Here is a 144,179-nt window from a genome sequence, read left to right as displayed (position 1 = left end):
CCTCTTTAGGAATATTTTTTTTTCCTTCACCAATTTTTACCCTGCACCGGGAAAAGTCCCTGGATATTTAACAAATGAAAGAAAGGGAGGAAGGGAGTAAGAGAGGAAGGAAGGGAGGGAGGAAAGGAGGAAGGAAGGAAGGGAGGGAGGAAAGGAGGAAGGAAGGAAGGAAGGAAGGAAGGAAGGAAGGAAGGAAGGAAAGGAAGGAAAGGAGGAAGGAAGGAAGGGAGGGAGGAAAGGAGGAAGGCTGTAAGGAAGGAAGGAAGGAAGGAAGGAAGGAAGGAGAGAGAAAGGAAGGAAGGAGGGAGGGAGGGAGAGAGGGAAAGGGGAAGGGAGGAAGATAAAGAATCAATTCTACATTAATGAGATTTACAAGACTAGGAATGATCCCATGTATAAAAATTAATTCTTCAAGGGCAGAATAAGTGATTCTTCCCTTTCATTTACCCCTCTGCCAGAAATAAATTGACAAGCAGCTGATTTATTCAGGAAATGGAACCTAAAAGATGCTGATAATTTTGCATTGTATCTCCAGGAAAATTAAGAAACTATTCCTTTCTTGAAAAGATTTGGCAAAGTGCATCGCAGAGCTGGATTGTGAAAATCTGCCAAAGGTTTTTGTCAATGTGGGCAGAAGCCTCCCTCCCATGCAGCTGGGTCTCTATTTGAAGATGGCACACCGCTCCTGGAGTGCCAGGGTCCACGCCTCAGCCCGTGGGAGCCAGACGCCAATGGGTTTCTTAAATGCCAGAGGTGACTTTCCTCCCATTGTTCCACCTCTCCTGAGTTATTTTTAAAGAATAATGAACTGAGATGACTCACCCACAGCCTTGCTGGAGAGGAACGAACTGAAGTGGCATTAATGTCTGGTTTGCGGAATCAACTTTCGAGAAGAAGCAGCCCTCCTTGTTTCTCTGCCCCTTTAGCAGACTTTCCTTCCACCTCTGTCTTCAACTCTAGTGAAGGACTCAGCCATCAGCAGGGAGAGTCAAGATGAAGGAGACACACAGGCTTTCTCTCCTGCTTCTCTTTGGGTTTGAGAAAATCCTAGTGACCGTTTCCCATTCCTGTTTCTCTATCCCTTACCTGGCAGATACTTCAATGTGTTCACGAAACCACTTTCCTTCGGCTGAGCACACAACTGGCCGGCATGCCCCTGTCTGTCTTACAGACAGGAATAGTCATGTGATAGCTCTGGGCAGAGAATGTGGGCAGAAGTGATGGTTCCTCCTTTGAAGATTGACCCATGAGGCCCTCCCACAACGATCCCGCACTCTCCCTCTTTTTCTCACCTGCCAGCCAATGCAGAGATTCAGGGCACTGGGGCTCCTGAAGCCACAAAGCAGAAGTGACCGGGTCCCTGATATACTACATGGAAGACTGCTTGTTGAATGTCCACATTGTCCTGTTACACGAGCAAGAAATAAACTACTACTACTGAGATTTGGAGATAGTTTATTATGACACTAAGCCTACCCTATAAAAACCTCTTTACCAAATTTAACAGAGGTAGTGGGAAGCAGTATTAGGTCACTGGATCCTACCATAAAATTCTGATAATTACGTGACAGCTAGGTGTTTTCGGGAATCTGGAAACCCAAAAGAAGTATAATTTGGTCCCCTGGAAATTTTCTAAAAAAAAAGGATCATAATTTGTGAAAGATTGACCAAGCCCCGGTTCCATAAAAGAAGTCTTCTAATGGCCACAAGATATAACAGCAAGAGATGTTCCCTGGCCCCAAGGTGCTGATAACCTAGTAGGAGCCATCTTATAGCCATTTATACAAGTACATTTATTACCTAGGTGTTTTCACTTCCAAAGTCCCTATCATATGACAAGTAAGAACAAAATTATAAGCAAAGTGCTTTCCAAAAACATGAGCAGGTTGCAAACTGAATTCACTTACATTTCAAGCCTGCTGCTACCCTCTCCACGCCATCTTGCAAGTGGAGAATAAATGCCAAAGAATCGACACCAGGAAGAAGAGAGGGAGACTCAACAGGAGAAAATCCTCAGTTCAGTAACTGGCTTTGATTCCTCGGCCAGCTAACCCTTCCCAGAACGTTAGTAATTGTATACTTCTGTGCTTCCCTAACTTGAGAACTCCAATGGGTTTTTAAGAATGCTACAAAAGGGGTTAAATGGCTAGATCATGTATGCCCAGCCCAAAATAACAGAGTTTAAAATCCAGGCTAACTCCAAAGTTTGCATTTCCATTCCAGGGGGGTAGTGATGCCTCTTTACTCTCAACTATTAGCAATTTCTGTACATTTTCGGCCATTATCCTCAAGGAAACCTACTGTTACTTGGCATTCTTCTTTAAGGAAAGTGTGGGTCCAGCACCCCCTCGTGCATTCAGGGCAGCCCAATCTTTTCATTACTGTTCCTCACACTAGAGTAAGTAATTTTAAGTGATGCTGCCCAAGGCTACATTTTAGTCAACTTAAAGGGTTCCCCACTCGCTGATTACAAATACTGAACTTGAGCTCACTACACAGTTGAACTTTCTATTGCGTCTTATCTTCTAGTGTAGGCTCTGTTTCATGATTTTAAAATCTTTTCCCCAGTATCTTCAAATAGCAAATAGCAAAGAAATGTTTCAGGCAGCAGGAATAAATTCGTGACCACTAACAACTGCTAGCAAAATTGCTGAAGGCAGAGGGAATGTGGGGATATTATTGAACTCTCATTGAGGAATATAACCAAAGGCAGAGGGGGAGAAAGCCAAGCAAGAATCAGAGAGAAGTTGTTTACATGTCGGTTTTTCACTCGAAGGTGAAATGCTTTACCTTGTTATTCATCAAAGGAACACAGAATTACTTTACACTGGGAAGTAAAGGTAGAACAAAGGCAGAGGTTGCTGTGGATCTAAAGCCACATTAAGCATGGCTCTCTGAATTTGTAGGGCATAAATGCACAGAGAAATAACGTTGAGTTGTTAGTGCCTTTGATTAACCTGAAAAGTTATTATTATAAATGAGTAAGACAAGACCAGCCCACAGTCTGTTTCACCCTTTCGTGCACCGAGCCCCGGGAAGTGCCTGGGCAGGGCCCAGAGCCTGTAGGACGCTGGCTGAGTGTGTTGTCCAGGCAAACACAGAACTAAGGGAGTTAAGCTTGCATCCAACCCTGGGTCTTGGCTTCATTATAACACGAGAGACCTGGAATTGATGTTTGTTGTTAGGGTTCACTTCAGTGTTAACATCCCATGACTCACTATCAATTCATTTGTTTCCAAATCCAGGAAGACTCTTTTTTTTTTTTTTAATATATGAAATTTATTGTCAAATTGGTTTCCATACAACACCCAGTGCTCATCCCAAAAGATGCCCTCTTCAATACCCATCACCCACCCTCCCCTCCCTCCCACTCCCCATCAACCCTCAGTTTGTTCTCAGTTTTTAAGAGTCTCTTATGCTTTGGCTCTCTCCCAATCTAACCTCTTTTTTTTTTCCTTCCCCTCCCCCATGGGTTTCTGTTAGGTTTCTCAGGATCCACATAAGAGTGAAACCATATGGTATCTGTCTTTCTCTGTATGGCTTATTTCACTTAGCATCACACTCTCCAGTTCCATCCACGGTGCTACAAAAGGCCATATTTGATTCTTTCTCATTGCCACGTAGTACTCCATTGTGTATATAAACCACAATTTCTTTATCCATTCATCAGTTGATGGACATTTAGGCTCTTTCCATAATTTGGCTATTGTTGAGAGTGCTGCTATAAACATTGGGGTACAAGTGCCCCTATGCATCAGCACTCCTGTATCAGGAAGACTCTTGCTAATGCTCATGAATTACATGTTTTCATTCACCTCTCATGGATTTTCTGGAACACACCTTCAATGGCTATGCTAAACTGCTTTGCTTTCCCTTGTTTTAACCACACACTTCTTTGCCCTAGGATCTAACCCTGTGTTGCTTGCTAATTCATTGGGCTTTTCGTTAATTATAGATGAGAAAGCTGCTTTGGTTGAGACCTTGGAATTTGGGGTCTAGTTGGGTCTGCAGAGTCAGCAGACATCTCACGTCCAACATCTTTCCCATGCGGCCACCCCTCACTCATATCTCTTTCCAATACAAGTTCTCTCCAAGCTCCCAAATTCATCACCTAAGAAAAGGACCCAAAGGATTCCTTACTTTTCATGACGGTTCTACCACTGTCACTCTAAAGACCACTCTATTGGAAGTCAACACCACCTGCTTCAACAACCCCGTGTGCACCCCCACTCCATCAACCTCCCATCTCTCAGAACCCTCTGCGGCCGACGTCTCTACTTACTTACTAGAGACCCACAAGGGGCATTTGGAAAAAGTACTAAACAGGGCTGTCCGGTGAAATGTCCTGATCATTCAGTATTTTTAAGAAGTACTGATACAATTCTTATGACCAGGTAGGAAATGCTGTTGCTGTTGCTGTTGCCTTAATAGTCTTAAGGACATGTGGGTTAGCTTGCTCCATACCAGCTGGTCAACTGGTATGCTGCGAGTTCTGTAACAAGCCTAACGCATACATATTCAAAATGAGGATAATAGCAGCTTCTTTCTCATCACTCTCCTGTGAGAACTAATGATAGAAATTGCTGACCACAGCATCTCATGTCTAATCACACACACCCACCCTCCACTCCCACCTGCTTAGGAAGTTCCAACAAGGACCTCAGGCCCCAGTCATGTGCCTCCCACATCCCAGGCTGGTAGTCTCTGTGACTCTGAAGAGCTCCAGTCTCTCTCAGGTTCTGTAGGTAAGTCTACACCTCAGTCTTTGAAAAGCAGGCACCAAAGGCTCAAGAAAGAGAACTGCAGAAATAGAATGTAGTGCTGAAAAGCACAAGTTTGTGGTCAGCAGGGATTTCAAACTGTGGTTTTGCCAGTTAAAGCTAACGGGCTTTAGACAAACTACTTAATGTATTTTTTTTAATGTCCCAGTTTCTTCAACTGTAAAGTGGTGGTTTATGAAAACCTGCTTCAATAAATTGTAAAAATTAAGTCAGGCATTAATATAAGTAGCATTTATCGGGCATAAAGCAGATGACTGCTAGGAGGTTGCTGATAGGCTCAATGGCATACATGTCGGGGAAATATAATTAAGAATAAAACCTTTCAACAAGCTCGGAACCTCTCCACAAAGGAAGAAGAGAAAGAAAACAATTTTATTATTGAGTGAGTATTAAGGCAGAACATTATATGCATCACAGACAATCTCCCTGGAAATTGCAAAGACAAAAGAAATCCCACCTTTGTATATCCAAGCAGATACAGCCCATTGCATATATGTTCTCAAGAGAAACACTGACTAGTCCTCCAGGAAGAGGATGCGACACACCGTGGTCACAAACAGCTCATCCTAGATTCACCTGGTAATGGGGGTGACTGTCCGCGTTGGCTAACTGGCTTTGTGCAGAGGAAAAATAAACTTCTCCTGTCTTCCTATCTTCATAACAGGAGGTCGGTTGGCAACTTGGAGCAAGAAGCCCACCAAAGTTAGGCTCCTACCCTCCCACAGACACCGGGAGATGGCTGCATTTCAGAAGGGTGATTTCCAGGTCTTTGAGAAAGACAGTCCTGGGTCGTGAAGCTGGCTGGAGTCTTACTTAGTTGTTTGTTGTTTGTTTGTTTGTTTGTTTGTTTGTTTCCATAATACCATTTATCTCCTATGGTTGGGGTTTTTTTTTTTTTAAGTGTATTTATTTATTTTGAAAGAGAGAGAGAGCAGGGGAGGGGCAGAGAGAATCCTAAGCAGGTTCCACACCAGCAGCACAGAGCCGGATGCAGGGCTCAAACTCACAAACCATGAGATCATGTCTTGAGCTGAAACCAAGAGTCAGACACTTAACTGACTAAACCACCCATTTTTTAACATTTTTATTTATTTTTGGGACAGAGAGAGACAGAGCATGAATGGGGGAGGGGCAGAGAGAGAGGGAGACACAGAACCAGAAACAGGCTCCAGGCTCCGAGCCATCAGCCCAGAGCCCAACGCGGGGCTCGAACTCACGGACCGCGAGATCGTGACCTGGCTGATGTCGGACGCTTAACCGACTGCGCCACCCAGGCGCCCCTAAACCACCCATTTTTTAAAAAGATCTCCATACATTGTAAAGAGACAGGAAAACTGCTTACGAGTTTTCTACGGTAAAAGCTCTAAAAATGGGAAGCAGTAAATCTCTCCTCATATTTTCAGCAGAGTATTAGCCTCTTAGTTAAAAGTCTGCATTTGCTCCGACAACGGGTTAGCTCTAAAGAGGAGGGGAGGCCTCTAAGAGGAAGGAAGGGAAAGAAACTGAGGTCACAAGCGGCGAACGGATGTATCACCAGTGTGATGGTCTGACCCGGACGGTGTAACAGATGCTAAGAGTTGTCTGCCGGAAATTAAGAAAAAGAGAATTCATGCAAACCAGCATTGTTGGGAATAAAGACAATAGGGAAAGTGGCATGGATAATGTTCAGTAACAGTTATAACTGCTTCCTGTGCCAAGCATTAGATTCCGTGCTGCTGAAACCATGGTGCACAAGGTCAGCATGGCCGCCTCCTCGTGCTGAGTGGAAAGACACCACAAATGCAACAATGACAATGGATTTATTCGCTGCAGGACCATTTTGCCGAGTTATCTCGGCTGCTTGAAAGCAGGGTGAAGACCTTAGTGGTCGGTGTATGGAAGACTGAGGTTGGATCAGACCTTGAAAATCTCCAGGACCAAGAAGCAACCAAGATTCTTGTATTTTCAGAGATTTCCTTTTTCCTCTAGCAGATCTGACGTCAACAAAAAGCCACTCTGACTGCGGACTGAGCTCGATGTACTTTTCTGTTACCAGGTGAAACTCAGTTTTTGGTCTGCCTTTGAATGATTTAGTAACATGCTGCTTAAGTAGCACAAATTAGAATTTAGCATGGATGTTTCTTTTTTTTTAACATTTATTTATTACTGAGAAACAGAAAGACACAGAGCATGAGCATAGAAGGAGCAGAGAGAAGGGGAGACCCAGACTCCCAAGCAGGCTCCAGGCCCTGAGCTGTCAGCACAGAACCCAACGCAGGGCTCGAACCCACAAACTGTGAGATCGTGACCTGAGCCAAAGTCAGACGCTTAACCGACTGAGCCACCCAGGTGCCCCTAGCATGGATATTTCTAATAAAAATTTTTAAGCTTGGAATTGTAACTCTTAGACATGTTTGGCTATATACCCGGTCTATATTTTTTTGTTTTTGTTTTTTTAATTAATGTCAATATATTAAGCTAGCGTCACTATTCAAGGCAATCAAAATGAATTGCAGTATCATAGGCCCACGGGCACCTGTATCCTTGGATAACTGGGTATTTGATGTTGTTGCCCTAATCAGTTGTTCTTATAAGAGTTTCCAAAATGCCGCCAAGTTGTGCTACTTTCTAGATGCCTTATTATTATACCCTCAATCATGGCAACATTGAATCACTGACTTGGTTTACTTTCTGTTCCTACTGGGATCTGGCACAACATCAAAGGGCAATCAATAAAACAAGCTTATGACGCTTAAGACACTTTCCTAAGATCCCAGACTCTAAGAGCTGACCCCAGCTTTCAAGTCCAGAATGTGAGTTCTAACTATCACATGAAGGGCAAGACACACAGAGGGGTCACTGTGGTCCCAAACTGCACACTAGCCCCCTGGTTAATGCTGCAGTCATGTTGTTCCCCATTAAAGGTCTCTGGTCAGTACTCAGTCTCCTTCTTTCTGACCAGAGGCAAAGACAGCTTTTCACTGTTACATCTTTGTTTTTGCCTTGGCTCATGAAGGTTCATTGACAAAAGGGTTTTGTTTTTGTTTTTGTTTTTTACTTCCCCCCCTAAAATAACTAAGTGGCATTGAAAACATATTTAGTCTTTGTCAAAAGTATATTCTTCAAAACATACATTTTATATTTTTAAAAAACATGGTATTAACACTAGGCTATCTTAGTGAGAGTACTCAATCAAGAGTCAATGTTTTAACCTAAGTTACGATATTCACTGCCTGCTTAAGTCTGCAAGATTTTATTTAGTGTCTCTGTTAAACGTTTTTGATTTCTAAGATTTGTGTCTGTCGTATACTAGTGTTGTGAATTTTGACCATGAAGCTGAACATTTGGTAGAGGCTGAGACTATGTCTCTTTTTATATTTATGTCATTTATCCCATCAAGTAACTCACCTGCCGCATGACAAACGCACAGCCTATGTTTGCTGAATGAATGTTAAAATAAGGCATGCTAGCCGCAAAGACCAAAGGAGTGAATGGATTTGAGTACACCCTGACTATCACAAACTGACACGTACCTGCCAGGTATTATTTTGGAAAGCATTATTGTAACCTGTCAGGAGAGGACATGCCAGTGGACCAGAACACCAAAATGTCTCAAACATACGCCGCTACACAAGGGGGTCCATTTCTTCGCGGTGATTTGATTTACATATGAGTTTACAAAGACAGTTGGAACGAAAGACGTGTAAAATGGCTTTCCGTGCTTCAAGTTCTCCCAACTCTCCGTTCTCAGAGATGAACTGAATCAGGATGCTGTCGCACCAGCGCTTTCTCACTGGCCTGCGCTCGAGCCTCAGAACTATCAGTGGCACCCGGGCCCAGAATGCTCACTGATTCCTCTCTCCACAAGCCACCTGCTAGGAGCGCGGTTCTCTGCTTCGGTATATTGCCTCTTACCTGCGTGGGAGCTGCACTTCACCCAGCGTCTTATGAATGATTCTTTTACGTGCTTGCTTCCCAAATTAGATCCCAATAATCCTACTTCTCTTTCCATACTGTGTTGGTGTTTATTCGTCTAGGTTTAAAAATTCACCTAAGTAAAAGAAAAAAGAAAAAAAGGAAAAAAAAGAAATCACATACATAAGATAATTGCCAAAAGAACCCAAATTCTTGATATTATAAACCTGAGACAGGGGCGCCTGGGTGGCTCCGTCGGGTGAGCATCTGACTTCGGCTCAGGTCATGATCTCACAGTCCATGAGTTCGGGCCCCACATAGGGCTCGATGTGGACAGCTCAGAGCCTGGAGCCTGTTTCGAATTCTCCCTCTCTCTCTCTCTCTCTCTCTCTCTCTCTGTTCCTCCCCTGCTCATGTTCTGTCTCTTCCTCCAAAAATAATAAATGGTATTAAAAATTTTTAAAGCATAAAATAAAACTGAAACAGAATCATTAGTTAGTACCAGAGCGAGAAATGTAACCTGATTTCACGTTGGAGGTGTTCGTCCTTTGCATTTAAAAGGGATCTCACAATTGGGCCTCAGTTCTGTAGACTAACTCATAATTATGCCAAACCTTTCATCAGCGCATCCATCACAGAAGGTGAGAAAGCATCCCTTTCACTTGGTTTACCAGCATTCAAGTACTCCGGTATAATTCCACGGGCAGAGTGGGTACTCAAGAAGCATATGGATGGTTGAGGATGCTTACTGCCTCTGCCGTAGGCGCATCGCAGGACCTGCCACAAAATTGTCACATGACTTCTCGAAAGCTATAGCCAGCCTTGTCTTCGGACACATTCTTACAGAGTATGAAATGTGCCATGATCTCTACACAGAAAGAGAAATGGGAATGTGATATATAAGGAGGAAAACTGCTTTCTTTTTTAATTACCTCCCATCTCTAGTGAGGAGGAAAAGGAAATGAAGGGTAACACCTCTTTTTTTTCTTATTTTTTTTTAACGCTTTTATTTATTTTTGAGACAGGGAGAGACAGAGCATGAACAGGGGAGGGTCAGAGAGAGAGGGAGACACAGAATCTGAGACAGGCTCCAGGCTCTGAGCCATTAGCCCAGAGCCCGACGCGGGGCTCGAACTCACGGACCGCGAGATCATGACTGAGCCGAAGTCAGCCGCTTAACCGACTGAGCCACCCAGGCGCCCCAGGGTAACACCTCTTAATACGTCTCTTGGTATCATCCTTGCTCTTAAATGGGACAGACAGAATGTTCTACTCATGCTGTAACAAATTTAAAGGTAATATAATTCCATAGTCAACAAGTGCATAGCAAATCATACTACAACTGTACTGAATTTTTTATGTAAGATAAGAAGAAATATATATGAAAACAGAAAACAAAGTACAAATACACCAGCCCACACAGAGCTGACATGTTATAGGAATAAAAATCTGATCTTTTGACTTTTAAGGACCAAGACTTTTAAAATGATGCTATGTTTTGATAACCATATGACAAGGTATGGAAATCAATCTCATATTTCAGGAATAGACATTTTAATATCCAAATCATTCTACAGTATCCCAAGTGAGTGCGTTGATAAAGGTGTTGTGCTTCCAGCCCCAGGAACTTCTGGTTTCACAAACTTGCAACTTTTTATAAATATTTGCCCGGATCCAATGGAAATGGCTACTTTAAAATGAGCTTATTAAAGTCTTTATGCCAGCAGACCCATGGATTTGCTCCCACTGGGGGATGACTAGAATTGTAATAAGTTAAATTTCAGGGGTTCATGGTTTGTAATCTTTTCCTTATGCTTCTCTATCCTAAAAGCATTTCTTTCCATGTGACAACATAAAAGATACGTTAGGTGTATTAGCCAGCTTTTGATGCAATAACAAATATCTCCCAAATCTCCGTGGTTTACAACAATAAACATTTATTTCTCACTTGTGGCTTTGTGGTTCGACTGGAGGCCACGCTCCAGGGTACGAGCAGAGTTCAGGCCTGTTTTCTGTCTGCCCCATTCCACAATCCAGGGTGAGGGAGAGGAAGATACCTAGGACATGATCTTTGCATGCAGAAAACAGGAGGAAAAAAACAACAAACCAAACCACACAAGTACATTTAAAGCCTCTGCTCCATCCATCATTTTTCAGTCATGCACGTTCCAGAACAAGTTCCATGACCAGGCCAACATGCCTGTGGCAGAGAAGCATCGTCCTCCCCCTTGAGGGAAGAGAACTGAGCATCTTCAGAAAATAATATAATCAAGCACAATTTGATCCTAAAGGGTTTATTTAATTATTCATTATTTTAAAAAAATTTTAATGTTTATTATTTATTTTTGAGAGAGAGAGAGACAGAGCGTGAGCAGGGGAGGGGCAGAGAGAGAGAGGGAGACACAGAATCCAAAGCAGGCTCCAGGCTCTGAGCTGTCAGCACAGAGCTTGATGTGGGGCCCGAACCCACAAACTGTGAGATCATGACCTGAGCCGAAGTCGGACGCCCAACCAACTGAGCCACCCAGGTGCCCCTATTTAATTATTCTTTATATCTTCTTGTTTGCTAATCAACCAGAAATATGTTATACACTTCATTTCAGACTGCTTCCCACCAAGGCAAAGAGACAAACTCATTTCTCCTACAATCTCACTTAATGCTTACGGCATCTTAACAAGGCATCCACTTACAAGGTGATCTCTGAGTCGTGCTCGCTGGTTAGATGTGTTTTTGGTAAGTGGCTGGGTCAGAAGCCCCAACCAGGGCTGTCTGACTCTGGCTCCTGTGCTGTGTCTCTCCCCTGTATTGTGTCACACTCTCACCGTATCACACCGTCCTCGCAATTTACCCCAAGCCAGAGCCGACGTACCTGGACCATCACCCCTTGGATTTGTTACAATGCAATAAAAGACATTCTCTTGTACTCAGCACAGATTTGTCACATCTGCTCAGAGACATACAACATTGATTTAAATATTTAGTGATAAACAGAGCAGTTAAACCCAACACTACTTGCCAGAAAACTAAATATGCCTCTACGTAAATTCCAAAATACGTTTTTACTACTTCTGTCTTTATCTGCACCGCATTTTTTCTGCCTGAAATATAAGACTAGCAGAGAGTCTCAAGACCAAATTTAGCTTGATTGCACTTTCTGAGATTGTGACAGTTGCAGAGAATTCAAACTGCTGCTCTAAACCCTGAGTTATAGAATTCTTAGTCCATGTGTCAGGACAGATTCTTATTTAGTCTTTCCCTCTCTCTTCAATATTGGAAGAAATGATAACCAGATCATAGAGAAAGTCCTTTTTATTCACTCCATCCAAGTCTGGAAAGTACCGAGTTCCCCTAAATCAGTGGTTTTATTAGCAGTGGAATCCTTTCTTCAAATGATATGTTACAGTGTGAGACATTTTCCGAATCTTTTTATGTGGACCAGAAAACTCAGGCTGCTGTTTCCTTTGCCTGCCATGACTCTTATGTCCTGGCTCCCTCTATACAAACTTAGAAGCTCAAGTCAGATGTTTTGGCCCCAGAAGAAGAAAATAGCCCCTTCTTCATATTTGCTTATATTCAGCAAGTTTGGGACATTTCACAATATGCTACGCCCAATTCTATCTTGCTCATTTCCAGTAGCAAACACTCTCTTCTTCAAGGTAAGAATAGTTTCCCATTCACCAACATAAACTCAACAATCCCCATAGTATCTAGTGTGGAGTAGGCTAGATGTCATCAAAGTCATTTGAATGGAGTATTCCCATATATGCTGAAATGTGGCTGACATTCTGGGCTGGCCCATGTCACCTTCGGTGGATTACTGGAAGTACAACCTGTGACCCCATTTTTCCACCAGGGAAACACTGATCGGTGCCCTGTTGCCCTTTAATTTGCAGTAAAAATTGATAGAATCCTCCTAACATTAAGGATTACAGAAACACTAGGAAAATGTCGTCAGCACTTGGAGCATTTGGTATCAGAATACGTCTCTGCCTACTTGGCATCTAATTTGTCATTCTGTCTGTCTCCATGTTAAAGTGGAGCAGGCATTCGCTAAACTCATACAGGATTTACGAGGACTTTTGTTCAATGTGTTCCTTTGCCATTCAGTGGTTTAGCGTCTTATTTTAGGAACAAGCTCCTTGTAATCAACAGACTGTGCAAAGCATCAGCAGGAAAACAGAAAGGATCATGAGGAGAAAGCAGCTATTTAAATTTCCTGCTATAGGAGTCATGTAAAACTGAATTTATGGTGATAAGTGCACTTTCTCCAGAAAACGCCTTCACAAACAGCACATCGCTTCCCGAGGTGACCAAGGGTCCAGAGGAACCTGGTAGCAGACCCGCCAGACTTCAGGGGCAAAGCACGGAAAGACCGCCCCCGCTCATTTTAGGGGCGTACCCATGCGTTGGGAATGAATGAACCGCAGAAGAAAATTCTGGAAACTTCCAAGCTACATTTAGTGCCATACATTTTGGAAACGATAGAAACAATGTCTGCCGTTTCCAGAGTTAGCGATCCACATTGGTGCAGATGTTGGAACACTGTTAGTCAAAGGAGAAGATAATCTCATCTAATACAATGTAATTAATCGAATTAAAACCGTGTTTTACGTTTCCAAATAGATTTTCCTCTAAGGTGTGTCAGATCTAACTCAGCAGAAGATTGGCTCTGGCACCTACGTTTGTTACAACCAAAAATGACCTAAGCGCTTCTATCTGCTTCAAGCCCGCCATAGTGGTAACAGGTGAGGACTGAGCAGCTTGGGGCCAGGTGAAGGACCGTGTCTGCAAGGAAAACCTAAAATTAATCTCTCTGCCGTACGAATTAACCTGGTAATCTGGTGGGTTCAAGTGGGGGATAGTGGATAAAATCTCCACTCTCATATGCTTTATATGTCATGCCACTCCTTGCCTTATTTTTTTAAAAAAAAATTTAATGTTTATTTTTGAGAGGGAGAAAGAGAGAGAAAGAGACAGCGTGAGCAAGGGAGGGGCAGAGAGAGAAGGAGACACAGAATCCGAAGCAGGGTCCAGGCTCCGAGCTGTCAGCACAGAGCCCGACACGGGGCTCGAACCCACGAACCCTGAAATCATGACCTGAGCTGAAGTCAGACACTCGCTCAACCCAACTGAACCACCCAGGCTCTCTGCCACTCCCTGCTTTAAACCCTCCATACATGCCTACTAATTTCCCATAGGATGAAACAGAAAATCAAACTATAATCCCTAGGGAGCCAAAATATGAATACCAGGTTTTAGTTTTTCCAAGACATTTTAATAACAAGTATTAGGGAAGGTCCTGATCGTAGAATAAAGCACATTCTTTTAAATTAGCTTTATTAAATGTTAATAAGTTATGTTCATGTTTCTTATTTTTCAGTTGACCAGTGAATGAAACCTTTGACATAGAACCAGAACTCCCTCATCAAGGGCTCTTTGCATATAGATGCTGGTGACTCACACACACATCTGTCGTCAGCCAGGCTTTGTCCTGAAGCTTCCAGACACCCACCCAAGAAGAGAAGTACTTTTCCACCGGGATGTCTCACGGTATCTTTAAATCAAGAGTCAAAAACTCAAATATTTCCCCCCCCCAAGTTTTCTCCTCCCACGTTTCGTGGCTTAGCAGGTGGTCCCGCCATCAACCCGGGTTGCAGAAGCACTTGTGGTAGGAGGGAGAACTCACTTCCTCTCCTCCAGGAACAAACCGAGCTGGTTGCTGCCTAACAACCTCTCCTCCCGGCTGCTACCACCCAGGTTCAGGCCACCAACATCTGTGACCTGGATCACAGCAGCCCCCTCTCCACCAGCATCACCGTCCACAGAGCCGCTCCCCTAAAATCGACTTTTGACAACACCCTTGTATCTTTTCAATATTAACTCTTACGATAGGTTTGTAGGTCATGTTGGGAATTAATATTCTTGCTAAAGTAAACAAGAAGAATCCCTCCGGGGTCTTACCTACTCCTGCGCACAAGCTTCACCAGCAACACCCTGGAGCAATGGCCTAGGAGGAAGTGTTACTCTCGGAAGAAGGTTCCACAAGGAATGTAGCTAGCGTGATTTTTCGCTTCAGAGCCAGGAAGACTGTAAACTCCGTTGAACAATAATTCAATGCTTGCTTATTAAACATTCACTATGTTAAAGCATATGAAGAAAATTAAGACACAGTCGCCAACTTCTGTGGGTTCAGGATTTAGAGGCACACACACACCCCTAAGAGAAGACACGTGGTTAGTGCCAACATATAAATGAAAGCCTCCCGGGGGATCTAGATCTGACGGGTGGGACCACGGCGATACCATCTCCATCAGGAGGTAAGATTCCAGCTGGCTTTAGAAGAGCCACAGAAATCACCATCTTGCACAAGACATCAGAAAACTTTTCTTTCTTGAAGCACCAGCAAGGACCCCCTTCTTGGGCTCTAAAGGTGACTCTTCAGGTAGTGATACAGGGGCATCTGGGGTTCTCAATACCACAAGAAAGGGGTGCACCCAGGACATCTACTTGTAATACACGGGGGACAACAGAAGTGAGCAGGGAGCCCTGGGAAACCACAATTGTCCCATGTGGAAGGAGAGTCCCACACCCAGGCTTCCAGGCTGCAGGAAGTGGGGGGGGGGAACTCTGCTGTAAGGAGGAGAGGGGTCCAGGGCCACCCCGGGGTGGGGTGTGATTCGCATACAGACCAGGGCTGTGCTCCCACCAACCGGGCCTCCGGCCCAAGGAAATCCCGACAGACATTGGAGCCTCTTCTCGGTCTTCGGGAACCTGCCTTCCTCGGAACAGGAACAGGCTCCGTGCAATCGGGGGGTTCCCTCATGGCCGCCCAGGTCCCCTGTCTCCAGGCCACCACACCAGCCTAACTGCACAGACCCTCCAGATGAGGGCACAGCAGAGCTGGCTCACTTCCCCTTAAGGAGCGGCTGCCTTTGTGTGACTGGAGGGATCCTGGGCCGCATAACAGACAGTGGCTTTGGGAAAAAAGAGACTCGTCAACTGCAAACCTCATTCCCGACTGATATCACATCACACTCTCTGTGTATTAACAACCTGTCAGATTGTATTACAGATAAGGTCTGTTTATTCTCAGGAAGATGTTTGAGATGGTCTGGAAAAAACAGATAAGGGGGAAGCTCCTTCTTAATTACAACTGACCTACTAAGCTCCATGGATTTCCTGTCACCTCCCTTCCAGGTTGCCTTTCTTCTAACAGCCCGGGCACCACGGTCCCCCCCCACACCTGCAGAAGCTACCCGGGGAAATCCGCGTGCCCCAGCTCGCCCGATGCGCATCTGGGAGGAGACCCAGAGGTCAGGGCTTCTGGAAGAGCTGTGGAGCTGGAGCTCTGAGCAGGTGACATGCACAGCACAGAAGGCACAGCACAGGGCGAGCTGGCAACGCCTTCCCCATGAGGCCGCTCACCCCTCAGTGGCCCCAGGAATAGCCCTGACGGACAGCCACTGAGCCAACACTGGGTTTGGGCTCTGAAGCGTCTCCTCGTGTCCCAGCTCTCCTGTCTTCAGCCCAAAGGGCCACCCGAGGCTTTGTTACCTGACACCTGGAGCACAAAATGCCCAGGGGCAGTGCCACAGAGAGAAGCGTCCCACAGATCTACAAGCCAGGTGGCTGTTGTGGCTCACGGGGAAAACACACATACACTCGCGCACATGCACACACATACCCCAAAGTGGGGAATTCGCCATCATCTCTCAGCCCTTTCATTTGTTGATTCCCTGTTGACCAAGGTGGCCTTGCTGTTCCCCTCAGCTTGACCAGCCTTCACACAGGCTCCTTCCAAGCTCTAGGCCCTGCCCTGCCCTGCCCTCCTCTTCCCTCTTGAGTATTATCTTTACTTATTTATTTTTTAGAGAGAGGGAGAGAACACAAGCAGGGGAGAAGGGTAGAGGGAAGAGAGATAGAATCTTTTTTTTTAAGTTTATTTATATTTATTTTGAGAGACAGAGAGAGAACTGTGCGAATGGAGGAAGGCAGAGGGAGAGAGGGAAAGAGACAATCCCAAGCAGGCTCCTCACTGTCAATGCAGAGTCCAACCTGGGGCTCAATATCATGACGGTGAGGTCATGACCTGAGCCAATATCAAGACTTGGACGCTCGGGTGCCTGGGTGGCTCAATCGGTTAAGCGGGGGACCTCGGCTCAGGTCATGATCTTGTGGTTCATGAGTTCAAGCCCCATGTTGGGCTCTGTGCTGACAGCTCAGAGCCTGGGACCTGCTTCAGATTCTGTGTCTCCCTCTCTCTCTGACCCTCCCCCCACCTCTCTCTCTCTCTCTTTCAAAAATAAACATTAAAAAGAATTTTTAAAAAATAATCATGTTCTACATCAAGTAATAACTACTTTAATCATTATATTATATGCCCTGTTAAAGGCAAAATAAAAATAAGGTTTTTAGGGGTGCCTGGGTGGCTCAGTCGGTTAAGCACCTGACTTTGCCTCAGGTCATGATCTTAATGGTTCCTGAGTCCGAGCCCCGTGTCGGGCTCTGTGCTGACAGCTCAGAGCCTGGAGCCTGCTTCAGATTCTGTGTCTCCCTCTCTCTCTGTTCCTCCCCTGCTCATGCTCTCTGTCTCTCAAAAATAAATAAATGTAAAAAAAGGAAAAGAGTCGGATGCTTAACCAACTGAGCCACCCGGGCACCCTGAAAGAGAGAGAATCCCAAGCAGGCTCCACGCTCAGGACTTGAGCCAAAATCAAGAGTCAGAAGCTCAACTGACTGAGCCACCCAGGTGCCCGTTCAGTATTCATGTTTAAAAAAAACCTTAGAATTGCAAATGCCCCTTTGAGACATAAATCTTTTTAAAAGCCTTGTGTCTGTTTTACAACCTAGGGCTGCCTTTCTCAGGGACTTGGGTCCCTTTGAAATGTCATCATCAAGGAACATAGCTCCCCCATCCCCCAGGCTCTGTGGGAAGACAAGAGCCAAAGTCAGAGGCACCTGACTGAGCTGTAAAACTACCTCCTGATTTGAGCACGTTCATTTTTCCTTGGGGAAAGCCCAGCTGACGAACACGTGTGGCCAAGGAACCCCCACCCTAGCTCTTAAATCTGTCCAGCCTTTATTTCAGGGGAGTTCAACTCAGACCGAGTCCTGGCCCCCCTTTCTGTTGCAGGAGCCTTGAGCGACGTCTTCCTTCCATGTCGAACTGTGTCCAGTGCAATTTTTGCATTGATGCTATGCAAGATTTTAGAAGTTGAGATATCGTATCCTCTACAATTTCTTGGAAGAACAAAGAAACATTTGCATTACAAAGCCAATTGTGTTGGTTTATATGAAACAAGAAGAAAAGGGAGACTCTTCAAATGAAAGCAGACTTTTTTTTTCTAAATAAGAGAGAACTATTTTAAAATGTCTACATACTTTCAGGATGGCTCCCAGCTTGTGAAATGAATACACAGGATTGTGAGCAGGTTCCTTGGCTAAACTTGGATTCCGAAGGGCATAGATCTGCCAGGTTCTGCGAGGAATCAGGTGCACTTTGGACAGTCTGGGGCCTGGGGCTTAACTGATAGCCCCGCGGCAGCCCCGGACACAGCTCTTGCAGTCACCGCCAAAGTACCCGTGAAAATGCGTAGAAGGATGAAAACTAAAAGAACATTCGCCAAACAACCAACAGGACCAGCAGTTAACCTGAGTGAATCTGTTCTCAGTATCGGAGGAATGGCCACTAACTCCAAAGGGAATCAACATAGATGAAGCAAAGAATCAAGTCAGTGGAAAACACTGGCTTTTTGGCTGCCAATGCTGGCTTTGCCTGCCGAGGACAGAGGAAGACGGTGTCCGCCCTTGGCGTCGGCCTCCAGCTCCGAAGCAGAGTCCACAGCATCCCGAGGCCAGGAAGGCCTTGGTTCCGGAGGTCCTGCTGCTAAATCCTCTCCAGCATCGTGCTCATGGCCATCACTGCCTTTTGACTCCAACTCAGATCGGAGGCCACGCTTCTTCCTGGAAAAGGCTGGGACAAGACGGGACACAGGGGCCCTGCATTCTGGTAGTGTGGTCTCTCACAAAGACACAGGAGGGCAGGGGCAGGAGTAGGAGCGGCGGTGTGGCCATCACTCGAAAGTGATAGTTGTGAAGAAGAGAGTTAGGAGGGGCAGGATGATTTCGTCTCCTGAGCTGGTTTTCACAGGACCTAGCAGGGTTCCTAGCTGAGGACTATCAAACAGGCTAGAGAGAGCATGACCCAACCACATGCATGCTGGGTACGTACGGGCCCTGAGAAACCCCTCTGGCCAAGCTCCTAAAGAATGTATTGCAGGATATTTGAAAATCAAACGTGTGAAGTTCAGGAGACAGACAAGAGGAGACTATGCGGGCGGACAGGTGCCTGGACACACGTACGTGCATATACGATGTGTATCCGGGGTAGAACTCAAACAAGTTGCTGTTTGTGATGAAAAAGAGAGTTAAAGTCCAGGATGCAGCGGTGCCTCTGGGTTTCTTGGCCTCCGTCCCGCCCCGCGTCCTTTTCAAAGACACGTGCTGTCAACCTGCTCCTCCGGCTGGTCTGCTTCTCTCTCCCACCCCTCCTCTGGCTTCCACCACCTGTTGGTGCTTTCTTGCCTGGTGCTAACTCCATGTGGCTTTGCAGATCAAACCTCAACCACAGAATAACCATCTTCTCTACATCTCTTACTTCAAGTTACTCAGAAAGACGGCTTAATCAGTCACTGACCAGCCGGTGGACTGGACTGTGTGTTTCACAGCTTGGCAGCTCCAGACCACAGGGTTGGGATTACACTTCCCTTGTCAAGCTGAGCCATGCCACGTAGATGATGAGGTTGGAGAGAAACTCTGGCCCATGCCATGCCCTCTGCCTCGCTGTCATTCATGACAGGAGACGATCAAAAGACATTTTCAAGGACGCACACGTTGAGAAAATACTACCCACAAACTATTCCTGAGATGCTTTGGGGAATAGACCCTATCAAAAGCAAGTGCACAAAAGATCAGTAGGCGCATCAGGAAGACGTCTCTGGAGAAACGACATTCAGGCTGACACCCAGGGAACGGGAGGAATGTGAGGGAAAGCATTTCAGGCTGAGAAAAAGTCATATGTGAAAGTTGGATGAAGGTTGGCATATCTGAGAAACTAAAATATGGCATTTATGAAGGGACCAGACATGGAGTGGCCCAAGGCCCATGGGAAGGAGTTTAAGGAAATTTGTGGTGCCCTGTGAAGATGAGACTTTAGGGTTGGGGGGGGGGCGGCGGGGACAGGGAGCCACTTAGAGGGTTGGCATCACCCAGATGACATTCACGGTCAACCACACCAAGGGTGCGACAGTGGGGATGGACAGAAATAAGCAGATACGAGAACTACACACTATAAATTACTTGAGATAGAATTGAAAGCACTTGCTCACTAACAGTTTGGATGTGGAGGGTGAGGAAGAGAGAAATCAGACAGCGTGGTTCGTTCATACTAAGACATGATCTTTCTCCAATTCTACCACCTCTGGAGTCACCATGCATCTGAAATGACTGTGTCTGGCACAGGCACAGAGCGGCTGCTGTTGCCGGGGCTGCACAGCCTACTCGCAGAAGGCCTCCAGGAGCTGGGGAAACGCCCAGAGACAACGGTGGGCTATGACTCACCTGCGCACCGTTGATTGGATGATGGTGTTGTGTGGACCACAACCACATGGGGTCTGGAGACCCAGGAGACTGTGGCTCCAGGATGTGAAAGAAATGAGGAAATCCTTACATTTATTTCACATACATTCTTATTTGTTACATACACTAACATCGGATTCTTTCAACCTGTGTTTCTAAAAGATCTAAACAAGTTTTTAATCACTATGCAAGAAAAATGCTAAGTGACAAGATGCCTTTGGGTCACAGTTTGACAGGCTTCATTTTCCTCCTTTCTGACTGGCACACAGACTAATGATCTAGTTTAAGAGTCATGGTATTTTATATTTGATGGACCAAGGTAACTCCTAAGTTGCTTGAATAACTGGGTATATGATCGTGTCATTGACTGAAGTGCAGGAGACAGAAAGACCTCAGGACACCAGAGGCAGTCACAAAGTCTCTCCGTTCACCTTTTGAAGTTAACGTCACTCTAACATGAAAACCTAAAACAGATAGAAAGACCTAGGCCCTTTTACTTATATGAGAGAGGCCAACACTCTAAACAAAACACTTACAAACCCAAATCAACATAACATTAAAAATACATTACCCTGTGACCAAGTAGAAATTTAAGGACAACAGATTATTCCAAAATACATACATATAATGAATCGTATCAAAAGATCCAGAAAGACACTTAGAAAAAAATATGATAAAATTAAAAATATACTCCTGGAAAAAATTCTTTTGGGAAACCAGGAATTGTAAGATGCTTCTTTAAACTGACTATTATTAATAGCCCCTGCTATTTAAAACTCTTTTTGAAGTTCTAGCAAATTAGCAACATGTGAAACAAAATAAGAGCCATAACTACCAAAAGCAGGGGGAAAAAATGCCTGCACACCATTTCAAACAGATTCGTGTCATGACAAGGACGAAGAGAGGGAGGACAGGGAGAGGAAGAAAAATAAATGCTTACTGAAGACTTATTATTCATAAAACAATATGGTAACCATTTCATATATACCAGTGTTCTTCAACCTTCCCCAAATCCTACAGACTATACTAAAAATAATCTCTTCGAATTGATAAACATGTTCAGCTATGCAACTGAACCCAAGGAGAAAGACCAAAATCTCTTCCTATATATTGGCAATCAACTAGTAGAAAACATAATAGCAGGGCACCTGGGTGGCTCAGTTAGTTAAGCGTCCTACTCTTGATTTCTGCTTAGGTCACGATCTCGTGGTCGTGAGACAGAGCCCTGTGTGGGGCTGAAGCTCAGCGTGCAGCCTGCTTGAGATTCTCTCTCTCCCTGCCCCTCCCCCACTTGTTCTCTTTCTCTCTCTCTCTCTCTCAAAACAAATAAAGCAACGTAAAAGAAAAAGAAAATGTAATAACAACAACAACAAAATCAGTTTACAGCAGAAACATTTAAAAGAAAATACCACTGAGTAAGCCTAGTAAAAAAATTAGGATTCAAAACCTTTATTTAAAAATACTTGAATAAAAAGAGAAGCATACTGTGACTTGTAATGAGAAGGCAGCACCGTGGAAGAATAAGGATTCCTCCCCAAATTAATTCACATATTGACTTTACTACCAATCAAAATCTCAATATGATTTTTAGAGAACATAATAGAATGATTATCAAGCTGATAAGAAAAAAGCCTGCACGTTAAGAATAGCAAGGCAAATTTTAGAAATTAGATGAGGGGGTAGTTTCCTACCTTATATTAAATATTTTTAACATTACAAGAGTTATGCCCAGAGTCACAGATAGGTAAATATCATAAAATCAGTAGCTCAGAAAGAAAATTACTGTGAAGTTAATTTAAATTACTTTTGTTTCTTTTGAAACCGTCAAATACTTGTGCGCACCTACGGAGCAGGTGCCGTGTCAGCTCTGGGTACACATCAGAAAACAAGAGATGCGGTTCCCAACTTCGTGAGTCTCTCTGTCTACTGGCAAAGATAGATAGATAGCAAACAAGGGAATAATAATATATAACTTAGAATTTGTAATGCATGCTGTGAAGGAAAGAACAGGATAGAGGAGACCAAAGTAATGGGCGGGAGAAAGAACATGTTGTACGTCAGGTGGTTGGAGGCTGCTGGTGCTGGTGACCTTGAGGCAGAGCCATGAAGGACAAGGAAGGGGCTGAGATGGGTGGAGGGGGGGAAGAGCTTTCCAGGCAGAGGAGCCAGAGCAGGCCAGCACTTTGGGATGGAGCCAGCGTGGTGCACTTGAGGAGGGAAAGAAGCCATGTGTGGAATACACTGAATGTGTCAGGGGACAGCTCCATAAAAGCTACCACTGAGCGGTGTGAATCAACACACACTTATCACTCTCAGTTCGGTTAAAACTGCTCTCATTCAGGTCTTCCCGGGCTAAAACCAAGGCATCAGCAGGGCTGTTCTCCTTTCTGGGGCAAAGGGAAAGCACTGGTTTCCCTGCCTTTCCCAGCTTCTGGGGGTCACCTGCACCCCTTGGCTTGTGGCCCCTTCTTCCATATTGACAACCAGCAAATGGGGTTGTCTTTCTCGTGTCCTGTCGCTCACTCTTTGCCTCTCTTCCACTTAGAAGAGCACCGTGGTCACATGACCCTGGGAATCCGGGAGAACTTCCCTCGCTTTAGGTCAGCTGATGAGCACCTCTCATTCCCCTTTCCACGTCAACTAATGCAGTCATGGGTCGCAAGGATTAGGACGTGGGCATCTGTTGGTGGCATTATTTTGCCAATGACAGCATTCAACGCCCTCATACCAACTCAAGGAGAATTTCTCTCTGTCTCTCTCTCTGTTTTTCTCCTTCATCCAGAGGATAAAGGTATTATTTTCTTTCCTTTTTCCTTTTAAATATTAAACATTACACATGTCTTACATTGTAGAGGAAGGTGAGTTACCAGACGCCGGTAATTCTGTTTGCAAGGAAGGAAGGGGAATGAATTTTGGATGTACAAACAGAGGTAAGCTGCATGCTGTGCTTACAGAGTCGGTAAGAATACTCTCTCCTGGTTATCAGCAGCTTTCTTTTCAGAGACTTGATGCTTGGCTTCACTACACCAGGAATTCTTCTTGATGCTAAAGGAAAGTTTGAGGGCTGATTTGTCTTTTTTTGTTTGTTCTTTTTTTTCTAAACAGGACAAGGCATATACACACAAACACTTGTTTCTTCCCAACCTAATTCCTCTTTCTGAAGTGGCTTCAATCCCAGATTGTTGACTTCTAAACAAAAACTAATCAGTCTCTGGCAGGAAGAATTCTGCATCCCATCAGGGTGTGACAACACTCCCGGGCAACAGTGGGGAGCTGGAAAACAGTCAAGAAACAAGAGGTAAATGGGAAAGCTACCTGAATGCTACCAACAGACCCCTCCAGACACCTGCACAGACAGCTTTAGGGTCACCTCAAGACCACTTCGCTTGTCCCAGCCCGGATAAAGCATGGCAGGCAAGGAAGCCCAGACTGGGATGGCATTGGCTCCACATGCTGGGAATTGGCCTGCTCTGCGGAACCACGATAGAAGCCAAGAAAGCTCACTCAGGAAAAGTCAGCATTTAGCAGTAGTCGCCCACAGACAACACCTGGACAGGATACCCAGGCAGAAACAATAGCAACGCTAACTTCATTTTCCTCAAATTTCTGTAAAGGCTCTCTCTGATTTGTCCATTCCCACACTTAGACTCAACTCCTAGACAGAAGAGGCAGGAATGAATATGGGCTCTTTCCAGTTTTCTAATCTCTTATTATAACCACCTAGCACCTGACCTGTTGGTGTCTGCTTTCTCTCTTTTGTGCTTTTTGGTTTAGTATGTTTAGCTCTTTCTCTCTGGCTGTACTATTCAGAGAGAGGACTTAGCAGCAGTAAGCCATAATAGCTACCAGATATTAGCTACGACTATGGGCCTGCCTTTTATACACAACATATTTAATTCTTCCCAATAATCCCTAAAATTAAGTTAAGTCAGAACCAGAACAACGGTGTTGGAGATGGGGGAAATGAAGCATTCTTAGAATGGTTTAGACTTTGTCCCCACCGCAACGTGATGCACCTGTATCTATTACGGCATGAATGGCCAAAGTTCCTTGCTGATTAAAACAGACTTACTCTGGAACCAAACTTCGTACCCACCCTTTTGTGCCTTCTGATCATGTCTTTTGTATGGGGGTATCCTTTCTGTTGGAACAGAAGGCAAAGAATTATTACGTGGAACAACTCTGGCAGAAACTACAAAAGGGAAAATGTGACAATATAATTTTGGCTTAATAAAATTTATTTTAAGAAGGCATATTTATTATGTATTTTATATATGGTTTAACATAAAACTTCTATCTATTAAGTGGATATATTTTCTGAAAGTTTAACAACCAGGCAATTCAACGGTAATAAATGAATTAAAATGGAAAATAGATTCTGACCATGGTCATTCCAAGCAAAATATATGTTTTCCATCTCATAACTAACTTGAAACTGACAAACCAGTAGGATGTCTGACTTGGTTGGTGAGTTACCAGGATTGACTTTACCAAAAAAGGAAGTTTTTAGTTTGTGGTATTTTAGTATTTAGTTTGTGGTATTTTCTGTGGATGGAAGTGATGCCTATCCGAATATGTCCCTTGAAGCTACGCTGTGCATAAATATGGATAGGTTCATGAGCTTAAGGTCAGTCACAGGAGAGGGTGGGTGTGAAGAGAAGTTAGCTATCCATTACAATCCAGTGTGAGAAGTGCCATCAGGGGACCACACCACTTGTAATTCTCAAGAAATCACAGAGGACAAAAGAAATCATAGAGAAAATCATGGAGATGACAGATGGGTCATTCCAGATAGGAAGAAATAATCCAACCCCAAAACTAAGTAAAGGGAGATTGATGCAGATACCTGGCAAAGTTTCAGGAGTACTTTTAGCAGATGGTTATAAAGGTAAAAAGATGCTTACTAGGAACCAGAATGGGTTCTTCAGTAAAACCATTTTCAAATGGCTTACTCTGCTACAAGATGCAGAGAATATAAAAGAAATCGTGTGAATTGATTTCACCAAGACATTTGGCCAAGTTCTTTATAATATTTTAGAATCTTATAAGGAGATGTGGTTTGAAAATACTTGAGTGGATTTATATCTGGCTGAATAAGTTGAGGTAGAAAATACGATTCTTATCAACCAGAAGAGGAAGCTCCAGAGAGCAGCTGTTAGTTGGATAAAGATGTAGGAATCATCTTTATTAAATTTGCAGCTGACACAGGCTAAGACGGATGGCCAATGCCTCAAACGACACAGCCAAGATTCAAAACAATCCTGATAGACATGAATGATGGACTGACACCATTAGCATGACATTTAACAGGGGTATGTGAAATCATAGACAAGACAGGAGAGACAACTAAACATCAGTGTCACTTAGGAAAAGGTGTCGATTTTGTTTTAGTTTACTATATGCTCAAAACGGATAAACAATATGCCATAAAAATTTTACTCTTCTCTAATAAAAGAATAATATCCAAGCAAAAGATGTAACAAAATCCTACTATGCTATATACAGGTTTTTTTCTGCTTGGGATTCCCTCTTGTAAGAGGAACATAGAGAAATTTGCTCAGAAGAAGGTGATCATGAAGAGATCATGAAGGGATCATGACCATCCCACATGAAGAATGAAAGAAACAGGGATGGAGCAGGTCTCCAAATATTAGAAGGATTGCAGAGAGAGGGTAAAAGAATGAGCTGTTGAAATTCAGTTCTAATTGTGTTACTCTCCTTCAAATCCCTCAAGAGTTACCGACTTTCATTCAGTGTACGTTTCTTTCTTCATCCTATAAAAGCCCTTCATTGGCCTCCACATTCTGTCTTCTTCCTGCTTTCCATCCCTCTGCCATGGCCCCCCACGCTGCCATATTCCAGGCTCCAGCAATTCTGAAATTCACTCAGTTCCTCAAAAACGTACTCTGCCCTGTCTTCAGGTTTCTAGGCTTGCTGTTCCTTCTGTTTCGGATTCTCTTCCTCAGTGGCTCTGCTGCACCAGAGTGCGCCTCCAAGGTCTCAGTTTGATACCTTCCTCCAAGAAGCTGAAATTGGCCTGTGGTCTCCTACATAAACATAGGCTTGGTGGGGATCTGTGCTCTCAGAACTAGGCCCCCAATCTTTGAACTAGACTCCCCACCCCCAGGGGGACTGTTTACACTGCACCCTATCGTCTAAAACATCCCCCCATACATGCACATGGGGCCCTGTAAGGTCGTGAAAACAGAGGCCCAAATCTCTTGCACCACTGTATCCCCATTACCCAGGGCAGCAAAAGAACTAAACAGATAGACATTCGCTTTTCAAGAGAGGGCAAATTAAGAACCCTGTGGGAAAGCCTTGGGAAAGAAAATCTTTGCTCAAATCTGGAACACACTTCCTTTCCTCTCTGCCCTGATTTCCAGGATTGAGGCAACTGCTTCCCCCCAGACCTTCCAGCTCAGTTAGTTTGTTGTCTTGTACCGACTCACCCTAGGAAGGAAACTTTGCTTGACTCTCTAGGCCCAGCACCAGACAGGCTTCTGTTCTCCTATTACTCTCTGCACTGTGGAAAACTTATAAATTAATGAAATAATTTTTATTTGATTCTTGAGGCAATTCCTTAAAAAAATATGTGTTCTTTCTGAACAATTGACAGCCCACATTCTGAATCTAAATTCCTCTCCAGGTATTGAAGTTTAGAAGGAGTAGCAAACCCATTTACAATATGCTATATTTAGCATGGCAAAAAATAAAAGACTTATTTGTTGAGAACTAATAGCTTCTCGAAAAATATACACTTCTACTTTGTAAAAACCTTGAGGGTTCACAAAGTATACTAATTAAGTGTGTGGGTCTGAAAACCTTTTATTCAGATCCTTATTTTTCCCTGTAAAGTAAGAAACCAACAGAAATAATTTACATGAATCAATAGCTTACTAGTAATCTCTAAGTCTATACTAACATAATGACGAGCATGAGTTCTATTCATAGTTTATGTCCCTAAGCATATGTGATGTAGGACACGACAAAAGTCCCTCATGTGATGTGAGTGTTTTTCTTCCATAACTAACCTGTAGGGAAATGTCTGTTCATTTCATGCACACTTTATTTATATCAGTATCCATTACAAATCTCACATTTCAAAAACACATCTGGAAAGTAGTAGAAATACTCTTTGTCTTTTTGTCTTTCCATCTGCTTAAAGCACAGAGTATTAATTTGGAATTGGGCCCCAAAAGCAACTGAGGGAAACACATCGAAGAGATTCTGTTTTGGGTGAGCCTGTAGGACACACACTCCTCCCAGTTCTATTCCTCTATGTTCCGACTCTAATGCCCACTCGGTGGCACCAAGCCAAATTCCCTGCAAAGGTCACTCTGGGGTAGGGATTGGGAAGCAGGAAAGAGCTTAAAAGGAGGAGAATATAATTACCAAATATCCAGTCCATTTTATAAAAGCCTTCTAAAGCCTAATAATAAAATGTCCAGATTATAAATTGTGGGATTATCTTTTACGGCAAACTGTATTCCAAACAACACTGGGAAAATGAATTGCTTTATCTGCATTTAATCACTACACGGTATAAACTTTTCAATTCTCCTGAAAGTGTACAGGACTGAGGTTTTTAGTTTTTTGTGTTTTTTTTTTCTGAAAAGAGCATTTTCACAATGGAGTCTGTTCATAAATTTCTGTGCTATGTTTAGTCGAAAAAAATTGCGACAAAATTTGCTGAGTCTTCACCTACTAATGCCAGAGACCCTGCAGTACCCCTATCCCCTGACACTATAACATAGAAACTGTGACATTTTAATGAGCTGTAGTGTCCTCAGAGCCACAGCTCACTTGATAATGACCTGCATTTGATTTGAGCTCAAATTGTGTGGGCATCCCTGCCGTGCCCCCACTTATTTTATTAAAGACAATCACATTTCTAAAGGAGTTTTGGAAGTTATTTTTAATGTTTCTTCTCACCCTGAGAGCTTTTATTTCTTGCACATCCAAAAGGCACTCAAAAGGTTAGAAAAGACAGTCCAAGGTGCTTGCAAAGGGACTCGGCAGAGTTCAGTGAAAACTGCAACCAACATGAAAATAACCAAAGGCAGAAGGGCTTTCAAGTGAATCACATACAGCCTTTCTCAATTCTGCCAGTCTTGTTTCACTCTCCCAGCACATAGTATGATACCACGTGAAATATTTTTTCTAAGTGAAGTATGTGTCTGGAAAGGTATTATCTTTTAGAATGCTCATGTGAAGGCTAAACAGTTTTTCAAATGAGGCCGCTAGTGTCCCAAATAGATGTAAAAATTCACTTAGAAGAATTGATTTGTGGCACAATGCACAAACAACATAATGAAAACATGAATTTATTATTTTTACTTGCCCAGTTTTACTAATCAGAAAGTATGCTCTTTGGCTTAATCAGTACAGTTGGTTTTATTGGTATATTGGCTTTATTTTATGGAATCTGGCCAGATCTGAAATTCACCCTCTGATGGTAACTCTTACTGTCTCTATGAATACTGGAAGGAATGTGCTAATCCTTCTGAGGATCATCCCAGAAGATCTACATGTCACATTCTGAACTCAAACATCTCCAGAGGAAAGTGTAGGCTCCTGGATTGCTGTTGAAGGGGCATTGCTTAATTTGAGATGCAATTGTGGGAGATACAGAATTCATTTTCCTAAATATATAAAGGTAAATAAGTTGAAATACCGAGTGACATTGGGTGGAATTTCTGGAATTGTTTTTAAGTTAGTCAACATAGCTTATACTATATCCCTTAATGGGTTTATCTCACAATACCATGGAGAGTAGATTCCCAATCACATGGTAATACTTAATTCTTTTGGAGACCAATGTCTAAGATACAGTAGTAGGCAGAAAATTATAGTTTAAAATTTTTATCTAACATAATGTTACATTGTTGTACTTCAAACAAGAGTTGTGAGTAAAAGCAAGCCAACAAAGAATACATTCCAAAGGAAAGAATAGAGCCTCATCAAAGCTTTCTTTTTTCACAGACTAATCAGTCAGACAGTACAGAGTTGTGAAATCCCTTTTTCACTTTCTTGAGCCACCTTATCTAGGAAATTTTTCATTGCTCTTAAATTACCAATACTTTTCTTCTGATTTGAAGTAAAGAAAAACTAGATTTATGGTTAAAGAGGAACTTAAAAAAGATGTCGGAAGAACCAAGTAGGGAGAAACGTTGTTTTCCCATATTGGAAAGAGGAAAGAAACAACTTCTATAATTGACATGATTGAGAGGTATACGGGCGGTGAGGGTGATAATGCACATCTCACCTCTCGGCTCCTTGCTGTCTGGCTTCACATCCTGTGCCATTTGATTCAGAGCCTTCGGGTTGCTCTGCTTGCTCCTGGCAACCAAGCCAATCCTGCAGTGCTAAGTTAGGAAATGTTCCTACACAGCAATTCATTCCGCTTCCGGTCCCAGCTGCTGCTGTGTTGCTGGGTTGGCTCCTATTACTAGCTTTGGCAGTCATATCCCAAAACTATTTTTATATACCATACCATTTTTTGTGAACTTGTTTTTGAGGAAAACTGCATACCTAGTGCTGAAGTTTGATCTGGCCAATAAATCATTCCAAATATATATGGGAACTGGCTGATGGGCCCTTGGAAGGGTACTAACAATATGAAAAACTAACTAAAGAAGTGTTTAGTTACAATCCAAGGAAGTCTCCAGGCACAAAATCAATCTTCTCATAATCTGGAGAAAAATGAGCTGAGAATGACCACAAAAAGAAAAGGAGATGAGGAAGAACAGAAGGAGGAAGAGAGTGAGAATTTTATGGAGGAAGAGTAAAAGCAAATGTAATTCTTCTTCAAAGTTCTCAACAGGCTTATCTGCTGTGTAAAGGTGCTGGGTATAAAAATCATCTGCCCATGGTGGTGAGGTCAAGGTCACAGTCCAAGTTTCATTTGAGAAACTCAGTTTTTTGCACAAATCCTTTCCAAAAAACTTGAGACCACACTTCAGTAAGTCACTACTAATATATACATGTGTGCATGTGTGTGTGTGCATGAGCATGTGACATTAGGAAATATGTCATCTACTGTTCTATAGCTAATGAGACTATAAGGAAGAATGAAGGAAAAGTAAACCTATATTCATGTATATAAAAACAGAAACTTCAGCCCAGCAGGCCAGGGTAGACAAGATGAAAATCAATGAGCTAATGAGAAGGCATGCAAGGAAGTCACATAAAGGACGGAAAAGTACATTCAAAGAAAGTAGAAGAAAGAAAATAATAGAAGAAGAAAAAATATATAAATTATAAACGAATATACAAGACAAAGGAACAACACAATCAAACTTGGCCTCCTTGAAAAAAACTAATAAAACTAATGGACTGTTGAGGCACCTGGGTGGCTCAGTCAGTTAAGTGTCTGCCTTTGGCTCAGGTCACGATCTTGCGGTTCATGAGTTGGAGCCCCACATCAGGTTCTGTGCCGACAGCTCAAAGTTCGAAGCCTGCTTTGGATTCTGTGTCTCCCTCTCTCTCTGCCCCTCCCCCACTCACACTCTGTCTCCCTCTCTTTCTCAAAAATAAATGAACATTTAAAAAAACTTATGAACTTCTCATGGTAATGATCAAGAGGTAAAACAACAGAAGGTCCAAATGATCAGTATTGTAAATGAAAAGAGGAACATCCTAATAGAAACTGAACATATTGAAAATATTTTAAAAGGATATTTTGAGCACATTTATGCCGATGAATATTTAAATGTAGGTGAAATTGGCCAACTTCTAGTAAAATACAATTTATGAAAGCCAATTAGAAAGACAAAATCGGGTGGGAGGGAGGGGAGGGTGGGTGATGGGCATCGAGGAGGGCACCTGTTGGGAGCAGCACTGGGTGTTGTATGGAAACCAATTTGACAATAAATTTCATATTAAAAAAACATAAAGCCAAAATAGTTGTAAAATGTGCAACATCTCTACAAAGAAAAGTGTAAGACATGATGGAAAGAAATTAATGAAGACGTAAATAAATTAATGACAAAATTAAAGACTCAATATTCTATTTTTTTTTTTAGAAGGTATTTTTTTTTTCAACGTTTATTTATTTTTGCGACAGAGAGAGACAGAGCATGAACGGGGGAGGGCCAGAGAGAGAGGGAGACACAGAATCGGAAACAGGCTCCAGGCTCTGAGCCATCAGCCCAGAGCCCGACGCGGGGCTCGAACTCACAGACCGCGAGATCGTGACCTGGCTGAAGTCGGACGCTTAACCGACTGCGCCACCCAGGCGCCCCAAAGACTCAATATTCTAAATCTAACATAACAATTTTCCCCAAATTGATCTATACGTTTAATACTATCCCCATAAAAATTCCAATGGGTATTTGTGCATGCATGTGTGCCTGTGTGTGTGCATGTGTGTGTGTGTGTGTGTGTGTGTGTGTGTGTATAAACTGATAAACTAGTTCTGAAATTTATCTGGAAATACAGTGTCATAATACCCAAAACAATATTTAAAAAGAGGTACAAACCTAAAATGCATATTTCTAAGTGAATGTAGCCTATCTGAAAAGGCTACATGCTCTCTGATTCCAACTCTGTGACATCCTGGAAAAGTCAAAAGGTTAGAGACAGTACAAAGATCAGGAGTCACCTGGAGGTGGGGATGGGGTGCGCTGAACAGGCAAAGCACAGAGCAGTGAAAATACTCTGTATGATAACATAATGATAGATATATGACATCTATTTGTCCAAACCCATAGAATGTGCAATAGAAAGAGTGAACCTTGAGGTAAACTTTGGACATTGAGTGATTATAATGCATGAATACAGGTTGATCAACTGTATCAAATTGCTAATCTGGTGAGTGAAGCTGATAATGGGAGAGGTTATGCATGCTGGGACAGAGTATATACCGGGAATCCCTGTACCTTGTACTCATTTTTGCTATGAATCTAAAACTGCTCTAAAAAATAAAGCCTATTAAAAAAAAGTACAAAGTTAGAAAGTTTACCTTACTGGCTACCCAATGATTATAATGAAATAGTAACTAAGACAGTGTACTATTAATGCAAGAGTAGAACTAAAGGCCAGTGGAATGTAACAGAGTTTTTAAAAACCATCAGGGAAAGCTAGTACATGGAATTAGGATAGAGTTTGCCTATAGGAGGAGAAATGGGTAGTGGTCAGAAGGCAAATCTTACAATTTGCCCAGAAATTAACTCCAGACTGAGCGTAGATCTTATACGAAAAGCAAAACATTGAACTTTTAGAAGATAATACATGCAGATCTTGTCATGACCTCTACCTTGGGAAAGATTTCTTAGACACTACCTAAAACAACACTGAGTGTAAAGGAGAAACGTGACCCACTTTGCCACATAAAAATTAAGAACTTCTGTCTCTCGAAAAAAATCACAAATAGGCAAAAGGTGAACTGTTCACAGATGGTGAAATTGAATTCCAATAAGTTAAACGACTTCCCTAAGATCACACAACTAGTGAAAGCTGAGACGCAGACACAAAATGGGCCCTCAGGCCCCGTGCTCTCTCCCTGGACATCCGCCCCGGGACGGAACTCCCTTTGGACCAAGGGTTGTAACACAAGGTTCGTTATATTTTACCGTGTTTCTTCGGCAACTGCTACACGCCCGGAGCATCATTTTCAGACATCTGTTTCCCCAGTTCCCCAGGAACTGGCCCGACACAATGTCCTTAAAATCCCAGGATAGGCTTGAGCCACGGGTTCACAATGACAAACATAACATGTTTCTAAACTCTCCTGGAAACAATTTTCTTCCTTTTCAGTCAGGAAGCACAAAGATTGAAATTCATTTAAATTCTATAAAGCAAAGCAATTTTTTTTCACCCTAGACTGTATCTTACAACATCCACTATATGGAACACTATCTCCTGTGTTAACCTTCAGTAAATGCTGCCCTCAGATCCTGGGGAAGTTAACGTCCAGTGCAAGAAATTATATTCATTACAAATGCATTTACATGCTAAAGTTGATCTTTAAAAGCCAGTAATTCTACATACATATTTAAATGGGAGAGGGGAAAAATTGAAGCTATGAGTTACATTTTAATGGAGTAGGGCTTTTATTCCTTGTGCATATTTTTAAATCATATAGCAATACCAAACATGTTAAAATAGAGATAATCAGTTTTACTCACAGAAATAACCCATTAATCTGTTACAATATTTTTGGAGGACCCAGTGAGAGAATGCCTTGGGCATCAATGCCTGACTACCTGAATTTAGCAATAATATTGGAAGACTCTTTGTGCATATGCAGGAAATGAGTATCTTGATTATTAATCAGTGCATGCCCTACCCTGAGAATGTTCCACATTAGACTTAACAAAACAGTAATACCAAAATAAGATGTAATTCATGTTGAAGAGCAGAGAAGTAGTTAAGTTAAAGGGTCTTTTTGTAAAGCAGCAGAAACAACCCATTAGACTTTTAGAGAAATTTTTAAAGTCCGAATTTAGGAAGAAACGGCTACTTTCTCCACAGCTTTGTAAACTATCTACTGTTATATACATGTTGACGTTTCAAGGTGATAATTTTACTCTGTTAAGAGTTGGCACCAGAATTACTTTTGGAACTCCTGCTTCCTGACAAGATGGAACCAGAATTACCCTCCTCCTTTTCCTTGAAAGGGGTTAAACACCATACCTTTCTCTGCAAACCGTCTGCTGCGGGATCCAGATGTTTCCAGCAGTGGAGTTGAGTCGTGACCCTTAGCATATAGGTCTCTGTGATTTTGAGCTGAACACTCAGGTTGTGGGAGCCTGTCTATCACTGGGTCTTGGGGTTAGAGGCGTGACTGTCAGACATCAGAACATGGAAATCAGAGAAGCCGGATTGTGGAGGCATATTTGGGCCCCTCGACACAGGATTTACTGCGTGCTGAAAGGACTCAAGCACATAGAGTAAGAGTTCATCCTGGGCACAGTGAGACCAAACTTGCCCAAGGCCATTCATTCCAGCAAGCATTTCTAGGCTCGCAGGAGGAAAGTGACTGCATGGACCTAAGAGATGTCGCTATGGGACATGCCTTGCTTAAGTGTGATACAGAAAGAAGAACTCTTCTCCCATCAGGGAAGTATCACAGCTTGGGAGGATCAGTGGAGAGGCTACATCAAGGCAGGCACAGCTGAGGTGGCAGCAGGGGCAGGGAGGGCAGCTGAAATGCTTGGTTAAACCAAAGCAGCAGCATGCACTTGACCCATTGGGTAGCCTGGACCCCAAGCGCCCTGTGTTCCTGCGAAGCCATAGGCTCCCATGGCATCACGGATATCAGAACCACCTGCAACAACCCAAACCATCAATATGGGTAGCTTGACCAAAATAGGACGGTGGGATGTTACACACTTGAACTTGGCTAGCCACCAACAGAACAATGTGAGAGAGCTACATCATGAATGCTCAATACCTGGGGCTCAAGCCAAACCCCCCTCTACCCACTCAGATGATCATAATGCAAACAGAAATCTTCTGCTTCGCAAGAACAATGAACCCGCAGGTGACAAGGGGTGACAGGGGGGATGGCGTCTAGAGCTGAGGATGGGTTTCTTTTAGACACAAATAAGCACCTGTGGGGATGCTCATACCAAGACAGGACTTCTCACCTTCAGGCTGAGGACGGGTTGGGTCTCAGGACATCAACTTTTGAATCCTGGTGTTCCCAGCTGGTGAACTGAGAACTTCAGGCTAAACAGAACAGGGAAAGGGTACCATTTAAATTTGGTCTTTCATAGGACTGCCAATAGTCTCCTAGAGCTCAACAAAGACAGCAGGGCGGCTTGAACTTTTGTCACAGAAATCCAAATGTGTGTGTCCCAGCGGCTGCCCTGACCCCGAGCTTTCTGTCTGTGACCTTCCACAGACATCTACAATCACTGGCATATAACCCGCTCCTTCCCTGCAAACCTAGACCCCTGGACAAACACTTAACAGCCCTCACATAGCAGCAGGATGGGCCGCAGAAGACTTTTTATTTCAATTATAAAAGAAGTGGGTTTTTATTTTAGAACTTTGACACTCTCCGAAAATGAAGACTGCTTTTCCAGTATTAGAGACAGAGATAGAGACAGAGACAGAATGAACTCCCCTGTTCTCAGTAAATCTCGAAATAGAACAACCACCTTGCCCAAGTGTACCATCTGCTGGCTGGTGACCTGTGCATGAACAGATGGCATGATTGTTCTTGTGTCTGGTATCCAGTAGATATTCGCATGACAAGACTGCCAGGTAGAGGGGATAAATATAGGCTGTCTGTCGGTCCCCTCCTGTTTAGAGCTATCGCCTTCCAGTGATCACTTGATGGGGAAGAGAAAAAATACTTAGCCATGTATGTTCTGCACATGTTTTATAGGGGAAATTAAAGATTCTAATTTGAAGTGGTAAAGATCCAACCCTTTCTGAAAGGCCTAAATTCAACAAGGGATAAAAGAGAAGTGTATTCTTGCTTTAAAAAAATTAGTTTAATGAGCAGTAACAGCTGTGCCACAGAAATAGGTATACAGATTGTACTTAGATTATTCTTTAATTAAAAAGTATAGGGGCAGCTGGGTGGCTCAGTCAGTTGAGCGTCCGACTTAGACTCAGGTCACGATCTCACTGTTTTGAGTTCGAGCCCCACGTCGGGCTCTGTGCTGACAGCTCGGAGCCTGGAGCCTGCTTCGGATTCTGTGTCTCCCTCTCTCTCTGCCCCTCCCCTGCTCGCACTCTGTCTCTCTGTCTCTTTCTCTTTCTCTGTCTCTCTCTCTCTCTCTCAAAAATAAATAAACATTAAAAAATGTTGAGGATAATTTGTAAACTATGGATTCTTTCATATAATTCAGCAGTCATTTGAAATCTGAATCCAGGAGCCTTTCCATTATTTACACCTGCCATTTTCCCTAATCTCTGCATTTCACTGAAGCCCGAAGCACAGTGCTCATGCCGGGCCCTGGGTGACAGGTTGAGGGGCTGATAATCCTCGTGAACATTTCCTCAGGCCGCACACTCACCTTGTGCCTCACAACAAAAGTGATTTCCCCTTCAGGCCCACCCAGTGGCTGAAACCCAACCGATAAGCGAGTCACAATAAAGTATTCCTGATGTGTAGCAGTGACAGGAGATAATCTTTCAGGATTTGTTTGTTTGCATTTTTATTGAACATTTTGCTGTTCAATAGGGTCCAGTGCAAGCAGATCTCTCCGACTGATTTCAGATTCCACAGCGGGATGTGACTTCCAGGTTCTGACCAAGTAATTGCTCATGAGGCTGGTTCTGTTATGTCTTGAGGTCTTAGAAATGCTGGGCTGTATTTTTTTTAACTTTATTTTTTTATTAATGTTTGTTTTATTTCAAGTTGAGTTAAAGTAACTTTATTTGCAAATAGTGTTGAACATTAAGGAGTTCCAAGAAGTGTTATCACAAAACCAAAACTACATTCTTTGTCTCCTCATCTTCTACCTCATTCTTCTCCCCAGAGGAAAGCACGTTCAACTTTGCAGCTATCTCCCCCCTCCCTGATATTTCCAAAAGATATATATAGCAATGCAAAAATGCTTTTCCGATGACTCAGTGTTACGCAATAGCAATCCAAAATTCTCAGAACTGAGAATTTTAGCACACTGGTATGCTCTTTTTCCGTCTTCAACCTTTCAATATAATTTTATTTTTAATTAACCCCAAAGGAGTATCTATATAGCTGTACACACATAGCCGTTTATTTCTAATCAATATATATGTTGTGATTCTGTTTTCATTTTTATGCCACCTTGGATTTAAACTACAGTCGCTATGTGTGTCCTTTCATCATTTTCGCTCATTTTCTGGGAATGTTTACTCAGTCTTTTTACACCCTTTGACAGTTGTGCAAAACCCACTCAACATTATTTTCCCAAACATGCAGACACATCAGGAAATACATCAGTTCCATCTACTTCTCCCCCCATCTCTATTTGCAACTCTCTGGACTGGTCACCTCTCGGCTTGCTGACCGGCTACTGGCCTGAACCGGGCTCTGCTGTCACTGCTGAACTTACCCCCCTATCCTGTGTTATAGTTTCTGTCCCCCCACCAGTCCGTCTTTCTCTTTCTCATCCCCCAATCCCTTTCATTTTGTGGAAATAACGTCTCTCCTGAGAAAACATGCAGAAGTTAATCCCTAACACTTTTCACATAGCCACATTTTTGTATTCTGCCCTCAACTCTGGAAAGGCAATCTGTTTAAATATAGAAGTTGAGTGGCACCTGGGTGGCTCAGTTAAGCGTCCGACTTGATTTCAGCTCAGGTCATGAGCTCACGGTTGTGGGTTGGAGCCCCGCATTGGGCTCTACGCTGACAGCGTGGAGCCTACTTGGGATTCTCTCTCTCCCTCCCCCTCTCCCTGCCCCTCCCCTGCACAGGCTCATGTGCACACACTCTCTGTCTCTCTCAAAATAAATACATAAATATAGAAGTTTAGGTTGAAAATACGAATTTCAGAAGAGCTTTTCCTTCATCTTCCAGATTCCAGTGTCATCACCGAGAAGCCTGATGTCTTGCATGTTTTCCAGATTCTTTGATCGTCCTCCTCTGGGGTTTTCTCAGAATTTTTCCTTATTATTGTTCTGAAATTTATGAGATGTAACCTGGGACAGGTCTTTTATTTTATTCATTGTGCTGGGCATTCAGTGGACTATCTCCCTCTGGAACAGGTCTTCCTCGGCTCTAGGAATGCCCCCTGTGCTGCTCTGTGGCTTATCCATACAGTTTCCTGCTTACTCTTTTGGGGTTCCTCCGGTCAGATGCCAGACCACCTACATCAGTCTTCCGATTCTCCTTCCTTCCTCCCCAGTGTTCATTTCCATGTCTTTTTGTACCCAAACCTTAAGGCTTTCTTAAATATCATATTTAGGCTTTTATATATTTTGTATTTAGAAGAGCTCTTCTTTGCTATTTGATTATTTAAAGAACATCCACTTCTCTATTCATGAAGAGATTATCTTTCAACTTCTTGAGAATTTAACTATGGCCTCTCTGAAATAGTTCCCCGCTCCCTGTTTCCTTTGCAACCCCTTTTCTACTTATTTGTTCTTTCTTTTTTTTTTTTAAAGAGAGAGGATGAGAGAGAGTGTGAGCGGGGTAAGGGGAGGGGGCAGAGAGGGAGAGAGAGAGAATCTCAAGCAGGATCCACACTCAGCACAGAGCCTGAAGCAGGGCTCAATCCCACAACCCAGACACCATGACCCGAGCTGAAATCAAGAGTCTACGCTTAGCCAGGTACCCCTTATTTGCTATTTGCTCTTGATTTAGCCTTTTCCTTCTAGCACTCCTTACCTTCTGATGATCCTTGCGTGTCTCTCTCTATTGGAGGGTGAAGCACCCAAATGCTGATTGGAAGTTCTCAGGGCAGGCAGAGCTGTAGACTGATGGAAGGACAATGGACAAGTTGGACCAATTTTTGTTGGGGATCCCCAGTTGTCAGTATCTGTAGGTCTTTTCTTTGGGGTGTTTCAGTTTCTCCAGAGAAAGATCTTCCTGTCCCTTATCTGGAGAGGCATCATCCTGGCTATAATCTGACACTGAGGGAGAGAGGAAGTGGAAGGGCTTTCATCCAAACTGCAGACCATACTTAACAACCTCGTGCCATTCAGCTCCTGTCACCTGCCCTTCTCTGTGCCTGACACCTGTGTCTGAAACTCTGCCCCCCCTACAATCCCGATGCCATCATGTCCAACACTTGCCATTTTTGTCTTTCCAAAGTTGTGTGGCAAACCAGCTTTGTCTTACTCTTGCTTTTCATATCACCCCTCCACCTGCTCAATTCCTTTTCATTTTCACTGATGGTGGACTTTGTGTTTTCTGGGGTTCTTTTCTTCTTGTATTTTGGGATGATTGTTAAGAAAGAAAGAGGAGAGAGATATCTCTACTGTCCCATATTGAAAACTAAGGCAATGGAATTTTTATTTAGTTTTGCCTTTTTAAGCCAGCATAAAACTCATTGTTAATCATATTCTACTATTTCTTTCTTCTCCTAAAGCAGCAAATACGTGGCATTCTTGATGTAAATATTGATTACATCAAAGCAGGTCCAGCATTGGACTATGAATCACTTTGCTAATTGGAGCTACAGGAAAAATTCTTGACACTTGGTCTCTTAGGGAAGCTTGTTACCGTCAGAATAAAAAAGAGAATATGATATTTTTCTAGTGGATTTTTCCATAATGAGCATCCAGGAAATATCATTTCCTACTGACCACTAAACCTGTGTGAATAATTTGGGACCTGAATTTACTAGAATGTCAATTTAAAATAACCCATTTCATTCTGGGAAGATGGCGGCGTAGGAGGACGCTGGGCTCACCGCGCGTCCTGCTGATCACTTAGATTCCACCTACACCTGCCTAAATAACCCAGAAAACCGCCAGAGGATTAGCAGAACGGAGTCACCAGACCCAAGTGCAGACGAGAGGCCCACGGAAGAGGGTAGGAAGGGCGGCGAGGCGGTGCGCGCTCCACGGACTGGCGGGAGGGAGCCGGGGCGGAGGGGCGGCTCGCCGGCCAAGCAGAGCCCCCGAGTCCGGCTTGCAAAAGCGGAGGGGCCTGACGGACTGTGTTCCGACAGCAAGCGCGACTTAGCGTCTGGGAGGTCATAAGTTAACAGCTCTGCTCGGAAAGCGGGAAGGCCTGAGGACAAAGGGAGGGTGAGCTGCGGAGCCCCCGGACGACAGAGCTCAGTTTGGCGGGGAACAAAGGCTCTCGCCAGCGTCATCTCCCCCGCCCATCCCCCAGCCAAAATCCCAAAGGGAACCGGTTCCGGCCAGGGAAATTGCTCGCTCCGCGCGAACACCCAACTCTGTGCTTCTGCGGAGCCAAACCTCCGGCAGCGGATCTGACTCCCTCTGGCTGCCACAGGGCCCCTCCTGAAGGGGATCACCTAAGGAGAAGCGAGCTAAGCCTGCCCCCCCTGCCGCCGTGCACCTTGCCTTCCCACCCCAGCTAATACGCCAGATCCCCAGCATCACAAGCCTGGCAGTGTGCAAGTAGCCCAGATGGGCCACGCCACCCCACAGTGAATCCCGCCCCTAGGAGAGGGGAAGAGAAGGCACACACCAGTCTGACTGTGGCCCCAGCGGTGGGCTGGGGGCAGACATCAGGTCGGACTGCGGCCCCGCCCACCAACTCCAGTTATACACCACAGCACAGGGGAAGTGCCCTGCAGGCCCTCACCACACCAGGGACTATCCAAAATGACCAAGCGGAAGAATTCCCCTCAGAAGAATCTCCAGGAAATAACAACAGCTAATGAGCTGATCAAAAAGGATTTAAATAATATAACAGAAAGTGAATTTAGAATAATAGTCATAAAATTAATCGCTGGGCTGGAAAACAGCATACAGGACAGCAGAGAATCTCTTGCTACAGAGATCAAGGGACTAAGGAACAGTCACGAGGAGCTGAAAAACGCTTTAAAGGAAATGCAAAACAAAATGCAAACCACCACGGCTCGGATGGAAGAGGTAGAGGAGAGAATAGGTGAACTAGAAGATAAAGTAATGGAAAAAGAGGAAGCTGAGAAAAAGAGAGATAAAAAAATCCAGGAGTATGAGGGGAAAATTAGAGAACTAAGTGATACACTAAAAAGAAATAATATACGCATAATTGGTATCCCAGAGGAGGAAGCGAGAGGGAAAGGTGCTGAAGGGGTACTTGAAGAAATAATAGCTGAGAACTTCCCTGAACTGGGGAAGGAAAAAGGCATTGAAATCCAAGAGGCACAGAGAACTCCCTTCAGACGTAACTTGAATCGATCTTCTGCACGACATATCATAGTGAAACTGGCAAAATACAAGGATAAAGAGAAAATTCTGAAAGCAGCAAGGGGTAAACGTGCCCTCACATATAAAGGGAGACCTATAAGACCCGTGACGGATCTCTCTTTTGAAACTTGGCAGGCCAGAAAGAATTGGCACGAGATTTTCAGTGTGGTAGACAGAAAAAATATGCAGCCGAGAATCCTTTATCCAGCAAGTCTGTCATTTAGAATAGAAGGAGAGATAAAGGTCTTCCCAAACAAACAAAAACTGAAGGAATTTGTCACCACTAAACCAGCCCTACAAGAGATCCTAAGGGGGACCCTGTGAGACAAAGTACCAGAGACATCACTACAAGCATAAAACATACAGACATCACAATGACTCTAAACCCGTATCTTTCTATAATAACACTGAATGTAAATGGATTAAATGCGCCAACCAAAAGACATAGGGTATCAGAATGGATAAAAAAACAAGGCCCATCTATTTGCTGTCTACAAGAGACTCATTTTAGACCTGAGGACACCTTTAGATTCAGAGTGAGGGGATGGAGAACTATTTATCATGCTACTGGAAGCCAGAAGAAAGCTGGAGTAGCCATACTTATATCAGACAAACTAGACTTTAAATTAAAGGCTGTAACAAGAGATGAAGAAGGACATTATATAATAGTTACAGGGTCTATCCATCAGGAAGAGCTAACAATTATAAATGTCTATGCGCCGAATACCGGAGCCCCCAAATATATAAAACAATTACTCATAAACAGAAGCAACCTTATTGATAAGAATGTGATAATTGCTGGGGACTTTAACACCCCACTTACAGAAATGGATAGATCATCTAGACACACGGTCAATAAAGAAACAAGGGCCCTGAATGAGACATTGGATCAGATGGACTTGACAGATATATTTAGAACCCTGCATCCCAAAGCAACAGAATATACTTTCTTCTCGAGTGCACATGGAACATTCTCCAGGATAGATCATATACTGGGTCACAAAACAGCCCTTCATAAGTTTACAAGAATTGAAATTATACCATGCATACTTTCAGACCACAATGCTATGAAGCTTGAAATCAACCACAGGAAAAAGTCTGGAAAACCTCCAAAAGCATGGAGGTTAAAGAACACCCTACTAACGAATGAGTGGGTCAACCAGGCAATTAGAGAAGAAATCAAAAAATATATGGAAACAAACGAAAATGAAAATACAACAATCCAAACGCTTTGGGACGCAGCGAAGGCAGTCCTGAGAGGAAAATATATTGCAATCCAGGCCTATCTCAAGAAACAAGAAAAATCCCAAATACAAAATCTAACAGCACACCTAAAGGAAATAGAAGCAGAACAGCAAAGGCAGCCTAAACCCAGCAGAAGAAGAGAAATAATAAAGATCAGAGCAGAAATAAACAATATAGAATCTAAAAAAACTGTAGAGCAGATCAACGAAACCAAGAGTTGGTTTTTTGAAAAAATAAACAAAATTGACAAACCTCTAGCCAGGCTTCTCAAAAAGAAAAGGGAGATGACCCAAATAGATAAAATCATGAATGAAAATGGAATTATTACAACCAATCCCTCAGAGATACAAACAATTATCAGGGAATACTATGAAAAATTATATGCAAACAAATTGGACAACCTGGAAGAAATGGACAAATTCCTGAACACCCACACTCTTCCAAAACTCAATCAGGAGGAAATAGAAAGCTTGAACAGACCCATCACCAGCGAAGAAATTGAATCGGTTATCAAAAATCTCCCAACAAATAAGAGTCCAGGACCAGATGGCTTCCCAGGGGAGTTCTACCAGACGTTTAAAGCAGAGATAATACCTATCCTTCTCAAGCTATTCCAAGAAATAGAAAGGGAAGGAAAACTTCCAGACTCATTCTATGAAGCCAGTATTACTTTGATTCCTAAACCAGACAGAGACCCAGTAAAAAAAGAGAACTACAGGCCAATATCCCTGATGAATATGGATGCCAAAATTCTCAATAAGATACTAGCAAATCGAATTCAACAGCATATAAAAAGAATTATTCACCATGATCAAGTGGGATTCATTCCTGGGATGCAGGGCTGGTTCAACATTCGCAAATCAATCAACGTGATACATCACATTAACAAAAAAAAAGAGAAGAACCATATGATCCTGTCAATCGATGCAGAAAAGGCCTTTGATAAAATCCAGCACCCTTTCTTAATAAAAACCCTTGAGAAAGTCGGGATAGAAGGAACATACTTAAAGATCATAAAAGCCATTTATGAAAAGCCCACAGCTAACATCATCCTCAACGGGGAAAAACTGAGAGCTTTTTCCCTGAGATCAGGAACACGACAGGGATGCCCACTCTCACCGTTGTTGTTTAACATAGTGCTGGAAGTTCTAGCATCAGCAATCAGACAACAAAAGGAAATCAAAGGCATCAAAATTGGCAAAGATGAAGTCAAGCTTTCGCTTTTTGCAGATGACATGATATTATACATGGAAAATCCGATAGACTCCACCAAAAGTCTGCTAGAACTGATACATAAATTCAGCAAAGTTGCAGGATACAAAATCAATGTACAGAAATCAGTTGCATTCTTATACACTAACAATGAAGCAACAGAAAGACAAATAAAGAAACTGATCCCATTCACAATTGCACCAAGAAGCATAAAATACCTAGGAATAAATCTAACCAAAGATGTAAAGGATCTGTATGCTGAAAACTATAGAAAGCTTATGAAGGTAATTGAAGAAGATTTAAAGAAATGGAAAGACATTCCCTGCTCATGGATTGGAAAAATAAATATTGTCAAAATGTCAATACTACCCAAAGCTATCTACACATTCAATGCAATCCCAATCAAAATTGCACCAGCATTCTTCTCAAAACTAGAACAAGCAATCCTAAAATTCATATGGAACCACAAAAGGCCCCGAATAGCCAAAGGAATTTTGAAGAAGAAGACCAAAGCAGGAGGCATCACAATCCCAGACTTTAGCCTCTACTACAAAGCTGTCATCATCAAGACAGCATGGTATTGGCACAAAAACAGACACACAGACCAATGGAATAGAATAGAAACCCCAGAACTAGACCCACAAACGTATGGCCAACTCATCTTTGACAAAGCAGGAAAGAACATCCAATGGAAAAAAGACAGCCTCTTTAACAAATGGTGCTGGGAGAACTGGACAGCAACATGCAGAAGGTTGAAACTAGACCACTTTCCCACACCATTTACAAAAATAAACTCAAAATGGATAAAGGACCTAAATGTGAGACAGGAAACCATCAGAACCTTAGAGGAGAAAGCAGGAAAAGACCTCTCTGACCTCAGCCGTAGCAATCTCTTACTCGACACATCCCCAAAGGCAAGGGAATTAAAAGCAAAAGTGAATTACTGGGACCTTATGAAGATAAAAAGCTTCTGCACAGCAAAGGAAACAACCAACAAAACTAAAAGGCAACCAACGGAATGGGAAAAGATATTTGCAAATGACATATCGGACAAAGGGCTAGTATCTAAAATCTATAAAGAGCTCACCAAACTCCACACCCGAAAAACAAATAACCCAGTGAAGAAATGGGCAGAAAACATGAATAGACACTTCTCTAAAGAAGACATCCAGATGGCCAACAGGCACATGAAAAGATGTTCAGCGTCGCTCCTCATCAGGGAAATACAAATCAAAACCACACTCAGGTATCACCTCACGCCAGTCAGAGTGGCCAAAATGAACAAATCAGGAGACTATAGATGCTGGAGAGGATGTGGAGAAACGGGAACCCTCTTGCACTGTTGGTGGGAATGCAAATTGGTGCAGCCGCTCTGGAAAGCAGTGTGGAGGTTCCTCAGAAAATTAAAAATAGACCTACCCTATGACCCAGCAATAGCACTGCTGGGAATTTACCCAAGGGATACAGGAGTGCTGATGCATAGGGGCACTTGTACCCCAATGTTTATAGCAGCACTCTCAACAATAGCCAAATTATGGAAAGAGCCTAAATGTCCATCAACTGATGAATGGATAAAGAAATTGTGGTTTATATACACAATGGAATACTACGTGGCAATGAGAAAAAATGAAATATGGCCTTTTGTAGCAACGTGGATGGAACTGGAGAGTGTGATGCTAAGTGAAATAAGCCATACAGAGAAAGACAGATACTATATGGTTTCATTCTTATGTGGATCCTGAGAAACTTAACAGGAACCCATGGGGGAGGGGAAGGAAAAAAAAAAAAGAGGTTAGAGTGGGAGAGAGCCAAAGCATAAGAGACTGTTAAAAACTGAGAACAAACTGAGGGTTGATGGGGGGTGGGAGGGAGGGGAGGGTGTGTGATGGGTATTGAGGAGGGCACCTTTTGGGATGAGCACTGGGTGTTGTATGGAAACCAATTTGTCAATAAATTTCATATATAAAAAAATAAAAAAAATAAAAAAATAAAATAAAATAAAATAACCCATTTCTGTAACAATATTTTCATACTTCTACTGGTGTCACATCAGATATACTGCTCTTTATATCTTATGATGTCTGAGAATCATGATTTCTGCTGAATCCAGGCAAACGCTCCCATAACATGGCATGGGGTAGCATGGAACCAAGTGGATGATAATGTCCAAAGTTGACAGGCGCCTGTTGAGATTTTTAGATTAACAACAAATAGTTTTTAATCATGTGTTTAATTTGAAAATCTGAGACGTAATCAGAGATTTATATTTCCGATTATAATGCACATTTCTTAGGGGAGACATATTTTTTAAATCTTGAATGGCCCATGTACCTCTAAGTCCTGTAACAGCAATGCTGTGCTATCTGGTCAGGAAAAAAATCAAACATAATTTATGTTGAGAGAGAAAGAAAAGGAGAGAGAGGAAAATTCATTGCAGCAAGTGAAATGGAGCTTTTTAAGCTTTGCTGCAAGAATCTTGACAACATAATTCATATTTTAGCATTTCATAGGAAACATAAAGTTTTCTAACTTTTCTCCTTTCAGCCAGAAACCTGTGCAACTCCAAACAGAGGAAAGATTTTAACTGAGAAGCATTTGCTACTTTTTACTTGTTTTCATACAAATTAAAATACTGTGATCACTGCAATTATTCTTGAGGTTTTCCTTTGTTATTAGGGAAAACAGGCTTTAATTGGAATGATGTAAAGATAATAAACAGTATATCGTGGGTATGGTTTCATTAGTATTGTTACCTTTCCAATGTGCCCACCAACTTACTAAGATGTGAAAAGCTACGTCATGAGATAAAGGAATAACAGTTATGTCAAGGAGGCATAAAATAGCCAATTATATTTCAAAATGATAATTTCAATGTGTATTTTGACCTATATCCTAAAAGTTTCTACCAAGCTTATCCCTTCAATATATACGGTTGATCCTTGAACAACATGGGGGTTGTGACGCCAACTTCCCCAAGCCGTTGAAAATCCATGTATAATTTTTTTTTTATTTTTTTAAAATTTTTTTTTTCAACGTTTATTTATTTTTGGGACAGAGAGAGACAGAGCATGAACGGGGGAGGGGCAGAGAGAGAGGGAGACACAGAATCGGAAACAGGCTCCAGGCTCTGAGCCATCAGCCCAGAGCCCGACGCGGGGCTCGAACTCACAGACCGCGAGATCGTGACCTGGCTGAAGTCGGACGCTTAACCGACTGCGCCACCCAGGCGCCCCTTTTTTTTTTTTTTTAAATTTTTTTTTTTTCAACGTTTATTTATTTTTGGGACAGAGAGAGACAGAGCATGAACGGGGGAGGGGCAGAGAGAGAGGGAGACACAGAATCGGAAACAGAAAAATCCATGTATAATTTTTTTACTTCCCAAAACTTCACTAATAGCCTACTGCTGACCAGAAGCCTTACCAATAAATAGTCAGTTAACATCGATTTTGTATGTTATGCGTATTATATACTATATTCTTACAATAAAGTAAGCCAGAGAAAAAATATTTCATTAAGAAAATTGTAAGGAAGAGGGAATACATTTACAGTGCTGTACTTTATTTACTGAAAAACATCCACATATAAGTGGGCCCGTGCAGTTCAACCCATGCAGTTTGAGGGTCAACTGTAGCTTTTATTTTCTTTCCCTTCTACCTGCAACTACCACTGGAGAACTTGAACAAGAAATCAGGAAAACTGCAGTTCTCTAGATGGGGACATGTTGACTTGATCCCACACACGGGCAGGATCAGCTTCCCCTCCAGGTGGCATAAGAGGCCCCTCATGCTCCCCAACACCCACCTCCCAAAACTTGACACCATAGCTACCCCCTGGGTTACCAACCTGCAGAAACAATGCGGTGAGCTACTGTCACCTGCAAACAAAATATTTCCATGAATAAATGGTACACAGGTGGGTAAATGTGAGCTGGCGACACCAAGATGTTCAAAGATAGATATCTGCATTTTTAACAAGCTCCCAAAAGGATTTTAGTGTGGATGGTCTGGAGAGCACTTCTGAGAAGCACTGGTCAGAGCACAGGAAATGGGGATGTGAGAAAGGGGCGAGAAGAGTCAAAAGATGGGTGAGATGGCCAGGCACACGCGGAAAGAGGAGGAAAGCGATGGAGGAAGAGGGAAGGGTGGAAGTTTGACACAGGAGCAAAATACAATAGATGGGAATGGAGATGTCATAATAAAAATAAACAAAGTTAAATAATCCACAATATTTTCTGGCTCAGCCTATCTGCAGTTGTTCCTATAATATGCAATATTTTGACCTTAGAATTACATTACTGACCTCAAAGATATTAAACTGTATCTACTAACTAATCATACCAATGTGTGACCCATAAACCAGTGTTGAGCCAGTTTTCTCTTGTGTAATAATCTTCTCTCCTGAAGATACTTTTTTTAATCTTGTAGAATTAATGGCAAGTGGATGAAGCGAGTATCAAATTAAACAAAATTTCTAATGCGTCTTAATGCATAAGTCAAAAAGAACTCAAACTTGGTCTTGATAGTTGCTCTTTTTTAAAAGTTTTTTTTTTGTTTATTTGTTTTTGAGAGAGAGAGAGAGAGAGAGACAGAGAGAAAGCACGAGTTTGGGAGGGGGAGAGAGAGAGAGAGAGGAGACACAGAATCGTAAGCAGGCTCCAGGCTCTGAGCTGTCAGCACAGAGCCCAACGTGGGGCTCGAACTCACAGACCACAGGATCCTGACCTGAGCCAAAGTCGGGCGCTTAATGGACTGAGCCACCCAGGCGCCCCTTGATAGTTGCTGTTTTTAAATCAGTCTTAATGCACAAACTTCTACCTATTCCTAGGCTCATGGGATGTCAGTGTTGAAGATGAACCTGGGCCAGCTGCCATGGCAGCAGCACTGCTGAGAGGAGGCTGAGGTGAGTGTTCCACATCCACACATCCTGTAGGTCCCCTGGGCCCCCTGAGCACTCATCCAGACCTGGCTAACTGGCCCGGATACTGCCTGCCAATCACACAAAGATTCTGATTTCCCAGTAAGGAGCGGTGTGATAGTCAATGGTAGGTGTCACCTCGGCTAAGTCACGGCACCAGATATGTGGTCAAATACCAGTCCAGATGCTGCTGCTGTGAAACTGTTTCTCAGAAGAGATCAACATTTAATTCAGTGGATTTTGAATGCAACAAATCTTTCTCCATAATGTGGGTGGGCCTCATCCCATCAGTGGAAGACCTTAAACGGAAAGGAATGATCTCCCCCAAGGAAGATGGAATTCTGCCAGCAAATGGCTTTCAGACTGAAGTTGTGCCATCAAATCTTCCCTGGGTCCCCAGACCGCCTGCCATCCTGCAGATCTTGAGTTCTATACATGTGGCAGTCCTCCTTCAAAGAGACACAAGTGATATCTGTTAGCAGCTCAAGTATGGCAGAAGCTGATGTTCACCAAGGTGCAAAAGACATCTGGTGCCAGGGTGTAAATGGGAGCCCTTGCCGAGTTGGCTGCCCCTTGACAAGTGGGTCAGAGCAGATTTACACGGTGTCTGGAAAAAGACAGCGAGCCTCCTCCCCAAGCCCTGACTGGCCTAGTGGGAGGTACTGACACCTACACCAAGGATGTGTCCATCAGAGAGAATTATCGCTATGAAGTAATGGAAACAGAAGAGTCAGAAAGATGGACCTCGGGGCGCCCCCTGACTCATTGAAAAGTTCCTGAGCATCACTTGATGACTGGCGCCAATGGGATCTGCAGACTCTCCCTCTGTCCTCACCAGGAAGCCTGTGGATTCTAACGTGGCCTCTGATAGAGGTCTGTCCAAGGAGAGAAGATGCATAAGTCCACCCAAAAGACTGCCAGTTGTCTCTATGGGAATATTTATCATCAAGAATAAGTAAACTGGCATCTCCCATTTTAGCCATTATTCTGTGTATGTGTTATCATTATGAGTCAGCCCCTGAGAAATGGCCATCCCCTTTGCCTGGTGACACTGAGCTCAGCACCCGGGTTTCCTTGAATCTGCACTGGCAACGTAACACTGGGCTGTGCACCAATCTCTCTCTTTCCACAGAGACTAGTCAGATCATTCCAAAGTTTTTCTTGGGATTTGGACTGTTATAACCTTTTCTGAAGTTCAGGAACAATTAGACGGGTACAAGAGTTGGGGAACAAAATGGCAGCCTTATTTGTGGCATTGATGGATTGGAGGATGAAGCTCTAAGACCAAAACAGCTATGGGTATGGCCCTGGAGGGAAGCTCCCCATCTGAGGCACAGGAGGTGTCTCTGTGTTGCGTGGTGGGTCCTCCCTGCAAGAGGCCACTGGAAGACAGGACAACACCTGCCGTGGGTGGGTGAGCTGCCATAGTGAACCAGGTCAAGCAGTTAAGTCAGTCCTGGTCCCATGGGGAAAAGACAGGGATGGGATGAAGACATGAAACACTGAAGATTTCTCCTCAGTGCTTCCCAAAGAAGCATAAAAAGCTCCTTTTTATGGTTCAAGGTAAAATAGGGGAGAAAGAAAAAGAAATTGTCCCCAGTACATGATAATTATCATTCTAGCCAATTTCCCATACATGTCAATTTCCAAAAAAAAAAAAAAAAATCCACAATATTATTTTTAGATTAGTGAGTTACTTTTCTTTGAATGATTCAGAAGGTAGTTTGTATCTGTGATATCTCTTACAGGCTTCATAATCATCCATAGCCATGTCTAAGTTCTATATTTCTATACCTTTATCTCACTTTTATAGCTTTTAAAGATTTTAGAAGCTTATAGTTCCAAATCTTTATCTAAATCCTTGTAAGTGCTATAAATTTTAAATATTTATCACTAACAGGCAATCCTCTGGATATAACTTAAGGGAGGGGGAAAAAGCTCTAACTATCAAAAGACAAAGAAAAAGTTAACTGAAAAATCCTAATAGGGCATGCTTTTGGTTCTTTATAATTACATATATAGACGTTGAAAGCCCTACCTCTATATTCCAATTGAGGAAAATTGGGCCTCCATTTAGTTCCAGTTACAAGCGATAGTCCAGAAATAAAGCTAGATGCTCTGCTGTATGTATAGCACTTTTGCCTTGCGTGGCTCATACACCCAGTATTGTAAAAAAGGAAATTAAGACGTCTATAAGAGCCACAAGTAAGCAAAAGAAGCCAAAAATACAGCTTCAGTAAGAAGAAGAGTCTGGATGGAACCGGAGGGTATTATGCTAAGTCATATAAGTCAGTCAAAGAATGACAGACATTGTATGTTTTACTCATATGTGGATCCTGAGAAATTTAACAGAAGATCATGGGGGAGGGGAAGGGGAAAAAAAAGTTACAGAGAGGGAGGGAGGCAAACCATAAGAGACTCTTAAGTACTGAGAACAAACTGAGGGTTGATGAGGGGTGGGGGAGAGGAGAAAGTGAGTGATGGGCATTGAGGAGGGCACTTGTTGGGATGGGCACTGGGTGTTGTATGGAAACCGATTTGACAATAAGTTATATTTTCTAAAAAAAGAGAGAGAATAGCAAGCACCAATAAATAAATAAACAAAGTAAAATAAATGTTACATACCTTCATTGTAATATTCACAGTCAAGTGCTAAAAAATAAAAGAATAAATATTAAACTAACAAAAATAAAAACCTAACAAAAAAAGAAGAGTCTGCTATTTATAATAGGTTACTGCCATAGGTACTGCCATCAGTGAGAATAAAACCAGACTATAAAAAATAGAGGGAGAGAAAAGAAGGTTCAGCCCAAACTTGAGTTTTGGGAACGTTTCCCATAACATCCCATCTCTGTCTTTCTTGACTTGTTATGACTGGTTGAGGGAGGGGTTCACTGTAAGAAAAGCTTTCTTTCATGCCAAGAAAAAAAAAAGAAGAAATGTTCTCAGGGTCATCTTTAGCTTCACTAATTGGTATCTGTGAAGACGTTTTATTCATTCATTCATAACATTCCATACATTTAGTTTTAAAATAAAGGGCAAATTACAGAGGAAAGCAAAACATTTATTTTCAAAGCAAGACGAATCTCGAGAAAAATAATCAAATACATGAGGTTTGTCTTCAGCCCTACCTCCCCTGTTTAGTCTTTCAAGAGAGAGAAGCTCCCTGACCCACTGGTCAATGCCCTGTGCTTTTCTGCCTCGCCCCTATACAAAGTGCTTTAAGAGATGATATGACGAATTCGGTCACCTCAACCCATGCGCAGTAAGACTAGGTGGCAGTAGAGTTACGTGCATTAACATAGTTGCGAGTGTTCACATCCAACCGGGGAAAAAACCTCAATCAAAGAAGGAGGTGATGGCGGCACTTCCAGAAGCCAGTAGAGTGAGAACGATTTTGCAAGACAGACTCTCAGAAAACCTCAAAACACGGTGTATAGACACATGCTCCGTCTTGAGGATATAGGTAATATTTATTAATGAAGCCATTGTTTATTTCAACTGTAGAGCATAATACAGTTTCCTCTAATTATAGGCTAAAAGCCAACAAATAACTCGGGCCCATAAGGGTCTGCTATTCCCAATGAAGAACCTTTCGTCTGAAAAAAGCACAGAAAACAGAAAACAATTTTTCCCCTAGTAGCCATTGTAATTGATTCCTGGCATGAGAACATCTGCTATAGATTATGTGCAGACATTTTTGTGATGTTAATGTGGTCAGAAATAACCAAAAGGCATTTAAGCAGATGAAGACATGTTATTTCCATTTCAAATAGGGATTTAATTCTAGGCGAACCACTGAACAACAACAACAACAACAAAGGCTTATATTTATGTTGACCAATTATAGATTCATTTGTAGAAACTGGGAAATGAAAAAGAGGAGCCAGCAGATGAATTAGCTGCCGTAATTATAATGCCTTGTGGGGAGACTGAGGAGAGAAGGTTAAATGGCATTGGTTTCAACCTTAAAATAACTATAACCTTTCCCTTTAAAAAGCCTTAAACTCAATGACATAACAGCCTATTGAAATTCCACCTCTCCAGGCCAGGTTTTGAGTGCTGTCCCTTTTAACCTTCGTGAGACTGATAGATCAACGCAATGATCTATGGGGAGAAACGTTGGGAAGTGGTGAGAAATCACTTCGCCTTGCATACAGTGGCAATCCCGAGAGACCCACCTGGGTGCTGTGCAGTTAATCACAGCGCCCCACCCCAGCTGGCTGGATTTATAATGGCAGTTCTCATCCCCTAGTTGAGCCCCCCCATCTCTCACCTTTTTTATTACTTGGGAGAATTGTATCAGAAGGAAGTCAAGATTCACATTTTCATTTGATTTAAGAGTATGTGGAATAAGTCACTAGAAAGAAAAAGATGATTGAAGATTGATGCAATATTTTTGATAAGTTGCTGCTGTAAAACGTCACTCTGACCCAAACAACACTAGGGGAACAGGGAAATGTGAAGGATTGAAATTCCAATCCATGTCAGAATTTTTGAGACATCAGTTTTCCCATACTCTATTCCCATCCTTTAATAACAAGAATTAATGAATGCAAAAATTGCCCTATTACTAGAGAATGTTTAACCCAGCCCATACGCTATTTGTATTTTCTATTTGAATTATTACACTATTCAGGATTGGATGAGAAAAATCCTATCTCTGTTGATATGCTGATCCCCTCTCCTTTCCAATTCAATAAATAGGATCTCAGTGTCTTAAACAAACGTATAAACCTCATGTTTAAAAGGGGTAAAGTCCATTCATTAATAAAGGACATTCTAAGATTCTTCCCCTCTGAGCAAAAGGCACAGGCACCCATGCGTAACATTCTACACATAATATTTCACTTTCAACAATTTTTAACATCAACGCTGATCAGCAAATTCTCTTCTCCATATTGCCTACCTTTAGTTCTACATATGTGACCCATCTTTCCCTAAATGGCTCCTGTTTCTCTTTGTGGAGTCCACCCCAAACATCCATCCTTGACTGGCTTTAAGTCTCTTCTAATGCACTTAAGCCACCTGACATAACAACAAACACCTCATTATATGCATATTGGCTTCTAATGCAGCTGTAACAAATTAGCACACAACCTAAAACAATGTGAATTTATTATCTTGCAACTTCTGTAGGTCAGAAGTTTGCATAGACTTGGCTGGGTCCTGTGCCCAAAGGTCTCACAAGGCTGAGACCTTCTACAAACAGCATACAGTTGGATCTTGTTTTGTTTTATTTACCCAGTGTGATCGGACTGTTTAGTTCATTCATATTTAATGTTATTATTAATATAGTTGGGTTTATGGGGGCACCTGGGTGGCTCAGTTGGTTAGGCAACTGACTTCAGCTCAGGTCATGATCTCATTATTTGTGGGTTCGAGCCCCGCGTCGGGCTCTGTGCTGACAGCTCGGAGCCTGGAGCCTGCTTCAGATTCTGTGTCTCCCCTTCTCTCTACCCCTCCTCTGCTCACGCTGTGTCTCTCTGTCTCTCAATAATAAATAAACATTAAAACAATTTTTTAAAAAATATATAGTTGGGTTTATGTATGCCATTTTACTTTTTGTTTTCTACATGTCTCATGAAATGAGTCTTTGTGTTCCAGATGGCGGATTATTGTAGCCAGAGTGACCCTCCAAAAATGTCCAGATTCTAATTCTAGAGACCTGTGAGTACATTTTGCCCCATGGCAAAAGGGACTTTGCAGATGTAATTACAGTCATGAAAATAAGAAGATTATCCTGGATTATCCAGGTGGACCTACTCTAATCACACAGGCCCTGGAGTCAGAGGTATACTGTAGAAGGGGAAGTCAGAGAGACTTGAAGTGTGAAGGACTGAGCCCACCTTTGCTGGAGGGGCTATATGGAAAGCATGAGTAGGAATGTGGGTAGCACCTAGAAGCAAACACCAGCCCCTGGATGACAGTCAATTGAGGAATTGGGACCCCAGTCCTACATATGCAAGAAACTGAATTTAACCAACAACATGAATGAACTCTGATTCTTTTCCAGAGCCTCAACAGAAGCTGTAAGATAATAAATTCACAGAAGACACACAGTAGATTCAAAGATACAAATACGCTGAAAGTAAAAGGATGGAAAAGAGATATACCATGTAAACAGCAGCTTTAAGTAATCTGGAACGGCTATACTAATATCAAACAAAATAGACTTTAAATAAAAATGTTACTAGAGATAAAGAGATAAATTATATAATGATAGGGGGGCAATCCATCAAAAGTTATAAGAATATAAACATAAGTGCATCTAATAATAGTGTCCCAAAATTCATGAAACAAAAGCTAATAGAATTGAAGGTAGCAAAAAACAATTTTACAATAATAGTTGGGGACTTCAATACTCTATTTTCAATAATGTATAGAATGAGCCAGGAGGTAATCAGCAAGGACACAAAAGACTTAAACAACACTATGTACAAACTGGACCCAACAGACATCTGTTAACATTCCAACTTACAAGAGAAGAACACACATTCTTTTAAAGAGTGCATGGAATGTTCTCCAGGGTAAATTGTAATTTAGGCCATAAACTAAGCCTCAATAAATTTAAAAGAATTGAAATCGGACAAAGTATATTCTCTGATTACACTTGTGTAAAATTAGGAATTAACAACAGAAAAAATAGAAAATTTATAAATATGTGGAAATTAAGCAACATATCACTGAGTAACCAATGGATCAAGAAGAAATCATATGGGAAATTTAAAAAATACTTTGAGGAGTGCCTGGGTGGTTCAGTCAGTTAAGCATCCGACTTTGGCTCAGGTCACAATCTCATGGTTTGTGGATTTGAGCCCTGCATCAGGCTCTGTGCTGACAGCTTGAAGCCTGGAGCCTGCTTTGGATTCTGTCTCTCTCTCTCTCTCTCTCTCTCTCTCTCTCTCTCAAGAATAAATAAACATTAAAAATTTTTTAAATACTTTGAAATGAATTAAAATTAAGACACAGCATGCTAAAATGTAGAGGATGTAGCTAAAGCATTGCCTAGAGGGCAATTTATAGCAGTAAAAAATATACTAAATGTCAAAAAAGTTCTCAAGTCTACAACCTAACATTCCACCTTGAGACACGGGGAAAAAAACGAGCAAATCAAATCCAAAATAAGAAAAAGGAAAGGGGGGAAAATGGGATTAGAGTGAAATCAGTGAAAGAGAATAGAAAAACAATTGAGATCGACAAAACCAAAAGTTGGTTCTCCAAAAGCATCGACAAAATTGACATCTTTCACTAGACTAACCAGGAAAAATAGAGAAAACTTAATTTACTAAAATTAAATGAAGGAGGGACTATGACTGTCAACTCAAAAAAGAATTATAAAGAAAGCCTATGAATGACTGTATAATGACCTATTTATATAATTTAGGTAAAATGGATGAATTCCCAAAAAAAGCACAAAATACTGAAACTTAAGAAGACATAGAAAATCTGAATACCTCTAAAATCATAAAGGAAAATATGGGTGAGCATGGGTTTGGTGGTATCTTAGTTTATTTTGGTTGCTATGACAAAATATCACAGACTGGGTAGTTTGTAAACAAAAACTTATTGCTTATAGTTCTGGAGGCTGGAAGTTTTTGGATCAGGGTGCCTGCATGGCCAGGAGAAGTTCCTCTTCCAAGCTGTAAGTTGGAACTTCTCTAATAAGGGCACTAATCCCCTTCATGAGGGCTCCACGCTTATGACTTACTAAGCACCTACCAAAGCCCTCACCTCCTAATACCATAATTTGGGGGGTTAGGAACTCAACATATGAATTTGGGGGTGAGGGGAGAGAGATTCAAACAATAGCAGGTGATGAGTTTTTAGACATGACATCAAAAGCCCAATCCAAGAAAGAAAATATTGGTAAGTTGGAATTTATTAAAATTTAAAACTCCTCCTCCTGTTAAAACATAAGCCATAGTTTGGGATACAATGTTCTCAAAACACATATATAATAAAGGACTTGGATCCAAAATACACAAAAATTCTTTAAAATCCAACAATAAGAGGGGTGCCTGGGTGGCGCAGTCGGTTAAGCGTCCGACTTCAGCCAGGTCACGATCTCGCGGTCTGTGAGTTCGAGCCCCGCGTCAGGCTCTGGGCTGATGGCTCAGAGCCTGGAGCCTGTTTCCGATTCTGTGTCTCCCTCTCTCTCTGCCCCTCCGCCGTTCATGCTCTGTCTCTCTCTGTCCCCCCAAAAAATAAATAAACGTTGAAAAAAAAATTTAAAAAAAATCCAACAATAAGAAAACAACAGCCAAATTAAAAAGTGGGCAAAAGATCTGAACAGACACTTGACACTGGCAAGTGTACAGAGGGACTCTCATCCATGCTGTTGGAAGTTCAAAATGGTGCAGTCACTTTGGAAAGCAGTTTGTCAGTTTCTTACAAAACTACACATACTCCTACCATACAATCAACAGTCTCACTCCTAGATACTCACCCAACTGATTTGAAAACCTGTGTCCACGCAAAACCTGCCTGTGAATATTTATAGCAGCTTTATTCATAATAATCAAAAACTGGAAACAACCCAAATGTCCACCAGGAGATTAAAGGATACACAAAATGTGTTTATCCATACAATCAAATGCTACTCAACAACAAAAAGGCATTAAGTACTGATATATACTAAGCATTTATCTTGAGTAAAGAAACTGGATACCAAAGAAGTACATGATTTCATTTAAAGGAAGTTCTAGAAGAGGCAAAACTGATCTCCAGTGTTATGAATTATATCATCAATGGCCTGGAGAGGGGGTTAAAGGATTCTTGTAAAGGATCCCAAAGAACTCTTTGGAGTGCCAGAGTTGTTCTACGTCCTGACTGGGGTGGTGGTACATGACTGCCCATATTCTCAAACCTCATCCAGTTGTACACTTAAAAATGAAAACATTTTATTTTGTGGAAGTTGAAGAGAAAAACTCTATAACAAATAAGTACCCCACGCTGATGAAGAATCAATAATCCTCATTTTAAATTCTCTTTCAGTATCTGAAAATCTGTGCTCTTAATTGTTAATTTGACCCCTGTGTGGACATTTGTTGTGGGGAATATGATCACCCCATATCTCCTTGGAATAGTAAAAATACATGGAAAATTTCTATCTTAACTAAAAATCTCAATGGGCCAGACAGATAACCCCATTCTCCTCTTCACAAATTAATCCTGGTAGGTACTAGGAAGATCCTTTATTGCTTCTTTGAAGTAATTTATACTTCTTTACTTTTCTGATTGCAGCCTTCATTTTTGCATAACTTTCCACTCCATATAACTCATGATTCCTTTGATACTGGTAGTGGCTACAATTTTCCCAGTATTAGCTTTGTTTGACTATCTAAGCAATAAAAACTGAAAATAATTCACTAAAAATCTATTTGCATTGTCAGCTACATAATCCTCCCTTATTGGCTGTGTGGCTCTAGATATTTGGAAGAATCCATACCTTTATGATTATTTCTTTACCATCCAAATTAAGTCATCATGTAAATCCAGCCATCATTATCTGTTACCTAGAATGTAACAGATGGTCTCCTGCTTTTCTGTCTGTGCCCCTGTAAACTCTCAGGCAACTTTCTCCCTGGCATGTGACCTCACTGTCACCTAATCAGAAACAGATAGTCAATACTGAATCCCTTTGAAAGTCATTTTTTTCAGGGTAATTTTTTTTTTTTTGGTTCTTGCTTCTATAAGATAATCATTTAAGAACATTTTGTCACTCCCCTAAAGACATTTAATGTATTTTTGCAAAAACAAAACAAAACCAAAAAAAAAAAAAAACAACCTAAATGGGCAGTAAAAACAAACTGTCACAGAAGGGTATTTAATGGCGTGGAAAGACATTCACAACATACTCTTAAAAATAGAAGTTGCCAGGGGCGCCTGGGTGGCGCAGTCGGTTAAGCGTCCGACTTCAGCCAGGTCACGATCTCGCGGTCCGGGAGTTCGAGCCCCGCGTCAGGCTCTGGGCTGACGGCTCAGAGCCTGGAGCCTGTTTCCGATTCTGTGTCTCCCTCTCTCTCTGCCCCTCCCCCATTCATGCTCTGTCTCTCTCTGTCCCCCCAAAAAATAAATAAACGTTGAAAAAAAAAATAGAAGTTGCCAAATAAATGTCCTGTATGATAAAAAAAGAAATTTAATGTAGAGTCAGTACACATATATAGTCCATACACATGTGATGCAAGCCAGATATGTAACAGTAACTTTTCTAGTAGCTACAGTATAAAAGTAAAAAATAAACAAGTAAAATTAATTTCAGTAACACATTTTCTTTACCCTCATGTATTCAAAGTATTCTCATTCAACATGCAACCAATTAAAAATTATCAGTAAGATATTTTACACTCTTTTTTTCACCATAAGTCTTAGAAATCCAATGTCTACTTTATGCCTGAAGCACATCTCAGTTCAGGCTAGCCATATTCCAGGTGCCCCTAACACCATGGGGCTGTTCTCACAAACAGCAGTGCTGTGGTGATGGGTTTCTTCGAATAGACAAAAATGTGGCTCCAGAAGCAATTGAGTCTGTAGTGCCCAGCCAGGTCAGGTAGAGTCTGCACGGTGAAAATTAGCACATTTCCCTTTGCTTAGATCCAATTCTTTTAGTTACGGAAAACTGGGAACTTTTTCGTAGACACCGTCTTAGAAGTAGGTAAAGATCTAGGATTTTTTAAAACCCAAATTTTAGATGCACACATCTGCTTATGTTTCTAGGGCAGAGGTCTGAAAAATGGAAGGAAATGTTCTGACACAAGTCAGGGGGAGAAGGAGAAGACAGGATGGAAAGTAGGAGGCGGAGCCTGGCTGCTTACACAGGTCATGACAACGTCTGGTCTTTTTCACCTTCTGGTCTAATGTATACCTTTGAGTTACATTGACTCTAGCGCTCCGGGCCATGCAAGGGGTGAATGATAATCTTACAAAGAGACAGACTGCATGATGTATGTCTTATAAAAATGCAAATAAGCAGGGTGACCTCAAAGCTTTGATGAACTGTCGCTCTTGATGTCTGTGTATAGACATTTATTTTGGACTGAAGGATTCTGAAATCCTCCTGCTGATCAAGGACCTCCTTCCTACTGCTTTTAGGACAGCTGTTAGGAGCCCTAGTATTCACTGATGAGGACCAAAACCAAAAGGTCACTGCCAGGAGACCCAGCTGGTATAGAAAGCCACCTGGCACAAACAGTGGATGTCAGGACTCTGCTCACAAGAGAGCTTAGGGTGAAAAGTAGGCAGAGGAAGGCCAGAATACTTGGCTACACTGACTGAACTCAGATAAAGCCCAACTCTGATAGAAAATTCTGGAAATTCTGTTATCTCAAGGTCAGTATTACCATTAACATTCCTTTTTTTCCCTTACTTTCTTACCGGTTTCTCAGTTTCTATAGCATGATTTACCAGGACCATTTTATAACCAGACCTTTTGGTTAAATACTTTTGATAAGCACCTACCTATAATAGTCTAGAACATTGATAAGTCCATGCCAATATTACAATCTATAATTTTATATCAATTAAACATTCTATAAACATGCATTTATACCACAGTCACAAAAATGGTCAAAATAGGAGATCTCATTCAGGCAGATACATAAAGTTCTCATATATCCACTGGACTTGGTCAATAGGACTAACCTTCCCAGCTGCTGTGATATTGGTGGGCTTTCTTAAACCCTACCTGGCCCCATCTTCTCAACACAGTTACTGAGTTAGCAATAAACTACTTTCACCTACATTTGTCCTAGACACATTTTCAATTGACACTCTCAGCTGCCAATTCTATGTACCTCCTTCCTGGACTCAAAAATGGTCGGCCCATCTAAAATACTATTTTCCCAAGTTATACATATGCCTTCCAATAAAGTTCAACTCATTATAGAACTAGACTACCTTCTGTATTCCCTGATTAATGAAACGGAGGGGTGGTGGTGAAGAAGGAGGAAGGCGTTAGGAAGGAGTATCTTCACCTCCCTGACAGCAGTGGGGACTTGCCAGCTACAAATGCAGACCTAAGAATTTGGGAATTCACTTCAAGTAAATTGCCTCAAGGTCTCAGATTCTAGACGATGTAGAAAAGATGAAATGAGCACTTTGCCAATCACCTCTTCTATATCTCTACCTGAAATGCTAATGCTGCAAGAGCTGAATCCCCTCATTCAACAAGGAAAATGCACCCCATCGTGAACACACCTGCCAAACATTTCTCCTTCCCACACACACTACTCAGGTAAAAGGAAGAGCCTTCATTTTTCCTTCAGGAAATGCTACCAGATCCAGGAGCTTCTTACCCTCAGTTTCAACCACCAGGTCCGAACACCCTTCCCCTATTATGACCACAGCTGTGGTTTGCCATTTTAGTGAAGCTCTCCTTTTAGGTCACTGAAGGATGACATTCTGAAGCCAATCTTGCCTTCGTGGAGTGGAGCCAGGTGGCTCACAACACCGCATGTTCTCCTGAGCACCGTTAAGCAAGCGCAGCACAACCCTCCCACTGAGCACCGTTAAGCAAGCGCAGCACAACCTTCCCACTGAGGTTACCTTTGTAGCGTGTTAAAGGTCACCCCGTCATTTCCACAGGAAGAGCAAAACAGCTCAGAGCCTTGTCCCCTGGCATTGCCTTTGCTTCCAAGAAGAAATTAGATGTGCAGGAAAAATTCAATGGTGATAGCAGAGAGGGAAAGGAACCCCAGACACGCTCCAGAGGACGTGAGAGCTGCTCACTGACATCTATCCAGCCAGACCCGTGCTATCCCAAACCAGCAGGATTTGTGGATAGTAGGATAGATAAACACATTATTAGAGCCATAAACATAAGGTAGTTCAGTCCTTGAACTGGCCAAAGCATTGGAAGATATATGACTGTGCCTTGCTTGTTTTGTGAGCATACAGTTGTTTTCATCTCTTTCTGGGGGCGTGCCTGCTGTCTGCTAATCAGTGGCCCTTCCAGTAGATGAAGACAAGACAGTACACATGCCCAGAGTGCAGTAAGACGGGTAAATCTTTCACAAGTGACAGTGAATCCTCAGAAAAACCAACTTCTTATTTTTCCCCTTTTGCAGACTAGGAAACAGAACCTTGGAGAGGCCAGCCTACTACTCAGAAGCACCCACTTGGGCTCAGATTTGCATCCAGGCAGTCTGGCTCTGGAGTTTAGATATACATGAAATGACTTTACTATCAGTTTTTCCCTGGGACCTCACCACGGAGAGAAGATCTGGAAACAGACAGAACTACACTTAGTGAGTAGCTGGGACCTGGGCCCGGCAGCAGGGTGGTCTGTTCCCACAGATGGCAATTGTAGGATGGGAGGGGTCCCTGCCCCACAAAGGTCCCGGAGAGATACTCCCTCATCCATGTCCTCTCTCCACAAAGCAGCACAAACTCCGCTGTGAATTTTGAAACTGTTCGCACCAACACATGCTTCTAATCCCTCTCTCTCCCGTCTGCCTATAGGAGATAGTCCTGAAACCCACGTATTTATTCCATATTATCCTTTAACAACTTGAACTTTGCTCTGCTGTTTAGCCAACTTTCCTTGTAACTAATTCTGGAAAATGGAGGCAATAAATAGATGCTTGTTTACTTTGTAACATTCCAAGGTGTATTCATAATCAATTATTCACCCAATACTTAAAGAGCTATTATGCTTTGAGAGATGCTGGAGAAAATTCTGATTACACAAAACCTGGTGTTAATAGCAAATTATTTATTTACACACTGTTTTGTAATACTTTTTTAGACCATTATTGCTTCCCACTAAAGTTTTTCTGGAATTTTTTTTTGTATCCTAGGCAAATATTAACAGTAAGTTCAAATCAACCTCTCCCCCTCTCTTTCTCTACACACACACACACACACACACACACACACACACACGTGCACATACATTTTCAAGCTACTCTTCAGCTGTGCAGAAGTAACATGACTATTTTTTCAATTTTTTTAATGTTTATGTATTCTTGAGAGAGACAGAGTGTGAGCTGGGGAGGGGCAGAGAGAGAGGGGGACACAGAATCCCAAGCAGTCTCCAGGCTCTGAGCTGTCAGCACAGAGCCTGACGTGGGGCTCAAACTCATGAACCACGAGATCATGACCTGAGCTGAAGTCAGACACTCAACTGACTAAGCCACCCAGGTGTCCCTAACATGATTATTTTTGTTTGCTGCACAAGTAAAGGTAAAACATCCTCACCATTCCTACAAATATTGGTAATATGCTAATGTGCATAAAATCAGAGTTAAGCTCTTTCCCCAGAATCCTACTCTTTAGGGAGGGCAGGGAGAAAGGGGCACAGGAGAGATCAGAATGTGTCTGTCCCTAAGAATATACACACCCCCTTGATGCAGTGGGAGGCACACAGAGTGAGGATGCCCCTTACCAAGCTGTGTGTGCCAGGACCTGTGCACAAACTGAGGATGCCTGTACTGAGCCTAGCTCCAGGAACTGGGCATCTGACACAGCCTGAACAATTAAACTGAGTTTTGCGGTGCTTGGGTGGCTCAGTCGGTTGAGCGCCCGACTCTTGATTTTGGCGCAGGCCATGATCCCAGGGTGGTAGGATTGAGTCCCACATCAGTCTCCACGCTGAGTGTGGAGACTGCTTGAAGTTTTCTCTCTCTGTCCCTCTGCCCCTTTCCCCCATTCACATTCTCTCTCTCTAAAAGAAATAATAATAAAAACTTAAAATAAACGGAGTTTCATGATCCTGCACATGACCAGGTCTCTACTCTTTGCTCTTTATTAAGGGAAAAATGATATGCAATGATCATTTGATCATGTCAACTTCAGTATTTGAAGTACTTATGTAGACAAAGTTTGTCTTATATATTCACATTCTAAATGTATGTTATTTGTGGATTCAAAAACATAATCACATTATTGCAGTTTTTGCCAAGTTTTTGCAGACTGGTGACCTGTTGGTCTTTCTCTGTTTTTCGTACGTGTTTGTTTAGCCAGAACCTCAGGTGGTTGTTTTTAAATTAATTTAATTTGCATGCTCTTAGGCAAATTATGCATTTGGTAGTCTGTGGCTGTCCTCACTGGGCCCTGTGGCCCGATAGGGAATGTTGATGGCCAAGAATTTAGGTTCCAATTTATGTCCTTACCAAACCCCTACAGATACAGGAAACTGTGGCCCCATCTAGTTATAAGAACATCTCTTCAACAACTCATAGATCCTGAGGAATGTTTCATTTATGCCATTGTAATCCATTTTTCACCATTTACACCTTCAAAACTCTAATGCAATTTCTAAGTCTATAAATCTTACTTAGCAAAAATTATAGTTTTAAGGATTCTAGGATTTAATTCCAGGACTTAAATTTAAAAACCGGTAGAAGTAGATTATTATTTAGAAATGTATAATGAAGCTTAATGTTCATATTAAAATCTTCTTTAATAGAAATGAGGCATTAGGTATTTTAGGAATTATAACAAAAAAATACATTAACCAATTTAGAATTTTCTTCATTGTTTTGCCCATTTTGGATGTTTAGACTTATAACTGTTCTATTTTCTTTGCCTCTGTTTAAAGTCACCAATTCAACCAATGTTCATCTACAGAGAATGTGAATTATAAGAGAATATTAAACACTTATTAATAAGATCGTAACACTCCTGAAATTATACCATTTTATATTATAATTATTTAAAGTAGGCAGACTTTGCTTCTCTTTTCACCTGAGAGTGAAAAATGTCTGCCTCCCATATGTATTTTAATCCCAAAAGGGAAGGTTGGGTCCCCAACAGCAAGACTGAACGTCCAGCTGGATTCTGGCTGAGCACTCTGGTTTACATCAAATTAAGTAATTAACGTCAACAAAATCTAATTCGGTTGTGAGCACCCAGAAGACGGTGGCAGTAGATTGCAGCCACTGAAGGCAGAGTCAGAAAAGTAAGACAGGCCAGGGGATGGAGAAGAGAAGAAACACCGGTATGAGGGGTGTTGGGCAGAGATTAGTAAAAACCAGAGCCTGGAGTGCTGAACAGGCCAAGCCACGTGCAAGGGAAGGGAGGCCACAATCAACCTGGCCAGTAACAAGCACTTCCGGAACAATGCCATGCGTCTTTTAGGTGCCAGAGACTCAGCAGTGCTTTTAAGCCTTTTCTAGTTAAAACCAATCAGCTCTTAAATAAAAGGGGGACACGTGATCCGGCAGCAGTGAAAAGCCAGCCCTCCAGAGATGAGGTGTCACAAGATCTAAAGGTAAAGCACAGTGAGCGACCAAATTCCTGCCCAACAATCCAAGTGCAAGTTAGGCTCAAGACCCAGGAAGACGTGATTTAATCAGAACACGTGCCCACACGAAATCAGGGGTCACTTATCCCGGAAAGGGGCAGAGAGGGTTGATAAAGCGTCTTCTCTGGGGTCCAGGGACTTCACAGGTCCACGTTGCTGCTGGCTGGGGGAGGCGTCTCCACCCACAGGGTCTAGTTGACCTCAGAACAAGGCTAGCGTGGGGCAGGAAGACCTTGGTAGCAGTTCTCACAAAGTAGGGGTAAGAAGAAAAGAGAAGAAAAGAAAGACACAACCAAACTATATACACAGGAAATTTGTCAACAGGGTAAAGGGAAAGGTGTCCCATTTACCTGAAAGGTCAAGACTTATTGTTAGAAGTGATCCATGGTGCCACAGCTTTCCTCTGAGGACAGCTGTCTTGGAAAGCATCCCAAACAACCAAGCTTGAACTGTGAGCCAGTGAGGCGCAGGGGTTTAAATAAGGTTGAGTCTTTACTTATTCTGCAATCAAGAAGTCAAGGAAGCCTCGTGGGAAAGGATGCTAAACAGAGTTTAGAAGAACAAATGACTCCTCACCTATGTCAGAAGGTATTAGCGCTCATGCTGGCTCTCCCTGTTTCATTTCCTGGTGTAGAATGTTCCGGAGAGATGCTTGGAGCCCAGACACAGAGTGAGGCTTCCCTGCAGTGCAGTTCACATGGTGCACCTGTACACATTGGTGGCGGGGCAGCCAAAGACCTGCCAACCTCAGGAACTCAGGACACACTTCATGTTGGCAGGTGGAGAAACCCCGAGATCTGCTTAGCCTGTAAGGATCATACCACCATTTACAATCTGCCGGGCAGGGGAAATGCAGCCTCTGAAGGGCACACTTGGGGCTCACTTAGAAAAGGGACTCACTAAGTGAATTGTCTCACAAACACCTAAACATTGTTCCCATGGCTTTTAAGGGACTAAAACTCTGAAGGACCTACGACCTGTGTGATTTAGATACCACAGACCTCCTCTATTTTGTTGGAACTGTGGATAAAATAGAATTCGGGGTGCAGACATTTCTAGCATCTTCAAAAATTCAAGTTAATACGGAAAACGCACTTGTGGGGGCAGCCAGTGGCATTCATCTGACAACGGTACACGTTTTTCTACATAAAGATCTTTATCAAAAAAACTTTCCAAGAAACTTTTTTCCCCTTTCCTTTCTCATAAGTTTTGATGTCCAACTTGTCTTTTCATGTTTTCATCTGAAACAAAACAAAACAAAACACTGCAGTATACTAAAGATGTGTGCATACGCACTGTCTGCTTTTGACCATGTGACACAGCCAGCAAATCAGACTTGCTCCGACTCATCATTTCACAGTGTTGGTCTCCCGGCACCATGCCTGCAACATGACACAGCAGTGGCTGTGCCTTAACCTACTGGAGCCATTCTCGAAAGACGCCTCGGATGCCTTCCCTGATTTCAACCTCACCATGCTTTTTTGATGATACGCTCACTGCCATATGGCGTAAACTAGTCAGTGTTTTCCGACAAATGAACAATAATATTCCACTGGGTTGGGTCTTAGGAGGGACTTGAGTTTTTACTTTTTCAAATTGCACCCCAAATCTTCAAAGGAACAGTATATTTTATTCATCAAACGCATATTTACCGATCACCTGCTCTAAGCAGCGATGATACAGCTCTGAAGAAACAGAGGTTTGTGGGTTATTGAACCTAAATCCTGGGGGGGGGGGGAGAAGCATACCGTAAGCATGTAAACAAGAAGACAGGTGTTCCGAAACAGTACATGACAGCGTGTACCATTGATGGGGATGGGAGGATTCAGCGAGGATACCAGGAATGCCTCTCTCTGTGGGCAGCATTGGAGCCAAGACCAGAACTAAAAGAAACAACCGTGGGAAATCATGCAGAGCATGACTGTGAACAGAGCAGCCAGGAGGAAAGGGGAAGTGTGAAAAGGTTTGGAAAAGTCAGGGAACAGGGTGAAGAAGGTGTGGCTTGAACACACTGAGCACAGGGAATCATAAAATGTGATAAAACTAGAGACCAAAGGTTGTAAAACCATAAAGACTTTGGGTTATTTTTGCTCTGGGTTATTGGAGAATTTGAAAAAGAGAGATTTCCTTATTACAATATCAAATGCTCACATAGATGCTGTTCTAAGGACCTTCATATGGTTTTATCTTTCTTCAGAATAATTATCACTCTTTGGAATTACAGCAGATCTTTATTCATTTCCTTGATCATTTCCTGCATCAGTAAGCAAACGCCATTAAAGCCAATGTTTTGTCTATCTAGACCACGGCTTCATCAACGATGTCCATATCAGTGCTTGCCACATAGTAGACGTTCAGTAAACATTTCAGGAAAACAATAAAGGGATAAAGACCTGAGAAGGGACAGTTAGGAGGTGAAACTCCTGTCTGTTGTGAGTCCATCGAGCATGAGATACTTTCTCAAAGAGGTACATGAGATGTCAGGTGAACAGCTTGCTGTACAAGATCCTGAGAAATCGGGACCAGAGAAATAAATTTGGAGTGATTCACATACAGACAGCCACAGGACTTACTGAGATAGTTTAAACAATGGAAAAAAATAATTCTGGTAATAATAACAATAATAGTATTATTTATCAAGTGCTTGAGACATGTCAGACACTTGGCTAGCAAGGCAAAACTCTTCTCTTGGCTTGGACTGGAGTTCACTTCTCATTTTGCTTTTTATTCCTTAAACCACACCTTGCAAGCACTAAACGATCAACCTTTTAAAAATAATTGGAATGGAAAACTTCCAAAATAATTAGCTCCATCCTAAAGGAAATGAAAGCTTTGACTCCTTCAGAGCATAGAAAGAACTGTACCTTTTAATGTCATAGTAACTAAAATAATGAGCCTGAGTGTGCCTTCGAGCAAAAGTGGACACCAGCAGAATGCATTCAACACTGTCCCATTCTGGTTCGGAGGCCACCATGATGCATTACATGAAAATTCGGCTTCACGAAGATTTTTAATGCCCTTTGTCCCCCCTCAACGCTCTTCCGTTCATATATGAAGATCTGGGTGAAAGTCTTCTCCTGTGAGTTATATATTTTTGTCTTTCCCTTCTGAGTACAAAACAATTTTACTGCTATTTCCCACAATTCTGAGAAGGAGGAACACGGAAACAATTCTGATAAACTTGGGGAAGTACTTGATCAATGCCCAAGGCTGTTCAATAAATGAAGGGAATTAAGAAATTAAAAACTCTCTCTATATGCTCTTTACAACTGTACTGCTGGTTTTTACAAGAATCCAGTAAGCTATATAAACTTTATACTCGTTTATTACGACTCAATACTGTTCCACAGACACCCACACTCAAGTGAGTCATCTACAGAAAGAGAAATCACTAGAGAGGGAACCAGAAATATTGCATCCTGTTTATGTAATTGCTTCTCCTTCGGTTAGTTGTACAGTAGACCAAAGAGTATCCCTATGCCCATCCCTGGTTCTGGAAGGCTCTGGTATCTGGGACTCATCTGGACAGAATCCAGGTATTTAAGAGTTAATGGCATTTTGCCCAGTACTAGCCACACTGGGTTTCTTTTTTTTTTTCCTTTAAATTTTTTTTTTTAGTGTTTATTTATTTTTGAGAGAGATGGAGTGTGAGCGGGGGAGGGACAGAGAGAGAGGGAGACACAGAATCCAAAGCAGGCTCCAGGCTCTGAGCTGTCAGCACAGAGCCGGACGTGGGGCTCACACTCAAAACTGTGAGATCATGACCAGAGATGAAGTCAGACACTTAACCAACTAAACCACCCAAATGCCCCTAGATTTCTTTTTTAACATACAGAGCCCCTCCGGTTTGCCTGCACTGTCCCAGTTTATAATACCTGTCCCAGAACAAGTATGATTAGTGTCCTTTATGCTCAAAAATGACCCTAAGTAGGCAATAAATTATATGACTGTATAACCTTGTGGGGTTCATTCATGGTACTTCCAGATGGAGCACATTTTATCCCCATGCTCACTAAGCAGACCTCCTCAGTCCCTGCAAGGGAACTCCCTTCCCTCACAGACTCCAAACACTTGAATCTCTGTCATGGGCTTTTCTTTAGGGATGGAAACGATTTTATTTCTCTAATAATGTGAAAAGTACATATTTCCCTTGGTTCAAAAAAACCTTTCACTTAACTGCATTTCTTGAAAGGTCACATTCCCCACATATCCCCTTGAACATCTCTGTTAGGAGCAACTCGTTTACGTAATCTTAGTGGATTTGTAGCTTATAGATGGGATCTCTGTTGCCCTTCGTTGCTTCTTCCTTCAATAAACGCACACATATCCGGTTCTTCATAAGGTGGGTTTTGTTTTCCAGACCAGTGGTTAGAATCCACAGCCTAAGAATTGAATTGAAACATATCTGGATGCTTATTAGGTCTCAACCAGAGGGTCAAGACAATATCAAGCTAGCATTATGTCCTTCCTTGGAGGATGCTGTTGACAATCAGCTGTGACATGCCTGTTTTTAAAGAGGTTCTCTGTCTGCAAGACCACAGAAAGAAGGAAACTTCTCTCCACACTGCGCTCAGGATGTGCTGTCCCACTTAGCAGTGGTTAGAATGACAACTGAGTTTTTATTTATAATGCCTTTAATTTTTCTTTAAGTTATTCATCATAGCTCTCTTAGGTATAGTAGAAAAGCAATAGCAATAACTAGTATTTATATAATGTTCCTATGTGCCAGGCACTGCTCTGGGCGCTATAAACATTCTAGCATGCATACTCACTAACTCCCTGGGTGGTTGGTACCATTATTAACACCAGCTTAGAGACCAGATAGCAGAAGCTGAGGCTGTCACACGAGTTGTGTGCACCCACACAGCTTATCGGTGGTAGAACTGGGACACAAACCCAGGTCACCTACTCCAGAGTGCCATTCAGCCTCCCGGATTCTAGTCCTTGCTTACTTTACTTTGATCTCCCTCCCCGAATATACTTTCATTTTACAGAATAACAATAATAATGACAAGAACAAGAACAACCAAACGTGAAAAGGAGTGCCTTACTTATGCCCTTGTCCTCTGGCACAAGACAACATCAGGACTCCAGGCTGTCACCATCCAGTGGGTTATAGAAGCCTCTTGTCAGTGTTCAGCATGGGAGCTCTTTTCTTTCAGCTTGAAATTATATGTCTATGAAACTTGCAAACAATCCAAGAGCAGTATTTGAGCATCTGCTAGAAAATACCATTATTTTCGCTGTAAAAGCTGAAAAAACTGCATCCTTCTGATATCGTTGTGTACTTATCTGACTTTAGAAGAGAGAATCAATGAAACGAAAGGCAGGAAATGGAGTAGGGAAGATCCTCTTGTGACATTTTCCAAAGACTCTGAAGGGCAAATACTATAAAGGGAGAGGAGAAGTGATATTATTGGATATATCTAATAATAATTGGATATAATTAAATTTTGGAAGTGCTTTGGGTTAGGTCTTCAAGATCTATGGAGGAAAATGGTTTTAATGAAGTTGCTATGGGAAGACCTTGTTATATAAAGTTTTAGGCTAAAGATTGGTTAGTTGATTCAAAATCCTTTCATTTAATTATGCTGTAAGTAGTATCATGTATAGTGTAAATACATAGATATGTATGAATGTAATATATATGAGTATGCATTGTATATGGTACATTATATATTCATATATATGAGTATATATTATAGTATTATATATTACATATAATTATATGCAAATATGTTTATGGTATACATATATATACTTATACTGTATACTTATTAAAAGGTGTCTGATCACCAATTTCTAATGTAGGGAGGGGGGTCCTCCACGCCGATAATTCTTTGTGACACCAGCTGGATGTCCTACAATTTAACTCAATTCTGACACTATCTACCCCAAGATAGCATCCAATCCCACAGGTTAAGGTCTCAGACCTACAAGACTGCCCTCCCAACCCGATTCAGATGTCAGTTGTAAGTCCAGCTATAAAACTAGCTATAAAATTAGAGGTTCCCATGGTCCCCTCCTCTGGTTTGATTAATTTGCTAGAGTGGCTCATGGAACTCAGAGAAATATTTTACTTACTAAGTTACCAGTTTACTATAAAAAGATACAACTCAGTGACAGCCAGATGGAGGACATGGGAGCTTTCATGCCCTCTTCGGGTGCACCTCTCTTCCAGCACCTTCATGTGCTCGCCAAGCCAGGATCTCTCCAAACCGCATTCTTGGAGGCTTCATTAAATGGGCATGATTGATTAAATAATTGGCCTTTGGTGATCAACTCAACTTGCAGTCCCTCTCCCCTCCTTGGAGATCAAGGAGTAGAATTGAAATTTCCAACCCTCCATTCATGGTTGGTTCCCTTGGTAACCAGCCCCCATCCTTAGGTGCTTTCCAGAACTCACCTCATTAACATCAACCCAGTTGTGGAGGAGAGGAGCTTGTTATAAATAACAAGACACCCATTCACCTTTATGATTCTGGAGAAATTTCTGGAACTGAGGACAAGAGACCAAATACTGTGTCAAAAGATGTTCCCATTGCTCTTGGTCTTTTGGCTTATTTTGGTCATCTGAATGTCCAAATATATATCTTATAAGTCACAATACTACACACACTAATAAAAGTGTATATGTTATATATATGTATATATGTGTTTGTGTGTATACTTTTTTTTTAATTTTTTAATGTTTTGATTTATTTTTGAGACAGAGAGAGACAGAGCGTGAGCAGGGGAGGGGCAGAGAGAGAGGGAGACACAGAATCCGAGGCAGGCTCCAGGCTCTGAGCTGTCAGCACAGAGCCCAACACGGGGCTCGAACTCACAAACCGTGAGATCATGACATGAGCCGAAGTCGGTCGCTCAACCCCATTTGTATGTATACTTTTATAAATATTAGTGTAAGTGTATAGTTTGTAAGTAGTATATAAGGCTTTTCTCAAACTTAAAAGATTCATGTCTGTAGAAATGTACAAACCTTTGAAAGGAAGAAAAACAAACTTCCCTAAAATATATCTCTGACATATTGATTATTTTAGGCTGATTATTTTTGAAAGGCTACAGACACAATAGAAGTTGCCTGTTTGTGAGGAAAACTTACATTTATAAGGGAAATCTCTATTTGTAAGGGGGTCTCCTCTTTGTACCAAGAAGAGGAGGATGACTAAATCTCTAGAAACTTTTATCAGTGGGAAGGCAAGGACTTGAATCTGCATAACACCTTACCCTCCTTTACTGTGTTTTTCTTCCATCACTGGCTGCCCCCCCACCACCACCTCCCTGCATCCCTCCACATCTTTCCTTTGTCTTCAGCTGGAGATGGTGTTTAAATTGGTGGCTTGGAGCATTGGGGAAGTTACTCAGTTTTCCTGGGGCTCTCCCATGTATACAGGAGGCATGCATGTTATTAAACTTCTGCCTGTTTTTCTGTTTTTAATCTATCTTTTATTACAGGGGAGGGAGGGTCTCAGCCAAGAAAACTAGAAAAGTAGAGAAAAACTTATTTTTCCTCCTCTACAAATATGAATGTGTGACTTGGCTTGGTGGACTGCCTCACTCTGTATCTTTGTCATGCTGTTGTTGGGGGAAAAAATTTCCTCTGCCTTTTAACATCCTTCTAGCTAGACTAAGAATCAAATTGACATGACACAGATTAGCAGGAGAAAATCAAATTTAATGTTCTCCCTACTGGGAATCCACACAGACAAGAAATTCCAAAGGCAACATAAGGCTTGTATGACATCCTGAGCTCAGGAGAGGGTTAGGGGATACAAAGGGGAGGAAGACCACTAGGAGGAAAGTGAGAGATGTTTGGAAAACTAAGGTTGCCTTGTTATGCAGATAAGTTTCTTAGGTCAAGAGGAATCTCTGTTAATAACTCTATTCCAGGTCCTACTGGCAGTTGAGGGGTAGGTAAAGAACTTTTCCTGAATGTGTTGAATTTTGATTGCCTTTAACTCAAAATAATCTTCATACCAAAATGGCCCATCTTGGGGATGGACTGTCCTTGGACCCTAGGCTGTAAGTACAGCATGGTTCTACCTTCCTTTCACTACTACTTGGTACCACCTCATGACTTCAATAAAACACATTTGTTACAGATGTAACACCACACAGATTCATTCTGGTATTGAAATGAAGATGCCTTTTTCACCCTGATGATGAATAGAAAGTTCCACCAGAAACAACAGAAAATTCATAGGACTGTATATAAACTTTCAGAGTGAACAGCTCCTTATTTTCATCTTGATCATGGATGTACTATATAATGACAATGATTTGAAAACAGCCATTTACGACATGGCAAATTCAATTTGCAATAACGTGGATGAAACTAGAGTGTATTATGCTAAGTGAAATAAGTCATTCAGAGAAAGACAAATATCATATGATTTCACTGATATGTGGCATTTAAGATACAAAACAGATGAACATAAGGGAAGGGAAGCAAAAATAATATAAAAACAGGGAGGGAGACAAGCCATAAGAGACTCTTAAATACAGAGAACAAACTGAGGATTGCCGGTGGGGTGGTAGGTGGGGGAAGGGCTAAAGGGGTGATGGGCATTAAGGACGACACTTGGGATGAGCACTGGGTGTTATATGTAAGTGACGAATCACTAAATTCTATTCCTGAAATTATTATTACGCCCTATGTTAAATTGGGCTGAATTTTTTAAAAAATGTAATAATAAGAAAAAAATTAAAAATGGCAAATTATTAATGCCTAAATTTATACTCCTGGTGCTATAAAAACAGTGTCTATGATATATATATATGTAAATATATATATGTATATATATACATATGTATATGTATGTATGTATATATATACATATATGTGTGTGTATATATGTATATACATATAGATGTGTGTATATATATGTATATGTATGTATATGTACATATATATGTATATATACACGCATATATATATACGTATATATACACATATATATGTGTACATATATATGCGTGTATATATATGTGTGTGTATGTATATATATATATATATATATATATATAGTATCACAATAATGACATTAAGGTTGCACTAGTGGAGGCTATATTGAAAATCCACATCATAAACCTTGGTATTTTAATTTACTCAACAGATAGAGGTGTCTTTTTAAAGGATTAATGACAGAATTGATTGCGCTTCAAAAATATGACATTTTAGGTACTTAATCTTTTTTTAAAAAAATTTTTTTTTCAACGTTTATTTATTTTTGGGACAGAGAGAGAGACAGAGCATGAACAGGGGAGGGCCAGAGAGAGAGGGAGACACAGAATGGGAAACAGGCTCCAGGCTCTGAGCCATCAGCCCAGAGCCTGACGCGGGGCTCGAACTCACGGACCGCAAGATCGTGACCTGGCTGAAGTCGGACGCTTAACCGACTGCGCCACCCAGGCGCCCCTACTTAATCTTATTAGTAAATAAAAGTCAATATTTTTCCTCATTTAAGCATACGTGCAAATTCCTTAGGAATATACCCTATAAATGTGCTCAAACCCCACCACTATTACCTGAAAACCAGATCTGGTTCATCCTCAAAGCGGTTGGGACCCCCCCTGGGAGCAGAACATAACTGAAGGTGCTATTCCATTGAGCCTCCTGAATCACAGATCACAGGCAGAGACTAGCCAAGGAGTACTGTGCCCTAAAGATAGCCTTGCGTTTTCTTTTTTCTTTTAATGTTTACTATTTATTTTTAAGAGATAGAGAATGCGAGGAGGGGAGGGGCAGAGAGAGAAGGAGACACAGAACCCAAAGCAGGCTCCAGGCACTGAGCTGTCAGCACATAGCCTGATGCAGGGCTTGAACTCACAAACCATGAGATCATGACCTGAGCTGAAGTTGAACGCTTACCCGACTGAGCCGCTCAGGCACCCCTACCCTTGGCATTTTCATGTTTAAAACCGGGATATGGGACATTCACTCGTTATTGGTAAACTGATGTCACGCACACTGCACTTTGGGAGCCCATTTTTTCATGACATGAAAAAGGGCTAAAAATTTAGTAATTTAGTACTTATCTGTTTCAGGCTTTTGGTAACATTGAAATAGAATAATATAGGTACCCAAAGTGGTCTTTAAATTTATAAAATGACAAATGCTAATCATTTCTATTAGAAGCAACACCAACTGGGAAAAAAAATGTGGATCTTTAATCTTTCCACCCCTTTAGTGAATGTTTTTAATGAGGTTAATTTTAGAACAGGATTCTGTAATAAACTAAAAACAATGATAATGGAAACATTAAAAATGTAGACTTGACAAGTACTTCTGTAAGCAGAAAGAGTTAGGGGTTCCCTAAAAAAAACAAAAGATGAGATACAGCTTTGTTGACTTAACAGAAGTTGTTTTAGGCCCACAGCTATTTTCACAATCTATAGCAACTGGCTCTATTTGCCAAAAGCACTTCCTGCAGAACTTCCTAGGAGGTGTTGGAATTACAAAGGAAGACCAAAACCTCAGGAGTTAAGAATTTTAAGGGACCAAAGGAATGCCAAAACTAACAGTCTCTACCAGGCCAGGAAATAGCCTAACCATATCAGAGACAATAAATCAGTGGTAAAACTCCCAGTACTGTTTAAGAACTAAAAGTTGACCCAACACACATTCTTGAGTCATTTTTGCAGGATTTAAACCCCTTTGAGCACTCAAACGCCGGCCTAACGGAAGCCAGAGAATTAATGATGCTGCCCCTTGCTGGCCCTCCTGATTTCAGTCATCCTTGACCTACTCTGTCAAGTAGGATGAATTTTGCCCCAATTCTATAACGAACTCTCCTTTGCAGCCCCTTCGTGAATATGCACGCACCCCAATTTTGTCGTTCTGGGAGACACCGCTTTGGGAAATATCCCTGGTGTTCTCCTTACTTGTTCCAAGTCAAATTCTTCCTTTTCTGATCTTTGGTTGTGTCTTTTGGCTTGACGCCCACCAAGAGGGGAACCCAGATTCGGATCACGCTTTCATATACATTTATTTTCTTTCATCCTTTCCATAACCAGAACCCTTGGAGAAGTCAGGCATCATCATGATCAGCATTCGGTTTTACAGTTGAGAGTATTGAGATGCAATTAGGTTTTCAAAATTGCCTATGAAGGCTCATCAAGAAATGGGGCCAAATCATGCCTTTCATCACACTGCCCAAGTGTGATAGTGCTGTACAGTTATAGTTCATGGGTGCAGTGTGTAGGAAAGAGACCCTTGCTTAGCCATATTTGGAAGTGTCTGAACGCACTGAACACAGTAGCAGAGAGGATCATCGGTCCTCATCATTTGTGATACTCAGCCATACGACGGGCAGGGCTGCCTGGCACACGGTAAGCTGGCCTGATGCCCCCTGGGGCGCTGCCTCACCCTCTTGCACCACGATCCCTCTGAGGTGGTATACAAGTGGTCTCCACTCAGAACAGAGGATTTCAACAAATGTTTGTTGAATAAATCTAGCATTTGGGGGATAGGGGTAATTTCAAGTATTTTTCGCTATGATTTTGTTATACTTGAGAAGAAAGAGAAATCACTTAAAGGAAAACTGATGTATGAGGCTCATTTGTGCCTTTGAGACTAATTTTTTCATCAACAAAGTAGGGCTGATAACACCTGCCAGCAGGAGGGTGAAGGAGGAGCCACACATTATCTCTATTGTTTTCCTCTGTCTTTTGTCTTATTATTTCAGAGTCCTTAGGTGGGTTTTTCCTTAGGGGAAAAAAAAAAAAAAAAAAGGAAGAAGTCTAAAAATTGCCAAGGCAGAATCCATTCCTTTAAGCCTTATGATTACAGAGTGTAATTTTGATTCACGTTATTGGGAGCAAACAGCACGAACTGAAAAGGTTTTCTTTAATCACTCAATTCTTCACAATGTTCCCTCAAAGGAAAAAATAAAACAGTCAATAATAATGTTCAAATGTAGCAATTGCACAGAAGTAAAATACAAAAGTTCTTTTGCTCCTTGTTCATTTAAGTATTCAGCTTTTCTTCTGAAAAACAACCTTTCTTTCAAAGCTTCACTTTGACAAGCATCCTCAAGATTGATGGAAAGAAGTAATCAGCTAGAACCCTGTTTTCAAATCTCTTCACACCTGTATTTTAAGGCTGTGGCTCGAACATGGAAATAGAAGACAGAGCATTTAAATGCATTCAAAGGTTTAAGGATGCAGAAATTTTATTAGAGACATATGGAAAAGAGAAGGGGGTGATTTTTTTAACAGAACAGAAAACACCAAGAGAAAATTTGTCAAAGGTCCCCGAGTCAGAGTGGTCAGATGTACATGGTTAACATGAAAATATATGAGACTACAGCCTTAAAGTGAGTGCCAAGTCTTCTTAGAGAAGTTAAGCAAAAGTACTTGTGTTCAGTTTTATTTAGTGTAAATCACCAGTAGGAATTATATATATTTAAGGTATACAACTTGATGTTTTGAAATACCTACACGGTGAAATGATTACTGCACTCGCGAGCTAATGAACAAACCCATTGCCTCGCAGTTCCCATTCTCCTTCCTTTTCGCTTCTGTGTTTTGTGTGTGTGTGTGTGTGTGTGTGTGTGTGTGTGTGTGTGTGTGGTGAAAACACTTATTACCCTCAGCAGATTTCAAGTGTTCTCAACTATCGTCATCATGCAATATAGTCTATCTCCAGAACTTACTTATCCTGCAAAACTGAAACCTTGTACCCTTTGACTGACGTCTCCACATCGTCCCCGTCCCCACCCCCACCCCCACCCCCAGTGTCTGGCATTCCACCATTCCACCCTCTGCTTCTGTGCGTTTGCCATTTTCCAATTCCGCATATAAGTGACCTTATGCGGTATTCGTCTTTCCATGCCTGGCTTATGTCAATCAGCACAATGTCCTTCGGGCTCATCCATGTTGCCACACATGGCAGGATTTCCTTTTTAAAGGCTGAGTAATATTCCCTTGTGCTATCCATTCACCCATCCATCCAGACTTGTCTTTGTTCACCTTTGTTGACCTCCATCCCTGCCTGTGCTACACAGACATTCAACTTCTAAAAGGCAAAAAAAAAAAAAAGTCTATTCACAATATAAAACCTGGGTCCCAATTTTACTTTTACCAATTACTGTGTCAACTTGGCCATAAGTGACTCCACCATTAAAATCAGGTCGGGACCTTCCTAAGAAGTTATAGGAAAAATGCAAATAAAGTTCTTAGCACAGGACCCTGCACGTAGTAAGTGCTGAACGGGGTGGAAACTAGGGTGAGGCAAGTGAATATTCTTTATCTTGGTTGCTGAAATTTGGGCACCCCCTCAAGCTTTGCACCTGAGGCGACTACCTCCTGCCTTCCCTCTAACGCCAGCCATGGTGCTTAGAAATGTTAGGTTAATGGGGTGCCTGGGTGGCCCAGTCGGTTAAGCGTCCGACTTTGGCTCAGATCATGATGTCACAGTTCGTGAGTTTGAGCCCCGCTTCGGGCTCTGTGCTGATAGCTCGGAGCCTGGAGCCTGCTTCGGTTTCTGTGTCTCCCTCTCTCTCTGCCCCTCCCCTGCTTGTGCTCTGTCTCTCTCTCTTTCTCTCTCAAAAATAAATAAAAATTTAAAAAATTTTTTAAAAAGGAAATGTTAGATTACTATTATTACCTTGCGCCTTTCTGTGTCCTCGCATCTAAGACAGGCCTTACAGCAGGTGCTCAAGACATGCCTAGTAGTTTGAGAAGGACGATGAGGATAGTAGCACCCAGCATTTCTACTTTAAAAGATTAATACAAATATATGATATTTACTTATTTTTTTAACATTTGTTGATTTTTGGGAGAGTGCCAGCAGTGGGGGCAGGGGGACACAGCGAGGGGGCAGAGGATCCGAAGTGGGCTCTACATTGACAGGCTGACAGCAGAGAGCCCAATGTGGGCTCAGACTCACAAACCATGAGATCGTGACCTGAGCCAAAGTCACATGCTCAAATGACTGAGCCACCCAAGTGCCCCAGGTATATGATATTTAAAGACTGGTTTAACTATGCCCAATTCTGTCTGATAAGTGATCTCAAGAGAATAACATTTTATGTCATTCATACATTCACTTCTCTATTTTATAGGCTTTAAGATAAAGGTGTGTTTTTAAATTTCAAGTTATATAACAACTAAATAATATTCAGATTTGGAATTCCTATGGTTTTGTAACATATGAAACAGTAGATTATTCTCAGAAGATTATGTAAACTCTATTTTATTTGTGAATATAGGTTCAGAATGGCAGATGGTAAAAAGAAAACATTCTACAAAAAATATTTTATAAATACTATAATTTGTGTGTTAATGTTAAAGCTCACATTTCTTGTCATTATTTCTCAAATGCATTATGAACATCAGAATAGTAGCAAAAAGAGTAAGTTTTTGATATTTGTAAATTTTAGGAATGTAAATTTTTCCAAAAGATTACATTATGTATTTTTTTTAGCATTTCACGTTTTGCAAAGAAAGTAATTTGGACATAGAAGGAGCACAGAAAACAATCGGCCTAGCAGTTACTGCGAGTAACTGTGAGTTACTGCAGACATAAACTATTTAAGAGAAAAAGTGTGTTTTTTGTGCCTATTTTGGTCCCTTTGCCATATGAACCGACTTTCTTCAACAAAGACTCTTGATGCCTATTTAAATTTTAAGTAAAATGAAGTTTCCTTTTGCTATTCATTTCACTTCTCCTGTGCCAGTAAACACCCCAAGTAATAATCAAAACTATCTCCTAATTGGAAGGATCTAATTTGTAATAAAATTTGTGGGAAAGTCTGTGCAAATACAGTACAAAAAAAAAAACCTAATAAACCTTCATAGATAATAAATCTGAAGATTTAAACAAACTTCATACAAAATGGGCCACAAAAATGCCATTAAACTTGCACTCTGACTGGTAAATTGGCATATGTCTAGTGAAAATGAGGACAGCAATTCTCATTACAAGTACAAATAAGACAAATATGGGCCAGCATTTCCTGTTGTAACACTGGATGGTTTTTATTGTTCATTATTTATTCACAGTAAGCAAGGGATGGAGAGTAAACTTACCTCACCTTAGACCTCAGATGGCTTAAAGTGTCAGGAAAGTGTTACGGTTCTCATTACAGGGAACAAAGAATTACAGATTATTTCCACTCCTAACACGGAGAAAGCTGAGGATCAGTAGTGAAGTGTATAAGGATAAAATTAAAAGTAGTTAAAACCCCATAATTTCTTTTGATGATGTTTAAGGTCAAGCTATTTAAATAAAAAAAAAAACAACACCCCCACCTCTTGATTATTTCCAATCTATTTCACAGAAATCATTTTCCCTCCATGTCCCCTCTGAGTGTTTTAGGTGGGCTCCTGGTGCTGGACCTTACTTAGAAGAAATGACCCTAGGCCAAAAACAGAGGAATTTCTCAAAATAAATACACCCATATCTTTTGCCAGGGCACCAATCATTCTGGCTCTTTCTCAGTCTGGTCATGTTTATAGAACTTTATAGAACATTTGATTTCAGACATGAGAAAATTTTAACAATCCATTTCTTAAATATCACAATTTTTTGATAGACCGTTATATTTAACAGAACTTTCTCTAAAGATTTTACATTTAAAAACTTACAGACAATCAAATCACTTCCTTAATTGTTAAAACTATATTTAGGCAAGGCTGATGCCTCATCCAAAATGTGTTCCAATTTTGCCATCATTAACCGTGAAGGGCAATGCACTATGGAGGATAGTACATGTACTCCTCACCTATAGCATTTGCAACCCAGGACCAGAGATGACATAATAGAAAACACTAAGATCCATCAAAGGTACAGAGATTTTCCCATACACCTTCCGCTCCCACATGATCAACAGCCCCCACTGGAGGGGTACACTTCTTGCAGCTGGTGAACTTGCGCTGATACATCACAATCACCCAAAGCTTATGGTCTATAGTCTACCGTAGGGTTCACTCTTGATGGTGTACATTCTACAGGTCTGGACAAACGTACAATGACGTGTGCCCATCATGATGGTGTCAAGACAGAGCAGTTTCACGTCACTAGAAATCCCCCCATGCTCCACCTATTCATCCTAGCAACCTTCATTTTTTTATTGTCTCCATAGTTTGGCTTTTCCCATAATGTCCCACAGTTGGACCATACCGTACGCAGCCGTCTCAGGTTGGCTTCCTTCACTAAGTGACATGCACTTAAGTTTCCTCCATGACTTTTCCTGGGTTGATAGTTCATTTCTTTTTAGTGCTAAATAAAATTCCAATATCTGTAGGTACAGTTTATTTGTCCAGTCACCTACTGAAGGATATCTCGGCTGCTTCCAAGTTTTGGCAATTATAAATAAAGCTGCTGTAAACATCCATATGCAGGCTTTTATCTGGACATAACTCTCTTCAACTCCTTTGGAGAAATACCAAGGGGTGCCATTGCTGGATGGTATGGCAAGAGTAGGCTTAGTTTTATAATAATCATCAAACTGTCTCCATTTTGCATTCCCATTGGCAATAAATGAGAGTTCCTGCTTCTCCATAACCTCAGCAGAATGTAATGTTGCCACTGCTCTGGATTTGGCGCATTCTGATTGGTGTGTTGTGATAGCTCATTGTTGTGGTAATTTTCATTTCCCTGACAATTGTTGTGAAGCATCTTTTCATATGTTTATTCGCCATTTGTGTATCTTCTTTGGTGAGGTGTTTGCTAAGGTCTCTGGTGGGTTTTTTAATCAGATTGTTTGTTTTCTCATTGTTGAGTTTTAAGAGTCCTTTCTACACTTTGGGTAACAGCCCTTCATCAGACATGCTCACTCTAATAAATTGCCTTCATTGCTGATCCAGTAGTTCTGTGGATGAAACTTGGCAGGCCAATGTGTTGGCTTCCAACAAGGATAAAACCTCAGACCTCAGGGTTCTTGACAATAGTTATGTAAAATTTGCAGTGCCTCTAACCGGCCAAATCTTTAGATATAAATACAGATAGATGATATAGATATAGATATAGATATAGATATAGATATAGATATAGATAACATTACACATAGATAAATATATAGATATATATAGATATAGATATAGATTATATATAAAGAGATAGAGATAGAGATAAAGATAGTTTATACTCATCAACATAAACACTACTGTGCACCAAAAGACATACACAAAAATGTTGATGGCAGCTATATTCTAAATATTCCAAACTGTAAACAATCAAAATATCCACCAACATAGAATAAATAAGCTGTGGTATATTCATACAATGAAATACCACACAACAAGGAAAATAAATAAACTACTGATACCTATAAGAATATGGATGTATCTAGGGGCACCTGGGTGGCTCGGTCAGTTAAGCATCAAACATCGGCTCAGGTCATGATCTCACGGTTCATGAGTTCAAACCCTGCATCGAGCCCCGCATCGGGCTCCACACTGGCAGTGCGGAGCCTGCTTGGGATTCTCTCCCTCTCCCCCTTTCTCTGCACCTCCCCTGCTCACTCGCTCTCTCTCTCTCTCTGTCAAAATAAATAAACTTTAAAAAAAATAATAAGGATGTATCTCACAAACATAAGATGAGGAAAAGAAATCTTACACAGAAGAGAATATATTCTATGATTCCAATGACATAAAATTCAAAATAAGGGGAAATTAATGTGACAATAACAATCTGAATAGTGATTGCTATCGGTGGGGTGCAATGACTGGGACAGAGTAAAAGAACCTTCCAGAGAAGTTGAAAATATCTGTATTTTACCTGAGTGGAGGGTGCATGAGTAAAATGTAAAATGTCATATAACTAGAGTTTAGATTTGTGTACTTAATGTTCATTATAACTCGAAGTTTAAAAAATCTAAAATGGACAACGAAAGGAGGAAAATGTCAAGAATCTCCTTAATTCCCTTTCTTGTCTGTCAACAGTTTACAAGTCTGATGACCTCCTGTTGACGAGCTGTGAGGAAAGAGATGCTGTCACGTATTCTGCCAACAGACAGAGGAACCCAGTGGCTACGAAGGCTGATTGGTGACGTTTATCACAATTACAGATGCACGTGCGGGCACCCTTTCACCCAGACATCCCACTTCAGGGAATTTGCCACATGCGAAAGGATGTGTGTATAATGTCATTCACTGCTGCTCAGTCGGCAATAACTAGAAAAGGCCTGGGACGTCCCAATGTCCATCCATAGGTCACTGGTGAAGCACACCCTGAGAGCTCCACACAACAGAACCCTACTCAGATGGAAGAGAGATAAAACCCTCCCTGCTCACTCACACGGAAGGGGCTCTAGGAAAAATGGCTAACTGAGAAAAGCGAGGTTTAAGCCTGATATGGAAACATGTCATTCGTATTTAAGAAAGGGAAAATAAGAATATCTTTTCCTATTTATTTGCATGGAGAAACCCAGAACAATGCAGGATGGGGAGGAGAGGGTGCGTGGGGTAAAGCTAGGAACAAAATCACTCAGTATGTATTTTGTAACATTATTCTGGTCTTCGAACCAAAAGAATGTGTTACCTATTCAGAAAACTAAGTTAAATTATTTAAATGGTGCTGGCTCACATGGCTACATGTGTTAAAAATCAAAAGAAATTATGGGGCGCCTGGGTGGCTCAGCTGGTTAAGCGTCTGACTTTGGCTCAGGTCATGATCTCATGGTTCGTGAGTTCAAGCCCTGCGTCAGGCTCTGTGCTAACAGCTCAGAGCCTGGACCCTGCTTTGGATTCTGTGTCTCCCTCTCTCTCTGCCCCTTCCCTGCTCTCTCTCTCTCTCAAAAATAAACATTTTTTTAAAAACATTTAAAAAAATAATAAAAATAAAAATAAATTAGATCCCTATCTCATACCATACTGAAAAGATAAGAAAAGAAAGCAAACTTTAGAGTTTAGAAGAAAATATAGGAGAACATTTTTATAATGTAAGAGCTAGGAAGGATTTCTTTAAAATATATAGAGACAAGTCAAACATGAAGGACAATACTGCATTAAATTTGAGACACATACAGAAAAAAAGACACTATAAATAAATTGAAAAGAAACCCACAGATTGTGAGATGATATTTGCAATGCGAATAAACCACCAAGTATTTTTATAGAGCATTCATAAACAGCCCCTTCAAACCAATAAGGGACAAACAACCCAAGAGCAAAACAGGCACAAATATGAACAAGGAACCTAGAAGGGAAGAAACTTGAATGACCAATAAGCATATGGAGAGGAGAAAGACACAAGTGTAATAATGTGGGAAATGCAAGATGAAAATGAGATACATAAGACACCTGTCAGATATGTAAAATTTTTAAATATGATAACTAGAAATGTTGATTAGGATGTGGGAAATGGAATTATACTTTATAAAATGATACCAACAGTTTTGGCCACTTGATAGATCCAGCAACGTTGCAGTTGCCCTTAACCTCTGGTCCAATGGTTCTACTTCTATGGGTCTTATCTAGAGGAACTCTCACCCATGCGCATGAGAGACCCCTCCCTCCAAAATAAACACAACTTAACTATAACTCAGTAGGGGGATGGATAAATAAACCATTTATTCATTCAGTGGAACACTACACAACAGTTAGGTACTAAACCTACAAGGGTCAACATGGATTAATCCTAAAGACATTTTGGGATCAGAAAAGAAAAGTCAAGTTGCAAAGCAATATGTACAATATGATGTCATTTGTGTGAAAATTTTGCACTCAGGTTTACACGAAATCTACATGGGTACATAAATATGTGATAAATACAGCAATGTGGAAGTAGGCTTAAAACCAATCAACTTAAAAATAGTAGCCACTTTTGGAGGAAAGCAAGCTAATGAGATCTGGTCACCCATTCAATAAGTGCGTATTAAGGATTTACTATGTGCCAGACACATAGGTATGAGGGATGCTGTGAAGAACAAGACAAATTTACGAAGTTTATATTCCGAGTCCAGGGATGTGAGAGAGACAAACCAATGAATATGTAATGATCTCAGTTGTTTATAAACACAGTGGGAAAAATGGAGCAGAAGGAGAGAATGCCGTGTACTGACGCAGGGAATCTGTGTGGGAATATCTCCCAGAGGACATGCCCTTGAGTGGGGATCTGAGGGAAGGAAGGGAAGGAGCCAGTGAAGATCTGGGGAACAAGCTCTCCAGAAAGAAGAGCCCAGAGCAGGAGTGAGCTTGACGTGCTCAAGGAGCAGCAGACAGGCCAGAGCTGGAGGGAGGCAAGAGGCCAGACAGACCAATAGCCCAGATGGTGTTGGCCCCTGGTAGCCACCATGACAAATGTGGATCATTTCTGAATACGATATGAGGAGTGTCTCAGTCCGTTCAGGCTACTATAATAGAATACCACAGACTCGGCGTCTCATAAACAACAGACATTTATTTCTCACAGTTCTGGAGGCCGGAAGTCCAAGATCAAGGTGCCAGCGGCTTCAGTGTCTGGTGAGAACCCACTTTCCAGATGGCCATCTTCTCGATGTGTCCTCACCTGGGGGAAGGAGCTAGGGAGCTCCATGGGTTCTCTCATTAGGGCCCTAATCCCATTCGTGAAGGCTCTGCCCTCGTGCCTTCGAGCCTGGGCTCGAAGCCTGGCCTCGAGCCTGGCCTCGTGCCTGGGCTCTGCCCAGGCCTTTCCCAAAGGCCCCTCCTCCTACTACCTCGCTCTGGGGATTAGGTTTTAACAGGAATTTTAGGGACACAAATGTTCAGTCCACAGCTGGCAGTGACTGGATATAATTTGCTCTTTAGGAATCACTGGGTTGTGGTGTGACAGACTGACTGTAGAAGATGGGGGGAAACAGGGGGACCATCTGGGAGATGATCACCAAAGCCTGGAAGGGAGATGATGATACAGGGAGATTGTGGATTTGGGAGAAATCGTGGATCAATTGATGCACTGCAGGGGTGCGGCATGAAGGAAAGACGGGAGTCAGGGAAAGATCCTTCATGCTAAGCAGGTGGGGGAATGTGAACACCTTTTACTGACAGGGAGGAGTCTGAGGCATGAACATATCTGGTGGGAAATCAGAAGTTTTGTTTTATGAAGTTGATCTGGGGTGGATGGTATACTCTCAACCTAACCTGAAACATCTCATTTCTTAATTTAAAAGTTGTAGGGCAAATACTGCAGAATATTCACATGTGTTAAAAATCTCAGCACTGGGTACATGGGCATCAATAACCCAGAGTATGTTCAAAATGTTTCATTTGTAACAAAAGGAATAGTCCGGCTCACAGTGGAGCAGTGCTTTCTGGGTAGGGCCAGCTGATTTATCTGCACTACAGAAAGGTGCATGAACCATAATGCCGTTTCCATCCAAAAAGTAAGAAGAGGAGAAGGAAGTGGGAAGAGCAGAGAGGAGAGGAAGTAGAGAATGTGGCTGCTTTATCTGGTTCAGTTAGAAGTTACAAGGAAAGCGCGTGAAAGCTGGCAGGCAAGGCTTCATCACGGAGTCTCCCTCAGCCCAGGGTCTGAAATCACACCATCCAGCCCCACGCTCATGATCCCTGAAGACCCGTCTGTAAAACCACATTTCATACTCACAGAAGGCTGCGTAACGCACGTGGTGTTTCATGTGCCTCACATGCCTGGGTTTCCAGCTCAGTCCTTGGGCAAGATGCCTGACCCTCTGCGTGGCTCTGTCTTCTCATCTGGAGACAGACCCGAGGGGCTACCATGAGCATGTGTGTGGCCAAAGTCCCTCACAGAGGAAGCAGTCAGAGAATGTTGGCTGTAGGAACTGTTACCATGGGTGCTGCTGCACTCACTGTGTCCCTCCTGAATCCAACGTCAGATCAACAAAATAGGACAACTATGAGATGATCGGACCTAAGCATGCCACAGAGGACCCTTGAGAAAACAGGTCATGTGGGATCACATCATGACATTTTTTTACACAGACAGGGTCCTGAACTTGATTCTTGCTCTGTCTCTGTCTACTCTGTGACCTTGAACGATCACTAAAATATTCCCAGTACCAGCTGCTCAATCCAAACATGAAGATAGGATCTGCCATATCTCTTCTCGGGGCTTTGGGGACCAGGAGGTAAGGGATATTAAAGCATTTAAAGAGCAAGCCAGAAAGCATGACTGCCTACCCGATCAGAGTGTGCGTTTTTGCAAAGGAACGTGGACAGGTGTGCCCAGAAGTGCCCGAGCACATTGACAGCCAGGTCCAATTCTTGCCTTTCCCACACAAAGCCCAACATGGCTTCGAAATGCCCTGAACTTCTCCTCTCTCCACATGCAGCATTTTATTCTCTCTCTGCGATAGAAACAGGCAATTCCCCATATCAGTGCCAATGTGAGAAGGAACCTGCAGTCATCTGCATGATATGCCGTGAGCCAAACCTTCATAAATATGAGATTTGGGGTAAATTATTAAATATTTCCAAAGTCTGTTTTTTTTAATCCATAAAGGGGGAAAAGTGAAGCTTCATGTATAGAACAGTTGGAAGCAGTAAATGTAATCATTTGGGTGGAATGTCTCATGTTGTGTTTAACACGTAGCAAGTTCACAAAAAATGTGTCCTCCTGTCTCCTGAAAGTCCACGATGCTATAGTCTCTCAACATATCCTGTAACGAGGGATTACTCTTTTCTTTAGGTCAGGGAACACACCTCTGAGAATGCCTTCTTAAAACCAAAATGAAATACCAACACAGACCTACCAGAATTGCTGAAACTGAAGAGAATGGTAACGCCAAGTACTGACAAGGACACAAAGCAATTGTAACGTTGGTAAGGGTAAATGGAATGGAACTGTGGAGAGATAATGGTCGAGAGATGTAGAAGCCAATCAGCCTCGCCGTCTTAGCTTTCAACCTGTTCATCACATTACTATCTAGCACTTTCAGTGGCCGGGAGCCAAACCTGAAGGGAATGAGGTTTGATGCTTTTGCAGGAGGGGAAACATGTTCCTTTAGATTGAGCAAGAAAGGTTCAGATGAGTGAAGGGTAGAAAACCTTCAAGGTATTCTGGGTACCAAAGACAAGATCCAGCAGGTGGGAGAAATATGAAGACAGGCACAGGCATCAAAAGGGAGGGGATGAAAGTCAAGCAGGAAGGTATCCCACACAAACCTGACAGCCCAAGATGATCTATGAAGCATCCCTCAATCATGAGGATAAGAAAATCACGAAGTACACATTCTTATGTTAAAAGCATTTTTTGTGCCCAACATAGAAAATAAATGGCAACCTGAGGAGTTTAACTTCCATACGCACAGTGCCTTACAGCTTAAAAAGTGAATGTGTTGTGTACATGAATTTCTGAATGCTCTGAATAGTGGTTATTATTTCAGTTTTATAGATGAGGAAACTGGAGCCTCCATGGCCTCAGTTACCCAGGATCAGGGAGCTAGTGAGTGGCAGAAATAAACTTAAGACGCCCTCCCATTCTAAGCCAGAGTTTCTTTCTTCTGTGCCAGTGGTTCTCAACCACAGGATGACATTGCATAGCAGGGGCCACTGGCAATGTCTGAACACATCTGTGATTGTCAACTCGGAGGGGGTAGTGAGTGATGCTATCGTCATCTGGTGGGTAAAGACCAGGGATGCTGTTAAACACTGACGGTGTATAACAACAGCCTCTCTAACAAAGAATTACCCATCCCAAATATCAATAAAGCCAGGTTTGAGAAACCTGGCTTTATACCACATCTAGCTTCCCAAGTATATATTGCAAAACTAGTATTTTAAACAGCTTTTTCTGGGGCGCCTGGGTGGCGCAGTCGGTTAAGCGTCCGACTTCAGCCAGGTCACGATCTCGCGGTCCGTGGGTTCGAGCCCCGCATCAGGCTCTGGGCTGATGGCTCAGAGCCTGGAGCCTGTTTCCGATTCTGTATCTCCCTCTCTCTCTGCCCCTCCCCCGTTCATGCTCTGTCTCTCTCTCTGTCCCAAAAATAAATAAACGTTGAAAAAAAATTTTTTAAAAAAAATAAACAGCTTTTTCTCCAATTTAAAGATGAAATAACAGAAGCATAACAAAAATATATGAATTTTGCCTCTTCTTTCCTTTCTTATTGGTTTTACCACCACTCAGGACAAATGCTAATCTCTGTTTTCTTCTACTTTCAAGTCACAGCTAGTAGCTGCAGTGTGGTTAGACACACTACCATGAACTGTGAGTCTGTCCATTGATCAAGATAACATTAGGTCATTCCATGGAAACAAAACAAATAAGCCAAAAACTAAAGAGGAAAACAAAGATTAATTTCTCATTAACATTACATGTCCAACAAGTGTGGGTGGGATCACTGCTCCACAAATACTCAGGGACACAGGACACCAGTGGCTTCACCATCTGGGAACTACACCACCTCTAGCACATGGACCCCTCAACTGCATGACAGGAGAGAGCTTGAAGGCTGCATGCCAGTAATTAAAGACTTCACTGCCCACCATCTAGAACGAAGCACATACCAAGAGAGTATGGGGAGGCTGGAAGTAAATGTAGGAGGTACTCTGAATAAAAGGTGCCCCTCTCTTCCATGGAGGATACCCTGCACTCACTCTGTAGAAAGGGATGGGCTTAATTGAGAGCCAAGAGTGACACAACGAAAGCAAGTTCTCTCTGGGCAGGGGTGAGATAACTCGGTTCTCGGAGACATAGAATGAACTGTTGTCCCTTGTATGTTTATGGCTTGGCCATATGACCATTTAGCAATGCCTTGCACTTCACAAAAGTTGAGTCAACAGTTATGCAGTCAATTCAATGTCATTGCACGCCCTATCTGTACAACGTAGTATATGCTTCATAGGATTGTACAAGGAATATGGGGTTTCCAGAAAGTACACGAAGGAACTGGAAGTTTGCAACTGCACACAAGTGTGATGATGTGGTTTTAGAATATGTGAATAATTGCAGCGGGTAATTTAATAGGAGGTGGGCATTTCTAGAAGGACTTTAAGCACAGGAATGCTAGAAGAGGACAAGGACTGCAAACAGACTTCTCAAATGCAATTCAAATGATGTAATGGCTGCCCAGAGCCTTGTGTTAAGCAGGACTCTGAGGCTGTGAGACCAGCACGTACCTGGAATGAAAGTCCAGGTTAAGAGCATTGTGCTCCAGGCTGCCAGGTCTGTCCAAGACTTCTGACACCAGCCACCGGTACTCAGATGTCCATGGACACCCTCCCTTCAGATCACCTAGCTACAAATTCACGGATGCCCATGGACTCTCTCAGATTTGAAAATTTGCTAGAATGACTCACAGAACTCAGGAAAAACACCATGCTACAATCACAGGGGCTTTCTATAGCAAAGGGATAATGATCAGTGCCTGACAAAGGAAGAGACACTACTATAGACTGAATGTCTGTATCTCCCAAATTCGTATAACACTTAACCCCTAGTGAGACGATATTAGGAGGAGGGCTTTGGGGAGGTGATAAGATCATGAGGGTGGCACTCTCATGAATGGGATTAGTGCTCTTATAAAGAGGCCCCAGAGAGTTCCCTCACCCTTTCCACCATGTAAGGACATGTGGAACATCCATGGTCCGGAAGCTCTCCCTACATACCATATCTGCCAGTGTCATGATCTTGGATTTCCCAGCCTCCAGAACCATGAGAAATGAATTTATGTTGTTACGAGCCACCCAGTTTGTGGTAGTTTTGTCACAGCAGCCCAAATGGACTAAGACACATAGGGTGGAATCAGGGAATAGGAAGGTTCCATGCCCTCCGGGACACCTTCTCAGTGTCTATCTACGGAAATATGCAGACAGAGCATTAACACCTGGGGGCCCCTGAGCTCGGTGTCCATAGTCTGTGTTGGGGTTTCATTACACAGGCATGACTGATTGAACCATGTCCCATGTGGCTGTCCAAAGTGCCACCCCTCACATCACATGGTTGATCTTTCTGGTTTGGCCAGCTCCTCACCCTGAGTCATCTTAGCATGAGCTATCAGGTCTGGTCAAGCAGCCCACCACAAATCACAAAGAGGTGCCAATCCCTGGGATAATTCCACGGATTTAGAGGTTACCTCCCAGGAGCCAGGGACAAAGGCCAGACATCCCTTTGGGTAAAGCCAATTCTTCACTCAGCAGTAGGAAATACGAAGAATGTTAGTAATGATTTTATTATTAATGACTTCACACATAATTTCATAAATATTTCATTGTCAGGGATTCTGTTTGTTAAGAGCAAATAATGGGCCAGGTCCTGTGCTAAATATTTTATACAATTATTTCATTCACTCTTCCTAAAACCTTTTGAGATGGGTAATATTTGCAGATGAGGACTCTTCGTTTTATGAGGTAACTTACCCATGCATTGTTAGAGGAGAAGCTGTTGAAGACACAGGCCTAACTCCAGAACACGTGCCCGTAACCACTCTGCTGTGCTGCTGTGACCAATGAGCACTGTCCACCTCGGGCAGAGGAGCGGCACAAAGGGTGCACAGCTACTGTTACTAGGGCAGGTTTCTAGAAGGCAAGAAGTGGATGTGTGAAGCTCAGCTCCTGGGTCCACACCAGCTCCTCTACAGGTCATGTTTACCATCAACTCTGCACAGTCTCTCCCCGACCCCACAGCATCTCGGGGGACAGCACAGCCCCTGTACCCACCAGCCAGCAGAATTTGGACCTGACCACAGCTGAGAACAATGTCTCTGCATCCCTGAACTGTGTCGTACATGGAAGTCACTTGGGGGCCCCTTTGTCCTCCATGCACATGGTCTGTTTATGTGTCTCTGAAACCCTAGTCAGTAGGCTGGAGTCTGATTTTCGGACTCATTCCCACATCCTCATCTTGTGAGTTCCATTTATTCCTTTCCCTTAATTCAAGGAATGCCCTGACTGGACCCACTGTAACAAGAGACTTCCACACTTCAGGAAGATTTTCCTCTACCCCAGAAGCATTGCTCTGACCCTACTGCCAGGCTCAGCCACCACACTGCTCACTGCCTCCCACTAAGCCGAATCTCCTCTGATGCCACTTGGACTTGATTTCTGTCCCTCGCCATGGCTACAGTCTGCAGCCCTGTTGGCTGTGCACTCCTGACTGGCTTTCTCCTGCAGCTTCCCCTTCCCTTGCTTGGTCTCTGCCCCATATCTGCAGCCCTAGCCTTCAGCTTGCTCTTAGTCTCTGACCATGCCAGCATTTTTACCCCTTTGGGACAGGAGGTGGGCAAGAAGAAATTAAAAGATGGAAATGCTTCAAAATTAGCTCCCAGTTTGTGCAAGATGCTGGAAAATCACTCCAACTATAATTTGATTGATGCTGGCCAAAGAACAAAAAGGTTTCCTTAGACTTTCTAACATGCCTGAGGTCTCCTAGGTCTGTGGGAGATTATGCACATCAGCTGGGCCCTCACCCTATACAACTCCTCCTTCCTCACCTACTTACCTACCTTTGAACATGTGAGAGCCTACTAGGAGAGCATGCTTTCCAAAGACACACTCAGAACTGAAGGTTTAATTCAGCAAAGAGATAAAAGATCGTATCACAGAACATGGGAAAGAAAAAGAATGTTACTATTCTGGCATTTTGCTCTAATGAAATAATCTCCATCTGTACAGGGAGGCATGTTGGAGCAGGAAAGCCAAGAGTGGGCTCTATAAGGCCAAGGATTTCTTCTGTGTTCCCACACTTGTTCCAGATGGTTACCCATGTAGTCAGGGAAGAGTTTGAGAAACCAGCTCAGGCCACATTTGCCATCAGCTTTGGCCCTCAGAATTTTCTAGAGGTTGTCATTAAACACTCAAAGCATTCTGCCTAAAGGTTGAAGCACTTCTAAGAATCCCTCCTGGTTCAAGCAGCTATTTCAAATCTCCTAAAAGCAGCAAATTTGGCAACACTGGAAAGCAGCTTCAGGTTAATTTTTTCCTTTGGACAGATGCATCAAAAATTAATCCAGAATGGCACTTATCTGTTGTTCCTTGGACACTAGTGGTCAAATGTGCCTAAGTTGGGGTTGGGACCCCACCAAAGGGAAGAGGTCCCGATGACCACCAGCCACAGTGATCCTTGAAAGAAAGCTATTTGTAGTCCAGAATCAAAAGCCTATCTTTCCCATCCTATTTTCAAATTATGAGAAGCGTTTTGAAAGTTGTACTTTCCTCAAACCCAGGCACAGCCACTTAGCAAATTGTGTTTTTGCTGCATCCTGTCCATGGGCTTCCACATTCCTCAGGATTCCTGATTATGCAAAACTCTGACTCAGTCATTCTTTCTCAGGATGTTGTCAGAGTTTCTTGGAAACAGTCATTTCCTGACTAACTAATGTAAGAATAAAACTTGGCGAAGGTAAAACATGGCAGGGAAGCCACTGGAAATGTGTCTGCAATAAATTCACAGCCCTGTTCCGATCTGGGCAAGACCTATTCCAGTGAGGTTCTCAGCATTTTCTGTATCCAAGATAATGTATATAATGAGATTGCTTTACCTTTGTAGCTATTGGAAGAGTGACAAATGTCATGATAGGGGTCTGGTCTGCAATGTCCCCTTTGGGTTAGAGGAAAGATTTCCATGAATGCCACTTTTAGTAGAAAGCTGCAAAGAACAGTAAAGGGAGCTTTGGATTCAAAACTAGGGTTCTGAGCACCAGAATTAGGCCTCTGAACTAGAGGGGGAGGGTGGCCTGGCAAAGACAGTGGGGAAGGGCGAGACAGAAGACATAGCCCCACTTGTGGACGGCAGTTCCTCGTTAGGAAGGCATGGGTCTGAGTCTGTCTCACACACACACCCCTTGCACACCTCACACACCTGCTTTGCACACAGCTCTGGGGAACTCGCCCCAGGCTCCCAGTCGGGGCAGGGGATGCCGTATACCTGATGGTGCCAGGCTCCTTTGTAGGAACAGGAAAACTAACTCAGTGAGCAGCTGGGGGGAACCAGAAGGAAGAGCTGGGCCATTCAAAACTTGCCCCTTTATTCACAGTAGATCCTGGGGAGAAGCAATTGCCTGCATGTCAGCCTCAGAGATTGGCGGGTTGGAAGTCAGACAAGAGCTGGAACAGTCATGGTGCCAGATGTGTAGTTCAAGCCCTTCCAGGGACAAGCTGGAGGCACAGGGTTTTTCCCTGGAGTGAGCCGGAGAAGGAGGAGCCATGTGGAGTGTTGACATCATCAGGGTATCTGAGGTCCTTCTTCTTGCGGGAAGATTTCTCTCCAATGGCTGAGGCAGCAGCAATGCTTAGAGGACAAACTAAATGGGCACACAGCATGGCCACGAAGGAAGAGTGCGGCCACGAAGGAAGAGCACTACCATGGTAGTGGGAAAGCCTCCGGGACCGAAGCAGAACTCACCTCCTGGGACACACGTGCTGGGAGAAGAGGGGACAGGAGGGTCCAGGAATCCCACTGAATGACTGCCACTGTCCTTGCAAGGTACTTCATTTCCCCATCACAGGCCCTACCTTGGGGGTAGCGGTCATCAAGGACACAGAGAGCAAAACTAGGATCCGACAGACTCCACACAAGAGCTTTCTTTTGGTAGGACTCATGGTACCTCTTTTGTTTCTTTTTCCATGGGAGGACAGGGATACATTTAAAAACTGCTATTTTGGGGTGCCTGGGTGGCTCAATCAGTTAGGCATCTGACTTTGGTTCAGGTCATGATCTCATGGTTCGTGGGTTCAAGCCCCACTTTGGGCTCTGTGCCAACAGTTCAGAGCCTGGATCGTTCTTCAGATTCTGTGTCTTCCGCTCTCTCTCTGCCCCTGCTCTGTTGGCACTCTGTCTCTCTCCCTCTCTCTAAAATATAAATTAAAAAAAAAAACATTTTAAAATATTTAAAAAATGCTATTTTAATTTGTTATTTTATTTCCAATTGACACTTTTCTTCATAAGCATCTATGGTGGATTGAATTCTGCCTCCAAAAATGATATGTCCAAGTTCAAACCCAGGGAACCTGTGAATGTGATTTTGTTTGAAAAAGGATCTTCAGGGGCACCTGGGTGGCGCAGTCGGTTAAGCGTCCAACTTCAGCCAGGTCACGATCTCGCGGTCCGTGAGTTCGAGCCCCGCATCAGGCTCTGGGCTGATGGCTCAGAGCCTAGAGCCTGCTTCCGATTCTGTGTCTCCCTCTCTCTGCCCCTCCCCCGTTCATGCTCTGTCTCTCTCTGTCCCAAAAAATAAATTAAAAACGTTGAAAAAAAAAAAAAAAGAAAAAGGATCTTCATAGATATGATCAAGTTACAATGCAGTCCTAGTAGGTGAGGGTGGGCCCCAATGCAATGACTGTTTCCTCCTTCAGGGAGCAGCTCAGCACAGAGACACAGAGAGAGAAGGCCATGTGAAGACAGAGACAGATTGGGTGGAGGGTCTACGAGACAGAGAAGGCCAAGGGTGGCCGGCAACCCCAGAAGCTAAGAGAGACCTGAAACAGGTTCTCCAGAAGGAAGCAAACCGGCTGGCACTTTAATTTCCATCCGCAGCCCCCAGAGCTGTGAGAGAATACATTTCTGTTGTCTTAAGCCACTCAGTTTGTGATCATTTGTCACGGCAGCCCCAGGAAACTAATAAACAGCTTTTAAATTTTTCTCAAAACTCATAAATTAAGTCAATCAGGTGAATTTAGTGCACACACTTGTTACCCACCATTTTATCAATTATTTTACTTCTGTCCTCTGTAATTCCTGTCTCTGACCCAGCTGTCACTATAGCCTTGGACATGGTGCTTCTGGGGACAAGGGCAGCTGAGCCCCAGAGCAGCAAGGATGAGGACAGATGAGGCAGGAGGAGGAACAGGGATGGTTTCATGCAGACCTTCTACATGCTGCTCCCAGCAATGGTGTCCTTTCCTGCCCTTCCCTTCTCTTTCTCTTCTCTTCTATTCTTTTGTCCTCTTTTCTCTTCTCTTCTTTCTCCCTCCCTGTCTCCTTGTCTCTCTCTCTCTGTCTCTCTGTTTCTCTATCTCTTCCTCCCTTATCTCTCTTTCTACCCCCTTTCTGTGTCTGTCTCTATCTCTCTGCCCCACTCTGTCCCTCTGTCTCTGTCTGTCTCTCCTGGCACCATGCTGCAGGGGCATGAACATAGTAGGATCAACCCCAGCCCTGAAGCAGCTTATCCTAAGCAATACTTTTGTCTGCCAGACTGGAAGTGGAGCATTAAAAAAGAGTCATTCTGGGGTGGCTGGGTGGCTCAGTCGGTTGAGCGTCCGACTTCAGCTCAGGTCATGATCTCGCGGTCCATGAGTTCGAGCCCCGCGTCAGGCTCTGTGCTGACAGCTCAGAGCCTGGAGCCTGTTTCAGATTCTGTGTCTCCCTCTCTCTGCCCCTCCCCCGTTCATGCTCTGTCTCTCTCTGTCTCAAAAATAAATAAACGTTAAAAAAAATGTTTAAAAAGTCATTCTGGGGTTCCTAGGTGACTCAGTCAGTTAAGAGTCTGACTCTTGGTTTCAGCTCAGGTCATAATCTCACGGTTCCATGAGTTCGAGCCCCATGTTGGGCTCTGTATTGACAGAGTGGAGCCTGCTTGGGATTCTCTCTCTCTCTCTCTCTCTCTCTCTCTCTCTCTCTCTCAAAATAAATAAATAAACTTAAAAAAGAATAAAAGTCATTCTTTGTTTCCAAAACAGAAGAGAAAGCAGCTACAGTAAAGTCCTTTTATCAACATGAAATAGATGCCAATTGCTTTTTTATTTAAAAACACTTATTTATTTTTGAGAGACAGAGAGAGACAGAGTGCAAGTGGGAGAGGGACAGAGAGAGAGGAAGGCACAGAATCCGAAGCAGGCTCCAGGCTCTGAGCTGTCAGCACAAAGCCTGGCACAGGGCTTGAACCCATGAACTGTGAGATCATGACCCGAGCCAAAGCCTGAAGCTCAACCAACTGAGCCATCCAGGTGCCCCATGCTGTCTTTTTCTTAAGATACCTTCTTTTTAAAAGAAGGCAGGTTAGGAAATATTCAGATCAGTAATAGGAGAAACATGGATCAATAAACAAGTTCTTGAAGGCAGTGGTAAGCGTGGCTGCTGTGGCACTGTGGGCCACCGGTGCCCATCAAGTGTTTACTTGGAGTAGTTTACTGGGCACAGGGCCCAGAGGGAGGAGAGATTCCAAACAGATCAGGAAATAGTTGACGCTTACAAGAAAGTCATCACTAATAGGGAAGGAATATTTCCATCAAATTAAGCTTGTCTGAACTTGAGATGTCCTTGGGGACACAACAGACAAATGAAAAAGGTAACACGTGAGAATACTCACAGGAGAAAACCAAAAATAAGTGCAAATCAATACGTACGAACCCTTGCTGATTTGGGTTCACTGAAAGGCCAATATTAATTAGTGAAAGGTCTGAAATATAGAACCTTACCTAAAAATATCTGTTCATTACTTGAAAGTTCCCTTGGAAGCACACACCAGCCTGCACCTGCCAACAACAGAGATTGGAAACCAGTCTACAGAGTGATTCGCAGGATCTAGAAGTTTCGCCGAAGAGAAGAGAATCTAGAACAGTCAAACAGTGCATGGACAGAGTGTGGTGTATCCACAGCAAGAACTCAGAGCCCAGAACCGGAGCTGTAGAATTCCACCAGCAGGGCTCAGGGACCACACACACCTCACAGAGCGAACCAACACCAGAAGGTAGTCGAGAGTCCCGGCCGGGAGGCCGACGCTGGATTCCAATCCAGTCTCTCCAGGGGTGTCAATAAACATGGGCAAGTTACCTAACGACTCTCTGCCTCCACATCCTCCTCAGCAAATGGGCATAACAGGAGCACTTGATCCCACGGACAGTTGGGAGGCACACAGAGTGCTGAGTAAAGTGAGTCACTTCTGCCACTACGTCTGCTACCACCACCGCCTGTCAGGTCTTTGTAGCGGAGGCTGGACAAAGAGATCCAGTCGGAGCAGTGGCTCCCATGGGCCTCCTGTCCGTAGCCCCCCTTGACCCAACTGCAATCCTAAAGGCTCTGCCACAGAACTGGACTTTCCCCCGCCTCTGGGACACCCTTCCATTCTCCTGGCAGGGTAAGCGTGATTATCCCACCTGGGGCAAAGCTGGTCCACTGAGCAGCACCTGCCCCCAAGTGGCTGGCCCCCACACAAGCCACCATGTCACTTCGCTGATGACAAGTTGGGCAGCAATGGTGGTGTTATCTAAATCTGCCATGGCGTGGGAGACACGCCGACAGCTTGTACTTGGCCTTCACGCCCAACACCTTAACCAACTCTCTTCACGGCCCGTCCTAAGGCACTGGGGCTAAGGACAGAGGCTGGCTGACACCCACGGAGCAGTCACCTTTGTGGCCGGTGCCATTACTCAGCATTCCACAAGGTGCTCACGTATGTTCCCACTGCCATGAGACCACTGACACCCTCTTCCTAAATTTATGTGCATCCTGTCATCTTCCTTTGGGTCCCTGAGCAACAGCCAAGCCATCTGACACAGGCCAGAAGTCTGCAAACATACCAGTACCTGGAACGTGTCCACTCCATCCAAAGTGGCTGATCGAGCTCCCAGGCTGCCCCTGAGTGAGGCCACAGTGTGGCTGAACTCCATTCTCTTCTAGCACCACGATATGGAGCCCAGTGTCCAGGAACAAGGCCCGGGTCTTTCTTCTCCCGTTAGTGGTCACAGCAAACCTCCAAGGCCACAGCTGTAAGCCAAGGTGCTAGTGTGACACAGGTGCACAGGTGCACAGGCCTGTTCATGTAGCTGACAGGACCTCTAGACCTGCTCGAGAGTGATCTCCAAAGAAACAGTTTCGGTGTAAGATCTGATGCTACACCTGCCTGGCCCACTGGCTGGGTGAGTCTGACAAGACCCAGCTCCCCACAGACACCTCCAGCCATGCCTTCAGGCCAGCAACACAGTGCCTTTCAAGTGGGGAGTAGCTCCTTGCTGCAGAAGGTATGTTCTTGCTCCGGATCTCAAGGGGTCTATACTGACTCTTGTATGTGGGGGTTACTACACCTCTAATGAGCACCGTTGTCCACCGCGGATACTTCTCTACCCATCCGACTTGCTGAGTCATACACTCTGATCCACAGAGCTGTTTGCTCTGCAGCTAGACCTGCTGCAAAGCTCAATTTTGTTCTGGGAATCTTTCAAAACTGAAAGCGTTTGAGTCACCTGATAAATGGGTTGAACTACACTCTGCTTCCAGACGCCAGAGAGTCTTACCCAGCAATATGCCTCCTTCTTGCGAGTAGGGAAGGTGAATGCAATCACTTGCCATTTATCTGAAAGAGGATAAGACAGTGTGCTCCAAACAACTGGCACCTGAAACCTCATCGAGGTGGCTGGGCCACTGACTCTGCATGGAACCCATCTCCCGCCGCAGGGCGTTAGTGTCTCCTTGTGGTAGTCCAGGATTCATTTTCTTTTTTAAGTTTATTTATTTATTTTGAGAGAGAGAGAGAAGGCAAGTGGGGAGGGGCAGAGAGGATGAAAAGAGAGAGAGAGAATCCCAAGCAGACTCTGCACCGTCAGTGCAGAGCCTGATGCAGGACTCGAGCTCATGAACCATGAGATCATGCCCTGGGCCAAAGTCAGATGCTTAACCAACTGAGCCACCCAGGTGTGCCAATGGTATTCCAGGATTCTTAAAGGCACTGGTGTTTGTCCCTCTCACCAGGGTTCCCATACTGCTTTATTAAAGGGTGTGTCCTCTGAGCCTCTCCAAGGAACATAATTCTGGTGACAGGTTTTCTGCTCTCACATAATAAATATATCCCCACATCTCTTCCACCTTGAGCCTTCCTTCTGATCCCTTCTCGATACCACACCAAGGCATTTGGGGATCTCTAGCTCATTTCTGTAGTGCATTATGTGTCTCAGCTTCAAGGGTGCACTCCAGCATCACCATGGGACCTGCCCTCACGTCCCTGGAAGGATGCTGAATCACAACCAAGAAAGCTCTCATGACCATAATTCTCTCTTAGCTGAAACTTATCCCAAATCACTGCTGGTGCAGCATGAATCACTGGGACACATCTACACACCCAGGGCTCTCACACCCCGGTTACTCAGTCCCCCTAGGGCATGGTCCAGTTCTAGAACACCATCCTCCAAACTACCATCCCCCCGTCTTTTCCTGAAAGCAGAGCCAGAGACATACCCCAGTACAGGTACTCTTTGGAGCCACGTGATCTCAGAAACAGAAGTGGGGGCTGAGAAGAACGAAACAGGGAAAGAAAACTAACACACAGGTATGTTTTTCAGCTGTTCACCATCGTGGACATGAGCTCGATTCTGCTGGGCCCCCCTGAGGAATGATGTATAAAGTGCCTCAGTGTATAAAGAACTGTTCAGAAAAGAGGAAGGTTTATCCATCAGAACTCCTTTGTCAATGGTGACCCAATAGGTGTGAACCCGTTATCCTGTTGGGCTTGCACCCGAGTCCAGGTGTGAACCCCTCACACTGCCAGCTTTACGCCTGAGCCCCACACTTCAGCCTCAGAGAAGCTCTGGAACAGAAAGAGGAGGTCACGAAACCATGGGAAATTCCGTGAGGTCACATCGTGCGAAGTGGTTCCCAGCAATATGAATGGAGTAGAAGATAAACAGAGAGGATGTGAGACACAAGCCGTGTCTGATCTAGAAGTATAGAGGCTTATAAATAAGAAAGCCACAAAGAAAAAAAGTGAGTAATCGATTCTCAGTACCAGTTCCGGCACTCCAGTTCTCATAGCGGAAGGCATCTATTTGCGGACCTGGACGCAGCAGCAGACGACCCTCTCGTGCCCTGAATACTTGAGTCGTGTGACAGGCTCTCCTTGCTCTCAGTCCCATGCTCACCACGCTAATGTCCGAATATAATCTGGCCTCCACATGACTCAGCTTCAGCAGGAGAATGCGCTAGAGAGAATGTGATTTTCTTGTCCTTACGGCAATTACAGTCTTCATTATAAATTAATTAGGGCAATAGGATTTGATACATCAGGCTCTTGTGTACTATGAGACTGAGTCAGCAGTCCCAGGGCCAATAACCACACATAAGATTGACTTTGGAGACTGAAATGCTTTTGCTGTGAACAGGGAGAGAAAAATTTTCAGGGGTCCAAGTTACCTTGGTTCAAGTGAGCCTGGAGGAGAGGGGCCAGTACAATTATTAGTCAGCATTATTCGACTTCATGTGTACCAACAGACTGTCAAATCTTAGGAAAACCTCAAATTATAACATCCATATATAGCGACTCGGTTTGTCATTAGCTAAAAGGCTCCTTTTGCACTCTGGAGGTAAGGTCCAAGAGCAGGTAATTTACAGTATAAAATTGAATCTCTGGGTTCTACTCCTGAAGCCAAGAATACACTGGATGTTAACTAACTTGAATTTAAATTTTTAAAAAAGGAAGAAGATTGGGAGTTTAAAAAAAAAGACTCGAAGTAAGAAGTCTGTGTGTGTGTGTGTGTGTGTGTGTGTGTGTGTGTGAGAGAGAGAGAGAGAGACACTTAACGAAAGCTCCACTCTCTTGACAAATTCAGTGCACTCTCCAGCCATGTTAACCCTGGGTGGTATCGTACAACAGACCTATAGAGCTCATTCACCTTGTGTGACGGAAACCCTGTACCCACTGGATGGCAGTTCCCTCGTCTCCTGTCCCCTCGCCCCTGGTAACCACCAGCCTCCCCTCTGTTTCTGGGAGTTCAACTATTTTAGACACCTCACGTAAGTGGAACTGGGCAGTACCTGTCCTTCTGCGACTGGCTTACGTCACTCGGCATAATGTCCTCAAGGTTCAGCCACGTTGTTGCAGATGGCAGGATTCCCTTGTTTAATGCTGAGTAATATCCCATTGTATGCATGTACCACATTCTCTCTATCTACTCCTCTGTCCACGGATATTCAGGCTGTTTCCACGTCTTAGCGATAGCGAACATTGCTGCAATGGACAGGGGAGCGCTAATATCTCTTTGAGATCCTGATTTCAATTCTTTTGAATACCTGCATGTGGGACTCTGAACGGTAGGGTAGCGCTAGCACAATTTTTTGAGAACCTCCACATTGTTTTCCTTAGTGACTTCACTATTTTTCAACACTAGCTTACACTGCTTAAAACCCAACAGTATACAAGGGTTTAAACATTACATTCTAACACTTGTTATCTTTTGTTGTTTTTTTAAGGTAGCCATCCTCATTTGTGTGAGACCATCTCTCGTTGTGATGTTGATTTGCATTTCCTCACAATTCTGATGATTCCTGCCGATATGGGACCATCCTTTCATACACGTGCCGGCCACTTGTGTGTCTTCTTTGAAGAAATGTCTATTCAAGTCCCTTGCCCATTTTTAAATCAGGTTATTTGGGGGTTCTTTCTACGATTGAATTGTTGGATATTCACCTATTATCAGATACATACGGCTTGTAAAAAAAAAAAATCTCCCTTTCTATTGATCGCTTTTTACTCTGCTCTTCCCTTTTCCAAGTAGCAACTTTTTAGTTTGATGTAGCCCCACTGGCCTATTTAAACCTAGTTTTGCTTTTGTTGCCTGTGGTTTTGGTGATAGATTCAAGAACTTTAATCATTGCCTAGACCAATGTCGTGAAGCTTTGCCCCTATGTTTACCTTAGGAGTTTTATAGATTCAGGTCTTACATTTAAATATTTAATCCATAGTGAGTTGAGTTTTGTGAACAGTGTACGAAAAGGGGGAGAAGAATTTCATTCTTTTGCATAGGGACATCCAGTTTTCCCAATACCATTTGTCAAAGACTGATGAGAATTCTTGACGGCTAATTAGCTGGCCTCTCCCGGTCTTCAAGAGAGTCTTTTAATTAGTGTTTTTACCACCTGAGAATATGCAAAAAAAAAAAAAAAAGCCAGCAAGTGCTCAGAACTTACTATATGCAAAACACTACACATAAAAGAAGGGAAACTCAAGAGCAAAGGGGAAGAAAAACAAAACACAAACCACAACCTATTAAGTGGAAAAGTGAGTATAAGCAGCATAATATTGGGGTGTCGGACGTTCCATTTTTATGTTCAGAGTCCCAGGCCCACAGTGCCTCTGCCTTCAGAGTATGATTTGCAATTCATATAAAAGCCATGGTAGCTTCAGACCCCACCCACCACCCTCCCTTGTTTTCAAGTTTCCTCCTGTTTCCACTACAAAAGAGTAGCCACCTTGGGCGTTGGGGGGAATCTTACTTCCCAAGTCCTGATAAGAGGATTGAGGTTCTTCGGTAAATACAGATGTTCTGTCACTATTCCAGAAAAGGTTCCATTTGCCGGGAAAATAACCATGCCCCTTTGCCATCTACAAGCATCCCACACTTCTGAGTGTTTTGGCATAAAGGGCTATTTAAGCAAGCACTTCTATTGCTTTTAGAATGCGAAGCAATAAACAACAGCTGTGATTATTTAAATGCTGAAGCGGGCTGAATCCATTTAATTCATCACAAAAGACATTCACTGCAAATGAGCTGCAGAGGCAAAGAGATGCCTGTTATTATACCAAATCGCGCAACCTGAGAACGTCGCTCTTAACTTCGATAGTGGTTTCAAAACACAAATGCACCCGCCCTTCTCGTTTGCTCTAATAATTTAGTGTACATTTTCAGGAATATATTTAATGCAGTCACCAACGTCAACTGGGTAGGAATGTGTGCAAATCACAAGAATTTCAACAAGGTAGAGGGTTTCTTCCTCTATAATTCAAAATGAAGAGTAGAGATGAGCCTTCTTGGGGATGTTCTTGACGCAGAGAGAAAAGGGAATCCTCACTGTCAAGGTATTCTTAGAGAAGAATTCTCAGACAGAGTGTGTTTGGGTAGTAGCTGTAGAGGTAGGATTGCCAGATAAACTTAAATTTCAAGGGGAACATCATGCTATTTGTTGTTTATCTGAAATTCAAATTTAACTGGGTGTTCTGTAATTTTCGATGCGATACCCAACTTAGAGGTCACTGGGTCTAACTGAATGACTCTCCCAATGAAAAGTAACATCTACCGAAAGAGTTGGCACAGAGTTTAGGTATTTCAGCCAGTTCTAAAAGTAACACGTATCACAAAACAATAAGAGGGGAAATATCCCATATCCAGGGTCAAGGAAGTGAATCCTGTGGGACAGTAAATGAAGGGACCCGGTGGAGTCACGTAATGTCCTCGTGTCTCTCTTAGCAGGAGGATCTTCTAGTCAGGGGAAGAGGGTCACCCCTGATGGAGGCAGCAAGGAAGGTGTTTACCTCTGATTCCCGGTCTCCATACTCGAACTCCGTAAAACACAACCTAATTGGCAAAAAGTTAGACTCAGACATTCTGCCCACGTGCCCCTATGGGAGACAAGCAGAGAAATGGTGGAAGAGAACTTAAGGTCACTCATCATCAGCCGAGAAAGAGAAAGGAAGCTGAGTCCAACAAGGACATCAGATCATCCCCCATGACATTTCAAGAAAAGAACAGGACCGACAGAGCGGATGAGAAAATGCCCTCCGCTGAGGCAAAATGAGAAGCTTGCAAAAGAATGTGCAGAGAACATCAAGGCCCCTCTTCCTCTGGTCTCCTGAGAAACGGGAACTTGAGGATTGTGACTGGTCTCTTGATTCCCTCACAGCTTTACAAGGAAGCCCCGGGAATCTCCATCTGAAGGTTACAATCCTAGAGCTGCAGGGATAAGGAGACAAACCGATGTGACGTTAGGAGAAGTCACGTGAGGAAAAGCAGTGGCCCCCACCCAAGCCCTCGCTCCCCCTGGGATCAGGAACACAGTAGAGCTATTTGGAGACGGGCAGCCAGCGAAGCCAGTGAAAGCCAGTGAAGGCTGATGTTTCGGTTTGTTTTCTTCAACCAACTTCTACTTCAGGAAACTGCTAAACAAACATTTGAAATAGTCAGCCGCCTCACCATAAAATCCCAGAGTTGTTAAGGAATCCTGCAGTTACTGAACTCCAACTAGTCCCGCCCTGACACTCTACAAGCAATAGTCTCCCTCTGGCACATTCTCCACAGCTCATTTCATCCGAATATTGCCAAACATCGAGGACGCCGTGGAGAGTGGCCTGGCCCAGCCCCCCTGCGGCCCTGTACCCCTTCCTCACCCCCTGGGAGAGCCGGGTGCCAGCCAGTGTAGGTTGGCTAAAACAGCTAGTCTTAATAGAGTCACAGCAGGGTGGGGGGAAAGTGAAAATACATTACCTAAAGATAGGTAGCTTGGCTTTATTTATTTAATGAAGGAAAAACAAAGAAATGTGCCTCCAAGAGAAAGTATGCTGAATGGCCGATCCTATGCATCTCACGTGGAAAGATACAGTCAAGGTTGTAGCGGACTCGTTAGCCTTGACATGTAATTCGTTAAAAGGACCAATCCTTGACAAGGCGGGGATCTTGGTTGTGTCCACTCCCTAAAAAGGCATCACTGTAGCCCCGGCCGTTAAGTGACACGCGGTCCCCACTCCCCCACAGATCTGGTGAACAGCCCTCTCGGGAAGGGCAGGATTCTGTACTACACCAACCAGAAGCTAGCCCGCGACAGCCTGGGCCGGTCAAGGCAACGGACCAGCCGACCCGGCCCACCGGAGCGGCACCAGCTCGAACCTGCTCGCTGCAAATTGCTCACATGGCCAGCAGCACCTCTGACAGGCACCGCTTCCAAGCTGCAGGTCTGAAAAAAATGAGGGCAGCAGTAATTCGAAAAAATGCTTGCAGCAATTGCTGTAGAGTTAGAACGCTGTGTGGGTTCCACCCCCTCCCTTCTTTCTTAATGCGGTCATTATGGAGCTAATGGTCTAATTAGAACATTCGTGTCGCCCAGCGCTGTGCCCTCCTGGCATTAAGAGCTCTGGGTTTGCAAAGCCATAACTTTCCAGAGTCTAACTCAGCGTTAAATGTAAAGAAGGAAGAGCACAAACTTGAGGCGTAAAGTCGGAAGGCGGCTCAGAGCATCACATGCATTTCAGTGACAATCCCCGTAACCTTGGAAGAGTCAGCAAATCCCCGCGTCCCTCACACCATATTGCAGCAGGGCCTTGAGTCAATAAGCAATGAAGTTAGCGATGCGTCCTCCCGGGGAGGTGGCGGTCGAGGCATCCATCATGTCGCTCTCTCAGCCTGTTCCAAGAAGCGAGCCTCAGAGAGCTGGAAAGCTACTTCCCGGGCCCATTAGGCTTCTGTCCTGTGGCGACCTAGCAGCTGTCACCCTGCACGGAGGCCAAGTGGGGGCAGAGGGAAAGGCCGGTGCACAAGCCCGAACCTGGAGGCGAAGCGGGGCCTCGGCCCCAGAGCACAGAGAGCCAAGGCCTCCCCCTGCTCCTCGGTGTTAGCCGGCTCAGAGCCCACCCTGAGGCCCAGCCAGGTCCAGGGACGCAGGGGTCACCGACACCCCCGAACCACCCGACGATGCCCCAGATGCTGATGCTTCATTTAGGGAGTGAACCCACTTTGTTTCACATAATGTACTTTGCAGGATACACACAGAAGACGAACAATATAGAGAAACAACATGCCCCCCCCCCTTCCCCTCGGCTCCCTTTCCTGACGGTAACAGCTGTCACTTTCTTGCTCATTTTTCCAGATTTTTCTATGCCATCTAAGCATCCACACAAACCTGTAGCTACATAATTAATGGCTCCTTACTTTTTAAATTTTTTTTAACACTAATTTATTGTTGAGAGACAGCAGAGATATAGCACGAGTGGGGGAGGTGCAGAGAGAGAGGGAGACACAGAATCCGAAGCAGGCTCCAGGCTCCCAGCTGTCAGCACAGAGCCCGATGCGGGGCTTGAACCCGCAAACCGTGAGATCATGACCTGGGCCACAGTCGGATGCTTAACTGACTGAGCCACCCAGGTGTCCCTATGGTTCCTTACTTTTTATACAAATGGTAACATGTCACAAATGCCATTCTGCATTTTTTTCGCTTAACTGTTCCTGGATGTTGTTTGAAGAGATGTCAATATATGGGTGACATTTCAGTAAGTCAGTGTAATTAATCTGTCTGAATAACTACAGTGCATTCCCTTGTATGGACATACCCTCATTCATTCAATCAATCCCTTAGTGGTAGATGTTTAGGTTGTTTCCAGACTTGTTCTTACGAACAAGGCTGCAATAAAAAAAATCTTCACACGTGCCTTTGACTTTTGGTGCAAGCATGCAGGTCGGTTGTATCCCAAGCCCTGGAATGGCTGGGTCAAAGGATACGTGCCCTTTAAATGCCACTGTATGTTCCGCGTTACTCTCCAGAGAGGTCATAACTATTCACATCTACCCATAATAGTGGTTGAGCTCACTAGGGAAGGAGCGCCTCTCCTCTAGCTAATAAAAGAGTCTGCATCAGTAAAATGTAAAATCAAAGTTCACAAACATATTCTAATACCAATAGCAATTGGCTAAATACCTGAATCAAAGCTTAGATTGGATAAGCTCTAAGCAGAACTAATCCCAAACAAAATGAAACATTTTTGTAGGTAAGAGTGGGGAATGAGAGCAGGGCACATGGGGAGTGGTCCATGGCTTAATCTCAGGGTGTGTTTGTTCTACGCGGCTCCAGAGAGCCCGTGTGTTGTCTTTCAATAAAGATGTTTGTTAAATGGGAGAACAATGCTGTGCATTGAATATGTATTGAGCCTCACATATGCCCAAGCTGTTCATCGCTTCCATTACCAGGGAGGTAATATCTTGCCTGAGAAGGCTTAAAGCCAAACAGGATAGAGACCTCACGGGGAAGGCTGCATTCATACATACAAATGAAGACAACAGAGGATTATTCTTTCATTTTCTTTCCCCTGTTTTTTGCCTTCAGAAAAGTAGGAACTGCTGTAAATAAAAAATCAATAAAATGAGGTAAAACAAATGAAATAAAATAAGATGCATGCCTAAATTTGAATCAAAAGTCTATTTTCTCTTAATGTGCTTAACTGGAAACGTAATTAATTTTGTGCTGGATAGATAAGAAGCTGTCAAGCTGATATTTTATTCCAGAGATCTCTACCACCGTTGTCAAAAAAGGCAAACAGTCATCGCTTTATCCACAGACCCATCAAGAGTCTCATTATTTATTTCTTCCATCACTTCAAACGCTGAATGCAAATACTTTCTCCAGCGGCTCCACCTAGCGGATCACACAGGCTATTGCAGCTCTGGTTGCTCCCTTGAGGCAAAGCCCCAATACGGCCAGAGAGAAATCTTTATCCATGTAAGAATGGCATCATTTGCTTAATTTTGATAAGTATTTCCTAACAAAAGTTACAAAACTCAGGTGGAAATAATACCCACCATGAAGAAGCTCTCATACGTTCCTTGGAGAGAAGAGAAATGTTGTTGTCAAGATAGCAAGAAGAAAGACAGCCTTAAGCTCGTGTGGTACCCAGAGTTCCCTAAAGAATCAATCAAGAATGTCATCAGAAAGTGAATAGAAGATAGTTGGCATGGTAACTGGGACACTGAGGCAGTTCTTTGTTGTCTGTGCTCACATTCACTTAGAACTCACGAACCGTCATCCCAGGCAAGCAGGGGAAAATGCTAATTAATAAAATGGCATCCAAGTATTATGTATTCCATAACCAGCAGGGCTCGTGCTACCTCTACAAAGCGTGATGACTGGACAATTGTCCTGGTTTCTAATCTAATGACATGACTACCACTGCTGTGATTCCACAGCCAACGTGTTCACCATTGTCTCCGAGCATAACAAAATGGGGCAGTTCAAGAAACTCAAGCTGCATGGAAGAAGCAACAGGCTGCGTTCCACTCAAAACTCCTGACACAGTGAATCACAAATGAGATGCGGGCTTTAAGCACACAAGCAATCAAGCGTGCACAGCAGGAAACTAATGATTCCGTAAATGGCAGTTTAATCAAATGCTTTATTCCTGCCTGGAGTGAACTTGTCCACAAGCCACAAATCAAATTTCACTCAGTTGCATTTTCTATCTGGTGCAGCAAGATCGTCACTCTCTTGCCCGCTCGAGGCAGGGTCCCTGCCATCCACCTGGGCGCACGCCCTGGGGAGCTGTTGTAAACAGGTGTCTGGAATCGGCCCCAAAACCGACACACTGAGGATGAACCAAAAGTAAATTCCAGGTAAAATCACATGTAAAATATCTTCCATAGCTCAGTTCCTAACACGGAAGAATCGTGGCATCAAAAACACACTCAAACTCGGAATAGATTTCCTGTCTCAAAAGCACACAGACTACAAGCAAAAGGGCACTAAGAAAATAACCTGTTTCAGTAGTCTCTGGTATTATCGTGAGAGGCACCCGTGGGCCCACTACGGGACAGGATGGAGGGAGAGCTTTCCTCGGCTGCTAAGACGTTTGTGTACCCGCCTTGATTAAACAGAAGAGAGGGCGTCGGGAGACTTTTTCGATCAATACGTGTAGGAAATGACCGCACTGGTGTTTTTTGTGTTATTACAGCCGAAGTTTCTGAGGCCTCCTGTGACTCCCTGTCCATGTCGGGAAAACAGTAAGATGACCAGGGGACACATGCGGAAAGGCTCCTGGGTCATAGTATCAGTTTGCTAGCACTGCGGTAACAGAATGCCACAGACCGAGCAGCTTAAACCACACCCACCTGTTTTGCCACACTTCTGGGGACTGGAAGCCCAGCATCAAGACGTCTGTCATCTTGTGAGGCCTCTCTTGTGGGCTCACAGACGGTTCATGTTCTTTCTGTGTCTTCACGGGACCTTCCCCTGGTGTGTGTCCTTCTCCCCTGACAAGGGCACCAGTCACGTTGGATTAGGGCTGAAGGGGTTCAGAAGGTGCCACTTTGAGTTAAAGTGATGGGAAACCAGCAGACACAGAATAAGTTCTTTGCCTCCCCCCTAACCGCTTAAAATACGTATCTCCCCTCTTGTAAAGGAAAGTTCCATTAGTCAAAGTATAGTTCCAGAAAGAGGACTACTCCCAGAGATAATTTTGTTACCTGAGAGACTGTCATCTGCATAACAAAGTAAACTCTACCATAATCTCCTCCCTCCCTTTCCCATAATTTGTCTCCCGCCACCCCACCCGCTCCCCACTGAAACTCCAAACCTCTGTCCTTTCTGTAGCTCAGGGTGGCATAGATCTCAATCATCTGGCTGCCCGCCTCACTGAGTCTCATACTTTGGTGAAATTCCCATGCATACGTATGTAATTAAACTGATCGGTTTTTTCCTTCTGCTTATCAATTTTAGGTCAGCTTCATTCTTAGACCGGCCGCATATCCAAGAAGGGTAGAAGGAAGATTTTTTCCTCCCCTGCACGACCTCATTTTACTTCAGTTACCACTTTAAAGACCTCTCTCCAAACAGGCACATTCTCAGGTCCCTGGGGTTAGGATTTCAACATAGGAATTTGAGGGGGGACAATTCACTTGACAGCCATTCATTCACAGGCCCTTGGAGCCTGGAAAATGGGGGAGATAGCTGAAGAAAGCATAGGGAGAGGATTCCTCCCCAGGAAATGTGGGGTGTAGGCACGGGCCATCTGTCTCAGAGAGGGTCCCAGAAAGAAGGTTCAGGGGGTGAGTGGAGGGTGATTGCACTTTGTCCCCCGATGACTCAGGGTGATAAGGCAGGAGGGTGAAGCGTGGTGCACTGACCCTGTGCCAGATACGGGCAGGGAGGAGAGGTGTCCACAGACCCCTTTTAAGACTCCATAGGAGTCCGGCTTCTCTCTGCCAGTAAGACAAGGACTCTCCCAGATGCTCCCCTATCCCTTGTTGGGGGAAATGTAAATAAAAGCAAAATCTCCTCCCAACCCAGAAGCCCTCTCCGCAAAGGTAGAAAGGAAAGAAAACACTTTTATTACTGAGTAAGCTCTAAACCAGAATGTGGCATGCATCGCAGTCAGTCTGCCAAGAGATTGGAAAGACAGAAGGAAATCTCACCCCGAACATAGCCAAGCAGATACAAGACATCACATACACGTTATCAAGGTGAAGCGATAACTAGTCCTCCAGGAGAGGCCTTGATGGCACCATTTGTCAATGTAGAGTTCATCCTAGAGTCCCCTGGTCCTGGGGGTGCCCATCTGTGTGAGCTGCATAGCTCTATTCAGAGGAAAAACAAACTTCTCATACCTTTAGGACACGAGATAGCTTTGCAACTTGGAGCAAGCTCCCACAGGAGTCAGACTTCTAGCCCCCCACGGGAACTGGGAGATGAGGGTGCTTCTTCCCAGATGATTGTGTTTCAGAGGTGGCTTCCTGGCCCTTGAGAAAGGCCCTTGGGTCCTAAAGCTCACCAGAGACCCATCTACTCTGCGAAAGGATTTATATACACTTTAGAGAGGGGAAAGAATTTACAATAGCATGTTTTCTCAGGTAACTGATCTAAAACAAAAAGGAGGGGGACAGAAGTTTTTTCCCTTATTTTCAACTGGGAGATTTAAGCCTCTTCTTTCTAATTTGTATTTGTCCTTTGCCCTCAAAGAAGGCTCTGCCAAGTCCCCCCTGGAGGCAGCAGTGGCCATGGACGGTATGCCCCAGGTGTGGGAGGCAAGTGAGATGTGGGCAGGATCCCAGCGGGGGGTCAGCCGCGCCCCATGGAAAGCTCTCAGTGGGCAGAGGTAGTGACATGTCACTGCCTGCAGAAGCTTGGGTGGGAATGAAAAACGTGAATTGGCCAATGATTATTGTGGTGCTCAGAGAAATGCCTGGAGTCATTAAAGAACCAAGCCTTATGCTGATCGACTTAGCAATGCTGAATAAATAAAAGGAAACACCGGGTAGAGCCAGGAATGCTGGGAGTCAGCCTCTCTCTGGTCTGCTCTGGGCTCTCCCAGGTGTCTGTGGGGCTCTCCATCCATGCAAGGGTCTATACAGCTTCTTCTTCCCCCAGACAGACAATAGAGAGAGAGAGAGAGAGAGGAGACAGTCGATAACCAGGAGTCAGCTACAGCTTCTTCAAGGGCATGAGACTGACAAATGGGTTGTGTTACATCGAAGACATTTGGTGAAAATTACATATTCTTGTAAGATTGAAGAGGGAGCTTCTGAGGATCACAAACATAGCTTTCGATGTAAGTGTGTTGAATATATACATACACTGGTGCTTAATGTATGCCTTCTTCTCCAAACAAAAGCCCAGACCCCAAACACCTCTTTTAAAATGGTCATTGACACTTCTCAGGGATGTTTTAAATAGGAATCATAACTTCCAATTTATTTTGTGAAATGCATGAAAAATGTCTTTTTTAAAAAAATCAGATTGTAAGTTTCTAAGACTACAAATAGAAAATATTTGCTTGTTCTTTCCCCAGCAAATCTCCACATATTCATCTTAGAACCCACTTCACATATTAAGGCAAAGTGTTTGCAGAAAACTTCCACCACAACGGGGAGCGAGCTGGGGTGTGTCCCCACTAGCTGGACATGGGCCCCCGCTCTCTGCTCACGACTGCATCATGTGGCCAGATGGCCTACCCATTCTCAGTCTCCGGGACCCCAAATGTGAGTCAGGATGACAATTTACAAAGTCCTCAGAAGGACCGAGTTGAAATGGTATCTATTATATATGAATTATAGATAAGAGTTCCTGGCAAATATGTGGTCAACTCCTAACTGGTAAATGGTGGATATTATTGAAATTGTAAATATCCTACCATGTGCTAAAATGTCTAGTGTGGTTACAGTAAACACATGCATGAACATTTTTTGAAAATGTGTTTGTTTATCCAAATCCTACCACATTGTGGTCTGCTCAATTCCTAGAAGAATCCTGACTGAAATACCTTGATGATGGGGTTTGTTTTCCTCTTTTCAGAAAGTGCTTTTTTCCCCTGTATTTCTACACTTATTAATCAAATCTCACGGTTTCCCTCTATCTTTCCCTCTGACCCCCACATGTACCTTCGTGTTCACTCACTCAAATAGCCACCATTTATATGCTTCTTTCTTTGAATAATCTCACAAGTTCATGAATATCGAAATAACCTCATCTTCAAAGCACTGCATGTTAAAATTGAATTTGTATAAACACGGATACCTAAAATATAGGTTAGAAGGAAAAGGGAAATGATAAAAGGAAAATCCCATTTATTCTGAAACCATAACGTGGATTGTCTGCACCTCATCGGAAGCACTCAGCCCTGGGGACATATGAGGCTATGGAGGAGTCTAAGAAATGTGCGGAAAGGACTCACCCCACCCCTCCCCTGGCCTCCCAGGAACTGGGATGTGAGCAGGAGCCTTAGGAGGGACCACTGGTTAAACCATTTACAGGCTGGGGCGCCTGGGTGGCTCAGTCGGTTAAACATCCGACTTCGGCTCAGGTCATGATCTCAAAGTTCATGAGTTCGTGCCCCGTGTTGGGTTCTGTGCAGGCAGCTCAGAGCCTGGAGCCTGCTTCGGATCCCTCTGTGCCCCTCCCCCACTCATACTCTGTCTCAGTCTCTCTCAAAAATAAATAAACACAAAAAAAAGTTAAAAAAAAAAAAAACACATTTACAAGCTTAGGCACTCAGAAGGCAGAGAACCTCTCCCCATCTCCTGCCGAGACTCCCTTTGTGAGGAAACAGACGTCACAATGAACGGCCAGGGAAACAGCTTCTCTATCTTCTCTGGCACAGACACCACACAAATACCTTTTCTCATCCCCATTAGCCAAAGGCAAATAAATAGGATGTTCCCTTTCAAGTAACCTTCCAGTGGCTTCTGTTCACACAGCCATCAGGATTTAGGCTCCACCTTGTTCCCTTGAAATAAAGGGGTATTAGTTTACCCCACATTATAGGACATTTAAATAAAATATTATCACTTTCTAAATGAATTGTACACTTTAACAAAATATACTCGGTATTTTTTAAGGCTGGCATTACGTAGAAGGCGTAATGGGAACAGTCAACAGTGACCCCACCTGAAAGCCAAACTCTAGAAGAGAAATAAGACAAAAATACAAAAACTATGTCACAAAGACTTAAACATGACTAAGGGTTTTGAAACTGAGAGACTGGGGAAATTGGTCTTTCATTAATAACTACAGACAAATCAAAAGCAAAGCCTATATTTTTGGATAAGAGAGATATAACAGATTTGGTGCTGGCGATGTTGAGTAGTTTGGTCCACCAGGGACATTTGCATGAGTCTCGAGTAGAGCTACCTGGGACCCAGCAAGAGGGACCAGAGCAGCAACTTGAAGAACACCACATTTTAGGACAAAGATTATGGATGGAGAAAGAGTTGACATAGAGTTAGAAGAATTGGTGAAATCTGGTGGCCAGCAAGTCAGTGGAGGAGACAGCTTTAGAAAGACAGAGTAACCAACTGTGTGGGGGTGGTGACTCTGGAGAAAAAGCCCCCGTATTTAGTGATTAGGGCTCACCCTCTATGTAAGATCCAGTTCATGGCTTCTATCTTCTTAGTGACTTTGGCAGCCAGGTCCCTTGGTAAGTCCTGGTGAGTACTAAAGGCTCAACACAACAGAAATCCAGAGAAGGAGTAGGGCAGATACCCAGCCAGGAACAACCAGTTTGACAGTCAACAGACTGGGAGGAAAGCTTGGTTTATAGCCAGCCAATTTCAGGATGAAAATGCAACACTTAGCACAGAGTTGGGAGAGAATGCAGTGGTAAACCATTACTCAGCATTTCCACAATCCAGACGTAAGAGGTGTGAATAACCTCGCAAGCACAGATAAAAGTAAAAGGTATTAAATAAACGAGCGTAGAGTTTGGGGTATTTATCACTTGTGCTTGTTTTAAATACAAGTTTACATTATTTAATGTGTGATAATTGCTATGTTTAAAAACCAGCTCACAAAATTCCCGAGAAGGTAACAATCAGTTGGTGTAAGCTGCTCCCGGTATTCCACTGGGTATGATGGAATTGATTGTCAAATACCACTGTTTCAGGGGGGCCCAGGTGGGTAATCTAACTCTTGACTTTGGCTCAGGTCATGATCTCATGGTTGGTGAGTTCGAGCCCTGCATCAGGATCTGTGCCGACAGTACAGAGCCTGTTTAGGATTCTCTCTCTCTGCCCCTCCGCGGCTTGTTCTCTCTCTCTCTCTCTCTCAAAATAAATAAATAAACTTAAAATAAAAAAGTTTCCTTTTTCATTAGTAAATAGCCACCGCCCCCACCCCTGGGTGGTCCAGCCCCTCTTTAGAACCTGCTGGACCTTCCCATGATTCCCAGACTAAAGAAACAATTCCTGGGTGAGGAAGGGTATGGAGAGCTCCAGGCCCCCTCTCCAAGAGCACCGCCTGTAACGGTCCACTCTGAGTGCCCAGTGCCTCTGTCACACTCATCACTACCTATCCTGAATGTCACCTTACATGGGCACACGTGGGGAGTCTCTCTGTTTATGGTGAGAGAAACTCCGAGCACCAGCTGCATGCATAAAAACATCATATATTTTCATCTCCCATCACTCACCTCCCACTGTTTCCTTTAAGGTCAGGTGCAGAAGACCCTTGGAAGCACCTGTCATCAACCAGAGCATTCGTTTCCAAAGGCTACTGAGTTGTCAATGGAGTCTGTCACCTTACTGCTGAGACCAGCTCTTGAAAGCCACAAAGGGAGGAAATCATTTTCAATGGTTTGCTCAGAAATTCTAAAATTGCTACAAATTCTACATAAGGTACTATCCAAGAAAACCATCTTAAGCTACAACATCCGTGGGCCACCATCAGCTCTGGCTGAGAAGAGTGTGAACGGCAGAGCTTGCCTCCTCCTTCTCAAGGTTCCAGTTTCATGGCCAACCACCCAAGAAAACAGAACAAATCAGGCCAAAGAACGGTTGAAGAGCCAGTGACGAAAATCATCAAAGTTCTTGGTATAGAAGAACTCAGTTATCAAGAGACATGAGTCAGGGGTAAGCTGAAGCCAAAAAGGAAGAAAAAAAAAAAAGTCTGCCTTGGGGCATTACTGGAATTCTTGCTTACTTCAGGAAAGTTCTCTTTTCAAAGAACATCTTGAATCTGTAAAAATCTTGAGCAACGAGGAAATGCAGTAAAGAGATGGTGTTGCAAGGATTTCTACTTTGGAAGCATCAGCAAGTATAGCTCAAGAAGGAAGTTGGTAGGGGAGGAAGAAGGGGTCAGTGGAGGAATATAAGATAGGGCTCTTTGTTCTGGCTAAAATTCTTAGCTAGCTGAGTAACCTCCTGACAATCACTTCTCAACTCCGGGCCTCGTTTTCTCAACTATCAGGAAGAAACGGTGAGGATCCATAACACGGTGCAGAGTTTATCCTCAATAGAAAACAGTTTCAGTATCTTTAGGATCTGTCCCCTACCGGCTGAAATAAATGGCGTTGCAGCTCCCCTGAGATCAAACAGGTGGATGAAACAGGGCGAGTCCAGCAGGTGAACATCTGTATGTGTTTTTCCTCTGATAACCAGTTCCAGCTTAGCCACTTGAGATCCACCAATCTTTGAATTACTCCACTGTGAGGTATTCTATAAATAAACTTGCGATATAGGATATGAACGGGAAGGGAGGGGAAGCAAAGATCCAGTTGTGAAATCAGAAGCTGCTCTTCATCATTTCCGGAGCCCGGAACCCCAGAACCAGTGCAGACCCTCGTGGAGTCCGGGGGGCCTTGCTCGGAAAGGCCTTCACCATAATACATCCCAGACTCGTACAACCCACGTTGTTTTCCCCTGATGCAAACTGTGTCAACCAGGCCATGCTTTTGAATATCATGATTTGAAGGCATTTTTCCCCGCTTTGCAAAGATTAAATATGGCACAAAAGACTTAGTCCTCCTTGGTTTTTGTTTTTGCTGTTTTTAATCTGGTCATAATCTCAGTGAGTCAGCATCTTGAGGCCATGGAATGATGACCCTGTTAAGATTCTTCTACAGTTTAGGGCAAGCCAACTTTCACCAAATAAACTTTTAAGAGTCCCTTTAGGTCAACTGAAATGTTTAAAATAGGAATTAAATTAGAACAAATGGTCTGTGTATCTAAAACCCCTTCCACACACCCGGTCCTGACAGTAGGTCCAAGGGCATGAACCGGAATGCCAGTTACCGTGTCTTGGGAGCTGTCTCCTTCAATGCCCCCGCCACACCGGCTCAAGGCCAGGCGGTACCCTGCTGTCCCCTCCCTGGCCCTGTGCTCTGTGTTCCTGTAAAGACTTGCTCCCACCTTGGGCGAATCCGGGAGAACTGGTTGCAGCTGCACAAGAGTCAGGCACGTGACCTTGACAACACACTGGCTGGGAAAGAAGTGTTCCTGAAATAGTGCTGGGGAAGGGCTTTGGGGAAAGTTGTCTTCATAAAGTGACCCTGAAACAGGTCATGCAGAAAATCCCTCCTTGCAACAATTTCTTCAAAGAGGCAGGATGGAGGTAAAGGGAGAGGAAAATTAGTCTCTGTGCGCGAGAGCCAACTGAACAGAGGTTTAAAGGTCTTCTATTTTGCAGCATACAGCTTCTGATGTGAAATCCGTGCCGATAACTCATAGAGAATCATTACAGGCCGAGAGGCTGTGCAAATTAGTTGTTTTCAAAGGAAATTTTTTTGAAGTTTGAGTGACTGCAAACTGATTAATATGATCCCTTACACGCCTTTTTTTTTTTTACCATTAATTCTCCTTAGATCTTCCCTCTGAAACTAAGTTTTGAAAGGCGAAGTCTGCAGATCACAGGCATCCTCCTCTCTGAACAGATGGTCAGCCAGAAACCGTGTGTTAGAACACGCCGCTTTCTCCCGCGTGTCGATTAGAGGTCACACGCCTCAACCTTAGGAAATGCTTCCAGCTTTCCAGAGCTTCAAGCAAGCAAATGACACGGGTTCTCTAATAGCACATAAAGGGGAGGGTCATGAGCACTACCAGACATTCGATTGGCTGACATCAGTGCACCAGACCAAGTGCAGAAATGGACACAGCATGCTTGCACGCAGCACCTGGGGCTCTTCAAGAGTGCATAGATCCAGGTCGTATAGTAAGTTCTTGAGCATGAACTTCCCAGGTACCTTTTAAAATGAAAAAAAAAAAAAAGCCACTTTTAAGAAAAGCATGTTGGGCTTTAAAAGTTTCAGAGAGGATAATATTAATCAGAAATTAAATGCCAGCAGAGGTCTCCCGGGGAAATTTGGAGGCAACGCAAGCAGGTTGACATTTAATTTCATATACAAAGGCCTCATCCGAAATGTCTCAAAGCTCTTCACAATGTCAGTGCATGGTGGGCGTGGGGAAGATGCCAAAAGATGCTGAAGAAGAAAGGGAAAAATCTCCAAGAGGCTCGCGGGGGAATGTCTATAACAACCCAGGTACTTACATGGCAAGTCACTGATTCTAGTACAAAGTTTTAGTACAAACTTTCTGCTGGTACTGCTTTCTTAAAATGTATACTTTTAGAGGAGACTAGTAGCATGTCTGACAAATCTGAGGAAACTGAGGTTCGTAAAGACTGAAGAGCTAGCTACCCCAAAACATGGAACCAGGTGGCACCCATTGGCGTGCAGGTTCCTCCCTCTGTCCTGGGCCATCACAACACTTGTCAGTGTCTCAGCACTAAGCCATCTCTTACATGTGGACGACTGGTTGTGGCGCAAGGGGTAGGATATTGGATCTGGAATTCTAGCGCCAGGATTTGGACCCCAGGGCTGCTGCAAACCAGCTCTAACATTCCCCAAAGGACTAGCCTTCTGTGAGCTGAGATTTTCCCATTTAGAGAGTAGGGATGTCAAACGATAGGTGTAAGATATGAAGAAGAAACATAATCTGGCACAAGGTAGACACACTCAATGTGCTTAAGGTTAATAGAATACCCACATTCTTCTAGGAAGGCAGCTTTGGGCACGAGGCATAGGAATGGGTGAGATGTCATTGACAAAGACCCTTTCTCGAAAGTATCTCCCAAGCAAATATCATCAGAGAAGTCCACAGATGAGGAAATTGAGACAGAGAGAAGATAAATAACTTGTCGAATGTCTCACAAGTAGTAAGTGCAAAACCCAAGATTCAAATCTGGGCAGCCTGACCCCTCTTGAGTCCATTCTCTTGACCATAATATATAGCAAATATTATCAAGAAAATTAAGATAACCATTCACACCCTAGTATGTATGACTAATTCTTGCTGTAATGGTTTATTTTTAGATCAACTAAATTATAAATGGGAATTTGGGGGAAACTGGGAATTCTGACTGGAAGCAAATGTGACAAGCAAGGCATGGTGCATTTTTTGAGTCTTTGTATAACTAGTCTTAAGACTGCTATTGGGGTCAGAGGGGGAGGGGCAGTTGTGGACAACGGGCCAGCAAAGTTGACTTGTCATCAGCAGAGCACCCCTCTACTATGGTGTGATGTTAATTTGGGGTCAACTGACTGGATCATAGTGTGCCAGATATTTGGTTAAACATGACTTCTGGATGTGTCTGTGAGGGTGTTTCCAGATGAGACTGACATTTGAATTCATAATCCAAGTAAAGAAGATTGCCCTCCACAGTGAAGGTGGGTATCCTCCAATATGCAGAGGGCCTGAATAGAACAAGAACAGAGGAAGGAAGAATTTGCTCTCTCTGCCTGACTTCTTGAGCTGGACATTGTTCTTCTCCTGTCCTTAGTCTAGGACTTATAGCACCAGCTTCCCCGGGTCTCTGGCTTGCAGATGATATATTGTGGAACTTCTCAGCCTCCATAATCACACGAGCCATTCCTTGTAATAAATCAGTGGAAGCCTCCCCTGAGAGCTGGAAGCAGGCTTCCCAGGCGACCCTCCATCAGCCAACAATCCCTAAGGAGTCTGCTATTTCTCAACACACCCCAGGCCCCGTATGACTCTCTCTCAAAAACCCAGTCCTGCCTGGTAACTATTTCATAGCCAGGAGCAGAGCTCACCAATGCCAGACTGAAAGAAAGAGCTAATCCACATGCCTAAAAACAAAAAAAATTATTCATTTCATTTTGAGTATTGTTATCTCAAACCTCTGTTGAAAAAAATCCAAAGCCATTTATATAGAAGAACTTTGCAGAAATGTCAGGTGGAAATGTGATTTGGTAAAAATGTAGCCCTTAATTCCTGCACATTCCTCTTCCCTCAATCCCCAGTTCATCTTGCACTGCACCCAGAGCCTTTTCCTCAAAGCGGCCCTGGGGACAGCCCCACTAATGCTCATTGGACAAGACACCCAGAGTCTAATCACCTCTCCCGAGTTGGCTTGCTGCCTCTAGTTATTTTAGCTTCTCCCTCTTCATGGGTTAGGGTTTCAGACTGAAAATCTACAAGTGAAAAAAATCCGTGCATAAAGAATCCCTTCTCATGGGTGCGATCTTAGTATTTTCTCTTTTGACAGAGACATCAGCCCGGCACCCTAAAGATGCTGTCTAGGGAAGCATTCGGCCCTCTGGCCTCCCATGTAAGACATGTGCTAACAATTCTAGCAGCAGACAGAATGCCCTGCCCCATCTGCCTTGCCAGGGAATAATCCCCAGGCCTAAATATGAAATTGGTATTGATCTGATACCATTGAACTTATGTCTGCCATTTATGAGAGAACACTTGTTCCACAAGGCAGTGATCCGTTTCACTCTAATGAGAGAGAAAAACCTAGAAGGTAGAGCGAAATATCTTATTTTCTATTTCAAAATAAAAATAGCATGGGGCTCTGCATTCTTTCTAGAACCATCTCTACCAAAGGGGCGGGGGGGGAGAAAAAAGAGGGATGGATCTTCTAGATATGCCTACTGGTAACTAACTGGGGTGAAGCCCAGGTGGTCATCTGGACGGGGATCAGTATTACAGGCTGATTTGAATAACAGAAGCCCAAGGAACAGGCCACATCAGCAGAAAGCTGTCACAGACTGTGGTAAGACCCCACCCCATATCCCAAGTTAGGTCTGTTTTGTTTACCCTATGAATAGAGATGAGGATAATGTTATTGAACCTTTTATCAATCTTCTTTAGTCTTTCCCTATCTTGTCAGTTTTTTTTGGGGGGGGGGGTCCGATTTACCAATGACATACTTAATATCCATTGCCAGGACTCACAAAATTATAGAAAACAAAACAAAAATAACAAGAAAACATGATGCTTGTTATAGGTTGAATTGCTCCCCCACCGGAAAAAGGTATATTGGATCTTAACCCCCAGTACCTCATCATGTGACCTTATTTGGCTATAGGATCTTTGCAGATGTAATCAAGTTAAAAGGAAATCATCAGGGTAGGTTCTACTCCAATACAACTGATGTCCTCATAAGTAGGGGAATCTGAAAAAAAAGAGGAAAAAAGAATGGGAATCTGGACATAGACACACATAGAGGGAGAAATCTCCCATGAAGATGAAGACAGAGAAGATACGAGTGATGCTTCTAACAGAAAGGAATGCCAGTAAACCACCAGAAAGAAGTTAGGAGAGAGGTATGGAACATGTTCTTCTTCACAGCTTTAGAAGGAATCATCCCTACTGACACCTTAATCTTGGACTTCTCACCTCCAGAACTGAGACAATAAATTTCAGTTGTCTGAGCCACTGGTTTGTGGAACTTTGTTATGGTAACACCAGCAAATTAATACAGCGTAGCGTGTCTATCATAAAATAAAAGGGTAATCTCTAGGCAAGCACACTCTCAATAGAAGGGATATAGCAAAGGGTAATGTAGCTCATTCATTCATTCATTCATTCATCCATCAAGGATTGATTTTTTGTGCTAGGTTGTGGAAGACAGCGATGAACAGGACATCACAGGTGTACCTTCATGGAGCTTTCAGTCAATCGTGGACATATGTACATACAACCCCTGCCTATGTCTGTAAGAGTTGGCTTCAAGTCATCCCAGGAAACACTGCGAGTTTATGACTAATGGTGCCAAATTCCCTGCGTCCATCTTGAATACGAAAAACCAGAAATGATTATCGCGGGGTTTGGAGTATGATTTTCCTCAGAAACATGTGCCAGTAACTCTATAGCCCTATAATTTCAAGCAATCAAAAGTTATAATTAAGTGTCTGCACTTCCAATTCCAAGGGAGAAAAGTACACAGAGTTCTTGATTTAGTGGTGGAAGCCACTTAAATGAGCCTTTGGTTTGCATTAAGAAGCTGAAGGCTGTAGCAGTGAGAGCACAGACCTAGGAGACCTTCTGTGTCTATTTGCACAGCTCCTGGGCCCTGAGCAGGGCAGCTCACCTTCCTCCTAGTTTTCTTATGAATAAAAAAGGATTCTTTTGAGGATTAAAATAAAAAAGGGCTGGTAATTTTTTTTTTTTGTAAAAATGTGAGCACTTTAATACAGGCTTTATTTTTATATGATAAAGTAACACTTTACAAAGTATTTTCCAAGACATTAACTCATCCAGTCTTATCAGCAGCTGTATGAGGACTGCCCCATTAACTATATTTTACACAAGAAAACTAAAGCCCCAGTAAATCTCATCATCCACCCAAAGTCACACAGCAAATGGAAGAGGAGAAATCAAACCTAAATGCTTCTACTTTACTTTTCCAGTGTTTCACCCCCACCATGCCGCTTCTCATCCAATCAGGTCTCATTCATTCGTTCATTCATTCATGCATGCGTGCATGTGTTTATTATGTTTTTGCTCGTATTGCTAATCTACAGGGACTAATCTCTGGTGCACTAGGAGCTGCTGGCCACAAACAGCGTCTGTCCCCAAAGTGAGACAACATGAGCTTGCCATCATTCTTATGATAACCCGCTGGAAAAAAAAAACAAAATCTGGGTATATTGCTAATGACTGGAGCCTGACAGCTCATTGGGAAAATGCCAATCTAACAAGAGATGGGTGTGAGATAAGCACTAATCTTGGGAACAGAGCACAGTGATGCAATAATGGCACAGGCCCTGGAGGCAGGAATTATCCAGAAAGGAGGCTGCTGTCAACAGCTGGAAGGGTTTTGCCTGACTGCATCAGTTCTTTGGACAGAACATCCCACGACTGACAACAGAGACACAAACCCTCCAGCCAGCCTCCTTGGTTGGGGATGTTTCTTCACATCATCTTCTCCTTTGCTCTAATTTTCTACTCATCAAGCAATCTTCAGATCTGTAATTTGGTCTCTTGAGTGAATTCTGGAAGGGGGCCTTGCAAATGTCTGATTATTTTATCCCTGATTAAAACCCTTCAACGTATCCACATCACCCTACAAAATAACACTCTTGTCTCACTTTCAAAAGCCGCGATAAGATCCTTCCTCTCTCTCCAGGCCTGTACCTCACCAACCCCCACCATGTGAAACCTATGCTCAGACAAACACACTGAATGCTAACAATTCAGCCTGATTCAGGATGCTCTCTTCCTCCCCACCCCCGCCCGCCGCCCCAGGCTGGCAAACACACTATTGGCTCTGTCAGGGCTCCCTCCCCACTCTCCTCTCCCCAGCGGCTCTCATACCCAACTAACCTCAGCCCCAAATCTCCTCTGAGGACGCAGTCCCCATTAGGCTGGCGAAGGACCCACAGCACCTGAACTTAACTCCACCATCGCTTTTGATCTATCTGTCCCTCTGGCTCACCAGAATGGAAGCACCTTGAGGGAAGGAAGAAGGTCTTATTTATTATCGTATCCCTCATAGAGTTTGTCACCCAGTGTGTAACAGACAAGGCACAAGTATTGGATGAGTGAACAATGAAGTCTCAGGCCTTGAACCAGATCCCTCTCCCACTGTGATTCAACAACCCATCCCAGTCCCCCAGCCTGCTACCTCCAATACAATCAGGCTTCTGACATTGCGTAGCCTGAGAGCACTTTGGTAGCCTGGCAAAGATACTGACACACAAAATGTGAAGCCTGTTCCCAAACACCCATGGCTGAGCTTCAGAATTAACCTATTGCAACAAGAGAAACTCACAAAAGCTGAACACACAGCAGTCTCAAGCCTCTGAGACTGCAGCAGCAGGATCGTATGCGATGTGAAAATACCTCCCCAATGTGGCCCTGGTGTAGAGCCACATAACTAGAGTGAGCAATGAGGGTTCCCTCAGGTCTGCAGCGGGCACTGGCCGCTATTTCGTGCTGGCGGGAATTATGGCTCTCGACAGCATTTCATCTCCATGGGAGACACAGGGGGCCTCTGTGCAGATGGGTCCAGTGAATGAGTGTCTCCGGGAGAACTCTGGGTCCACCTCACAAAGCCCCTTCCCCTTCAGAATACAACTGAAGGTGGCACAGGCTACCGACATAACTCAATTTTCTGACTCGCGATACACTTGGATTTATTTGCAGGGTTTTCTGCAAAAAGATTTTTAGGGATGTAGCCAGTGGAATGATTGAGTCTTTGCGCTGTAAGTTGCCTTTTTGGACTGATGTGTTGGGTGCAAGTTGCAAGTTAAACATCTTCTACAGGCATGTCTGTGTTCAAGTGGACCAAAAAAGAAAACTGAAAACAAACAGTTGAAGAACTTTCTACATGTTAAAAACATCCTGTGGCCCTGGGAAAGGTCAGAAACAATATTATTGGACATGAGAAAATCTCGGATCGCCATCACTTATTAGCAATAGCTAACATTTTTCCCACATTGAGGTTGTACGTGGCATTTGACAAGGCACTCTTCAGGCCCTGTCTCACTGTTTTAGCCTCCTCAAAACACAGCAATGGAAGCACTCTGGTCATTCCATTCTACAGATGAGCAAATGAGGTGTAAGGAGGTTAACTGCTTCCCAAAGTCATGCAGCTGGTAAGTGGTCCTCACACCCACCACTCCCTGAACTCCAGAGCTCCAGAGCTCCAGAGTACTGGCTCTCTCGGCTCTTGGCCGCCATATTGCAGTGGGAACCTGCTGAGTGTTTGGCAGTCTGCACAGGGCATCTCTCAGTCTTGCAGCCACGCTCTAGTGTCCCAATTCAACCAGGGAGGGACATGGCAGTCAGTGGTTAAGTGACTTGTGGGACGTCCCAGGATGAATCTGGGGTTGAGTCTGAACCAGACGCTGCACCTTCTCCTGCAAAACCTTTGTCTTTGCTTTGGGCTCCCCTACCCCTCACTGACCCTTTCCAAGTTCCTCCTTCCCCCCTGCCCCTTCCATTCTCCACCCCCCTCACTGCTCACAGTTACCCAGGGCCACAAGGTTGAGCTCTAAGCAGCACCACATGGCCCAGCAAGGTCAGTAGCTCAGATCAGTAGCTCAGTAGCTTTTCCACTCTCCTTACCCAGAGCAAAATGTCCCAGTCCCCCTTCTCACCAAACCCTGGCCTACTGCCAAATATATGCACATGCACACAAATGCATATCACACACACACACACACACACACACACATATACACACACATGCATATGTGTAGTGGAATGTGTCTTACTTTAGTCTTGACTCTTACTATTATTATTTTATATTTATTATAAGTATCTAATATATTCAATTTAATGCATAATGTTTAATACATAATATGCTAAATATTGGGTATAATTTAATCTAGTAAGTTATAAGCTTAGTTGTATTTATTATTGTGCCTCATATTTTACATCACGCTGTCTTTATAAACCACAGGCTAGATCCATACACCAAGTCTACAGACAAGTGTAAAGTTGAGTTCCTGGAATCAAAATTCATCTGGATGCAGAAGATTTGACTAAAAAGCCACATCTATGCAAAGACTCTGCAGTTCTAGTCATCTTTGTGCTCAAGATGAGTCAACACACAAACTTACATCAGAGCTCCATGGCCAGGATGTAAGGGGGTCCAGTCTGGCCTCAGTTGGCCAGCCGCACCCTGCGCACCACCCAGTTGTGGAAGCCACAGCACATGAGGCAAGTAAGAGGTACCTACAAACTGGGGCAGGGCTAGCCATCAGGAGTGTGACATGTCTGGAACCATGACATGTCTAAGAAGTGACTGACAATAAAAATAACTCAATGAAGAGGATAGTAAGTCATTGTAGACCTTGTTAAAATATAGAACTGTGAAGACATAAATGTATGAGTTTGTGGGAATCCAAATGTGTTCATGGAAGTTTACCAAAATACAAAAAAAAAACAAAAAAAACAAAAAAAACTTAGCCAGCTAAAATAATTTCAGCTGAACTCCCTGTTTTGAAGGCTCCCCTTCCAGGAAGGACTGATGTCAAGCCTTTTAAGAACAGGAACTTGAAAAGACATTCTGTACCCAAAGTTCTTTGAGACTAGGACAGCAAAACCACTGATGTAAACAGCAGACCTACAAAATTATTCACCCTAAAAAAGTGCCAATGCCACATAGAGCATCTCCACACTCGAGGAAGTGTGTGGGCATCCCAGATGGTGTATGGAAAATCCATGAAAAAAACGACTTTTCTCAAGGGCATGTCATTGAAAGTATAACTGAATCTGATTCTTCTTCCTAAGCAAGAGCGTGTGTGCATGTGTGTGTATTCTCACACACCTGTGCATACATGAGAGAGAAGACAGAGGAAACTTATGTTTATATAACTATTCTTTTGGCTCAAAGGTAAGAATTATGTTCCAACGGTGATCTTTCATATACTGAATTTCTACTATTTGTTATACAATCCCTTCTGAGATGTCACACCAGAGAGAGAACGGGAGAGATGGAGAGCGGTCTCTGGTTCTCATCTTTTCCTCAGAGTCCACCTCCTTTACATTTTCCTTCTTTTGATGAGAAGTGTCAACCATCTTCTCAAATTCCCCAGTCAGAATCCTGATGGTCACTCCAGACGCTCCACCTCCCACATCTGACTGATTATAGGTCTCTTCCAGTTCACTCTCCTGAATATGCCCTTGGACCCACACTGCTAGCACCTTATCTTAGGCTTCTCACACCTCTCACCGGGGGCCTGCCGTGCCTGTCTAACTGGTCCTCTGGCTTCCGATATGACCCTTTTCAAGCCATTCTCCTCTCTGCCACCAAAGCGATGCTTCTAAAAGGCAAAACTGAACACATCATAGCTGTCATTAGAATCCCTCAATAACTCCTGGTAAGCTTCATAACAAAACCCCAGTTCCTAACAATGGCAACCAGGGCCCTTTCTGAGTTCATGCCTACCTACCTCGACCTGTGCACCCTCCCACCCCCACCCCGTGCTCTAGGCATACCTCTCCACGTGCAGCGTGCCAGTCTGGGGCCTCCAGGTCTTCAGATGTCTGTCCCTCCCACACCTCCTTGCTTTACCAACTCCTTGCTATACTCCAGATACAACATCTCTGTGCTAAGTAGTTTCTCTGGAGTCTTAGGCCCTCCACGAGTACATGTTAATGAGCGATTGAAGATGTGATCAAATCTTAGCATGGCGGTCAGAACTACAAGTGCAGCTCTCTGGAGAGTTATGGAGACATAAAGTTGAAAGAAAAGGTTTTCACAGGGCATCAATCACCAAGGAGAATGAGGAGACATCAGTGGTAGAACATTGGCAGATGCCTGCACTTGATAGGCAGTAATTCCCAACACTTCTCAAGCTGGGCAGAATGTGGACCGAAAAGGGGCTTTGGAATCAGCAGCTAAGAGTTTGTGAGCAGCCTCTCAGAAATGAATTTCAACAGTAGTGGAGGTAGTGGTTTTTAACATTTTACTTCTCTTCCTTTAAATATATCATTATGAATGTCCTTTGTGTCTCTGAGCTGTTCACTATTTCCTAACACTATTGCAACCTACTACCAAAGATGTCCCCAAACAGCCATGCAATTTCTCGTAAACTCATCAGAAATAGAGAATCATCTACTTGGGCTCTGTAAGTCATGATTTGGGATAATTTACTCAAAGATAGTGTTCCTAATCACCAAGATTATATCTGATTCGCTTTTTATTGCAGACAATGCCATTTACTCTCCATCACTGAAATACTTCTTGGTTATCAATCACATTCAGATGACTTCTTGAGCTTTTTTTTTCTCACTATTGCCTATATTAGTTGCAATCTTGTCCTCTAAATAAAATGCTACTGACAGTTGCTAACCACATCTTCCCTTGTCATGATTTAAATTCACATTTCGGTTCCAAAACTCCCAACTTTTCAATTACTTTTGAAGACTGTTGTTTCTTTCCTTTCTGCAATCAGGGCACAGTATCTCCTAGGGTCACCGCTTGCATTCGAAGGTAATGAATAATGCTTAGGTTTGTTGTTGTTGTTGTTGTTGTTGTTGTTGTTCCAACTAGGTGGAATCACCACTGGGTTCTCCTGACAGGGCTGATCTCTTCTCCAACTAGTTCTTGAGAAGTAAGCTAAAGCATAGCACAAATGTCTTACTTTTGTAAAGTTGAATTGCCAAAAATATGTCTTACATTTATACCATTGACTTGTTGAGAGTCCCTAGCGCATATGGTCTTGCTGGACAGCTCCTCGTGTGTCCCAGGATATTGGAAAGGGTCATCCTTTAGTTGAGAGCCTTCACTATTACATCAGTACAAAGTATTTTTTTTTCCTTTTGTTGCCTTCTCTCCTGCCTTGACTCCATCATTCTAGTTCTACTCATGGGCTTCTCTGCACAGTCTACATTCCAGGGGCTGTGTCTTAGAGTCCCAGGTACCACTGCGCCTCCGTGTCTGTCTGGTTTCTGCTTTCCCCTAGGTTCTTCATTGCCTCTTCCCACCCACACTTTCCAGGCTGCCCCTCATACTCTCCCAGATGTCTGCATTGCGTCTAGGGTCTTTAGACAAGACTGAGTGCCCGTGTCGCTGGAGAGATTTCAGTCATGCCACAGGATGGCTATTATTCCATGCTTACATCTCCTCCCTCAAGATCATCTTTCCCCACTGGCTGAATTCAGGAACTTGAAACCCAGTACACTTTTGTAAATTTTAAATTGATCTCTTGGGGGTTCTTCCAAGATGCTGGAAAACTTGCCTGTGGAAAGTAGTCTCTTTAAAACCTGCTTTAAATTCAAAGTTTTCTCCATATTGTTGTTTATTGCCTCGAACTATCTTTAAGCAAAGGCATTTTTCTTACATGAATAAAAATTTCAAACACTTTAATGGGAACATTAAATTCGGCTTCACTTGATTCTCCCAACTGCCGCAGGTCTTTCGTCGAAAGCACTGACAGGACCACAACTCTTTTCCACCTTTTTATAAGCAGCTTGTTTATAGGAGTCTACAAAATAAAAGCCCTTCCTGCCCCCGTCACCTGGGTCCTGTGGCCGAGGGTCATCTGCATCTAAGCATTTGGATTCAGCTTGCAAGACTGTGAGATTTGGGAACCGTTCAAGTTCCACTGCTGTCAACGTGAACAGCGGCTTTGAACGCTACGATGAACGGGTACAGGGGTGCGTGAGGGGATGAGGTTTCTCAGAATATCATACGGGGTTTGTACTCCTTCGGGTTATGCTGGTAGAAAATAAACACTGTCCTCACTTTATTTGGGAGTAAGTAGTTTGTCATTTTTCTGTTAGAATTTATACTTAATGACCATTAAAATTTCCTATAATTCCAAAATATTCCTAATGTGAGTTCTAACCCAATATTAAGTGGAAAGTCACAGTTGCTGGAAGAAGAAAATCAAATGTCCTGGACTTCTCTTGATGCTAGTGATGGTAGAAGAACTTCCATGAGGAACATTCCAGAAAACGAATAGACGTCCTTAGCTCCTCGCACAGCCCCGGCACTAGAAGACCCCGGAGCCTCCTATGGTACTTCCATATGCCACATGCAGGGATCCACTTCAACCCTTCAGTGGCCCACCAGACAGGGATGCAGCACTTGGCTTTCCTGCCCATACAGTAGCCACGTGCTTTTTCTAATAGACGATGACACCAAAGGAGGCCACAAAGTCACAGAGAACCAGTGTTCTGGCCAGGGAAATGTGTTGTCATGTGTCCTTCACTCAAAATCACTCATTGTAGAATGGGTGGAGACCCTAACTCTTCAAGGAAATAACACCTTTAGTAGACTTTTTAGGTTCTCCTTCAGCTTCTTCAGAATTTCCGTTTGGATTTGATCCTTTTCTCTTTCTTCTCTGTCTACATCTGCCTACCCTTGTATTCTATTCCGTTCCTACTCCCTTTTGCTAAGGCCCTGAGTGTATCCACTCTGGAGTTAAATTCCCTGGTGGGAGAGCCCACTGTGGGGTGACTGACAATCCTGCCAGTGTACAAATACCTTAAGTGCATGTCCCCCAAGGCCCGTAGCTGCTGGAACAATGGTCTCAGGATGCCTCAGCAGTGCCTGTGGGTAAATCTACAGCCACAAGATGAAAAGAGCCTTCATAGAATCACCATGACAACATTAGTATAACTTGAGGCACTGTTTTTTCCACAAACCATGCAAAAAAAAAAAAAAAAAAGTAAGTGCACACATTTTTTAAGCCATTAACTTCAGAGCTGTAAAAGTAGTGAGCATGTTTTTCTTTTCCCCCCTCTCTTACTTTATCAGCTCAACATGATGCTTGAAGTAAACCTGTCCACTAAATCTTGATGTGAAGCAAGAATAAATGTGTGTGACTTTTACGGCTGTCAGAATTTAATGCTGTTCAGAAAATGTAGTCTGGTTTTTCAGGTGCAGTGGTGATTACAGATAGCCTTGGAAGAATGTTCCTCTTATTTCCTTTAAGAATCGCTACCTCCATCAGATCTGATCTTTCACTGCAGCCTATCTTCTTCATGTCAGCTATGCAAATGCCCATAAATAGATGAAACTTTCTATGGTCTCCTATCAAAGATAGCAATGCAGAGAAGCTACCCACCCAAGCATTAGAATAAGGCAGCCTTACTTAGAGGGCATGCTGTAACTGCTAGTAACACCAAAGATAAACCAGAATGCACGATAGTGGCTAAACTGTGGTTATGCTGAAAGCAGACAGATAGCAATCACACATTTTAAGGAAGTTTTTGGGGATTCATTAATTGCCTGGAAAAGGACACAGAAAGATCATGTCATAACTGGGCTGCAATTTTGTTGGAAATAGAGTTGAGAGTACATCTAAATCAGATCCATCAATGCCATCGTGTTATGTACGTGGTTGATGTTGGTGAATTCTATTCAGTTGATTCTTTACATGCAGTAGGTCAGCTCAGCAGCTGCCAGTATATTGTTTGAACATCCCTGCTATTTACTGACAGAAGCTAAACACATTATCCCAGGAAAAAAGGCAGTCTGGGTGCTATTTGATGTCAAAATCCACTCCTGAGTCTAAAAGCTGCCCTTTACATTAGGAAAAGCTGGACCATAAACCTTGCTCACCCCAGGGAACATGGCTTCTACTCCCTTTGTAACTCTCCACTGGATAAAGGACAGTCCTCTGTCTGCAGGCTCACTTGACAATGCCCCTGACTCATTCACTGGTTGGCAAATGACAAGGTTTAGTGGTGAAAAAAGAGGGTAGGGAAGAGGAGAATGCACGGGGTGGGGCGTGAAGGGATGAGACGTCAGACTTCCACCCCCGACTCCCTGGAAATGTCACCGTGGCACCACCGGCAGAGGTAGAATGAACTGTCCCACACTGTCCTTGACTTGCTCGCTTTTCTAATTTTTTTTAACAGACCCCTCTCGTCCAACACTGAGGCACATTTGGGTAGCTGAATGGAGAGCTAACCACTTAACACCCAGTGTGACCACTTTGGAACACAATCATTTTTCTACTAGAGGAAAGCATTTGAACCCCAGACTCTCACTGGTTACATGACATGGAATGGTAGGTAATTCTTGAGAAACTCATTGGGTGCAACTGATAGGTCTTTCATGACAGGCAACACTAGATTTAGAGCCAGGGGCGCCTAGGTGGCTCAGTTGGTTGAGCCTCTGACTCTTGATTTTGATTCAGGTCATGATCCCAGGGTCGTGGGATCAAGTCCTGAGTTGGGCTCCATGCTAAGCATGGAATCTACTTAATATTCTCTCTCTCTCTCTTTCTCCCTCTGCCCTTTTCCCCAGCTTGCTCACTCTCTCTCTCTCTCTCCCTCTCTCTCAAAAATAAAATAAAATAATAGAGTTAAGAACAGGAGACATGACTTCTAGCCCCAGCTTTCCCACTTAGAAGCTATGTGGCCTTGGGCAAATCATAATCTCGCTCACTCCACACTCTTTTGTATAAAGGGGTGGTAATTCTCCCAGCCCATAGGACCAACGTGTAACATTCTAACTATAAATGCCCTGCAGGTCACAAAGGGCTATGAAACTGTTCATAAGCATACTGTTCAGCTTGCTACACACACACACACACACACACACACACACACACACATACACAGGCACACTTACCCTGCAGAGATAGCCATAAGAGCATAGCTTCAACAGATAAGGAAAGTAGCATCTAGTGGCTGAGAGGCAGGATGCAACCACACATCCTGGCCACCAGAGGGCTTCCCCATCCCCAGGGTGTGCCACCCGCAGGACAAATCCAACCCTCGGCAGCTACTCTTACTCTACAAAGCCCAGGAGAAGTGTGGAGAACACTCATTGACACTCATGATGATGACCCCTCCACCTGTTCTGGAACTTAAACCTTTCCTTTCTGCAAAGCATGTGTGTGTGTGTGTGTGTGTGTGTGTGTGTGTGTGTGTGTGTGTGTGGTGTCACATTTAGCTAATTAGGTGAATTAAGCACCATTCTGTAGTCTACAAGACCTCTGCAAGGTACTCCCTGCTAGGTAACAACTAGGTAGTCTCCTGGGGCTCCTGGGGGGGGCTCAGTCAGTTAAGCGTCCAACTTCAGCTCAGGTCATGATCTCACGGTTTGCGGGTTCGAGCCCCTCATCAGGCTCTGTGCTGACAGCTCAGAGCCTGGAACCTGCTTCAGATTCTGTGTCTCCCTCTCTCTCTCTCTGCCCTCCCCTGCTCGCACTCTGTCTGTGTCTCTGTCTCTCAAAAATAAATACACATTGAAAACAACAACAACAACTAGGTGGTCTCCTCACAAGGAATACTCAAACCAAATTTCATAAGACACAAAGTTAGTCAAAGCGCTCCCTTGACAGCCACCACACCCACGTGATCCAGGAGCTCACACCCTGACTGGTTCTTCTGAGGTGAACACCATGGGGCAGACCTCTAGAGACCCTCTCCCAAAGGTATATTTCAATAATGAGGAGGGCTCAGCCTCGGGATATGCAACCTCTTGCTCTGAAAACACATGCTGGGCACTACAGGCAAGTCACTGAGAATGCAGACTTGTAACATATTCCATCTCAAGGTGTTTGCCATCTAGTGCATGCACAACAAACACGTTCATGCTGAATCAGATGGGGAAGGTCTGAACAGAGTCTTGGCAGGGTGTCTGGAGGGCCACCAACAGACCTAAGAACAAATACTCCAGGAGTGGCTGATGAAATACCTCTAGGAGATGGGGAAGGAGAGGGGTCCCCTCAGGTTTTGGTCTTTGGGAGCAGGGTTTGGAAAAGAAGAAACACAGCTCAGCTTGGGCGTGTGTAGCTGGAGGTGCCAGCAAGTGGTCCCCAGAGATGTGCAGGAAGTTGGTGGGTAGTCCAGGTGGGAGCTTCGGAGATAACCCTGGGCAGTAGCTAGAAGTCCAGTAGGGATAAGTCAAGCTGTGTGAGCAGATGAGCTTGGCCACTGGGGCCACTAAAGCTACAGCAGGAAACGCATGAAATGCATCCATGGAGGAGGATGAATTACTCTTAGAATTTTAGCTATTTTTGGTACTTGCAAAACAGAGGCTGAGAGAAGGAAAAACAGGTGGATGAAAGAAGAAAATGTGGGATACAGAAGAAACAGACAATGGTCTGCGGTGGGGAAAAAGCAACAGGAAGACGAAGAGATGCTAGAGAAGGAAAAGGGGCAAATGTGAATTCAGAGATCCCAAGAGCAAAGGTTTAGAGGCAGGAATTTGCAGTAGATCAAAGCTACTGATGCATCAAAATGGTCTTAAGAGGCCAGCACAGGGATTTCCCAAAGACCGAAGGAAGTAAGCTAAAACTCAGTCCCAAAAGCATTCAAAAGGCACAGAACATGGAAAGTAAAGCAAATGGGAACAAATACTTTTATGTTTGCATTGTTCTTTTCAGATTTCAAAATGATGCCCAATGTCAGGACGCCTGGATGGCTCAGTCGGTGAAGCGTCTGACTCTGGTTTTGGCTCCCATCATGATCTCACTGTTCGTGAGTTAAAGCCATCAGTGTGGAGCTTACTTGAGATTCTCTCTCTCCCTCTCTCTGCCCCACTCCCGCTTGCTCTCTCTGTCTCTCAAAATAAATTTAAAAACTTCAAAAAAATGTTTTTTAATGGTGAGCTATCTCTGGTGGGTAACATTACATATATAACCATCTATTGGATAATATTAGAATAATGTTAATGTATCATTGTCCTGACTTCACAAATTGGGACACCCACAGAGGCTGAGTGACTGACCCAAGGTCACACGTGTGCACACGGCAGTTTCACATGGTGAGCCCTCATTCCCTGGAGCTGCTAGTGCATCGTGCCGCCTGCCAACAGTGCATGGAAACCAGCCTGAAACAAAAGGAAAACAACACCATGGAGATAAAATGCTTTCCCTTTATCTTCCCCATTTTTAAAGACACACTTGAGTAAAACTTCTAACACTAAAGGAAAATATATAGTAAGTAAAACTTCTAACACTAAAGGAAAATATATATTCTTTCTGTCACTGAATAAAACTGACCCCAGGAGACCAAACAAATACCAAAGGAAAAGGGAAAGAAAAAGTTAGAAATGTTTTTGTGCTCAAAATCTTTGATCAGAATGTCAACTGTTGGCGAAGCACATTAACTATGCTAAGTACTCGCCTATGCAGAATAGCTCCAAGTTATCTGCCAGGGCTCAAATGAGATGTTGAATAATGATGGCACATCATGCCATGTTCCGTTGCCGAAAATAAATCACCATGCACAGTCCTAATCAGAGGGATGTCATACAAGGCTTTGACAAAACAGGATTAACTCTCATAATTTGGACTCCATAAATAAACTTGCAACATGTCAAAGATAGGTACTCATTGACTACAATGAGTAGGGAAATATTGTGCCCTTCTTAGGGTTCCTGAAATACATCCACCATATGCCCAACTCTGACTGTAAACCCATGTCATGGTGTTTCCATAAAGGACGAGGTCACAGACAGTGTGCCTCAAATAAGTGGCAAGCAATTGTGTGTTGTTTCAAGAGACCAAAATTCGTTACATTAAGTGAAAATCAACAGTCAAATGTGGGCGTGCTGGTTTTGTTTTTGTGTCCGACCTGAAAACTATTCAGGGTTCCTTGATGAGAACCACGGGAACATGAGACTCAGTCGGCATGTCCTAGATCAAGGAGAAAGGCTCAGCGAATTAATCTCCACGTGCTAAGGGCTGGAATCAAAGAAAGCGTTCTTTTTTTTTTTTTTTTTTTCAACGTTTATTTATTTTTGGGACAGAGAGAGACAGAGCATGAACAGGGGAGGGGCAGAGAGAGAGGCAGACACAGAATCGGAAACAGGCTCCAGGCTCCGAGCCATCAGCCCAGAGCCCGACGCGGGGCTCGAACTCACAGACCGCGAGATCGTGACCTGGCTGAAGTCGGACGCTTAACCGACTGTGCCACCCAGGCGCCCCAAAGAAAGCGTTCTTCACTAAAAAGTCAGTCTTGCTATTATAAGACCAAGCGGAAGTACAATCTTTGGACTTATGGGTGTGGTTTCCAAACAAAAGCAGGAACTACTGATTGTACTTTCTATGTGCAAAGCACTACGGAGCAAATGAGAGGTGATCCGAAGAAGCAAAAGATTCCATCTCTATCTTCAAAGTTCACAAGCAGAAAACAGATGGGTGGTCTCAGAGGCAAGGATAGATAGAAGTGGGGAGGTGAAATGGGTGAAGATGGTCAAAAAGAACAAACCTTCCGGTATAAAATAAGTAAGTGCTGGGATATAACTTAGCGTATGTGACTACAGCCAACAGTGTTCTATTGCATATTTGAAAGTTGCTGGAAGAGTGGTTCTTGAAAGTTCTCACTGTAAGAAAAAAATTTTGGTAACCCTGTGTGGTGACAGACAGCAACGAGAATTATTGTGACGATCATTTCACAGTATATTCAAATATTGAATCCTTATGCTTAGCTGCTTTGGTACAGAAAATTACCCTGGTGCAGCGGGAGGAGCCGGAGCAAATCCCCAGCTCTTCTCTGCATGACCTGTGTGGCATGGAGCAAAGGTGCTTCATCCCAAACATCTTCCATTTCCTCATCTATAAATTGGGCCAATGATACAGTTTTAAGGATTAAGTAGCAAAATGTTTGCAAAGCATCTACCATAACGTCTAGCATAAAGTAAGTTCTCTCTTATATTTTTTCTATTTCTCTTACAGGCCCAGGGGTTTTGTTCCCTGACTTTCTGATTGTCAAAATTTAGCTTTTCAGGCTACAGAGTAGGGACCACTTTCATTTCAAGATGCTCCTCAGCTCCCCACCCCCCACACCTGCTTCCTTGACACCTCCAAAATAAATGCAAAGCACGTTTTTTTCAGTGTTAAGGAACCTAACTGATGTCTACCCGGACACATATAGAAGGCATCAAAATTAGCAAACCCCTAACCTGCTCCTTCAGGACTCCACCCCTACAGCTATAGGATAGAAACTTTAGGATAGTTATCATCTTCTCTAACTTTGGTTCTTTTTAAACTCGGAGATAAGAACTTCTGTGTTCTGCCTCTCCACTGGGCTTCAGACAGCTTCACCACATGGGAGTTAGAATCCTTTATCCTTCTGCTGTCTGCTGTATAGGCGGAACTTTCTTATTCACCTCACCTGCCCTGTGAATACTAGATTCTGAGAACACATATGCATGTTTGAGTGCTACGCTTGATGCTAAGGTATCAGGGATGCCCATGACAATCTAGACACCTCTACAGAGTTCACTGAATGTGTGTTTCACAAAATGCCAAGATCACAAAGGAAGAGAGTGAAAGCTTCAGATGGGACCTTGAAGGAAACCACGAAAAGGACCCCCTTTATGGAATGTATGCTGGCATAGTGCAGGGCGGGGGTGGATACAATTAAAAGGAGTCTTTAAAAGATATGGGGCGCCTGGGTGGCTCAGTCAGTTAAGTGTTGGACTTCAGCTCAGGTCATGATGTAACAGTCCATGAGTTTGAGCCCCATGTTAGGCTTTGTGCTGACAGCTCAGAGCCTGGAGTCTGCTTCAGATTCTGTGTTTCCCTCTCTCTCTCTGCCCCTCCCCAACTCATGCACTGTCTCTCTCTCTCTCTCTCTCTCTCTCTCTCTCTCAAATAAACATTAAAAATAAATAAATAAGTAAGTAAGTAAGTAAGTAAATAAAGCTGTGATATGGAAAAGTATACCCATCTCTATAAATGTCAAAAACATTCGACCTGCTGAGCGGAACACAGACATAGTAGCTCTTCCTTCCATGCTAGAGTGCATCACGAGGTTAGAAATCATCCCCAAGACTATGAAATGCATCCTGATCTCCACCTACCCCAGGGTACCCCACCGTATGGGGTAGTCAGGGCCCTGAAGGGTGCTGGGGGAAACTGGAAATTGATCACTGTTGTGTGAACAATCTGTGTCCTGGAGGAAAAGGCAGCCAATTATTCAATCTGTCGCTTTAACAGACATTGTTCTTAGGTCTACTGATGCTAATTCTGAAACTTTCAGGATTTTGAAGGGTAATCAAAGACACTGGGGAAGATCTGGCACCATTCCTAATTTCTATTTCCCAGATGCAGAATCTGGTCTCAGTCTAATTTGGAAACTTCATTCCTAATTACACACTAAATCAACTCTTCCACCAGAATGTCCAAGTGGTTCCTGAAAAAAATATATATGCCTTGGAAACATTGCATATATTATAGGTACACTTTTTATGGACAAGTGTAAATTGTGATTATGTAATTATAGAATCCCAAAATCAAAGTCTGACTCTGGGAACAATTTAGTGGAGGTATGAAAATTCCAGTCAGTGTCTAATTTTGTACTTTGTAATCACGCATCACCCATATCTCTCTGCGTAATTACTACTTTGTTTGTCTCTTATCATCACCAACAAAAGTCCCTATTCTTTAATTGGATATTAAACATGTAGTCACAGTCCATAGAATGCATAAATGCTTTTCATAACGCTGGTCATCTGGAGCTCTAGCATACTAATTTCTGGCACAGTGTTTGAGGTTTGATTGAAACTGTGGAAGTGATATTTGTATTGGGTTAACTTGAGAGGTTTGCAGGAGCTAGGACATTTGAAGTTTGTCTACAGCAATGAGCACTCATTTGCCTTTCTCAGAAGGCGGGGGGGGTGGGGGGTGCTGTGGGGTGGTCCAAGCCTGTCTTAACAACTCCCAGCCATAATGTGGCTTTTTGTGCAAACTAACATGATTGGGATAAAGAAATGAGCTAGAAGCAAAACTAATTTGAAAACAGAAAAATAATAAACCAAGATATTCCACTGAACGGTGATAGGAAACTTATTTCTAAAACCTGGTTTGGATGTGGTCACGTACTCGAATGAAGATGTGGATTTGTGTCTAGTGAAGTGGTAACAGGAAATAAATACAGAGCTTGCATCCTATGAACAGAAAGGAAATTCTCTAATTACCAGGAGCTCAGCGGACAGTGAAGTTCAGTGAAGCCAAACCAGACCCACAGAAGTAAGGGGACAAAAGGGACCATTTCAGAACACTGAGGCCTACTCACCACCTAGCTGTCGGTGGAGGTCCAATGTGGGAGTTGGACTAATGGAAATCTGCCTAAGGATCCTAGAAGACCAACAGGGACCATGACCTGAAGTTGCCCTGGGGCCAAGTGTGAGGCCCTCACAAGCTGATGTCCCTGTGGCACAAAAAGGAGCTGATATCTGCACTGTAAAGGAAACAATCAACAAAACTAAAAGGCAGCTGACGGAATGGGAAAAGATATTTGCAAATGACATATCGGACAAAGGGCTAGTATCCAAAATCTATAAAGAACTCACCAAACTCCACACCTGAAAAACAAATAAGCCAGTGAAGAAATGGGCAGAAAACATGAATAGACACTTCTCTAAAGAAGACATCCAGATGGCCAACAGGCACATGAAAAGATGCTCAACGTTGCTCCTCATCAGGAAGATACAAATCAAAACCACACTGAGATATCACCTCACACCAGTCAGAGTGGCTAACATGAACAAATCAGGAGACTATAGATGTTGGAGAGAATGTGGAGAAACAGGAACCCTCTTGCACTGTTGGTGGGAATGCAAATTGGTGCAGCTGCTCTGGAAAACAGTGTGGTGGTTCCTCAAAAAATTAAAAATAGATCTACCCTATGACCCAGCAATAGCACTGCTAGGAATTGACCCAAGGGATACAGGAGTGCTCATGCATAGGGGCACTTATACCCCAATGTTTATAGCAGCACTTTCAACAATAGCCAAATTATGGAAAGAGCCTAAATGTCCATCAACTGATGAATGGATAAAGAAATTGTGGTTTAAATACACCATGGAATACTACGTGGCAATGAGAAAGAATGAAATATGGCCTTTTGTAGCAATGTGGATGGAACTGGAGAGTGTTATGCTAAGTGAAATAAGTCAGGCAGAGAAAGACAGATACCATATGTTTTCACTCTTAAGTGGATCCTGAGAAAGTTAACAGAAGACCATGGGGGAGGGGAAGGAAAGAAAAAACAGTTAGAGAGGGAGGGAGCCAAACAATAAAAGACTCTTAAAAATTGAGAATAAACTGAGAGTTGATGGGGGGTGGGAGGGAGGGGAAATTGGGTGATGGGCATTGAGGAGGGCACCTGTTGGGATGAGCCCTGGGTGTTGTATGGAAACCAATTTGACAATAAATTTTATATTTTAAAGAAAAGGAGCTGATAAACCACATCTTATTTATCCATTCATCAGAAGATGTGGTTTATATATAAAATGGAATACTACTTGGCAATGAGAAAGAATGAAATTCTGCCATTTGCAACAACGTGGATGGAACTGGAGGGTATTATGCTAAGTGAAATAAGTCAGTCAGAGAAAGACAGCATATGTTTTCACTCATATGTAGAACTTGAGAAACTTAACAGAAGACCATGGGGAAAGGGAAGGAGAAAAAAATAGTTTCAAATGGAGAGGGAGGCAAACCCATAAGAGACTCTTAAATACAGAGAACAAACAGGGTTGATGTGGGGGCAGCGGTGGGGAAAATGAGTGATGGGCATCGAGGAGGGCACTTGTTGGGAGGAGCCCTGGGTGTTGTATGTAAGCGATGAATCACAGGAATCTACTCCTGAAACCAAGAGCATACTGTATACACTGTATGTTAGCCAACTTGACATTAAATTATATTAAATTTAAAAAAAAAGGAGCTGACAAAGTGAGAGGCAGGTATCATGTTTTATACTTTTCCAGCCATTCTCACATCATTCACTATCTAGAAGATTCCTATTCTAATTTTGTGCATCTCAGACTATGGCTGGAAGCATTCTAATTGGAAAATGCACACTTTTCTTGGGAGCTCATCAACATAAAGTTGTGTTTCCCAAAATATGTGGCATAGAGCATGCGTCCTATGAACTGCTATCACTTGGAGGAAAATTTTGGTTAAAAATAAAGGTTCCACAACATAAGCGTATGAAAGCAAAGACCTTATCACGGCTGTACCCCTAGGTCCAGAAGAATTGACAGGCCCTCAAATAGGTGTCTGTTGTATTAATAAATAAAAGTACTTGTGATCAAAAATAGGAAAAATACTAGAATATCATTATATAGCGTTAAATGGGTTTCTCTCTGTAAGTTTTCTCAGAGCCTGTTAATTACTAAGATATACCAGAGTCTTTGGGAGCTAATCTAGTTGGCATGCTTCCCAGATATAATTTACCACAAAAACCTTTTGTCTCAGATCATCTGAGACCAGTGTTAAATGGAGTACACGAAATTAACAGCATTTAAACTCTGAGGACCATTCTTCCCTAGGTAAAATACACCGTTTTTAATAGGACTTTGCAGTGGTGATGATTATCTCTAATGCTACCTGTTTCTGAAATAATATTCTAAAATTATTTTACAATGTACATAAGCAGTCCTTTCCAGTACTATGTGATCTATCGATTGATTGATTAATCAATTAACAGAAAGTGAAAGCACTGTGATATATTACAAGTGTGTGTATCACATATGCCACTTTCTCTCCGGGGCTTCTCTTTCTGGTAATTATCCTGTTTCCTGGCAAACAGTTTTGACCTATATAAGTTCATGGGAGGTATACAAGGGAAAACATACCTGTCACCAGAAAACAAAAGAAAGGTGTCACGCTAGCTGCTCAAAAGCCTGCCATTAGCAGGGCTCAAGGATTCTTTAAGGTCATCGTCAATGGGGAGAAATCTGTGATGGCCAGCCAGCAGCCAGGAACTGGTGAAAGGCCTCCGGCCAAGCTGACTGAGGCCTGATGGTGGCTAGTGGACGTCCACCATTGACAGGGTCACCCGCTGAGAGGGACTGAGCCCTACAGGGATGGAACTGCCCCAAGCTCCCACCATATGCCGACTCATAGACCCTTCCAGGGGTAGAGTTACTGGAGTGGTTCCACCAAATCAATGCACTGAGCAGACCCTCCATACCCCAGACCCAAATCAAATAGCTGGACAGTGGAGGGTTGTTGCCGTGAACTGTTTCCAGTTTCCTCTCTCAAACTTCTGCTCTAGTTCTCAGAACATCTGAGGAGGCCCCCATGTAGTTCCAACTCTCTCCCGCTCTGCCACCAGTGGAAATGGGGACACTGCAGAGACTCACATTTCTTGTGGTTTTCCACGGTATTTTCCAGGCCATGTGATTGTGTGAGCAAATAAAAGACAACATCAAATGTTAGATCAGAACGTATCTTAAGAATACAAACACAGGAAAGTTCATCTGTTGTTATGAATTTAACTGGGAGAAAAACTCTCCTGAAGGTTTTTGTTTTTTTTTTTCTGAATAAAGACATTACCCTGAAAGGCAAAGATGCATTTGGCTCCTAGGACGAGTTACATGTAGCCCTAACACGGTGTCCAGCCTCATAGACTCTGAAGGTGGGACAGAGGCATGAGCATGAGACAGAGGACCAGGCTGAGCTGAGGGTCGACAGTGACTCAACAAACAGGTGCCAAGACAGAAAGCAGAGTCACCGACTCCCCTTGCCTCCGTTTCCCTACTCTTGATAAAAATGAGGGGCGTCTGGGTGGCTCAGTCGATTGAGGATCCAACTTCAGCTCAGGTCATGATCTCACAGTTCTTGAGTTTGAGCCCCGTGTCAGGCTCTGCACTGAAAGCAAAGATCCTGCTTGGGATTCTCTCTCTCCCTATTTCTCTGCCCCACTCCTGCTTGCACTCTCTCTGTCTCTTAAAAATAAACAAACACTTAAAAATAAATAAATAAACATGAGAGAACTAGCTCTAACTCACTTTTCCTGAAGGAAATGAGCAAGAACAGTGTGCAAAACTGTTTCCTCTTGGGCAAGGTGTCTTTTCTCTTACAACATCCTATATAAATATTAAATAGTATGTAAGTAAGGTGTCTTGTTAGAGGAGTATTTCAAAGTCAGTAGTAGATATCATGTCAGTTTAAAGGGCAATTGGACCCCCTCATGCTTAATGAAGAAATAAAGGAATTGAATTGGCAATTGGACATGTATTAAAGTCTAGAGAATGGTTAAGAAATGGAAACAGAGCCTAAAGGAAGGGCACACTGACAGGCAGCAGGGTCAGGGGACTCCACACACACATGGGCCATGTGGTAGCAGGAGGAAGGGGACGGGGCCTTGCAGAAAGACCCACTGAGAAGCCGGGTGGCCCTTGAGGCCGACTGTCAATACACTCTCGTGACAAGCATCATGCCTGCCCATTCAGCCCACTCCCCTTCTCCGGAGCAACCTGACCATGTGGCAGTGGGATCACCATTCCCCAGCGTGGCTCTGGGAGGCTGAACCCCAGTCCACGGCTCCTCCTGGCCCCTATGTGTGTGACCTCAGAGAAGGACCAGCCAGAGTCATGGCGAGGTGTTAACATGGTCTTCCCCATGGGGGAGTCACATTTCTGCCATGTGATTTGCCTTCACGTAAAGGTCTCCGGACTAAAACAATGAGATACACAGAGTCATCCATCGCTACGGTTGTACTATATGTTATATGAAATTCAGACGATCTGGAGAAATCCAGATCCCTGGTTACCATTCACATCTCTTACAAAACCTTCCTGGAAATTATGAACCTTAATGTTATCCCTCTGTCACCTATTTTTATTCATATTTAAAAGATCATTTTGGGCTCTCACCTTCATAATGCTTTTATTGTCATTTCCTGGTGTAGCTGTAGATGCAGAAGTAGAGAAATTTAATTACTTTGCATAAGAAGAGAGTGGACGTAAGCTTATATTAAATACTTTGCAAAGAGGGGAAAAGAATGTTCTTCTCTACTCCCTCCCCAGTACACACAAGTAAAATCTTCATTTTGTGCTGAGTGACCTGGGTTCAGAGTCGAAATAAACGTGTGGGCTTTGTGGTTGCTCCTCACTGGGTGCAAATCAGCTCAGACGTGGCACCTGCTGACATTACACACCGAGAGTGAATGAGAATTACCACGCACAGGTTGAGGCCATCTGGGGTGGCCAGGCAGGCCCTCACACCCTCCAAAGTGCCCAGAGGGCCCTAGTTTTCCCTGTGGCCGGGGTGTGGTCGGGGTGAGGGTCCCCCCATCACCAAGAGCCCAGATAGCTCGTTCCCAGAACCGGGACAGTCATCCAGGAGCCCAGATGTCATCCGACAGTGTACTGACATTGAACCGAGCCTGAACACAAAGATAGCTTACAATTAAAAGTGGGGCAGGGGGCCTCCAGGGGAACTGCCGAAAGGTCCGTGTGACCCCAGAAGGCTCTGCGGTGCTCACCAGCTCAAATGCCACTCGCCCCTGAAATAAAATCATCAGACTCCCGTCCCTCAAGCAAGATGCTTGACACGCTGGTGCACCGACTCAGCACGAATCGGATCCTTCCACTTCATGACCCTGACCCTGTCAGGCGCTGATCACATGCAGGCAGGTCGAGGATGCCCTGCTGGAACTAACTGCTTCCATCCCCGGCACTGCCGAGGCAATGCACATCTAGAGAACGGGCCACAGGGGTTCCCATCGCGGGAAATGCCACCTGGGCCTGTCGCACCAGGAGGGCAGCAGCCGGTGGGCAGGTGAACGGGAGATGGTGTAGAGTCCAAGGAAAACCATCCCCCCATTTGTGCAAAAAGGAGCTGCTGTAGCTCAGACTCCAAGTGAACATCCAGGACTATGAACAAGCATGGCCGCAAAGCATGTTAAAGAAATTAGCACCACTGTTTCAGCACTGCTGTTGCTGTGCATCTGCTCCCTTTTAACACGACGAATTAGCAGTGAGGCCCACAATATTTGTTGATAGCCTAGCCGTGCCTGGCAGCAAGTAGTGCACAATTTAAGAGGTGAACCAAAATCCCAGGGCGCCTGGGTGGCTCCGTCAGTTAAGTGTCTGACTTCAGCTCAGGTCATGAGCTCACGGTCCTTGTACGAGCCCCACATCAGATTCTCTGCTTGGGATTCTCTCTCTCCCTCTCTCTCTCTCTCTGCCCCTCCCCCACTTGTGCATTCTTCTCTCTTTCAAAATAAATGAATAAACTTTAAAAAGAGAGAGAGAGAGAGAGGGATGAACCAAAATCCCTACAAGTCTACCTGTAAAGACAACCAGGCAAATATCACAGACAACATTAGCATGGCCATGCTTGTGCCGGGTAGGTGAGAAGGTCTACAGGGACTCAGATGATGCCCGAGTCACCTGTGTGTCCCCAGACATACGTGTGTGGTCACATGGTAGGCATCCAGTAAGTACTTGCTGAATCGACAGGCAGACCAATGTCTTAGTAGTTCACAGTGTTTTGCATGAAAACAAAATATGTTTCATCTACACTTAAAAAAAAAAATTTAG

Source organism: Lynx rufus, unplaced genomic scaffold (assembly GCF_022079265.1).
Source record: "Lynx rufus isolate CCGP_SWC_20201006 ecotype Redwood Valley unplaced genomic scaffold, mLynRuf1.p SCAF_20, whole genome shotgun sequence".
Classification (NCBI taxonomy): domain Eukaryota; kingdom Metazoa; phylum Chordata; class Mammalia; order Carnivora; family Felidae; genus Lynx; species Lynx rufus.
The sequence above is the reverse complement of the archived record's forward strand: the minus strand, read 5'-3'. Positions refer to the sequence as shown.